At 35.8% G+C, this 144,179-nt stretch overlaps 6 protein-coding genes and 1 long non-coding RNA gene across 10 annotated transcripts; 4 read left to right on the top strand and 3 right to left on the bottom strand.

Moving 5' to 3' along the window:
• Positions 1 to 9,413: 9,413 nt before the first annotated feature.
• Positions 9,414 to 13,184, top strand: LOC127852540 (uncharacterized). Its single transcript, XM_052386495.1, has one exon. The coding sequence runs from the start codon at positions 9,414 to 9,416 to the stop codon at positions 13,182 to 13,184; it is 3,771 nt and encodes a 1,256-aa protein (XP_052242455.1).
• A 504-nt stretch (positions 13,185 to 13,688) lies between these two features.
• On the bottom strand, positions 13,689 to 26,938 carry LOC127852911 (craniofacial development protein 2-like). Its single transcript, XM_052386955.1, has 2 exons — positions 24,434 to 26,938; positions 13,689 to 14,229 (listed from the first exon to the last, which is right to left on the bottom strand). The coding sequence occupies exons 1-2, from the start codon at positions 24,615 to 24,617 to the stop codon at positions 13,853 to 13,855; spliced, it is 561 nt and encodes a 186-aa protein (XP_052242915.1). The 5' UTR covers positions 24,618 to 26,938; the 3' UTR covers positions 13,689 to 13,852.
• Positions 26,939 to 36,570: 9,632 nt separating this feature from the next.
• LOC127853519 (serine/threonine-protein kinase rio2-like) lies at positions 36,571 to 40,636 on the bottom strand. 2 transcript variants are annotated; one of them, XR_008036651.1, is made up of 3 exons: positions 40,489 to 40,636; positions 39,472 to 40,246; positions 36,571 to 37,487 (listed from the first exon to the last, which is right to left on the bottom strand). XR_008036651.1 is itself a non-coding variant. In XM_052388075.1 (2 exons), the coding sequence occupies exon 2, from the start codon at positions 40,137 to 40,139 to the stop codon at positions 39,828 to 39,830; it is 312 nt and encodes a 103-aa protein (XP_052244035.1). In that variant the 5' UTR covers positions 40,140 to 40,246; positions 40,489 to 40,636; the 3' UTR covers positions 39,400 to 39,827. The 2 variants fall into 2 exon arrangements, 1 of the variants encoding a protein (XP_052244035.1); XM_052388075.1 differs by lacking the exon at positions 36,571 to 37,487 and having other exon boundaries at positions 39,400 to 40,246.
• Positions 40,637 to 42,566: 1,930 nt separating this feature from the next.
• LOC127853538 (popeye domain-containing protein 3-like) lies at positions 42,567 to 55,229 on the top strand. 2 transcript variants are annotated; one of them, XM_052388093.1, is made up of 9 exons: positions 42,567 to 42,698; positions 44,317 to 44,525; positions 45,457 to 45,541; positions 46,317 to 46,506; positions 46,994 to 47,116; positions 47,690 to 47,795; positions 48,328 to 48,495; positions 49,091 to 49,271; positions 50,565 to 55,229. In XM_052388093.1, the coding sequence occupies exons 2-9, from the start codon at positions 44,397 to 44,399 to the stop codon at positions 50,729 to 50,731; spliced, it is 1,149 nt and encodes a 382-aa protein (XP_052244053.1). In that variant the 5' UTR covers positions 42,567 to 42,698; positions 44,317 to 44,396; the 3' UTR covers positions 50,732 to 55,229. The 2 variants fall into 2 exon arrangements, with proteins under 2 accessions (XP_052244053.1, XP_052244054.1); XM_052388094.1 differs by having other exon boundaries at positions 48,328 to 48,486.
• Positions 55,230 to 57,207: 1,978 nt separating this feature from the next.
• LOC127853260 (uncharacterized) lies at positions 57,208 to 71,820 on the top strand. Its single transcript, XM_052387606.1, has 8 exons — positions 57,208 to 57,461; positions 63,562 to 63,703; positions 63,979 to 64,097; positions 66,335 to 66,977; positions 67,385 to 67,589; positions 69,751 to 69,827; positions 70,001 to 70,126; positions 71,109 to 71,820. Exons 1-8 carry the CDS (start codon positions 57,357 to 57,359, stop codon positions 71,315 to 71,317), a joined length of 1,626 nt encoding a protein of 541 aa, XP_052243566.1. The 5' UTR covers positions 57,208 to 57,356; the 3' UTR covers positions 71,318 to 71,820.
• An 869-nt stretch (positions 71,821 to 72,689) lies between these two features.
• Positions 72,690 to 84,414, top strand: LOC127853261 (uncharacterized). Of its 2 annotated transcripts, XM_052387607.1 has the most exons (8): positions 72,690 to 72,911; positions 74,624 to 74,765; positions 75,442 to 75,560; positions 78,580 to 79,210; positions 79,930 to 80,134; positions 82,325 to 82,401; positions 82,741 to 82,866; positions 83,207 to 84,414. In XM_052387607.1, exons 1-8 carry the CDS (start codon positions 72,807 to 72,809, stop codon positions 83,407 to 83,409), a joined length of 1,608 nt encoding a protein of 535 aa, XP_052243567.1. In that variant the 5' UTR covers positions 72,690 to 72,806; the 3' UTR covers positions 83,410 to 84,414. The 2 variants fall into 2 exon arrangements, with proteins under 2 accessions (XP_052243567.1, XP_052243568.1); XM_052387608.1 differs by lacking the exons at positions 72,690 to 72,911; positions 74,624 to 74,765; positions 75,442 to 75,560 and adding an exon at positions 78,001 to 78,069.
• An 18,128-nt stretch (positions 84,415 to 102,542) lies between these two features.
• Positions 102,543 to 104,186, bottom strand: LOC127853636 (uncharacterized). Its single transcript, XR_008036705.1, has 3 exons — positions 104,151 to 104,186; positions 103,506 to 103,727; positions 102,543 to 103,075 (listed from the first exon to the last, which is right to left on the bottom strand). It is a non-coding gene; the product is annotated as an uncharacterized LOC127853636 (long non-coding RNA).
• Positions 104,187 to 144,179: the final 39,993 nt, after the last annotated feature.

Raw genomic sequence — 144,179 nt, forward strand, 5'->3', positions numbered from 1 at the left:
CGCCCCCTGGCGGCAATATTTTTCAACAGACCGAAACCATTTTCAAACTCAGCCTAGCTATCATAAAAAGAAATCTTCAGACCAAGTTTCATGAAGATTGGACTATTTATGTGACTCCTAGAGTGTTAACAAGGTCTAACTATATATAGCCATATAAACAAAACTGCCCTGCCCCCGGCAGCCATGTTTTTCTACTGATCCTAACCATTTTCAAACTCAACCGTCGTATCCAGGAAATAAATGTTCTGACCAAATTTCATGAAGATTGGACCACAAATGTGACTTCTAGAGCGTTCACATGTTTTCACTATATACATATAGAGAAAACTGCCCCGCCCCCTGGCGGCCATGTTTTTTTCACCGATCTGGACCATTTTCGAACTTGTCCGAGATATCAATGAAACTAATGTTTTGACCATGTTTCATGATGATTGGGCAAAAATTGTGACTTCTAGAGTGTTCACAAGGTTTCTATATAGCCATATAAGGAATACTGCCCTGCTCCCTGGCGGCCATGTTTTTCAATGGACCGGAACCATTTTTGAACTCAACCAACATATCATTAAGACAAACATTTTGACAAAGTTACATGAAGATTGGGCATCAAATGTGACTTCTACAGTGTTCACAAGGTTTTTCTTTTTTTTTTACCTAGTGACCTAGTTTTTGACCCAGCATGACCCAGTTTCGAACTCGATCGAGGTATCATTGGGACAAATGTTCTCACAAAGTTTCATGAAGATCGGACAATAAATGTGACCTCTAGAGTGTTCACAAGGCAAATGTAGACGACAGACGCATGACGGACAAAAGGTGATCACAATAGCTCACCATGAGCACGTTGTGCTAAGGTGAGCTAAAAATATATCGGGCAACGTTATATCAGGCAGATATCAATGCGGTGGTATGATAAATTCTAATACACTGTGCTTTATGACTAAAATATCAGTAAAATACACATAGTTTGCAAAGCATCTTGTTGAGATTTTTTCAAATCGTATTATAAGTTAACAAACTGAATCTCAGCTCAGATATCCCTAGTTTGACCTATTGACAATTTTTCGACTCTTTGATGCTATCTAATCACAAGAAAAATCTGATTATTGAAAATAAAACATGTCCATTTTAGTGAAATAAAGGCTACACAGACTTAAAAATTGTCCTAAATTTAAAAAAATACATTCGCTTTTTCAACACTGGTTTCAAGATTATATGAAAACATACTTTTATTCATATTTCCTGGTTTAGCATTTGCAATAAGTACACTGAATACAAACAAAAAAGAAAATTAAGGGTATTATATCAAGATTTCTTTGTCCATTATAGAAAGGCATTACAGAAATAATACCGTTTTTTGTATACAGAGGGTAAACAGAATAGAGCTATCACTACAGGTGATACAAACATACCCTGCAATACCAAATACACAAATATAGACAAACATGTTTCATTGTGTCTATAAACTATGTGAAAAGTGATACTAGGAAGTATTTCATTTGTATGTGACATTTTAAGATGCTATCCCGCTTTTAATGATGTGCAAGGCGCCTACCTGGCTACTGAACACCTGAATATATGCTATCCAACTGAAATAAACCCACCTATCCTAAACGAATTAACATAATTGATGTGGTATGTGATATCAAAATTATATTACAGAGTTGTTAATTGTATCATATTAACACCAAAAAAAATGTTATTTTTTATTTCACCACATGACATGGCAGTAAAGTTTTATTTGGCTGAAAAGAGATTATAGCTGATATGTTTAGGAAATGTTAAATTTTTATATCATTATAAATGTAAATTTAGTTACCACGGGAATATCATGTTTCTTTGTATGATAAATACCCTGCTTTGGAATTTATTAATTCCATCTATCAATTGAATCGCATAAAATGAAAATGAAATACATAACAAAATATTAAGAAACAAGAAATATCTTTAAAAAAGATATACGGCGTAAATAGTTTAATGAATGAGATCAAGGATAGCGAATGTCTTTTTCTGTGCAGTTCTTAGCTGCATCACACGCAGTACGGGATGTTACGGGAAGTTTTCGCGGCTTATTTTACATTATAACATATTGCTGGTCATAAACCTATAGATACAAAACAGAAAACCAAAAGAAGAATGGAAGTGAAATTTAAACATATGAGTCAACCGGCCACACGAGAAGTATCCGTATTTATAGGCGCGTTCTTCGAACAAACCTGTTTTAGTGGTTTGTCGGGCATTGCTATTTGATTCGATTATTAACAGTATCAATTATCATCGTGCTAATGCTTAAAGTGATATTATGGGCATTTTGCACTGTTGAATTGAGCTGAAAAGAATTAAAAGGTCAAAATAGTTAGTTAAAATGTGGTTACTGATTAATTATCTGCAACTCACCTTGCTACCAGTTGTTTATAAAAATATATTTTATATTCGATATTCTTACGTGACCCACCCAGTCCTGTAAGCTGAAATGATCCGTAAAACAATTTCGTGTCTTTGTGTCGTATGAACAAATCTGCACTAAAACTAAATTTAGGTTCAACTCGTAAACGCATGATCAGTTGTCAAACGAAAGTACGGTTGATATTCAAATGCATTATTTTTCTCTTTCTGGTATATTGTTTTAGTTTGATGATGCTGCATTAATTAATATAAGTGTATATGAAGTAGAAACATCAAAAATAATCAACGGTTGCGATAGACACCTATAAACTGTTACATGCTCATAATATCACTTTAGTACATTAAGCAATATGGACGAATAATTATTGTTAAATTTATCAACAATAATATTTATCATTGCATTGTTGAAAACACATTAAGAATCTATTATTTACATACCATAATTATATTGCTGAATATCTTCATTTAACATATTTCTGGTCTAAAGAAAATTCCAGGTCACCTAGTTCACGGATAGCCTCTTTATTATATAACGATAATTTTACTGGCCGCCAAATCCGGTGATGACCTGTATATAAACTCTGAATGTCCGCGAATTGACCCGATATACCTCGCGGGTTGAAATGCAATGCTTTAAAGTGAGGCCTCGCTTCCATTGCTCTTTATACTTTTACATGTTAACATGTTGACAGGAATAAGGAAGTAGTTACTAAAAATGAGAACATAGCCTTTTAAGTATAAACGCTCTTGCGCTGGTAATACTCTGAAAATAAAAGGTGTACGCACAAACTGTATTGATGTCGAGAATTTAGTGTAAAACTGTTCTATCTATTAAGCCTTTTCATTCGAGATAAAATTGTTTCATACAGTAAAACAGTGTTACAAAGACGCGGATATGTTTCCAATGTTCTGGTGGTATACTCAAATCAGCTAATGGAATAAATGAAGTGTATTCATTCGTACCTAGCCGCGGGAAATTTTATTGGAATTTTATTGGACACTTACAAAGGTCAGGCTAAGGTGAAAAGCTGGCTTATGCAGCTTACGCCGAAATAGAAGTGTTATACAGAGGATAAAACCCCTTTCCATAAACTCCTTTAAAAAGCTATGTGCAACAATAAGGTAGAGTAATCATTACTGGGCATACAGGATGTAAACACTGAAAAGGGGTGTAAACAAACCAGAGCTGTCCCAAGCCATCTTTGTGACCTTGACTGTCCCATCAAGCTTTTTATTACTGCCAAGTTAGCATAAATATAAAATTGTATTCAGTCCATTTTTGGTGGACAACTTTATGCTTTGGATTAAGTCTGATGTTTCCTTATTTCAGCCATTTCTCAAACAAGTGAATAAAAAGGAATATGAAATACACGTACAATAAACTATAACACTGACAAGTTGACATGAACACCCTATTATTATGCAAATCACATAAACTGGTTACTTAGCTGAAATTGCATGTTGAAATTACTTTGTTTAAATTAGCAATAACACATGATCTATCTGACATCAAAATATATCATTTCTGCAAACCTGAAAATAATACGCTGTAATTATTATTAGGGAGACATGCCTTATGCGTGACCATTTATAAGTTTCTCCAAGCTGTATAATGCTCAAATATGACAACTGACATCTAAGTGTTACCTTAACCTTAACCTTTAAGGGAACATGAAAGAGGTTTCTACATGTAACTGTTAAACATATTTGGCAAGTTATTTAAGAAGTGCATAATTACTATTGAAGTATCAGTTTGGATTGACCATTGACCTCTAAGTCTGACTTTGAGCCGGGAACATGGGTCTTAACACAAACTGGTGAACATTTGTTGTCAGTTATTGCTCCATTAATGACAACGTAACAGTTTGGACAATTTTTACCTTCGACCTGTAAGTGTGCCTTGACCTTTAAGTAAGGTAGACAGGTGTTACATGTTAAACACCGCCTCCTAATGATGGTCTTTTGTAATTATTAATTTTAAAATTGCATGCTGAACGATGTAGTTACTGTCTGTACAAACCCGAACACACACACACACATACAATAACAGACACACAAATGCGCACTCATACACTCAACCATTTTTACAAATAATTATCATTGTTTCTGAAGCTCTCTCAAATCAAAAAGAAAAGAAAGATATGTCAAAGACATTACCCATGTAAACCATCTAATGCTTTGTCAGAGGCTTTGCAAATCTGCCATGGTTTAGTGCATGTGCAAATAATTCAGGAACATTTACATAACTTCGATTGAAAATTGTGTCATTTTACACCTACACTTAGTGGTAATTACATATTTTAAATCAAGCACTTAACAAATTTAGAAATAGTTCGCTTCAAAGACAATTGGATGAACAGTAAAACTGCCATATTCCACCCTACTGGGGGCATACAAACAAAATTATTTGTAATTTGAAAGTTATTTTCATTTTAGTAACCTTTCAATAGGTATAATAAATCTTCTATTGAGTTCAAGCCTTGCAAGACCATTTAGCTGAACAAATTAACTGGGGAGGGATATTATGTTTATTGTATTTACTATGTAAAGCAACTTATTTAAACAATAGTTACATCAATTAAGATAAAAATTAAGGACCAATATGGGATTAATAATTCATGTTATCAATATTATTATAAAAACAAATAATTGCCAATCAAATACTTATCATTTAAAATACTCAAACATACTGAAAGTCTCACAGAATATAACAAACAAGAACAGTCTTCACGGTAATATATTTAAACCACTAGCCCGAATTATGAACTTTATCTGAAACAGACAAACAATGCAATAGCCCGACTATATAATATAAAGAAGTGAAACAGTATTGCACTTCTATCATACACACCTTCATGGTCATTTATTTATTGCAAGGAACCAATTGCCAAAATGGTACAGCACGACACAAAACGAAACAACATATACACATAGTAGAATAAAGCTGGGGTCAATAAAATTAATATAAATTATTAATTTTTAGTAGCCCGAATAACATTTCATCAGTCCCGGGCAGGCGGGCTTATAGTTAGTGTGGAGACTGCAAGAAGGCCTGAAAGGCCCAAATTCGCTAACCTGAGACACAAAGGAACTGACACATTCGGTGCAGCCCAATATATCATTAGAACAAAATATTGTTCTGACCAAGTTTCAGAAGAGTGAACTATAAATGTAATTTTAAAAAAGCTAACAAGCTTTTACTATAGACATATAAGGATAAATTGCCGACCCGCTGTGGTCATGTTTTTCAACAGACCGGAACCATTTTCAAAATCATCCAGGATATAATTAACATAAATGGTCAGACCAAGTTTCATGAAAAATGGACCATACATGTGACTTTAAAGAGTGTTTACAAGTTTTTACCAAAACAATTATAAGGAAAAATGATCCGCCCCCTGGCGGCCATGTTTTTCAACCAACCGGAACCATTTCAAACTCGACCAAGATATCATTTCGACAAATATTCTAACTAAGTTTTATGAAAATCTGAAAATTAATAATGCCTCTAGTTTGTCAACAAGGTTTTACTAAAGTCATATAATGGAAAACTACCCCACCCCCTGGCGGCCATGTTTTGCAGGCCAACGGAATCATTTTCAAACTTGTCCAATATATGATCATTTGGACAAACCTTCTGTTCAAGTTTAGTGATGATCGGACAACAAATGACACGTCTAGAGTGTTAACGAGGTTTTAATAAAGCCATATAAGGTAAAATGCCCTGGCCCATGGCGGCCATGTTTTTTAACCAACCAGAACCATTTTCAAACTCATCCAAGATATCATTAGTACAAATCTTCTAACCAAATTTAATGGAGATCAAGCAATAAATGTGGCCTCTAGTGTGTTAACAATGCAAATGTTTAGGCCGCACGACACACAACACACTACCTCACCATTAAACAATAATTGTGTTGCTATGTTAAACAGATTTTTAAAAACATCAAATATTCCCGATTTATTGCAATTTGGGATTTCAATAAAGAAACAAAAGATTTCTACAGAAGGGTTTTTTACAACGCACTTTTAAAATGAACATGGATTAAATTATAAGAAAAGTCATTTGAAATTTTAATGAAAGCACATGATTTATGTATTGATAACCGAGAGCGAGACTTTTTATTCTGTATATTATCCATTTACAATTGTTAATATTGGTTAAACTAAAGTATAACTGTTGTTCATTTATATGAACATTGATTTAAATGCATTTTCATGGTGCGAAGAAATGTTCAAACAGTGTATGTGTTTATGCGTTGAAAAATCTGAAAAAAATATAATAAATGGTTGACATTTCTTACACAAGTTGTTTGCGCAAGTCAAGATATTGACAGGGGTCAGGCTTTTCTTTGGTTTATGATCTATTGTTGATCTAATTATAAGTGGTTATTTGTTGAAAGAAAGTGTCAAGACAATGAAAATATGATTAATGCATTTATACCTAGACATTTCAATATTAGGCAAGTACATGTATTAAACATGCTTTTACTAAACTTATGCTTAATTAACTGAATTTCACAATTTGTACAAGTTCGCAACTTGTTTTTTCACAATTATCAGAAGTTTGCGTCTCATTTTTTTACAATTTTGAAAAGTTTGCGACTCAATTTTTCACAAAGTGAGGGGGCCAGGGCCGCTTCACAAAATCAGGAAAAAAAGCCCTGCATATGTCTATAAATTCAATGCAGCTTGTGTTAAAAACTTAAAAAGTGTTGAGAAAGTCCTAAATGTTGTTATTTTGTAGCCAGATTTTGTTTACAGCTTTTCTCTTACTAGCATCATGTAATTGAGGAATGGAGAACACTATCCTGATACTTTTCATATTTTTGGGAGCACCCTTCAACACATGACAGTTGTATGCAAGTTAAAATCTATTAGTAATTCAAATTAATTAAATATCTGCAAATTATAATGTTCAAAAGCTATTACTGTATATATTATCACTATGACGCCATCTTAAATGGATTGTACAGATTGCACATGTTTAAGGTATTGAGAGGAACAAATATTTCTACATCAGTAAACTTGACTTGCGCTTTGGCCAGACCCACACAATGTTCAATGCACACTGCCATTACGATAGCATGCATACATCAATCTAAATTTATAGAAAGCAAAACACTTGTGTACTTTGAGTTATACTCTTTAAATTCACCATGAATTCAGCCACCTACCCAACATGAATTCATAAGCATGATCATAATACAAAATTTCAATGAATAAAGTTGCTCAATTTGTTGCTATCGAGTAATTGAGCATACAAGATATTTTTTAGTTACGATGTAAATGAATGCCAGAATTTGTATCTGGATATCCGTATGTAATATCAGTATACTATCATGATAACCATATTAATCAGTAATATTGACCGAGATATTAAGTGTTGTTTTTATATTCTTTTAGCAAAGATCTTTAATAAATAGTAAGTCATACTAACTGTATTATGTATATCACTTTTGATGAATTATTACCCATCAAACTACTAAAATCATTAGGAAAGTGACAGGTAAAGTAAAACATTACTACTATGCTACATGAAGGCTTGCCTGCACTGGGGGTTCAAAACCCAGGACAAAAAGAAGCAACGCCAGTACATAATTAGTACGAGTTCTCTCCCTTACACCACTGTTATGTTATCATGGTATATTCCCATGAGTTACTCCCCCGTGTTGGAAGTTGGCCATTGAAACTGCGTTTTTCGCCAAATTGTTGTATCCACTTGAGAGTTAAATAAACCAGTTCATCATTGACTATCTGGCAGTTATTCCTTACTGGCGTGGTGGCAGCACTGTATACGAACCTACGGTCATCTACAAAACATCTAATCGGAAAGGAACATTGCAAATCATAAACAGATAGAGCAGTAAAAGTCACTGTACATCAAATGTGAACTTGGAACAGTTTAACACCCTCTATTGTGAACTCTGACAGTTTGCGTTTTCGCATTTCACCATGGCCCATACCAACCGTGCCCCTAAACAGTGGCAGTTAACAAGAACTGAAAGTATTACTACCTTTGAGGCATGGCGCCAAAATCTACAATACACATTGTCTCTAGATCCTAATTTTGCAACATTCTTGGTAGATGGAACTACTTGGGGTCGTAAAACAGCAGCTAATCCCCTACGCGGTTTCACAGATGATGGCGGAGAGGGAGGTCGTACTGCTGCTCAAAAAGTGGCGCAACTTGAGCTTATGTTGGGTCAAATAGCCAATTACTGCCCTATTATTGCAAGAAACACTATAGTGCGAAATTCAGTCAGCATTAACAACATATGGCAGTCAATTCGATTACATTTTGGTTTCCAATCTACAGGCGGACATTTTTTAGACCTAGATCAGATCCATTTAGATCCCAACGAACGTCCTGAGGATCTATACCAGAGGTTGTCTAGCTTTGTGGACGACAACCTTTTGAAAGGGGGTGGATTGATAACTCACCACGGCGAAGTCCCAGATCAAGATGAGGAACTGACCCCTACTGTCGAGAATATGATAGTCTTGACATGGTTACGATTGATTCATCCAAATCTACCGGCATTAGTGAAACAAAAGTACGCAACAGATCTTAGATCTAGAACGCTTGCATCCCTTAAACCCGAAATATCGTTGGCGATCTCTAGCCTACTCGATGAAGTTCATTCTCTTGCTGATGCGAAGGTACTCAGGTCATCTTTCCAACGGAAATTACCACCTAAGCGACCAACTTGCCCAATATGCAAGCAAGCAAAAAGACCGAATTTCCAGCATTTTTTGAGTAAGTGTACATACTTACCAGAGGAAGATAGAAAGTACATGAAATCATCTGAAAAATCCGCTTCACTACATACTCTAACGAAAACGAGGATATTGGTCATGATGATACATTGGACTCTGAAACCCATAGTTTGCAACCAGTTGTAACTCACTGTTCGCGACGCGTCAGCACCAAACAGTCACCAGTCTTGAAAACGTTCTATAGACAGTTTCCCATATTGTTGACATTGGACAGTGGGGCTGAGGTTAGCATGATAAAAAGCTCAGTCGTGCAGTACATTGGAGCTCCGGTGATGAAAACAAACCAGAGCGCGCTCCAGGCTGATGGTGTCACTCCATTACAAATCATTGGGGAGACACATTTCTATGTCTCGAGAGGTGACACTGATCTGAAATTAGAGGCTCTAGTAGTGAATGACTTAGATGTCGATGTTCTAGCAGGGATACCATTTATGTGTACCAATGACATTTCAATTCGACCTGCTAAACATGAAATACTGATCGGCGGCATTGAACATGTTAATTATGGCTCCTCCAAATCTGACTCGCCAAGTAACCGCGTACGACGCACACAAGCCTTTGTCTTACGAGCTCAGTCTACGTCATCTGTCGTATGGCCAGGTTCCTTCATTGAGTTGAATGTGCCGTCTGATATTGGACCTGAGGACACTGTGGCGATTGAGCCCAAACATGACTCTGGTATTTCCTGGATAAAACCGCAGGTTATCGAATCAGTTGGCGGTTGCATCAGAATCGCCAACGAGACACAGGAACCACAGCGAGTGTTAAGGCATGAACATGTTGGTTTCATAAGGAATACAGAGACAATGAAAGTTGGGGTTCTTACACCCATTACAGGAACACAGCTTAGCCATCAATCAGTTCCCAAATTACACATGTCTAATACAACATGCATCTCAACTGACCCTGATAAAGTGTTGACAGATGAACAACGCATGAAGTTTTTGACATTGGGTGATAAGTATGACGATGTGTTTGCGTCGGATATATCCGGGTACAACGGTGCCGTTGGTGACTTTAAAGCCGTTATCAACATGGGCCCTGTACAACCTCCCCAGCGTAAAGGACGGGTGCCACAATACGCGAAGGACAAGCTTGTCGAACTCCAAAAGAAATTTGATGAGTTAGAGAGTCAAGGAGTTTTCAGTCGCCCAGAAGATGTAGGTGTAACGGCTGAATACCTAAACCCGTCCTTCTTAGTGAAAAAACCACAGGGCGGATACAGACTAGTCACTGCGTTTTCCGATGTTGGACGATACAGCAAGCCTCAACCTAGTCTGATGCCCGATGTTGATTCCACTCTACGCACAATAGGACAATGGAGGTATATAATACAGTCGGACTTAACAAGTGCGTTTTATCAGATACCACTGTCAAAGCAGTCAATGAAATATTGTGGTGTAGCAACTCCATTTCGCGGTGTTAGAGTATACACTCGTTGTGCTATGGGAATGCCCGGATCAGAAACAGCTCTTGAAGAACTGATGTGCCGTGTACTCGGAGATTTCGTTCAAGAAGGGTTTGTCGCAAAACTTGCCGATGACCTTTATTGTGGCGCTAACTCTGTCGATGATCTATTGATCAAGTGGGAGCGTGTTTTAGACGCCTTGTCTCGATGTGGGTTGCGTCTAGCACCATCCAAGACTGTAATCTGTCCGAAGTCCACTACAATTCTTGGATGGATTTGGTCTGCTGGCCAGTTATCTGCAAGTCCTCACCGTATTGCCCCGTTGTCTTTGTGTACACCTCCAGATACTGTGAAAGGGTTGCGTTCGTTCATCGGTGCGTACAAGGTTCTCGGGCGTGTGTTGCCAAACTGTTCACGATATGTTAGCCCACTAGACGACCTAGCCGCTGGTAAACAGTCGCATGACAAGGTGGGGTGGACGGACTCCTTTTTAAAATCATTCAAAGATGCACAGGCAGCACTGCATAATCATAAGTCGATTGTCATACCGAGACCCACAGATCATTTGTGGATAGTTACCGATGGTTCCGTGTCTCAGCGTGGTATAGGAGCAACCCTGTATGTGATGAGAAATGACAAGTTGCACTTGGCAGGCTTTTTCAGTGCCAAGCTGCGGAAACATCAAGTCACTTGGCTTCCGTGTGAAATCGAAGCTCTGAGCATCGCGTCCGCTGTTAAACACTTTGGCCCTTACATAATACAGTCTACTGTGTCGGCTTGTGTACTTACTGACAGTCAGCCTTGCGTACAGGCTGTAGAGAAGCTATGTCGCGGTGAGTTTTCCGCTAGTCCGAGAGTGACGTCATTTTTGTCAACTGTGAGTCGTTTCCAGATAAGCGTCAGACATCTTGCTGGCTCTGCCAATGTGCCGTCAGACTTTGCAAGTAGGAATGCCCCCGAGTGTTCTGTGCCAACCTGTCAAATCTGTACATTTATCTGTAATACTGAAGACTCTGTGGTTCGTAACGTCTGCATTGACAGTATTGTGAATGGAACATCGCGTTTGCCGTTTGCTACAAGATCCTCGTGGCTTCAAATTCAATCCGAGTGTCCAGATCTGCGACGTACACACGCGCATCTCAAACAAGGTACTCGTCCCTCTAAAAAACTAACAAAGATCAAAGATGTTAAACGTTACCTTCAAGTCGCATCAATCGCCAGAGATAATTTACTGGTGGTAAAACGCAGTGACCCTTTATTGCCACCATCTGAGTTGATAGTTGTTCCTCGTGCCGTTTTAGACGGATTGGTCAGCGCTCTACACATTAAGTTAGACCATCCATCTAAGCACCAGCTTGAACTTGTGATGAAGCGTCACTTTTACGCGTTGGACTTGAGTAGCTCTATTGAAACTGTAACTCGGCAGTGCCACTTGTGTGCTTCATTACAGTCATTACCAGAATCCGCTATAAAGCATACAAGCGAAGACCCTCCAGAAGTTGTTGGCATGTCGTTCGCCGCAGATGTACTGAAACGTAATCAACAAACTATTCTAGTCGTGCGTGAGAGTGTTACCTGTTATACTAAAGCCTGTCTTATTCCTGACGAAAAAAGGGACACTTTAAGAGATGCTTTAGTGTGTTTGTGTACTGAGCTCCATCCATTAGACGGTCCCCCTGCAGTTATTCGTGTAGATCCCGCCCCGGGTTTTGCATCTTTGCAAAGCGACGAAGCCTTGAAACGTCTCAACATCGTGTTGGAGATCGGCCGTGTTAAGAACATAAACAAGAATCCTGTGGCTGAAAAGGCTATACAAGAGCTAGAAAATGAGTTGTTGCGGTATGAACCAGGTGGAGGCCCCGTTACTTGCATGGGCCTTGCTATTGTAGTCGCAAGGTTGAATTCACGTCTACGCCATACGGGCCTGTCTTCCCGTGAATTGTGGACCCAACGCTCTCAGTTCACTCACGTTCAACTCCCTGTGTCTGACCGTGATGTGATCCTCCAGCGGCATGATTCACGTATGAAAAATCACCCCCACAGTGAAAAATCTAAGTCCAAGGCTAGTGTTCCGGTACGTGTTGGTGATGTAAGTGTCGGTGATTTAGTGTATCTTATCTCAGATAAAAGCAAATTGAAAGCTCGCAATAGGTATCTAGTTGTGTCGTGCGATGAAGAGTGGTGCTTTGTTAAAAAGTTCTCGGGAAATCAGTTACGGGCTTCATCCTATAAAGTTAAACGAAGCGAGTGTTACCGTGTTCCGTATGATAAAATGTGTTGCGAAAGGCCTTTAGTGTACTCCGACCCAGACCATGAGTCTGATGACGAATGTGTTCATTCACCAACTGATAGTGGTCCCCCAGCACCTTCAAGCATTCCTGCAACATTGACTACGCCAGAAAGTGTAGAACCAGTTCCAATTATTGTGTATGAGCCGGATATGACGTCATCATTTTGTGAACCCCCCCAAGTACACGTGTCTCCAGAAACAAGTTCTATGAGTATGACCTCGCCCGATTACACTGAGCCAGCGCAAAGACCTCAACGCTCACGACAGCCTCCAAAATATCTTGATGATTATGTATTAGAATGATTAGAGTGGTGCAAGTTTGTTTGTCATGTTCAATAGTGTTTGGTTCTCTTAGTATATATGACTGACTTGTTCAATGATTTCTTATCCTTGGTTTTATGATGCAAATTCTAAATATGCAAGATACATGTTATGTACTTAATAGTTTTAGAAGTTAAATATTGGGTTTCTATCATTAGACATTTTTAATCTATTGGGTTTAATTTTCTAATCCTGTACTGATTTTGTATGTGTTATTATATGAAGTATGAGTTGTGTTCATTTGAAGGAAAAGAGGTTCCGCCAGTACATAATTAGTACGAGTTCTCTCCCTTACACCACTGTTATGTTATCATGGTATATTCCCATGAGTTACTCCCCCGTGTTGGAAGTTGGCCATTGAAACTGCGTTTTTCGCCAAATTGTTGTATCCACTTGAGAGTTAAATAAACCAGTTCATCATTGACTATCTGGCAGTTATTCCTTACTGGCGCAAATACTAAAACATAACCACCCAGGACAACGAGGAGCAAATACTAAAACATACGGAATCCTGATAGTGCCATATATAATCTTGCACTTCTTTCATCAAGGGCGAAACTAGACACATGAAGCGATACTTGATATTTTTCTTGACAGTCGCGGCGACCTACAATATTTTTTTTTAAAAGTCGCGACGACGCACAATATTTTTATTGGCAGTGGCGGCGACGCATGATATATTTAATACGATATATCGACCTTGTGTAGGTGATGATGATGTGGTTGATCTGGTTCTGGGTCCTGCCGTCTGGTGATGTCCATGTAAGTTTGTGGATCTCCTTGTGCGCCAACAGGGTCCCTCTTATGACCAAATTGTTCTGTTGGCAGAAGTTGACTAGTCTCTCCCCGTTGTTGGTGATCACATCCACTCCATGTCTTCCCATGGTCCTCTTTCCGTCTTTGTTGTCGCAAACCTTAGCATTGAAGTCGCCGAGCAACATCAGCACGTCGTGTTGGGGGATGTCCTCTAAAACACTTTGAAGGGCGTCGTAGAATGCATCCTTGTCCTCTTCTTCTGCGTTGTCTTCTTCATATATAGAAACTTAATAGCATTGATGTTAAAGGTTTTGTAAGTATGATTTAAATTACAGTAATTAAACAATTGCAATATCAAAGCTACTAATTCATAAAAATCTGACATGCAAATTGCACATAAAGTTATACAAATAAAATGTTGATAAGTTTCCAATTCTTATAATTGGTTAAATAAACCATTGGCTAATTTGCTTAAATATCATATTGAACATTATTCAGCTTAAAGGAAACATAATAAAACAAGAAACCGTCGGAGACCGGTGATCAATGCTCCCCAAAGGTTTTTTTTGTCACAATATTGCACTATATATTCAGATAAAAGGAAACGTCTTGAGGGCACAGTAGTTGGGGGGACAATAATTGTTTTATAGAAAATTTCAAAGGGCCATAACTCTGTGAAAAATCATCCGACCAGAACCCCCTGATAATATGCACACCTCTTCTTGGTAGTGAAGCTTCCAATAAAGTTTCATTAAACTCTGGTCATTAGTTGCTGAGAAATAGCCCGGACAAGAATTGCACTATATGTAAAGTTAATGGAAAATTTCAAAGGGCCATAACTCTGTGAAAAATCATCGAACCAGAACCCGCTGATAATATGCACATCTCTTCTTGGTAGTGAAGCTTCCCATAAAGTTTCATTGAATTCCGGTCATTAGTTGCTGAGAAATAGCCCCGACAAGAATTGCACTATATATACAGTTAATGGAAAATTTCAAAGGGCCATAACTCTGTGAAAATCATCCGACCAGAACCCGCTGATAATATGCACATCTCCTCTTGGTAGTAAAGCTTCTCATAAAGTTTCATTGAATTCTGGTCATTAGTTGCTGAGAAATAGCCCGAACAAGAATTGCACTATACTAGTATGGACAGTTAATGGAAAATTTCAAAGGGCCATAACTCTGTGAAAAATCATCCAACCAGAACCCGCTAATAAAATGCACATCTCCGTTTGGTAGTGAAGCTTCCCATAAAGTTTCATTGAATTCCGGTCATAAGTTGCTGAGAAATAGCCCGGACAAAAATTGTGCACGGACGGACAGACCAAGCGGTGACTATATGCTCCCCCCAAAATAAATTTTGGGGGAGCGTAAAAAATGTTTATGGATATTTGAGCATATCTATTTCACACAAAGGAATCTTCTTTAGGTGTCAAATATCTCATTTGCTGAGCTATTCAAAATCCTGTGGGGAATATTGAATAGTTTTGAAACATTATACAAACTGGTTGGACCATAGAACATTATTTTGTTCCCCATAAAGCTGTTTGAAATGTTTCTGAACTAAAGGATTACAGTAGCTTAAAGGGGTATACATGTAATAACGCTGTTTTCAATTTACTATAAACCTTATTTAAGCAATACATATTCTCTCTTTTCAAGCAGAAATTTATAAAGAAACATTGTTATATTTATGATTTTTTTTAGACAAGATTGAAAAAATGCCCTTTATCACTCACCTGGGTAATGGGGCATGGCCAAAATTTACCCAGAGGGCATGTTTTGAACAGTTTTTTTCTCAAGGACCAAAATCTGAGGCCTACACCATTTATCAGAAGTGTAAAGAGTACAATGCATTATGGGACACAACTTTCATTGGACGAGCAAATTTAAATTTAGATTAAATGCAATACGATCATGTACAAAAAATGTTTTATTGTGTCATACAAAGTATGTAAAAAAAGTGCTTCCTGGGGACTTTCTGATAACGGGTAAAAATTAAAATGAATATCTGTTAACAGTTACACTGCGTTAGCATGTACATAAATCATCTGCATAATTTCATTTATTTTTCTTACACATACTGCTCTAATAGAGAATACATGTAATAAACACTGACTCTTAAGTTTTTCACAACTTTATTGACATTATACAACAGATAAACACCAATTAGCTGTCGAAAGTGGTTTAACCTCTACGCGGTTAAAAAACTAAAATCTGTGAAACGGACAAATAAAGCAATGAAGCTGTGATTGTCGCTATCTTTGTACCGGATTGCTGAATTTTGAATTTCAGATTTCCAGTTTGCGAAGTCATTTTTTGCCATTTCCCCATTGGCCGAATATTTATTATTTCTGTTATTTACAATGTATCCTAGTTTGCCGAATGCATATTTCTAATTCCCATGTTGCCGACTCCTTTTCATCACGAAACAAGGTGAATTACGGCCAAACAACGTGGTAAGTAGCGTGTCCATCCCCCGGGAAGTGTCACCCATCAAGAAAAGTGAACACTGCTGACGGGCTTTTTTGTTTTAGTACACGGTGTCTGTACTGTAGTCAGGCAAATATAAAATATGAAATGACATTGAAATCCTTCTAGGAATGCACAAATTACAGAGATGATACTAATTTCATACAGAATACTCACACACATACACACACAAGAACTCAGGATTAGAGGGAAGGTGTGACTAATATATGCCCTCCTCAATAATGGCCAAATGTTCGAACAAGTTCGTTAAATTGCTGATCACCAGTGGATTTTAAATTGAAAGTTTCAGCTATGCTTCTCACATTGCAGCCATTACTAGTCAAAGGCTTTGAGTGATTTGGCAGGTAAGATATGAAAGAAATTCAATTGATTGTAGATCTTTTTCAAATTGCCTGACACTACACTCACACAAAGAAATTTGCGGAGCGATTATATCTAATAAATATATTACAATGTTTAGGTATTCAATGGGTAATCTGATTATAGGAGCTATTGAAGCATGGGTACTGAATAATTTTTAAATGTCATAATTGGACCAAAGAACATTTTTTAAGGAATAGCATGTCCATTAAAATTATTCAAGTGTGTTATCAATTCAAATCATCAAATAAGCAATGTCAATTTTGTGCCATTAGTATTGTCATAAAGAAATATGTTAATAGATCTGTTATTCAGCTTTTAAAAATGTATTTCACATTCCAATAAATCTAAGTTTAATTTTATACTCCATGGACATTTCTGTTTTGCAAAATTATTGTAAAGCTATTGAGTTGGTCACAAGTGATACATTATCTTGTGCTTCTAAATTTCTTAATTTTATAATCATACATGTACTTCACATATTAATATATAAACCATAAACTGCAATAATGGGGTTAGGCTTTTCCATGGTTTTAGATAGAGTTTACCAGTCTGAATATTGCTGATCTAACAGTAAGTGGTTATTTGTTGGATGAAAGTGTCAAGACAATGAAAATAAATGAATGCCAGAATTTGTATATGGATATCAGTATGTAATATCTGAATACTATAATGATAACTATATAAATCAGTTATGATGGCCGAGATATAGTCTTGTTTGTATATTCTTTTAACAAAGATCTTAAATAAATAAATAAATAAATAATAAATCATATATAATAACTGTATATTCAAAACAAGTGGGCCATGATGGCCCTGTATCGCTCCACTGTTTTTTCTTTGCGAAAAAAACGTGCAATGCGCATGGATTGAAATGAACTCAAGCATGTGTCTTTCTCTTTCTATCCCTCGTCCCACTGGGGGTTTAAAGTTGGAAGGTTGAGCATTTTTATATATGGAAAAAGTTACTACCGTGTTAACTAAACAGACTTAAAAGCCCGGGAATTGTTGCACAGGTCCTTTGCTTTTAACTTTCGACATATTTAAATAAAAGCCGACTTTTTTCAGTTTGTAAGAAAAACATTCATAACACATGTTCTTACTTCAATGCCTTTGTAAGCAGTCACCATCTGACCTAAAATGGCACTAAATGACAGGGTTTTATCTCACGTTTACAAGATGTTGATGTTGTTGTTGGTCACAGCCAAACGGCCGCAGTAATCTCCACTGGTAAACGTCATATGTTCAGTTTTGTGACCCCCGGGGCCGGGTCAAATTTGTGCCCAGGGGAATAATTTGAACAAATTTGGTAGAGGACTATTAGATATCACTACATACCAAATTTAGTAGCCCTAGGCTCTATAATTAAGAACAAGAAGATTTTTGCACACAATAGGCCTTATTTAAGCATATGTTCATTTTTGTGACCCCTGGGGCAAGGTCAAATTTGTTCCCAGGGGCATAATTTGAACAAACTAAGTAGAGAACTATTATATGTCACTACCTACTGAATTTGGTAGAAATAGGCCCAATGGTTATGGACAAGAAGTTTTTTATAGTTTGCACAAAATGGGCCCAATATAAGCATATGTTCAATTTTGTGACCCCTGGGGAACGGTCAAATTTGATCCCAGGGGCTTAATTTGAACAAACTTGGTAGAGGACTATAAGATGTCATTACATACCAAATTTGGTAGCCCTATGCCATATGGTTATGGACAAGAAGATTTTTAAAGTTTGCACAAAATAGGCCTTATATAAGCAAATTTTCGATTTTTTGACCCCCCAGGGCAGGGTCAAATTTGACCCCAGGGGCATAATTTGAACAAACTTGGTAGAGGACTATAAGATGTCACTACATAGCAAATTTGGTAGCCCTAGGCCCAATGGTTATGGACGAGAAGATTTTTAAAGTTTGCACAAAATAGGCATTATATAAGCAAATTTTCATTTTTTTAACCCCCCGGGGCAGGGTCAAATTTGACCCCAGGGGCATAATTTGAACAAACTTGGTAGAGGACTTTAAGATGTCACTATATAGCAAATTTGGTAGCCCTAGGCCCAATGGTTATGGACAAGAAGATTTTTAAAGTTTGCACAAAATAGGCCTTATATTATAAAGCAAATTTTCAATTTTTTAACCCCCCGGGGCAGGGTCAAATTTGACCCCAGGGGCATAATTTGAACAAACTTGGTAGAAGACTATAAGATGTCACTACATAGCAAATTTGGTAGCTCTAGGCCCAATGGTTATGGACAAGAAGATTTTTAAAGTTTGCACAAAATAGGCCTTATATAAGCAAATTTTCATTTTTTTGACCCCCCGGGGCAGGGTCAAATTTGACCCCAGGGGCATAATTGAACAAACATGGTAGAGGACTATAAGATGTCACTACATACTAAATTTGGTAGCGCTAGGCCCAATGGTTATGGACGAGAAGATTTATAAAGTTTTCACAAAATAGGCCTTAATTAAGCAAATTTTCAATTTTTGACCCCCCGGGGCAGGGTCAAATTTGACCCCAGGGGCATAATTTGAACAAATTTAAAAGAGGTTTACCACATGAACATTCCTGAGAAATTTCATAAGAATTGGACCAGTAGTTTAGGAGAAGAAGATGTTTAAAGAAAAAGTTAACGTACAGACGCACACACGACGGACACAGGACCATGACATAAACCCCGCTGGCCTTTGGCCAGTGGAGCTAAAAACCCGTTGTATTATTTCCATTATATGTTTAACTATAAAAATATTCATGAACAAGAGGGCCATGATGGCCCTGTATCGCTCCAATGTTGAAAAAAGGCTATTCAAATATTCTCTGCATGTGCAAATACTGAAATATAGGCCCTATTTAAGCACATGTACACTTTTGTGACCCCCTGGGCTTGGTCAAATTTAACCCCAGGGGCATAATTTGAGCAAACTTTGTAGAGGACTACTATATCTCACTACATGTACATACAAAATATGGTAGCCCTAGGTCCTAGAGTTAAGGACAAGAATATTTTTAAAGTTTTCACAAAATAAGCAAGATATAAGCGTATATAATGTTCAATTTTGTGACCTGCGGGTCAGGGTCAAATTGGACCTTAAGGGCATAATGTGAACAAACTTGGTAGAGGACTAAAAGATGTTACTGCATACCAAATTTGGTAGCCATAGTCTGAACGGTTTTCAACAAGAAGATTTTTAAAGATTTCACAAAATAGGCGCTTTATAAGCATTTATTCAATTTTGTGACCCCCAGGGCAGGGTCAAAGTTGACCCCAGAGGTATTATTTGAACAAATTTGGTAGAGATTTATTAGATGTCACTACATACCAAATTTGGTAGCCCTAGGCCCAATGGTTATGGACAAGAAGATTTTTAAAGTGTTCACAAAATAAGCCCCATATAAGCGTCTGTTATGTTTTGTGACCCCCAAGCAGGGTCAAATTTGACCCCAGGGGCATAATTTGAACAAACTTGGTAGAGAACTGTTAGATGTCACTACATACCAAATTTGGTAGCCCTATGCGTCATGGTTAAGGACAAGGGAATTTTTTAAGTTTTCACAAAATAGGCACTAAGCATTAAATCGATTTTGTGGCCCCCAGGGCAGGGTCAAATTTGACTCCTGGGGCATAATTTGAAAAAACTAAGTGATGGACTATACAATGTCACTACATACCAAATTGTGTAGCCCTAGACCTTATGGTTATGGACAAGAATTTTTTTAAGTTTTCACAAAATAGGCAATATATAAGCATATGCTCAATTTTGTGACCTCCGGGGCAGGTTCAAATTTGACCCCAGGGATAAAATTTGAACAAATTTGGTAGAGGACTATAAGATGTCACTACATACCAAATTGGATAGCCCTAGGCTGGATGGTTATGGACAGAAAGATTTTTGAAGTTTTCACAACATAGGCCTTATATAAGCATATGTTCAATTTTGTGATCCCCTGGGGCAGGGTCAAATTTGACCCCAGGGGCATAATTTGAACAAACATGGTAGAAAACTATAAGATTTCACTACTTACCATACCAAATTTGGTAGCCCTAGGCCCAATGTTTATGGACAAGAAGATTTTTAAAGTTTTCACAAAAAAGGCCTTATATAAGCTTATGTTCAATTTTGTGACCCTCGGGGCAGGGTCAAATTTGACCCCAGGGGCATAATTTAAACAAACTTGGTAGAGAACTATAAGATGTCACTACATACCAAATTTGGTAGCCCTAGACCCAATGGTTATGGAAAAGAAGTTTTTAAAGTTTTCACAAAATAAGCCTTTTATAATATACATGTATATTCAATTTTGTGACCCCCGGGCAGTTTCAAATTTGACCCCAGGGGTAAAATTTGAACAAACTAAGAAGAGAACTATTGCATGTCACAACATACCAAATTTGGTAGCCCTATGCCATACGGTTATGGACAAGAAGATTTTTGAAAGTTTTCCCACAATAGGCCTTATATAAGCATATGTTAAATTTTGTGACCCCCGGGGAAGGGTCAAACTTGACCCCAGGGGCATAATTTGAACAAACTTGGTAGAGGACTATAAGATGTCACTACATACCAAATTTGGTAGCCCTACCCCCAATGTTTATGGATAAAAAGATTATGAAAGTTTTCAAAAAATAAGACCTTTATAAGCATATATTCAAATTTGTGACCCCCATGGCAGTTTCAAATTTGACCCCAGGGGCATAATTTGAACAAACTAAGAAAAGAACTATTACATGTCACTGCATACCAAATTTGGTAGCTCTATGTCATACAGTTATGGACAAGAATATTTTAAAAGTTTGCACAAAATAGGCCTTATAAAAGCATATGTTCAATTTTGTGACCCTCGGGGCAGGGTCAAACTTGACCCAAGGGGCATAATTTGAAAAAAACTTGGTAGAGGACTATAAGATGTCACTACATACCAAATTTGGTAGCCCTAGGCCCAATGGTTATGGACAGAAAGATTTGAAAAGTTTTCACAAAATAGACCCTATATAAGCATATGTTAAATTTTGTGACCCCGGGGCAGGGTCAAATTTGACTCCAGGGGCATAATTTGAAAAATTTGGTAGAGGACTATAAGATGTCTCTACATAGTAAATTTATTAGCCCTAGGCCCAATGGTTACGGACAAGAAGATTTTGAAAGTTTTCACAAAAAAAGCCTTATATAAGCATATGTTCAATTTTGTGACCCCCGGGGCAGGGTCAAATTTGACCCCAGGGGCATAATTTGAAGAAATTTGGTAGAGGACTATTAGATGTCTTTACATACTAAATTTGATAGCCCTGGGCCCAATGGTTATGGACGATAAGATTTTGAAAGTTTTCACAAGATAGACCTTATATAAGCATATGTTCAATTTTGTGACCCCCTGGGGCAGGGTCAAATTTGACCCCAGGGGCATAATTTGAAGAAATTTGGTAGAGGACTATTAGATGTCTCCACATACTAAATTTGATAGACCTAGGCCCAATGGTAATGGACGAGAAAATTTTGAAAGTTTTCACAAAATAGGCCTTATATAAGCATATGGTCAATTTTGTGACCCCCGGGGCAGGGTCAAATTAGACCCCAGGGACATAATATGAAGAAATTTGGTAGAGGACTATTAGATGTCTCTACATACCAAATTTGATAGCCCTAGGCCTAATGGTTATAGACGAGAAGATTTTGAAAGTTTTCACAAAATAGGCCTTATATAAGCATATGTTCAATTTTTTTACCCCCCGGGGCAGGGTCAAATTTGACCCCAGGGGCATAATTTGAAGAAATTTGGTAGAGGACTATTAGATGTCTCTACATACCAAATTTGATAGACCTAGGCCAAATGGTTAGGGACAAGAAGATTTTGAAAGTTTTCACAAAATAGGCCTTATATAAGCATATGTTCAATTTTGTGACCCCCGGGGCAGGGTCAAATTTGACCCCGGGAGCATAATTTGAAGAAATTTGGTAGAGAACTATTAGATGTCTCTACATACCAAATTTGATAGCCTTAGGCCCAATGGTTACGGACGAGAAGATTTTGAAAGTTTTCACAAAATAGGCCTTATATAAGCATATGTTCAATTTTGTGACCCCCGGGGCAGGGTCAAATTTGACCCTAGGTGCATAATTTGAACAAATTTGGTAGAGGACTATTAGATGTCTTTACATACCAAATTTGATAGCACTAGGCCCAATGATTATGGACGAGAAGATGTTGAAAGTTTTTACAAAATAGGCCTTATATAAGCAAATTTTCATTTTTGTGACCCCCGGGACAGGGTCAAATTTGACCCCAGGGGCATAATTTGAACAAATTTGAAAGAGGTTCACCCCAGGAACATTCCTGTGAAATTTCATTAGAATTGGACCAGTAGTTTAGGAGAAGATGTTTTAAGGAAAAGTTAACGCACGCACGGAGGCACGCAAGACGGACACAGGACCATGACATAAGCCCCGCTGGCCTCTGGCCAGTGGAGCTAAAAATTGCAACACTGTATTCCATGAGTTTGGAATGAGAAATCGAACTTGAAAAGGACACCATTTGGGTGATTTTCTCAGAAAAAAAATGTTTATTTGGTGTTTCAAATATCTTTTTTTGTAATAATCTTTCAAAACTTTTAATTATAATAAGCACTTGTCGATGCCTTTTTTGTCAACAGTCAAAGTATTTCTTTCCATTTTTACAGATTTTAAAACTTGTTTCATGCAGTTATAATATCTAATAATACATCCAGCTTTCAAGTAAAATCTGTTGAAATGATAAATCTATATAGATCTAAGTAAATGTCTTTTTCATTTTATTAAAAAAATAAATAAATAAACAAGATGTGTTTGAGAAACACTATGTCCCCCACATATATTTGACCTTTGACATTGAAGGCTGACCTTGACATTTCACCACTCAAAATGTGCAGCTCTACGAGATACACATGCAAGCCAAATATGAAGTTGCTATCTTCAATATTGCAAAAGTTATGGCAAATGTTAAAGTTTGACGCAAACCAACAAACCAACAAACAAACCAACAGACAGGGCAAAAACAATATGTCCCCCAGTATATACAGGAGGACATACAAAAAATAACAAAAAGGTAAAGCTGCATATAATGAATTATTGAAAGCCACACTTTATTTGAAGATTTATGGCTCATTCCAACTATATCTAATAGCGTAAGCCTCATTAATGAAAAGACTTCAAATTGCAAGTACGGTTATCATATTAAGCTAGTAATTTGCAATCCTTTTACATCTAATTAAATGACCTTTAATTAAGGTAAAATTTGATTAAAGGTTGATTAAATTTCAGATGGCCCATAACAAAAAGAGTACCAAGATAGTCAACTAAGTTATCTCTCAGATTCCAAAGCATAGTTTGCGTTTGTTATAGGAAGTGAAAACAGTGTATTCTGGCTGATGTTACATGTAGATCATAAACATAGTGTCCCATGCGTGTCACACAAACAATAGATGCATTTCAGGCATGCACCCACCCAGCATGCAGTCCTCCATCAAGTATGTTTAAATCATGCCGCTGGGGTCAAAACTGTCAACGCTGTGGATTATAAGATTTTAGTTTTCCAAGATTTGTATTAATAAAATTTTCCATGATTTGCAAAGCCCTATACTTACTGCTCAACGCCCAGCTCTCCTGGTACACCGTTACTGCATGCAGTGTTGCGTTCAGATGCTGTAGACAAATCCGAGAGACTGGTAGACTTTCTGTAGAGTCTTTCAAACTTTGTACAATTAATTTCTCTAAATAGGGCTTGAAGTTGAAGCTCTCATTCAACATTTCGAGTGCAGAAAACATCATTTCTTCTCCAAATTGATCTTCCTTAGGTTGGATACATGGTTGATAGCTCTCCAGTATGTTCCCGTCCCTTCTGACAATGAGACTACCAGCAACAACATCAACACACCTTTCAGCAACATCTCAACAATCACCAGTTTCTTCTTTCTGAAAGTATAAGCACAACTGTAGTAGCCTAGAGTGAAAGTTCAGACTATTAGCTTTGCCACCATTCTGGGAGTAATGCTTATATACAGTTAAACTGCAATATGACATTTCTGCAACGTAATGAAAGTTGTTCTTATTAACGTAATTAACTGCTTATATATTATATTAACCGACTAACTTGTGCTAATTAACAATTTATTAAACACTTGAGTTTCTTTAACTTTGACAATTATTTCAGCATTTATTAGTTGTTATGACTAAGTCTCTGATTACCATTTTCACTATATCAGAAATGTATGGTCATCTTATGAATAAATAGTGTCAAAACCCTATGACTCAGCATAACATGGACCCATAAGAAAAGTTCAAGCCATGCATAATATGAGCAAACCATTTCTATGATAATGAAATAACTAACATGAATTTGCAACAGATTTGCACCTACAGTTTTATTCATATTACCTAAACTCCGTACTACTTTTTGCTTTTAAATTAACAAGAACAAAATATTAACTAAATAGTTTTATTTATAAATATTTAAAATGGTTACAAATACATTAAAGCAACATATTTACTCAAAATCAATGAATATTTTGTAAAATATTTCGTAAAATAAAGTCAACCCATAAAAAAATCAGTGTTCCTTATTGCAATAGCCAAAATGTCAACGCTCTGTGGTATGGTCACGTAGATTTTAGGAGATACAAAATGCTGGTTTTTATTTCCTGTGTCACAATATATTCCATTTGAATTTCCTGTGATGATATCCGATCAAACTGACTTTGGACAGTGTTTGAACCACAACATAGTTATCATTAGTTGCCTGAAGTCAAAGTCACGTTTGCTGAACTTATCTCGTAAATGTTCCGATATATGACATTTTGGCTATTGCTTTTTATGATTTTTTTATGGTGGTAGAATATTTGCGGAAAACATAAGAATTTTGATTAAATTTTGTTTCTGTCAACATTGTCCAAGCGGTTTTGGAAATTGCAGAGCGTATAGATATATTGATAGACGTAATAGACAGAATAGCCTTCATATTGCAAGTGTATTTGGCCTTGAAATTGTCACTTTATTGAATGAGAAGCAAAATAATACATTTCAACCAGTCATAGTCAGTAACATTAACATGTTTGGGTGCAGTCATTTTGTTTTTTGGAACCCGCAACATGCTCTTTTTCGCTAACCAACAATCGATAATTTCTGTAACCATTCGGAAAATTTAACCAGACAAGTTTTTGTAGAAATTCTTATGTTTTCCGCAAATATTTTACCACTTTCTTGTTGAATACCAATAAGTAAATGATTTAAAAGTAATATTACCTTGATTTTGGTCCAAAACTCTTAATAAAATTGCTTAAAAAAGACGCCTCACATTTAGCTAATAAAATATTGAATAAAAAAACACAAATTTCAGTTTATTCTTCTTTTCAGTAGTTTCATAAATTCTGATTACTTCCAACACCCACTTATTCTGGAAATTATGATATATTTACCATGCTCTAAACCCAAATGATTGAATAATTTTGAGAGTTCTGTTGTTGTCGTTTTATTTTGTGAAACTACGAGGATTGCTTACATAAAGTATTAAATACATGCCTTATTACATGAGCATGAATGGCCGAGTGGTCTAAGTGGGTAGACTTTTATTCCAGGACTCCAGGGGTTCAAGCCCTGATGGTTTACTTTTTTTTCTTTTTTTAATTTTATTCTTGATTTTTTTACTTGAGCTTTTTAGATGCAATCTTTACATTTATCAATATAAAGCATTTAATGACAAAGTTCAATACATGCCAAAATCTGTGAAAAGACCCCTTTAATAGTATATATACCGGTAGTTTGGAAGAGAACACTTTGGTAAAGATTTAGCTTAATTTGCTACACATGTAAAATACAATTCCAATAATTTTCAAAATATTCACTTTAAATCAGTATGTTTGTCTTTTTTAGTCTAAAACAATATTAATTTATTGATTTATTAAAATAAATAAATCAAACATAAAATGTTTTCTTAGAAAAATGATGACATAACAGATTGATTGGAAGATATTAACCAATTACTGAGTTGCTAGGGTGCCATCCTAGAATGGTCATGCTACTAAGGAAGTACCTGATACACGTATGTCAATTACTTTGCCTTATTTGTTGAAAAGACATAATATGTTTAATTAAATGTCTAAGTTTTCTTGAAAATGTTTTCATTCAGTATAAAAAGTAAATTAACTCTGAATAGTGGCTGAATATTCTGTAAAATCCGCTATATGCTTATTGAAATTAAAAACAAAAAAACATTCATATAAAGATCAGAATTATAAATGTTTTGTAGAATTTGTGCATTTTATCCAGCAATCTCATAGTACCAGTTTTTGATTAGCAAAACCAATACTCCAATAGCATTATTTTAAAGTTCGCAACCCCTTTGTATGGAAACAAAATCATAACAAATATAATTTGCGGAGTAATTAATAAAAGGAAACATAAAATGCTTTCTGACACCCTAACTAGTATTTCTGCATCATTTGTCATCAATAACTAATGTTTTAACAAGGGCTGTTTGTAAAACATGCATGCCCCCCATATGGGCTGTCCGTTGTAGTGGCAGCATTTGTGTGAATACGTTTTTTGTCACTGTGACCTTGACCTTTGACCTAGTGACCTGAAATTCAATAGGGGTCATCTGCGGGTCATGATCAATTTACCTATGAAAATTCATGATCGTAGCCATTAGCATTCTTGAGTTATCATCCGGAAACCATTTTACTGTGTCAAGTCACTGTGACCTTGACCTTTGACCTAGTGACCTGAAAGTCAATAGGGGTAATCTGCGAGTAATGATCACTGTACCTGTGAAGTTTCATGATCCTAGGCGAACGCGTTCTTGAGTTATTATCCGTAAACCATTTTTCAAAGTTGAGTCACTGTCACCTTGACCTTTGACCTAGTTACCTGAAAATCAACAGGGGTCATCTGCGAGTCATGATCAATGTACCTATGAAGTTTCATGATCCAAGGCATAAGCGTTCTTGAGTTATCATCCAGAAACCATTTTACTATTTCGGGTCACCGTGACCGTGACCTTTGACCTAGTGACCTCAAAATCAATAGGGGTCATCTGCGAGTCATGATTAATGTACCTATGAAGTTTTATGATCCTAGGCCTAAGCGTTCTGGAGTTATCATCCGGAAACCATCTGGTGGACGGACGGACGGACATTTGGACGGACGGACATACGGACGGACCGACATGTGCAAAACAATATACCCCCCCTTCTTTGAAGGGGGGCATAAAAAAAAGAATTAAGATTATAATATAAACTTTGCCTCTGTAAAATAATTTCCACATGCATTTCTTCCCATAAAAAATGTACAAACTAATGCATACTATCTTCAGTGTGTTAATGTTATTTATAACTTCCTCATTTAAGACAAACAAACAACTTATTATTTTGCTGATAACTAACACATCCTTATCATTCACTTAAGAGCATCTCTTCATATATACAGTCATCATAAGTGGTCAATAACAAGTTGTTGGTTAAAAAGAATAATATAATACTTAAATAAACTACCTTCTACTCGAATTGTGACAGTGAGATATAATCACATTTTGTAAAACAGCCACTATACACACTTTAAATAAGCGGAAACTGTGGCCTTTACCCCATCCACTTATGGCGCTACTTTAAGACACCCATTTTACTTTTACCACACCCACTTAACCTTCTTCTCCCGATTCCCAGAAATATATAATACATGTAGCTTACTGCATTGACTGACCATTGTCTATAAAATATTGAAGAAGTAACTATTTAATCAAATATCGAAATAGCTGATTATAATTATACTTGCAATACAGTTCGTTACAGTTACAGATACCCCAACTGTCAGTCTCTTTAACACTATAAATTTTGCTATTTAAAACACCCTGAACCTTTTGTGAACCTTAATATCTTTCCATAAATTACAACCAAAACTAGATAGCTTAAGACTAGGCTGCAACAGCTGCTGAAAAAAAACAACATTTGTACCCATGCATTTAAAGCACAAAATAATGGTTTAATTATATAACATAAATGATAATGATAATACAGCCTGTGATGCATACAGAAAACTTTCATTGCTAGGATTGGGTCCAAACAAAGGCGCTGCTTTTCTAATGCAGCTAGAATTGCACCAAACTATAGAAAAGGTGTTAAACTAATATATTTCATACAGAAATTTTAATAAGGCAAAACAGTTTTGCATTCAGCCCTGTTCATGTGTGTAGCAGAAAAAAAGATAGTTTGATAGCTTAATACGCCTAGGATGGGACAAGCTACATAATAAGAAACCAGCAAAGGGTGCAGGTGACTTGTTTCTTCCTGTTATTATCATTTATTACTAGACTGAAATCTTATTTTACTTGTCAGAGGACACTTTGGGACCAAGAAACTTGTTAAGGGGGATTTTGCTAAAAAAGAAAGCCCCCCCCCCACCATTATTTCCAGAAAAGTGCTCCCATGTTTTTTCACTAAAGAAAGGAGTTCATCATGACATGGTTTCATAAAAGAAAGGGTACCCCCATGTTTTTGACACATTTAAAATGGTAACACATGTTTTTTTATCAGTACTGGACATGTTAAGAACTTAAGAAATATGTAAGCATCTCTCTGGAAAAACAAGGTTTAATAAACGTGTAAAGTGTCATTCTAGATTAGCCTGTGCAGTTTGCATCGGCATATCAGGACGATTCTCTCCTCCTTAACAGGATCTTCGTCAAGAAGAGTCTTTCTTTTACCCTTTCCCAATCATAAGCAAAGTGAAAATGGCTATGTGCAAACAGCATAAAACCAGAACAGCCTGCGAGTAACTCGCAGTCTGCTCAGGCTTTATGCTGTTTGCTGCTCATCAGTATCTTAGGGTTGGAAATGAAGCCTAAAAAAACTTGAATCTTGTAAGAAAGGTCTTTATTAAATTTAACTTTCTAAGGGATTACAATCACATCAAAATACTTATCGAAGTGGTAAAGGGTTAAACAAAAAATCAATAAAAGAAGACTATTATGTCCCTGACTAGTCTGTTTGTGATGCACAAGCTAACCAGGGGACAACACTTCATTCACATTTTACTCAAAATATAAGGAAGTAATTACATAGTTACAATTGTCAAGTCATTTTCTGCCTCACTGATGAACTCAGGACAGGTAAAGAAACATTTAATACCACTTAGACAGGTATTAATGAAATGCTGAGATGTTGAAAGCAGTTCAACAATGGTTACTGACCCTGCTTACCTACAAGCCACTGTTTCCTATTCAGCTTGCATGTTAAGGTGTCATTTTGCGGCCATTTAAGCAGTCATGATACATAAACAACCACAATTATCAGATATGTAGGGCTGGATAAAAGGCTTGTATGCTATTTTTTATCAGATGCTATCTTGGGTGGGTATACAAATGATTTTACCAATACAATTGAGCTCCACTCTGGTAAAACAAGGCTTAATACATTTATGTAAAGTGTTGTGCCAGTACTGTGCAGTGCTCACAGGCTAATCCGAGACAACACATTCGGTTTGTTTGTTGTTATTTTTGTTTAAAGGGATCTTTTCACGGTTTGGTAAATTGACAAAATTGAAAAAAGCTGTTTCAGATTCGCAAATTTTCGTTTTAGTTATGATATTTGTGAGGAAACAGTATTACTGAACATTTACCATAGTCCAATATTGCCATTATATGTATCTTTTGACGATTTGAAAACCTAAAAATTATAAAGCGTTGCAACGTGAAACGATTGAATAATTTGGAGAGTTCTGTTGTTGTCGTTTAAATTTACGAAACTACAAAGATTGCTTATATAAGGTATAAAATACTTAAACTTTGTTTACCTGGCGGAATAGCCGTGAGGGCTAATGCGTTTTTACTTCAGACTAATTCCAGGACTCCCGGGGTCACTGGTTCGAGCCCTGGTACCGGCTACTTTTTTTTCCTTTTTTTAAATTTTATTCTTGATTTTTTACTGGAGCTTTTAAGATGCAATGTTTACATTTATCAATATAGAGCATTTAATGACAAACTTCAAAATATGCCAAAATCTGTGAAAAGGCCCCTTTAAGGTAAGTTTCTTCTAAGCAAACATCCAATGTAGGTGGAAAATGTCGTCCCTGATGAGCATATGCTGTAGAACTAGGCTCAGTTGATATTTAAGGGAGCAAAATACATAACATCTATGCAATTTGTATACACCAATCAGGATTCAAAATATCTTTGATAGAAATGTGCATGTATATGTACACCAAGCCTTTGTAGTTGCAAAAGGGGGCACTTAATTATTGTCATGCAACAGCCTATATTTCACTTGTTAGAAGTTGTTATTTGATAGAGCTCTGCGTAGGAAATTCGCAAATCTTTGCATCAAGATAAAATATACAGGCCATATGATACAAAATCAAGAGTTTCATTGGGCAGCTAGATTAATGGCTAGATTTTACTCTGTATGTGTGTGTGCATGTAGAAGTGTCTGATGTCCTTCTGCACCTTATTACATTCCGAAAAGTTTTGTTATTACTTTTACCATGCAATATCAGCCACTAAATTTATTTTTTACGGACAAATATTTTATTTTTTTATTGACATATTGAATTTTATCGGACAAGTATTTATTTTTTACCCAACATATATTTTATTTTTTACTCAATATTGGTGAGGGCATCTGGGTTTTAGAAAGGGGGGGCAAATTAGTCAGCTGATACTGTCTTTTTAAGTATGGTGATAACCAACCCAAATCACAATCATGCCAGTAGTTGGTATTGAAAAATGGTCGCCTACTTGAGCAGGCCTTTTCCTGGTCATTTTGGGAAAACCAGTAATTTTGGGATTGATAATTGTTTACGCAATAGGTCCACTGATTTGAGAAAAACTAATTTAATATAACTCTTTATGATAATTCAAATGAGATGAAAACAATCATATAGTTTATATGTATACACATTGTTATAAAATGTGTAATAGAAATTAAATATAATAATCATTAGAAACTTTTTCGTTTAAAAAATGGGAAAAACAAGTAAATTGGGATTTTTTTTACAATTATGGTTATGAGTTCATTACACAGACCAGTAGATAGGCTAGGAAAAAGCCTGTTGAGAAGTGTGCAATCACTGCCAAAACCCTGGCCTGTCTGAGAAAGCCACTCCTGCAAATCAGCTTCTGTTATAAGCCAAACTGATTTTAAAATCAGCCAATCAGAAGCTGCTTTTACTCCAACAGACTGGTTAAAACATTCCAGACAGTGGAAGTAGTCGCTATATTGCCAATAAATATATGACAGACCAATCAATCAATTGGCAGCAAATTCTAAATATCAAACTGAAAAACTGGATTATTATTGAGCAATATTCCAGAAATATTTACTTGCAATTGAATAACAAGCTTTGCCACTATTCTTAACGATTTCATTTAAAAAAATTGTCATAAATGCTCCTTCTTCATTTAGGATATTTATTCTGCAACGGATTATATGAACATTGGTCAGCTTTGTACCATTTTTACTAAAATTGTGCTATTCATTCCCAATAAAACTTAAAAATAAATGTCATTAATTCCTAGATCAAACTATTTAACACTAAGTCTTTGACTTCTTAGATTACTGGTTGATGTGAGATAATGCTTTGATACTCTATAAAGCTTTGGACCCTGATTGTTCCTCTCCATAATCCATTTTTAATGCAGAACAGATTGTATTACAGTTAACAATCCATAACCATTACCACAGGCCTATGTTCACAAATAAGACAGTAATTGGATAAACTGACCATCACATGGATGTTATATCTTTTTGGACAACTTCATTACCAAATCATCCCTATTTCCTGTGAAAATGCCATAAATCAGGGCAGCTAGCACATAACTAAGGTATTTGGTTCATCCAGAAGAAGCCATACCAATCAGTCTGGCGTTAAAACCCATATAATCCGTCATATCCTTCGCCTTCAACCCCTAGTTCTTCTTTAATGCTCTGAGCTTTTATGAGTACATACGTACAGCTCCCAGGACCCGGAGGGTCAATAGCTGGGAGTTGGATTATTGCAACTACTTCAACCCCGTCAGGCAATTCTACTCAGAATAACACTACATTGCCTTATTTTTCCTGTTTGGATATCTTGCTGAGTTCAAGCAAAATCAAGAATTCAGCTGAAAACACAAAAATGATAATAATATTATGCTTTCTTTTCTGGAGGAATGTTGTTGATATAGACCCCGCATGAAAAACACCAGGGAATCTGTATTTCAGTGACCTCATTATCACTATTATTATGCGTAAACCTAAGCGTGCATTTGTAGGCGGTGTCGAAATGGGTCTATAGCTCTGCCTGAACTGTCGTCCAATTGACTAGACGCCTTATCAGTGATCGCTCCGCCCACTTAATCACGTGGCTCAGCGGAAAGAAAACCTAGACAAGCTAACACCAAAATGGCTTCTTTGCCTATAGACTGCATATAGATTTACGCGATATTCCGGATGATTTTATGGACTTGTTTAACACCATATTACACTTGTAAAGGGGTTGATGCCATTAAGTTATTCTGCAAATGCAAAAAATAAACGATTAAAGAAAACATCAGCTATTTATAACGGGTAAATCGGTATATTAAACACGCTCTCAAACGCTTGCGCGCTTACCGAAATCGAACCCGTTATTAAGTGTAATGGTGGTATTTGCAATAAATTAACACTTTACAGGTATTTACCCGTGTTATTAACAAAATTATTACCGAAACATTCCCCCCTACCCGTGTATTTGACACAAAATAGCGCTTTATAACTGGGAATTCGGTGAAGTTTTACGCGCTTTCTGACGCCGGGTGGGTACCTCAATCCCACATGTTATTGCGTATAAAAGTGATATTAATCATATTAAACATTGCTGATGGGACATTTATCAATCACTATAATTTAAAGCGCAAAAACAACACAGTAAGTTTGGACATTGTCTGATATAAAATTAGCGTTGTACGAAATGGAATACGGTCAGGCTATTATAAATTAATAAGGCTACCAATATCAGACGCTCGCGCAGGTACCGACTTCCCCGAAGTTACCGCATAATTGGTTAACTAATATCAGTAATAATAACTCTTTTACAATAGCATTTATCGATACGTCTTTATTAAAATAATAACAAAATGGTTTTCACTTGTTTCTGACACACACAGAAACGCGATTTTTAACGGGGATTTCGTAAAGTTACACGAATTGGGTTCCCAAATTCTCAATTATTTTACATGCACACTTGACATAATACATACTTAATAATGCTTAGTTATTGCTTATATGACATTTCAAGTTTTTGAAATAAATTAATGTTCTATAAAGGGCATCTCGGTAATTCTTGAAGCTTCCACTCGCTCTTGTCAAGATCGCATTGCCGCGTTGGAAATGGTATACATTTAATTCATCTAACTTATCTTTCTGGATACCAAATGTCAGAGTTGCATTAACGCTTTTTACACCGTTTTTGCCATATTTCATTTCCGTTTTTTTAATCCGAACAAAATAAACGAAACTCGTTTAAAAATGAGATCGAGGCATTCGAGCACCTAGTGTGGATTAAAAGCGTTTATTGGTGACACCACATTAGTGCAAATGTGTAGATACCGTTAATAAGATAATATATCACATGTCACCTTCAAATAAATTGTATGATGTCAATTAAGTGCATTACTATCAGAGTAATAAAACACAGCATGAATTAGGCTTCATGCTGGGTTTTAATTCTCTTTAAGTAATGCAGATGAACCTCGCTTCTGACCTAGAAACTGATAAAACTATTTAAAAAAAGTGAACTATTATGTGATAATCAGATCGATAACCTAAACTATTTACATCTGCTAGTATATCCGATAAAAATATATTATAATTGTCTTTGACAGTGTTGACGTTCAGTTGTTCGTGGTGACGACCGCATGTATTTATACATCTCTTACACTTCTCAAGATCTCTTTTCGGCTTTGGAAACGATATAAATTAAATGTCACCAACTAATCTTTCAGAATATCGATTGACCGAGTTACATAATCCCCATTGACACCGTTTAACCATTTTCAATCGTTTTTTTTAAAGAAAAACAAAAGAAACTCGTTGGAATAAAAGTGAACCTAAACATGTAGCTTGTCTAGAAAATGGCGGACAGGTCGTTGCTAACGAGTGCGCCCGATTAATCGATCGCTGATTGGTGGATCAATTCTAGTGGGCGGAGCGATCATAGATAAGGCGTCATGTCAATTGGTTTACAGGTCCGGCTGAAGTGACAGGCCATCAAAAACTGTACAGCATTCATGCCTGATTCGGAGACAGCCCTCAACACTCGCCCAGTCGTGTCGAGAGGATCGGTGTCTTTGTAGGTTAGTACACCGTTATTTTCAATTAAATCTATTGTAAAATGATTTCTTTGATATCTTGGAACACTTTTGTCCCCAAAATTAGGAAAATTTGGTGTTTTATCTTCTCAGATTACACGAAATTGAGCACCCGGGCCAGACTGACACTTTCCGGAGCCTGTCCGAGATGGAACTCGAGCCTAGGAATCATAGGTCCAGGTGTGGCAAAAGACTTAAAGCTTATGTCTGACGACGACTTTTTTTTGAGTCAGGAATTCAAGTGTGTTGTTTTTCCATGCCAGCAAGCGCTTTTGTTGGGTCAAATGACATCAGAAATGCTGCTTCTACATGGATTTTACCTAAAATGTGCCCCCACCCCCCTAAAAAACTTTGTTCGAAACCTGTTCAAAACCTGCTTTGATGCACAAATATTGCCATTGATGATTTTTTCACTTATTCAGTCATCTGTAACATCAACTTTGCCCATTAGAATCGAAAGTGATGACTTGTATGGAGTCTAAGTGCTGCATGTATGATGTAACCAAGTTTGGCTTTTCTACCTTAATTCTTGACGCGAAACGCTGTTACGCATGACGCTTTCAATGGCAACTTTTAAGAATAAATCTGTGTGTCATTGTACCGGAACTTTGTGATCTTTCTCAAAACAGAATTTACCTGTGGGAAAAGTGCTTAAATTCAAATTTGAAGGGATTGGGTTCTCTTAAAGGTCACATAACCCCAAACCAGAACTCCTGTTTACAGGGTTACATGCAGTCAATTTGATATATACCACACATTGTTCAGTGAATGCTGCCTATGATTTGTAAAATAGAATGCAAATGGTACGTTTTGGTATTTATTTGAAGGTATATTTGTAAGCAATAAGAAAAAGAGCCATTTTTGTGCTCTACTTTTTCTGTTGATGGTTCCCGGCTTTGAAAGTAGGTCATACTATTTGAGTAAAAATGGTCGCCTCCACATGTGTCGAAACTGGTGTGCCTATTCTAAGGTAAATATTTTGAGTTACAAGACATAGAATTTGATGGCATGCATTTTTTTTTTAAAAGAGTATGCATTTATCTTTCCAATGATGTATGATGATATAATGGGTCATTGCTTGATCATGGTAAAACTTGATATCGAACATCAACTATTTTATATGTAATATAGAAGGAAATTAATTTCGCATGCGTAAACTTTAAGAACTTCCGACCAAGTTAGTCGTCTGCCAGAATTTTGACAATTGACCATCAAAAACTCTCTGTATTGCAAGACATAACTGCCAGATGTCATGTCAGAGGTGGTGGTGGTGGTGGTGGTGGTGTGAATTATCAAACATAGTATGTGCACTGCACTGATGTGGCTCTGTAATTTCTGTTTGAAAAGTTTATTAAATATGCAAAATGAGAAAGCACGCATAATAGCGAGTTTCACAGACGTCATACGTTTATTATGCTGTTTATGTACCATAGTCGCTACAACGTTTACAAATGGCAGGTTCGAAATAATTCGTTTTCTTTACACTCATGATCGCGTTAAAAGTTAATTATACACGTTTTAATTCGCAATTTATTTACTGAATCACGGCAAATATCAAATACAATACAGAAAATACATAGTTGTTTCATTGATCTATAAACATATAATGGATTGAATATAACTGATTATAAATTGACGTTTTCAAACTATTATTAAAACTTTTTCCCATAATATGCTGTCCTATTTATAGCTGAGCTTCCTATACCTTTATCAACAATTATCAGCGAGGTATGCCGATTAGAAAAATCGAGCTATCTCAATCGGACTGGCTCGGTCTTTTACTTAGGTCGCCGTTGTTAAGAATTTTTTCATGGTATGATAACTTAGACGAGCTGCTTTGCAGCATCGTAAAAAATGGTCATAAATCTAAAGCTAGCAACTACAGACCGATATCCCTCACTTGCACCTCTTCTAAACTTATGGAGCATATAATTGTCTCAAACATGATGACTTTCTTTCAGAATGATATCCTCAGTCCCTTTCAACATGGTTTCCGGACTAAACGTAGTTGCGAAACTCAGCTGCTGAGTTTTTTTCCCAGGAAGCCCTTGACAGCCTAGACAGTGGACAACAGACTGACGTCATTGTGACGGATATTTCGAAGGCCTTCGACAAAATCGACCATCGCAATCGAATACACAAGTTACATCACATGGGGATTGACTGTCGTGTCACCACATAGATTAGGTCATTCCTGGGCAACCGCAGCCAAAGGGTTGCGGTTGAAGGTCAAATTTCTGACAAATTGCCCGTGTTATCCGGTGTCCCTCAGGGTTCTGTTGTCGGACCCTGTCTGTTTCTGACATATATCAATGACCTGCCAGAAGCTGTCAAAAGTAAGACAAGGTTATTTGCGGATGACACAATAGTCTACTTAACAATTAAGGGACAGACAGACGCAAACCGACTACAAGAGGACTTACAGAGACTTGAAGGCTGGGATCGGGACTGGGCAATGGAGCTCAACCCGGACAAGTGTGAGGTGCCAAGGATCACACGTAAAAAGAAACCCACCATCTTCGAATATACCCAACATGATAAAACCCTAAAATCTGCTGAAACTGCTAAATACCTTGGAGTAACTATCTCAAAAGATTTAAACTGGACCCATAACGTTAAAAAGATAACCTCAAAGGCAAAGAACTCTCTCAGATTCATAAATAGAAACATCAAAACTCAAATAAGAAAATAAAAACCACAGCCTACTTCACATATGTTAGACCCAAACTAGAATACTGCTCTGTATTTTGGCACCCTTGGCAGAAATATCTTAATTACAATATAGAAAGTTCGAAATAGCTGCGGCTAGATATGTTTGTAACAACTATATATTCTAAAATAGCATAACTAATATGTTAAATGATCTTAGTTGGCCCACCCTAGAAAGCCGCAGACTCCAAAACGCCCTCATCTTACTTTAAACAATTCAGTATAGCCTTGTTTACGTTGACCATGACCACCTCACCCCTACCCGTAACTTGAACATCCTGATCCCTCATTCCCGTACCCAGTACCACATAAACTCCTTCTTCCCCAGAACCCTAAGGCATTGGAATAGCCTCCCGTGCCAGGTCAAGTCCATTCCCAGCCTAGATATCTTCAAAGATAGGCTGGCGACAGTTACATTCTAGCCACCTTACTATGTTTTTAATCATGAAGACTTTGATCTTTGATCTTTAAAAGGGATCTTTTCAGGCTTTGGTAAATTGACAAAATTGAAAAAAGTTGTTTCAGATTCGTAAGTTTTCGTTTTAGTTATGATATTTGTGAGGAAACAGTAATACTGAACATTAACCATGCTCTAAAATAGCCATTATATGCATCTTTTGACGATTTTAAAACCTAAAAATTATAAAGCGTTGCAACGCGAAACGATTGAATAATTTGGAGAGTTCTGTTTTTGTCGTTAAATTTTGTGAAACTACGAAGATTGCTTATATAATGTATAAAATACGTCAAGTGTGTGTACCCGGCGAAATAGCTCAGTAGGCTAAAGCGTTTTTACTTCAGGACTCTGGCAGGACACCAGGGGTCACTGGTTCGAAACCTGCTCCGGGCAATGTTCTTTTCCTTTTTTTATTTTTTTTTCTTGATTTTTTACTGGAGCTTTTATGATCCAATGTTTACATTTAACAATATAAAGCATTTAATGAATAAGTTAAAAAAATGCCAAAATCTGTGAAAAGGCCCCTTTAACCTGCACTTATATCTTATTTTTAACACAGTTTTCTTGACTGCGCCTCAAGTTATAGTCAGAATTGATTGCTCGGGAGTAACGTAGACGTAGACGTATGATAAACAACAATATTCACTTAAAAAGACTATTGACATTAAATCAACTTGAATGGCTTTAAAGTAACATGCAAATAAGGAAAATAAAGTATAACGATTTGTATTTTCGAATAAAAAGTTTTAAAGACTATTGCACATGGTATTAATGTAATCTATTGGAAATATGAGCAATTCTATTGAGTCGATCTTAATGTAGTTATATATACAGAATTAAATAGACAGTGTTCATTTCATACAGCAATTAATGTGTGACTGGAATCTCCTTTGGTAAAAAAAAAGTGCCTCGCCCTTAACCGCGCTTTTTAAGAAGTGTGAATATATGAGTATACAATCACGCCACATACTTTATTTTATGTAGAACTTTTGAGCATACTATTGCCTACCACACATTTCAAATAATTGTCTTAAAGCTTACTTGTCTTGCAGAATAATTAGAAAAAGGCAGCGTAAATCAATACCTTTGATCTTCAAGCAAAGTATATACCAAACACGATTCTAACATAAAAAAGTAATTATCACCCAATTTTGTTCATCTTCTTCCCTTCCTTCCGTTTTGTCGTTCTTTATATTTTCTGTGCGTCCTCTTTCCGCGTCTATTACTGACGGTTCTCTCTGCCGACATCTCTAAATCGTCCCATTCGTCAGGCCAGGTAGAAGTCAATATTTCATCGTCGGGATCAATTTTGTCATCTCCAAAGACATTAATATACTCTTGTTCCGCATCTGCGAATAATGTATCTTGGTTTTGCTCTCCAGTCTTTATTTCATCCTTCATTTTCTTTTCTGCATCTTCATTCTCTTCATATTTTCAAGCATTTCTTAGCCTTAATATTTCTTTCGATCTGCTCCATTTGAAGTCTTATGAACTCGTTCCTTCACTTCTCTTCAATTTCAATTTCTTCATCCCCGCAGATGTGTTCTTCGTCAGTAAAATGGTGTTCGTTTAGTTTCTCCCTTTCACTCACATCATGAGTGTTTTCCTCATCTTCAGCATATACAAACTCCATATTTCCGTTGTTGTCATTGTCGAATGATGTGTCCATTTTTTCGTTGTCTTCATTTTCATTCTCATGCTCGTCGTCTGGATCATTAGTTTCATTTTCTTCCTCTTCTTCATCAACATCCTCGCGGTTCTCTTCAGTTTCCCCTACGTTGGTTGCTACATCTGCCCTTTGATTTGCATACATTTTCGCTCCCTGTTTATTGTGTCGGTCATCATTGGTTCAATATAGCATCTTATTTGGTATTCATTGAGAAAGTGTCTATAAATACATCCGTTCTTCTTTGTGTACGCCTAATAAAGTGAAAAGAAATCACATACAGCAAATGCCATCAGTATAGATTCAGTTCTTGTACTGCTATTATGACGGCTTAAAAGGTACCCATATGTTACAAAACGTTTTGAATAATAGACATATTCAATAGAAAATCTATACCCGCAGTTAGACAGGATTATCCGGTATTTTTAAACCTGGTTCCCTTAAATCACATGCATAATATATTTGTTAATTAATATCTACTATATTTGTGTCATACCTCGTAACCTGACGTTACTTCGATTTTTCCATCTTCTTGAATAAGCAGCACGGTGGCTCGTGTGAACGCGCGCTCGTTATTGTTAAGTTTTGTAATTATTTTTTTCATTTCAGCGTGTCATCTCTTTTGCATGTTTGGAAACTGCAGCGTTGCTAATGACGCCGACGTTATAATTGTTGACGTATATGACGTAATGCAAATTTTCGTCGACGGCGTAATAAGTAATAGACTTTGCGTTTTTTTTATCCGTCGCTAATATGTATACTAGTTATATTAATTGCCAGCCATGATTAATATATGCTGAATACTTAACTTATATAATGTGTTATTTTGATAACTATTCGTCTAAACATCAAAGCGTATCTTTATATTGACGGAGCGTTCATTTGTTCATTTGTTTACGCAGGAATAAGGGAAGATAAAACTGCTAAAATATTTTTTAGTGTTCCTTTGGCAACAAACGGATTAAAATTGATATTCAATCGCAACCATAATACAAATTTTGTTTATATTGAATTGCGCGTTAAAATTGTTTTATATTGGTATTGATCCGATTATACGGTGAAACATTTCATTATGACAATTGTAATTTACTGTCAGTTTAAAAAACACGATCATCACATTTTTTGGTGGACGAAAGGAAAGAAATTAGTAATTTTATTTTGTTCAACCGATCAAACGTATAGGTCTGTACATTTAAACGTTATAAAGAATATTTGCCGTTGCGTTTTAGAGAAGTGTTTACAATTACCGGTACGTAATTTCCACTTCTTCGATAGGTGCTATCCAATCTATAGTATTGCTTAAATTTCGAAATAAAAGTTTTCGTAAAAGTCAATATGTTATCCATGAAATTGTTACCTCATCTGCTAGACAATACTAAGCTTTTTGCAATACTAAACCATGTGAGTATATTAGTTAAACTAATTGTATGTTATTTCTATATTACGTAATTATAATAATGTATATTATTTCTCTTAATTTCCCTGACAATTATGATCTACTACACTTGGAGACTTTTACAACGACACTCTTTAGAAACTTGAATATCACAGTTATTTGTAAAGATTTTGATTTAAAATTGTACTTGTGATCATTTTATTACAGTCTGAGCAAGCTCACGATAAAATCATTCATCCTTGAGGATAGGACGCTTTGGCAGTACATTTTGGTGACATTTTATAGTAACACACACACCGAAATAATAAAATGATTGTTGAGTTTGAAACAAGTCCAAAACAGTATTTGCTAGCAATTTTGAGTCGTTGTGTAGCATTAAACCTTCGAAAATTAAGATTCATCAAGTAATTATCCATTTAAAGGCGACGGAGCAACAGTTGACGGAAAGTCAGCAACACGTCTTTAAGTCGCTTTAATAGTCACCGAAGTGACGCGCTTAACGTGGTCATGAAAACGAACATTCGGCGCGCCGATGCGTTCGTCCTCGTATTCGCCGCCGTTGACTTCAAGTACATCCGCTTGAGGCATGACGCCAAAGTAGAAATGCGTTCCGCCGATCAGCATCGTCGTTGTCGGCAATAAGAAGGACATCCCCCAGCGCAAAGTGCACCCGGTCATCGCCGACTGTTTGTTCACCATAGAGTCGGAGCATCCGCACGTGTAGGTTTCTGCGAAGTAATGTGACGACAAACTGAAGAATATCATAGAAGTTCTGTTTTTTTCATCCGGCTCTCGACAGCAAGTCCCTCCTGACGGGAGTTGCCACGTTTTCACCAATGCGGAATACCCTGATTTCATTACCGAAAGAGGTGGGCGTAGCACGTTGCCGCACCTGAGTTCGTGGCCGAAACGTGCCAAGATGAACGTTTGGGACGCTTTTATTGAAGTACTGTGCTTATGTGGAAATCTCACTGACCAAATTTTTGCGAAGGTGTTTGCATATGGGCAAATTTTATTTTCTTAGAAATTGCGAAAAGGTATATCTTTTGCAATTATTGGAAGACGACAGATTAATATTTGAACAGATTACAGGCTCGCACATTTTATCGATAGGAAAGGTAAAAAAATGTTATGAAAGTTGGCAGTTTTATAATGTGGCCTTATGGGACTTGGAATAAGTGTAATCTAACCGTAAAATAGATTTATGCAATAAATCGTCTGACGATCCTGAGTGCTGAGACGAAGTAAAATGTTGTCTTTTCATGTTGGCGTCTGTCTGTTTTCAATGACATTATATCAGAATATAATAGGTATTTCAGACAATTTTTTACAATTTATTTTTGATAAAACCGACCAAAACGTTTTGATTCACATGCATGATTTATTATATCATTCCTAATATATTTCGGACAGTTTATTTTCGGATATAACTGTTTGTGATAAGTTTTTTGTCGTTAGAACGAATGATAAATGACATTAATTTTGACTTGTTAGCGTGATATATTCACGTGTCATGTCACTAATTTTGTGACATCTTTTTTATTAATGCCAAATTACTGCATACAAACATTTCAAGTGAAAGACATGAGCTGAATTAAAGATGACAGAACTTCTACTCCACACTCTTAATCATTAATGCATTGCAGATTACAGTACATGTCATTAACTATCTTAATGTGCCCTTTGACTTTTTTATGCCCCCAAAGGAGGGCATATAGTGATCGGACCATTTGTCCGTCCGTCCATCTTTCTGTCACACTTTGCGTTAAGGTTTCGCGTTTAGGTTTCGAAAAATACTCATAACTAGGGCTGTCATGATACGCCGTGAGCGTACTGCGGTATATCGTGGTACGGCAACACTGTATCGCGGTACGTACCGCAATATTTTACAGAATATGTATCTGTGAAGAAAACAGCAGAATAACAAGTTTTACAAACTTTATTAAACTCAATAATCAGAAAACACTGGTATCATAGTATGACTAGAAACTGTAAAAGAAACTGTAATAAACTTGATAGAAGTAGTCATTGTTATTGTTCGCGTCTTTTTCTAAAATGTCCGCCATGTTGTTTACAATAGCTGTGACTACGATCTGTGTAAATCGAACGCTTCAAGGGCATGTTCAAAATGCGGAGTCAGTGGGCCCAGTATTGAAAATCCGTAGCGTTCTGACTCTTCCTCGACTTATTCAGAATCTTAAGATAACATGATTCGGAAGTGCCATGCTTTGAACGATCGATATACTAAAGAAAGAAAATAAGAAATAGAATAAACATCTTTTGGATAATTATGAACTTATTTGCAAAGGAAATCTGTCCCTAATTCCAAAAAAGGTGCGGACCCATACATCGCCGTATTTTAAAAGTGAAAGTTAAACATCTACAAGTGGAAGCGCTTGCTTGACCTGGATATTAACGGATTTTTTATTTAGCCCTTTTGAATCGCTTCTACATTTTTCAAAACGATATCTATATCAAAATAATTATGTAAGGTATTTATATCTGTGCTAATATAATAATATTAAAAAAACCAGTGCGGCAACGCCTTACCGCGGTGCGATTTTTTTAACGACATGCACCGCGATATACCTATATACCGGTGAATCATGACAGCCCTACTCATAACTTCTATGTCCCTTCACATAGCAACTTGATATTTGACATGCATGTGTATCTCATGGAGCTGCACATTTTGAGAGGTGAAAGGTCAAGGTCATCCTTCAAGGTCAAAGAAAAAAAACAACTTGTATCAAAGTGGCGCAGTAGGGGGCATTGTGTTTTTGACAAACACATCTCTTGTTTGATTCACCATTCAATTCATATGTGATATACCAAGGCTATTGTGAATATTGAATGCTTATTATTTTTCACCATATTTAATGATCAATTTTATTTTTATAACTTAATTCTCCAATATACTACCATTAGCGGAAAACAATAGAAATACCAGACATGGACTAACTATGGTCATCCACTAAACTGGTTTGGGTAGGAACCTATATGCAGCAATGCTAAACATAACGGCACCAGTTGTGGAGGATGCCCATTTTGCAAATGATTCTCTGATTTCCACATCTTGGCCTACCATAGCCCTGGGATGCTCCAGCTGGAAACCGCCACACCATGTATTATTTCAGGTACCAATAATAGTATTTAATTTAACCCTTTACCACTCAGATACACACTTTGACATGTTTGTAGCACAGGTGGAAGTAACGTAACCTGGATAGTGTATGGGCATAGGAGCCCAATACATGTATATTCAAATAAATATATAAAATCATGTTTAATGAGAGAAAAATTGACAAAGAGCCATGAAAAAAAAATCCCCACTCTCTGATATTGGAATCATAATTATGATTCCAATATCAGAGGGTGTGGATTTTTTTTCGTGGCAATTTGTCAATTTTTCTCTTATTAAACATGATTTTATATATTTATTTCAATATATTAGGCTCCTGGGCCCATATACTATCCAGGGTACGTTACTTCCACCTGTGATTTGTAGTCCCTTAGAAAACATAATTTGATTTAAGACCTTTCTTTCTAGATTCTGAAGTTTTAAAGACTTTATTTCCTACCCTAAGGCACTGATGAAAGCAAACAGCATAAAACGGTTTTGATTTTATACTGGTTGCATGTAGCCATTTTAACTTTTCTCCAGAGTGATAAAGTGTTTATCAAGATTGTTTTGAAAGCCTTATTGTAATGAATTTGAGACAACTTCAAAGAGTAAACCTAGTCCTTTTTTTGGAACTCTGTCTAAGTGGTTTGGCAAAGTAATAAGTTAAATATTAATTTTATTTTAATAAAAAATATTTCATCTAATATTTAAAAAAAACATAACATATTTCTTTTCCAAAGAAGAACATATGTGTATTTATCTATGTTTTTGCCATGGTATTTTTGTTGAAGTACATGTAACAAGAAAAGTGTATTATAAATAAATAATTCATATAGAAATAATACAGAGCCTTTTTATTTTAATACCTGTCTGAACTTTGAAAGTTCTTCAATGGATCAACTCGTTTTGACCTCTTTAATTTAACACAAACCTTAACATTATAGATTGCCAATGGAGTGCTGTTCGTTGGACTTCTGTGTCCGAATGTTAAATACGGCCTTCTTGCATTGCACAGCCAGTTTGTGTTCGGTAAGTTATCAAGTTATATATTGGACAGTTTCCATGGTGACAAACTTTGGTTTCTAAATGGATGTACATATATTTTCATATGCTCATTTTTTTCTTATCACGTTGTTCTCGCTAATTTACATAACCACGAATTAACTAATTAATTAATATATACATTGTAACAGTTTTTTTTATCATTAAAAAGCAAGGCATCATATTATTGAGATTCTCGTTTAGACTAGAACCAGTCACAACCAATTCATATTTTGAATTCTAAATTGTTTTTAAGAAAGTCGGTTACCCAATTCTGGCTACTAAACCAGATTATTTTCTGAAAAATGTTTTTGTTGTTTTTTTAAACGTGTAAATAAACCTTATTTATAAGTATTGTAGTCTATACTGGGGGACATATTGTTTTGCCCTGTCTGTGTGTTGGATTGTTTGTTGGTTTGTTTGGGTCAAACTTTAACACTGGCCATAACTTTTGCAATATTGAAGATAGCAACTTGATATTTGGCATGCATGTGTATCTCATGGAGCTGCACATTTTGAGTGGTGAAAGGTCAAGGTCATCATTCAAGGTCAAAGATATGGGGGGCACATAGTGTTTCACAAACACATCTTTTTTATTACTAGTATTATATTAATTTTACTATTATAAGTGGACACCTGTGTGATACTTCTTGTAACAACTTTTATGTTTCTGAAAAACATAACAAAACAATTTTCTCACAATTTTTAACTACTTTGTTTATCAATTGGTCAATAGTAACAAAATTGCATGAATTCAACTCAGGTTTCATGTTGCTGTCAGTCTGGTCGTGGGTGATCCTATGCGCTCCTGACTTCTTCTCGTGGAACTTTGCATTTATGCTAGTGAACGTTGTACAGACGTTCATGTTGATGTACCACCTGAAGCCCATCAAGTTTGAGGAAGACATGGAAGAGCTATACACTGCGGTCTTTGAACCCATGAATGTCTCAAGGTGAGTCAGCTGGCGAAAATATTGTGCAAATGTGAAACGCCCTTTTTGCACAGGGCCTTTTTATAACCCCACTTTAGTTTAAACCTATTTATTTAAGCTCAATTGCATAGAAAGACCAAGGTTTATTTGAAACGCTCTCGAGTATGTTTCCTGGTACTATAACCAGTACTTGGAGTCTATGGGAGTCTATGGGGGAAGTCTAAAAAACGCTCCCACAGTTTGGATCAAACCTGTGACCTCTAGATTGTTAGGCGGACACCATATCCACAACACCACCGAGACCCTCACTTTCTGGTTGTTGATATTGCAACTTTAAGAGTTTTGTGTATTCAGGATGCCAATGTGGCTAAAGTCATCAACAAATTGTTGTTAATGAAGAATGATGTAATCAAAGGTGGCAAATGTCAAATAAGATCCCACATTGAAGAGCATCAATACTATTTTCATTCTGTGAACACAGGCCCTGATCCCACTTGCTTCTTTGCAGGCGATTGTTCAAAAGGCTTACGGACAAGAATTTCTGCGTTGTATCTCGGCTGTACGATGGAGATGCCTACGCCATACAGGGGCTAACCAAGACTGACAGGCTAGGAATTCTCCTATCTGGAACGTGCGTGTGTTGGATGTTTTCATAGCCTTGCTTAAAGACACTTGCTCACAGATTTTTGCATTTTTGAAAAATGTCATTTCATATATTTACTTATAATAAATAATGTTTGAAACAGGCTAAAATATTTAATTAAGCAAGCAAAAGTGCATATGTTTATTAAATTCTATATAAGTAATATACATTATTTTGAAATTATCAATGAAAAATGTTAACCACACTTAATTATTGTACAGATTTCACTTAGTTAGGAGTGTTATTTGGCTTGCTTCAGTGTTATTTTATGTTTTTAACCAATCTGTGAACAAGTCCCTTCAATGAATTTCATGTCAAATGTTTACGATAAAAATGTGTCTTTAAATGGGCATATAAATAAATGAAAACTAACTTTGTTGAATTGGTCCTAACTTTTTCTGTAAAAAAATGTCAGAAACTCCAACAACTACAAGTAAAGAGCTCTATCCTCTGAAAGGTCTTGTAATGTACAGTTAACTAAAAGTTGCATTGGTGCTGGTTTTTTTTAGCTTATCAGGGCACTATTTTGAAGTCATTTGAAGTCATTTGTCCATATTTTAGAATGAACGTGTACAGCCACCAGAATCTTCTCCATCTTGTACAGCCGTTTGAGTTCATAGACTCACCAGAGTTTGAGAGCAGTGTCACCGGAGATGAAAAGTTCCAGGTTTGAATTTTGGCCGTGCTTAATGCATGTGTGTAAAGTGTTGTCCCAGATGAGCCTGTTCGCACAGGGACAACACTTTCGGCCTTGAATGGCTTTTTGTTTAATGGACACTTCCTTTAAATGAAAATTGCAATTTAAATGGAAAGTGTTGTCCCTGATTAGCATGTGCAGTCCTTGGACGACACTTTATGCACAAGCATTAAGCTCCATTTTCCCAGAGCGAGACTAATTGAGTCATGTTCTGAGAAAACTGGGCATAATGCATGTGCGTTAAGAGTTGTCCCTGATTAGCCTGTGTGGACTCAGTCGTCCCAGATTAGCCTGTGCAGTCCGCACAGGCTAATCAGGGACAATACTTTCCGCCTTAATTGGATTTTTGCTAAGAAGAGACTTCATTTAAACGAAAAATGTCATAAAAGCGGAAAGTGTGGTCCCTGATTAGCCTGTGTGGACTGCACAGGCTAATGTGGGACAACACTTTACGCACATGCATTATGCCCAGTTTTTCCAGAGGGAGACTAATTTCTTCCAGGTATCAGTGTACGCTGTGTGCACATGTCAGTTTGTGTACTGGTCCAGACAGTCCCTGGAGTACCTTCTGTTGAAGGAGCCCTACCTTGCCACCATCCTGAACACCATACTGGGTCGAGACATCACCAACAAACTGTATGCTCTAAGTGAGCGCGCCCAGGTCAGTGTGGTAAAGTAGCACCTTTACGCAACACTTACTTGGCCATGATTTGTCTATTGAGAAAATGGCTGCATATGAGTAGATTCAATTAAGGGAAGTTCTATTTGGTTTACCTTTTTGTTCATTTATTTGAATTCAAAGCCTGATTGAGCGGTTTTTATTTTTTTACGGGAAATTTACCTTTAGAAAATTTTGTTCCATTGGGTAGCCCTTTTTACAGTAATGAAAATGTCTTAGATGTTGGATTTATGTATATGGACACTCTAGGTCAACAGTGCCACCAGACACTGAAGGCTTCCTCACATTGCTATTTCGTTGGCCCACTAAAGTACTATATTGTGGCCCACTAAAGTAATATTGTAAAACAAACCTGAATGACAGACCCTGGATGGTTATACATGCATACACAAAGAAAACACATGAAGATGTAATTTTTAAATGTCATAAATACGTTACCTGCTATCTATTAGCTAATACCTTTCCAAGGTGGGTTTATTCATCCGGAAAATAAACCGTCCACCTCTATAATGAAACTAGATCAGGTTACACATAGTGCAATGTAACCTAACCGGAAATCAAGAACCACTTTAATGTTTCTTAATAGGAGACTGAGGCGGATACATCCCTGAGCACCCATCAAGGCTCAAGTCCCAAAGTGCACTGTAGAAATGGTGACCTGCGCCGTACACTGGCCCAGCTCTCAACCCATAGCTCTGTGGTCGGCACTGAACGTCAGGCTCTAGGCAAGGATCATTGTCCGTTAGAGGAACATGAAGATGTAAATGGTGGGTGTAACAGTCACTTAGATAATCATGGAAATTTGTAGTTTGACCAAGCAAGTCTGAAGTCTTATATTATGTCTAACATGCAGTTTTGTGTTTGGGTCCACTTTATTCCTAAAGTATCAAAGCTATTGCTTTCATACTTGCAACACATACTAACTATCATAAGGGGACTGTGCATGCAAAGTTATGTAACTCTGACTAGCATTTTGATAGAATTATGTGCCCTTTTATACTTACATGTAGAAAATTGAAAATTTGGTAAAGTTTTGTGTTTTGGTCCATTTTACTCCTAAAGTATCACACCTATTGCTTTCAGACTTGGAACACTCACTTACTATCATAAGGGGACTGTACAGGACAAGTTGCATAAATTTGGTTGCCATTTTTACGGAATTATTGCCCTTTTACATCTAAGCAACTTTGAATATTTTGTTAAATTTTGTGTTTAGATGCACTTTACTTCTAAAGTATCAAGGCTATTGCTTTCAAACTTCAAATACTTTCTCACTATCATGAGGGTACTGTACCTGGCAAGTTGAATTTGACCTTGACCTTTGAATGACCTTGAATCTCAAGGTCAAATAACTTCTTTATTTAGGATCAGATTTGATTAATACTTTGACAAAACAACACTTACCTGACATACAAAAATGGACTCCACCCAAACCATCCTCAACGCCCCACCCAAGAATCCCCACCCCGACATTTTTTTTCCTTTTTTTTCTTATTTTTGCAATATCATGTAATAAGTGACCACATCCCCACATTATTCCCCCTCTCCACCCCCCACACAAACAGATTTTTTTTTTTGAAACATGGTAAAAAAACAACAAATATTTATTTTTATTATTTTATTTTTGAAAGACCGTCTAACCATCCCACCCAAGCTATTGCTATCAAACTTGAAATATAATCTTATTAGTTTGTTTTATGTCTTTACAAATGTTCATTAGATTGTTTAAAATAGAGCTGAACTCAGAATGTCTATAATGTACCACTTCTTAAAAACATAAGCAATCAATATGTTTTAATTATGGTCCTCTTCCAGTTAGAATAATACTATATTACTCTGACCTTTTTGAATTTGAACAATTTCCCCATGATGGCTTACGTTATACTGTCAAGCACTCGAAAAGTCGAGCGCGCTGTCTTCTGACAGCTCTTGTTACTACAATACTTTGATATTAGGCATAATTTTATTATACTGAATGCCGTTTCTAAAACTAATTAGTCCCCAAAAGGAGTCATGTTCATGTTAACACTCAGTTATGGTAATTTCCACCTTTTTTACAGCTTCTGGCCTGGAAGAAATAGAAACCCTTCTGAGTCTTAAGGACAAGCAGTACAACCAGTCTGTCAGCACTCCCGCCTGTGTCTCGATTGGGTTCAACCAGTCCAGGGGGTCGAATGTGATGTCACATGGTGAACGTGTGTGCTTTGACATCGAAAATGATGACTGAAGTACATTTTCAGTGTCTTAACTGTTGCAAATGAACAAGTTTGGTTTAAATTTTGAAAATGTGGACTGATGTTAACCAATAAGACTGTGGAGAAATAATTTTTAATATAGCTGAATGTAAATGTAATGTCATGGCCTAGATGGGTTAGCTTCCCTATAGAAGAAAATGATAAAATAGCTTTTTTGTAATCCAAAGAAATGCTGTCTGAAACAAACTTAAAATGCTGCTTTCTGTGGCCCTTATCTGTGTTGTTAGTTGTGTATGGATAGCGGTAAAGATTTTGCAGAATTTCATTTGTGTTGTTTTAATTTCCTGACTGTTTTCCCAGGCTATAGTTGTCCATGGTTGTCAAAGAGTCACATTGTTCTGGATTGTATTGCCAATTAACCCTCCTGGGAAAATCCTGTAATTTTGGTTGTCTTGGTGAAACAAATTCAAACACAATATATTTTATTTTATTAAATGCATACTCAATATTTTTTTAGTCTTTCTTAAGAGAATTTTATCCTTAGTAACATTACTTCAGCTTTATGAAAGGGGCATTGATCAGTTTAGCCGCTGCATCCTTTATCAAACAAGATGTACATGTACCGGTATGTACCTTGTATGTATGCTTAATGAATGTATTTGTATCTGAATACCTCAGCCATAGTATTCATGCCATATTATACAGATGTGTGTTCATTAGTAATCAAAATTGGTTGGTGCAAATTAACTTACTGTATTTTAAGAACTTGAATTACGTGTTTCAGCTCTCACTCAATGCCTTATACATGTATCTATATCTATCTTATATCTATTATATTACATAACACATTTTTTCATTGACATGTCCAAAACATGTTCATCTGAACATTATATGCTTTGATTCTTAGTTTACATCTTAATTAAAAAAAAATCATGAATTTTTCCAGTTGTTAATGTTTTATGTGATTTTATCATTGTTTGTATTTTATATTGTTGTATTTCCTGGTTTCAAAAGAGTATTGTGTGCTAAAATTCTGTATGCTGGGTAAAAATTTAGTCATTTTGAATAAAAAAAATAACATAACCGTCTGACAGAGAAACATTTTGTAATGAAATAATGAACAATTACATTCATTAGTTACCTACAGGTTGCAAACAAATGTTGGTTACGCGGCTTAATCGTTAAAGCAATTGCAGTAAAAAAGAAAAAATATTTCTGATTCTTTTTACCAATTTTGTGTGCTAGTATCTACATGTACGGACGATCTTTAGACGTTCATTTCCTGTGATATCTGAGCCAGCCAATCATGTTCATGGAGCGAATTTAGAAACATTCTAGTTAAAAAAGTAAGATTAAATTAGGTCGCTAAGTGGTACAATGCGATTATAATTAAGAGTATGACAAAGTCTGTACATTAGAATTTGATGATGTTCTTTATTACAGCATATTATAGCTCACCTGAGCATATAGTGCGCATGAGAGCTTTTAGGATACCTTGATGTCCGTCATCCATCTGTACCTGAAATGCATGCATTAGTTTTTAGGCCCCCGCATCGAATGATTGGGGGTATGTTGTTTTTGGCCTGTTTGTCTGTCATTCTATAGAAAACTTTAACCTTGGTTTAACTTTTGCAATAATGAATAACTTTTGCAATATTGAAGATAGCAACTTGATATTTGGCATGCATGTGTATCTCATGGAGCTGCACATTTTGAGTGGTGAAAAGTCAAGGTCATCCTTCAAGGCCAAAGGTCAAATATTGGGATTCAAAGCGGCGTCCAAACTTTAACCTTGGTCATAACTACATATTGCAATGTTGAAGATTGCAACTTGATATTTGGTATGCATGTGTATCTCATGGAGCTGCACATTTTGAGTGGTGAAAGGTCAAGGTCATCCTTCAAGGTCAAAGGTCAAACATATGGCTTCTAAGCGGCGCAATAGGGGGTATTGTGTTTCTGACAAACACATCTCTTGTTCTTCTCATGTCTTCTGCTCCTGAACCCCTTGACAGATATTTTAAATGTAACTACACAGGAATGATCCCTGGGTGACCCTCTTTAAAATATGTTATAATGGTTCTTTTCTGTTGCATTAGTAGGTCACTAGAGCTAAAATAGGTTTTTAAACGAAATTGTCTTTGAAAATCTTCCCTGTAAGTCATTCTTATAGGCTCAAATGTATCCCTACTGTTGGTAACTTGTTTCCATTGTATGTTTATTCCATTCTATGTTTATTCCATTGTATGTTTATAGTAAAGATTTTGGAAATCTCTTACCTGTGGAAATGCAAGTTTAGAGGTTTAATAATTGTTGTGTAGCATCGTATGGCAGTCTTTTCCCATATTTGTTAGGGAAAATGTGTTAACTCTATATGTATAAATACTCAACACTATTTAAAATCTCCTCTGCTAATTATGCAAGGCCCAGAAGTCTGTTATTTTACATGTTACATTGCATAGTGATTATGCAAGGTCCAGAAGTCTGTTATTTTACATGTTACATTGCATAGTGGTATATTGTGACTGAAGCTTCTCAAAGCTGCCCAGAACAGTTCAGTTCCTTTTTTTCTCAGGTGAGCGACCAAAGGGAATTGGCCCTCTTGTTTTTTAATATCACCTTTATTATATATTTGTGTAATATATAATCTTGTAAAAATTACAAACTTATAAAAACATTTAAAATAGTTTTTGGTCTTATAATGTTTGTATTGAATATGTTCTAGCATAAAGAAATCGAGCAAATGTTTGCCGTCATTTATTTATACATTTTTAGCTCGACTATTATATATGAAATATATATAGTGGAGCTATCCTACTCACCCCGGCGTCGGCGTTAGCGTTCCCGTTCCCGTTAGCGTGCAAATGTTAAAGTTTGCGTACCACCCCAAATATTTTCATTGTCCCTTGATATATTGCTTTAATATTTGCATACTTCTTTACCAACATGACCCCAACCTATAAACAAGAGCAGACAACTGTATCAAGCATTTTGTAAGAATTATGGCCCTTTTTTCACTAACAATATGCATATTATTGATAAATCTATGTTAAAGTTTGCGTACCACCTCAAATATTTTCATTGTCCCTTGACATATTGCTTTCATATTTTGCAAACTTCTTTACCAACATGACCCCAATCTATAAACAAGAGCAGACAACTGTTTGTTTTTTGTCTTTACAAATGTTCAATAGATTGTGGAAAATATACCTGAACTATTACCTTGACCTTATTTAATAATTTGAACAATTTCCCCATGATGGCTTACGTTATACTGTCAAGCACTCGAATAGTCGAGCGCGCTGTCCTCTGACAGCTCTTGTTGTGCAATATTTTAATGTGCAGTATACCTTTTAGGTCTCTCTAACATTATGTGTTCAGTGTCTGGGACAGATATAGTTTCTCCAATAAATGTTGTAAAACCTTTGATAAATGTTTTGTTTTACATTGTTGTTTCATACGTTTTTATATTTCATATTTAAGAATGATGTTTTTTCCAAATATATTGTTTTGGCTAGAAATCTTTGTGTTTCATATATTGTTATTTCAGATGTTGCTATATTTACTAGTTGTAAGAAAGGTGCATTTTTCAAATATATATTTGTTAAACTCTACGTGTTTTTTTTCACATTGTCATTTCAGATGTTGTTATTTTTCATTCATGTATGTCTGAATGATGTACATTTGTAGTTCCAAAATATTATTGTTAAGCTATTAATGTTTTGTTGCATATTGTTGTTTCAGATGTTGATATGTTTTATATGTTAGAATGAAGTATTTTCCAAATATATTTACCAGTAAATATAAAGCGGACATTTTATTGCATAAGAAATATTTAGCACTTTTAATATTGTGCCAGAGCTTATGTGTATAAGATAATACGTTTGAGACTAAAAATGTTTTTAAACAGGTTTTCAAACAGTTTTAACTGAATGTTCACACATATAATGTATGCACTGGCAACACAATTTCACCTGCCATTACCAGTTCTAATACATTGGAAACTTATTTTATCTTATATAATCCAATTCAGTAAACATATACATCACTGATTGCTTTTGATTGGATAACTTAACTTGTTGATGTCCAAATTCTTTTATAGTAAATGTTTTTATTGTTGTTCAAAGATCTTTCAACACAGATAGATCAATGCATTGTCTTATGTCCCATCGAATATACTTAAAAGTTATTTTATTTAATGGAATCAAATCTAGTAAATATATACCGGTATATGGCTGGTTGCTTTTAGTGATAGTACTTAATTTGTGATGTCCTCATTGTTTTATAGTATTTTTTATCGTTGTTTTCTGTCCCATTTACATGTTGTTAATTCTACAAATTGTCCGTAAATGCATATGTTGTATTTACTGTGGCCATCAATTGCATTTGCGTCCAGTAAGAATAAGCATACTCTGTCACTTTCACATGATCCTCTATTGAATATTGTTTGCCTTAATTGCCAAATTAGCTTGTTGTCGTTATTGTTTATGTATTTGTAAATATAATTGTTAATAAAACGTGCTTAAAATATATATTGTTACATTTTAAACCTTGCGGACCATTCATGATTTAGATCTTTTAAGTTTAAATCCATGTTTGAAAATACTTCAAAAACTGAAGTGTGCAAAAAAGGTTTCTTTTGAGTATCTTAACAACAAAAACATACACGAAAACAGGTTTCTTAACCCATGTATGCCTAGCGTCTAGAAAAAGGGCCTTGGCGTCTCGTCAAGGTCTGCGCTGTTTGCTTGGAGGAATTTCTTTAAGAAATATTCTAAATTTAGAAATAAATATACTAGACAACCCTAATTTTGGAAATAAATAGATCCAATTTTGAAGGATGGGAGAGTCCACCAGGCATAAATGGGTTAATCTGACATATATCGATTTGATTATCAATCATGACAGCGTGTGACGCCTTTCGAGTAAATCGAGTAGGTTCATTGAGTACGTACCAAGCTTACACTAAACTTGTTGTTTTTTTTATTTGGCAACAAGCGCTTTCAAGCATACAGTTCCCCCCGAGGGGGGGGGGGGGGTAACTTCCTATATACGGGTATATAGGGGTGTGCCGATTTTATGGGGTGTGTTTTTCGACTAAAATTATAGATATGGGTATGGTTTTGAGCATCTAAGTATAGATATGAGTATTGAAATCAGAAATTTGCTTGTATATAAATGCATATAGATTTGAAAGTATCAGTATCAAAATGGGTATGATAAATGTCATTCTTGTATATAAATGGGTATCAAAAAGTAAATTTCAGTAGCGGGAAAGATATAATTGCAAATTCAATAAGTATACTGTATTGATATGAAAGAAATTAAAATTCTAGTATGAAATGTGTCCACTTTATCAAATTCTAGTATTTAAATGGGTCCAGTTTATCAAACTCCTTGTATTGAAATGGGTCCACTTTCTCATTGGTATCGTATACAAATGGGTATACTTTTTCAAAAATCTTGTATCAAAATGGGTCTACCTTATCAGAGTTCCGGTATAAAAATGGGTCACATTTCGGAAGTCTCAGCGGGACACCCCTACCCTAAAATTTGGGAAGTTACCCCCCCCCCCGGGCTGTTCCCCCTATTTCTTCATTAGTTTATTGCCATTCTCTTCGATTACCACTGATGCCATTTTAGAATAATCTGCATTATCTTCGATGGGCATACACCATACAAATACATACATGTAGCATACACTTAATTTATTGTTTGGCATAAACTACAAACCCGGTACATACAAAGCATGTGCTGGGTTATTCTCGTTTGGTATAAGCTATTAACACAATTAGCACGCAATGAATTGGCTGTAAAACAATTGACAGCTGGTATGTCGAGATGTAACATGTGAGTGCGCCATGTGATGATGTGAGCGAGTAAGTGCGCCATGTGATGATGTGAGCGAGTGCCATGTGATGATTACAAATCAACATTTACGAACGATACTGATGATTGGACACCCTTAACCTCTTGACCTCCGTGTTCTAGCTTTTGTTTGGGTATTGATCGTGTGCATCTCATTGGGGTCATGCAATCTGGACTTGTTTTAAATGCTCAAGATTTCATTGATAACTGATAACTGTTTGATACATCTGTATGTAAAGAAAATAGGGGGGGGGGGGGTTCTAAAGGACCAATACGATTTAATAATCACACACAATTATTCCGTTATGTACACATTCAAGTAGCGAAAGTTCCTCTGTGTAAAAAAAGCATCGGTTAACCAAATGTAAAGGAAAGTCCTTATGAAATGAAAATATCCTCCAGATTTGTTCTTCAACTACACTACCATATCTTAAATTAATTTTTATAAATCCTCATTTACATGTAAATTACAAATTCAAAATATTAAGTCTATTTACTTAATGTCTAAACATATTAAATCTATTGAACATTTATTGAACTTTTATTTTAAATAGAGAACAGTCATCTTCTAATCACACGTGTCGGCATATCTACATTAATTCATTACATTTTCTGTCCACGTATCCCTTTAAGAATACCGATACAAAGATGACGAGTACCGGTACTATACAATGTGACTGATAAATGTTCATATACAGGACATGAACTAGTTTTACAAACACTGGTTGAAATATAACCATCAAATCGGAAGAGATAGTTCTTACTATTATTTTCTCTCTGGCTCTCAACATGTCGCGGATACATGTCTGGATCGTAGCTCTGTATGTGCCACTGACTTCCGGCCACCTGTGCCTAATTTCTCCCCGACAGAGAGGCGATCTGGATTTGTCGACGGTAAGTTGCAGTGACTGAAATCGCACCGAATATCTCTGCATTTATTTAGATATGTACAGCGTATGGTGGCCTGATTATATTTTGCAAGTTTCAATAGCCTTATACTTACTGTAGGCCACAACAGCAGTTTGTTCCCATTAAGACCCCCAAAATATTGGTTAGGCATATCGGCCAAACTGTTTTTATATTTTAGCATTACACACGATATTTCCTATTTGTAAAAGAAAAGGCGATTCAACGACAGTATTCTTCCAAATCTTTTCGTTTCAGCATATTTTCCGAAAATTCGTTATTACTAGGACTTATTTTGCGAATATGATCGGAAGAATAGCAGAAATAGCGATTGCAAAAACAACAACAATCTGGAATGCCATGCTTTGTATGCTTTGTATGTTTTGTATGCTCTGTATGCTCTGCATGCTATGTATGCTCTGTATGTTTTGTATGCTCTGTATGCTCTGCATGCTATGTATGCTCTGTATGTTTTGTATGCTCTGTATGCTCTGCATGCTGTGTATGCTTTGTATGTTTTGTATGCTCTGTATGCTCTGCATGCTATGTATGTTTTGTATGCTATGTATGTTTTGTATGTTTTATATGCTCTGCATGCTATGTATGCTCTGTATGTTTTGTATGTTTTGTATGCTCTGCATGCTATGTATGCTCTGTATGTTTTGTATGCTCTGTATGCTCTGCATGCTGTGTATGCTCTGTATGTTTTGTATGCTCTGTATGCTTTGCATGCTGTGTATGCTCTGTATGTTTTGTATGCTCCGTATGCTCTGCATGCTATGTATGCTCTGTATGTTTTGTATGCTCTGTATGCTCTGCATGCTATGTATGCTCTGTATGTTTTGTATGCTCTGCATGCTGTGTATGCTTTGTATGTTTTGTATGCTCTGTATGCTCTGCATGCTATGTATGTTTTGTATGCTATGTATGTTTTGTATGTTTTATATGCTCTGCATGCTATGTATGCTCTGTATGTTTTGTATGTTTTGTATGCTCTGCATGCTATGTATGCTCTGTATGTTTTGTATGCTCTGTATGCTCTGCATGCTGTGTATGCTCTGTATGTTTTGTATGCTCTGTATGCTTTGCATGCTGTGTATGCTCTGTATGTTTTGTATGCTCCGTATGCTCTGCATGCTGTGTATGCTTTGTATGTTTTGTATGTTTTGTATGCTCTGTATGCTCTGTATGCTTTGTATGTTTTGTATGTTTTGTATGCTCTGCATGCTGTGTATGCTCTGTATGTTTTGTATGCTCTGTATGCTCTGCATGCTGTGTATGCTCTGTATGTTTTGTATGCTCTGCATGCTGTGTATGCTCTGTATGTTTTATATGCTCTGTATGCTCTGCATGCTGTGTATGCTTTGTATGTTTTGTATGCTCTGTATGCTCTGCATGCTATGCATGTTTTGTATGCTATGTATGTTTTGTATGTTTTGTATACTCTGTATGCTATGTATGCTCTGTATGCTTTGTATGTTTTGTATGCTCTGTATGCTATGCATGCTATGTATGTTTTGTATGTTTTGTATGTTTTGTATGTTTTGTATGCTCTGCATGCTATGTTTGCTCTGTATGTTTTGCATGCTCTGTATGCTCTGCATGCTGTGTATGTTTTGTATGTTTTGTATGCTCTGCATGCTATGTATGCTCTGTATGTTTTGTATGCTCTGCATGCTATGTATGCTCTGTATGTTTTGTATGCTCTGTATGCTCTGCATGCTGTGTATGCTCTGTATGTTTTGTATGTTTTTTATGATCTGCATGCTATGTATGCTCTGTATGTTTTGTATGTTTTGTATACTCTGTATGCTCTGCATGCTATGTATGTTTTGTATGTGTTGTATGCTCTGCTTGCTATGTATGCTCTGTATGTTTTGTATGCTCTGTATGCTCTGCATGCTGTGTATGCTCTGTATGCTTTGTATGTTTTGTATGCTCTGCATGCTCTGTATGCTTTGTATGTTTTGTATGCTCTGTATGCTCTGCCTGCTATGTATGTTTTGTATGTTTTGTATACTCTGCATGCTATGTATGCGCTGTATGCTTTGTATGTTTTGTATGCTCTGTATGCTCTGCATGCTATGTATGTTTTGTATGTTTTGTATGCTCTGCATGCTATGTATGCTCTGTATGTTTTGTATGCTCTGTATGCTCTGCATGCTGTGTATGCTTTGTATGTTTTTTTATGTTTTGTATGCTCTGTATGCTCTGCATGCTATGTATGTTTTGTATGCTATTTATGTTTTGTATGTTTCGTATGCTATGTATGCTCTGTATGTTTTGTATGTTTTGTATGCTCTGTATGCTCTGCATGCTATGTATGTTTTGTATGTTTTATATGCTCTGCATGCTATGTATGCTCTGTATGTTTTGAGTGCTCTGTATGCTCTGCATGCTGTGTATGCTTTGTATGTTTTGTATGCTCTGTATGCTCTGCATGCTGTGTATGCTTTGTATGTTTTGTATGCTCTTTATGCTCTGCATACTATGTATGTTTTGTATGCTATGTATGTTTTGTATGCTCTGCATGCTATGTATGCTCTGTATGCTTTGTATGTTTTGTATGCTCTGTATGCTCTGCATGCTATGTATGCTCTGTATGCTTTGTATGTTTTGTATGCTCTGTATGCTCTGCATGCTATGTATGCTCTGTATGTTTTGTATGCTCTGTATGCTCTGCATGCTGTGTATGCTCTGCATGCTATGTATGCTCTGCATGCTACGTATGCTCCGTATGCTTTAATAGTATGTTTTGTATGCTCTGCATGCTATGTATGCTCTGTATGCTTTGTATGCTCTGTATGCTCTGCATGCTATGTATGCTCTGCATGCTATGTATGCTCTGTATGCTTTGTATGTTTTGTATGCTCTGTATGCTCTGCATGCTATGTATGCTCTGTATGTTTTGTATGCTCTGTATGCTCTGCATGCTGTGTATGCTCTGCATGCTATGTATGCTCTGCATGCTACGTATGCTCCGTATGCTTTAATAGTATGTTTTGTATGCTCTGCATGCTATGTATGCTCTGTATGCTTTGTATGCTCTGTATGCTCTGCATGCTATGTATGCTCTGCATGCTATGTATGCTCTGCATGCTACGTAAGCTCCGTATGTTTTAATAGTATGTTTTGTATGCTGTGTATGCTCTGTATGCTTTGTATGTTTTGTATGCTCTGCATTCTGTGTATGCTCTGTATGTTTGTATGTTTTGTATGCTCTGCATGCTGTGTATGCTCTGTATGTTTTGTATGCTCTGTATGCTCTGCATGCTATGTATGCTCTGCATGATCTGTATGTTTTGTATGCTCTGTATGCTCTGCATGCTGTGTATGCTCTGCATGCTATGTATGCTCTGTATGCTCTGCATGCTGTGTATGCTCTGTATGTTTTGTATGTTTTGTATGCTCTGCATGCTGTGTATGCTCTGTATGTTTTGTATGCTCTGTATGCTCTTCATGCTGTGTATGCTCTGTATGTTTTGTATGCTCTGTATGCTCTGCATGCTGTGTATGCTCTGTATGTTTTGTATGCTTTGCATGCTCTGCATGCTATGTATGCTCTGTATGTTTTGTATGCTCTGTATGCTCTTCATGCTGTGTATGCTCTGTATGTTTTGTATGCTCTGTATGCTCTGCATGCTATGTTTGCTCTGTATGTTTTGTATGCTCTGCATGCTGTGTATGCTCTGCATGCTATGTATGCTCTTCATGCTACGTATGCTCCGTATGATTTAATAGTATGTTTGTATGCTCTGCATGCTATGTATGCTCTGTATGCTTTGTATGCTCTGTTTGCTCTGCATGCTATGTATGCTCTGCATGCTATGTATGCTCTGCATTCTACGTATGCTCCGTATGCTTTAATAGTATGTGTTGTATGCTCTGCATGCTGTGTATGCTCTGTATGCTTTGTAGGTTTTGTATGCTCTGCATGCTATGTATGCTCTGTATGCTTTGTATGTTTTGTATGCTCTGCATGCTGTGTATGCTCTGTATGTTTTGTATTCTCTGTATGCTCTGCATGCTATGTATGCTCTGTATGTTTTGTATGCTCTGTATGCTCTGCATGCTGTGTATGCTCTGTATGTTTTGTATGCTCTGTATGCTCTGCATGCTTTGTATGCTCTGTATGTTTTGTATGCTCTGTGTGCTCTGCATGCTGTGTATGCTCTGTATGTTTTGTATGCTCTGTATGCTCTGCATGCTATGTATGCTTTGTATGTTTTGTATGTTTTGTATGCTATGCATGTTATGTATGCTCTGTATGCTTTGTATGTTTTGTATGCTCTGCATGCTGTGTATGCTCTGTATGCTTTGTATGTTTTGTATGCTCTGCATGATGTGTATGCTCTGTATGCTTTGTATGTTTTGTATGCTCTGCATGATGTGTATGCTTTGTATGCTTTGCATGCTTTGTATGCTCTGCATGCTGTGTATGCTCTGTATGCTTTGTATGTTTTGTATGCTCTGCATGATGTGTATGCTCTGTATGCTTTGTATGTTTTGTATGCTCTGCATGATGTGTATGCTTTGTATGCTTTGCATGCTTTGTATGCTCTGCATGCTGTGTATGCTCTGTATGCTCTCTATGCTTTGTATGTTTTGTATGCTCTGCATGCTATGTATGCTCTGCATGTTTTGTATGCTCTGCATGCTCTGTATGCTCTGTATGTTTTGTATGTTTTGTATGCTCTGCATGCTATGTATGCTCTGCATGCTATGTATGCTCTGTATGTTTTGTATGTTTAGTATGCTCTGCATGCTGTGTATGCTCTGTATGCTTTGTATGTTTTGTATGCTCTGCATGATGTGTATGCTTTGCATGCCTTGTGTTCTTGTTATGCTCCCTAAACTTTATGTGCTCGCTTCTGCTTTATGTGACATGTTTTACATGTTTTTACGTATATATGCTTATAAAATGCTAAATGTCAAGTAACAACGCCGTATTATATATGCTTTATACTTGAAAAAATTGTTTAAACATATTACCTATTTTACAAGAAATCTAGTGGATTTTTTATTATTTTTTTTTAAATTATCTGACTTTAAATTGCCACATCTGATGTTATAATATCATGCTATATATTTTATGTATATTTGCCTTTTAATTACAAATTGTTTTCAATCTTTCAGCTTTTATACACTTGTTATCCTTATTCTTCATGTTTTATAGTCGATTGTACAAGCTGTCTGAGCTTATGTTTGTTGTTTTATTCACTCTTGCCGACTCAAAATAAATCTTATCTTATCTTACCCTAATGCCCTTCCCCCCTCACGGTTTGAGGTCGGGCAAAAAATAAGGTCGGTCGGGTGAATGAAAACAAACAACTTTTGTCGGCGCAAGTATGGCAATCCATGAACCAACTTTCGACTTTTTATTTTAATAATACTACTACAGACAAACATCCGTACGATAATTGCGATATTTTAACATTGTACGCATAATACAATTGTTTGTCTGTCAATAAAAACTATTTGGAGTTATGTTGCGATGTTAATTGACCAGTCCTGTATACGGTAAGCCCGATCAACATCGAATATAAATTAGTATGCGCTGTACTGTATACACGCTCTTTTTGTCATTCCACGAATTTCGTTCTGTTATGACATATATAGGATGTCGTGCAGACTTATTGAGTTATTTACGTTGGACGCCATAAACAACCCAGAGCGAAGTGAAAATTGATCCATGGACATCCCGCGGTGCTCTACCTTGTCGCTAAAGACGTACGCTCATTGGAGGGAGAGCCAGTAACAATAAGTGCACCTTACATCTCATCCAACTACAGGACTACACACCGTTGTTGATAAGCCAATAAACAACCACAAACCGCCTTTGACAACTTCGACTACGGATACCCCCCCCCCCCCCACCCCCTTTGACACCCTTCATCTGATTTAAGAAGGACAGTTGCCAGTCACGGACTAAAGTATATAGATGCAGGTAGTACTGGTAAAAAAGCTAGCACGAGAAAAGTGTGCCTAAGTTATTTGACCGCCGTCATGTGACTTTGATACTGTTGCAAACGGCAAAAAATAATACAAACAAAACAAAAAATAGTATTACAAGTTAGTTACATTTCAGTCGGGTAATCCGACGTGTTTCCGGCATGCGCTACCGTGCGGGGGCCAGCCCATTCAGGACCCAGTAGAGGTGTACGCGCCCGGCCAGAACGTCTTCTTCCGGTGGCAACAAAACTACAACCATTATGAGCCGGGGTTTCCAGGCACGTATTCCCAAGCATGCGCAGTTGTTACCTACGAATTTGCAATATCCCCAGTGATAATTACACTGTTGTTATGTATATGTATAACAAATCTTTGTGGACTAAGCCTTTTTTATTTACTAACACACTTTATAACTTATTTAAAAGTAATTTGAAAACCAAATTTACACGATTTTATTAATCATGATTATATACGGCTGATATTTCCATTGACCTTGCAGTACACGTAAATCAGAGTGAATTAACCCCAGTTAAAGCCACCATTTCTGCTGCAGGCTACATGGATTTGTCCATCGCCTCCAGCCCCGAGAGCACGAGTTTCGCCACACTGACCGTGGTCACGGACCCGTATGTACACGCTCAGGACTACCAACAAAACTACACGGCTGTCATTGTAAGTAAAAACACAAGTACACGGCTGTCATTGTGAGTATACGCATAAATAACCGACTGTCATTGTGAGTATACGCATAACAACACGGCTGTCATTGTGAGTATACACACAACAACACAAATGCCATAGTGAGTATACACACAACTACACAACTGTCAATGTGAGTATACGCATAACTAACTGGCTGTCATCGTAAGTATACGCATAACAACACGGCTGTCATTGTGAGTATACACACAATAACACAACTGTCATTGTGGGTATACACACAACTACACAACTACACAACTTTTATTGTGTGTATACGCATAACAACACGGCTGTCATTGTGAGTATACGCATAACTAACCGGCTGTTATTGTGAGTATACGCATTACTAACCGGCTATCATTGTGAGTATACGCATGACTAACCGGCTGTCATTGTGAGTATACGCATAACTAACCGGCTAACATTGTGAGTGTACGCAAAACTACACGGTTATCATTGTGAGTATACGCATAATTACACGACAGTCATTGTGAGTATACGCACTTCTACAGAGCTGTCATTTTGAGAATACGCATAACTACATGTAGGATATTTGTTAGATTCGGTGGAATATCGATTTTAATTCACGAGTGATCATACAAATGATATTTTCACGAGCGTCGCCACGAGTAAAAATAATTTTTTTTCTATGATCACGAGTGAAATAAAATCGATATTCCACCAAATCCAACAAATTTTCTTTTTATTTTATGCTAACAAATGATTATTGTTGCATTTTTGTAATTCCGGACAATATAATTCCCCGTTGGGTGCCCCGAAATATTATTACATGTATGTTCAAAGGAAGCTAATCGTTTGTTTTTATAAACATTTAATGCAGAGTAGTCGCCCTTGGTAAAATTTTAGGGTCAAAATGGAGAAACCATCGATGTCTAAAATAGTTCCGGTAAAAAATTATCGATACTTTTCACTGCTATTTTTCACTGTGTGAAACAGTGAAATATCAGTATTGATTCACTGATATAAACCATCGGAAAGCATAAAATAAACGGTTATAATTGTGAGTGTACGAACAACTACACGGCTGTCATTGTGAGTATAAACATAATTGCACAACTGTCTTTGTGAGGATGAGCAAAACTGCACGACTGTCTTTATGAATATGAACAATATTAAACGGATGATTCTATATTTTAAAAACTGCATGGCGGTCTTTTAGAAAATTAGAATAGCTTTACGACTGTCCATGTGAATATGAGCAATCTTTCTGGGTACGGTACATGTTTAACAAAATGGACTAGCTTGGCTGCTCTCTTTTGTACACGCTCTATACTTTCGCTTTTTTTAATCTATGGTGCTTTATTCGTGCTTAATTATATATACACAATTGTTTTGTATCTATATGTTGAATTCTCTCTTAATTTGAAGTCGGCAGAACATGGTATGTCAAGATCACATATTTGTGTATTATTTGATATTTCAGTTTTATCAGGACCTTATTCTATTGATAACGTCTTATTTTTGTTATGTGTACTATAGTGTATATGGGGGAATTTCGCGATATTGAGTTGTCCAAAGGCACTTTGGCTATGCTGCACAACATTGTGTCATAAGCATAAAGTCGGATAGTGGTTTCGATCATGTCGTCAATATAATTGATATACATATATATATAAACGTATTGGCCCGATAACGCTGCTTTAAGGTACGCCACTGGTAACTTTTCTCCATTTCTACATATCCCTTTTTACAACAACTCCCTGCTTTTTATATTTCAAAAATGTACTCTGCAATGGCAGTCAATATTAAAAGTTATCACGACATGGTCAGTTTTGACTAGAGGGGATAAGTGTTGTACGATAATTATTTTGCCAATCGTACTCATTACTTCATTTAATTGAAAGTTGTTTTCTTGTGCAGAATCTGATGATCTATGCACTAGACCAATCAATAGTTTATAATTGTCAGTTACCACTTCACATCTGCAGCTTTCTTTACAGATAATATTGTTCAGATTAAATTAATTACCTCCATCCATATAATTTTAATGAATACATTTCCACCTAAGATCACACTATTTCGGATAAAGAAATTGCCGACAACTCCCCAGTAAGTAACTCGAAATATCAAATCTGTCACCAATCTTTGCGAATGCTTCAGCTATTTCAACTATGTCTGGCTGGTAAATGTGAGGTAAAGATTTAAATTCTGCCCATTTATTGTCTATACTGTCATGTGTATTATAGAAACTGCCTGATATGGAATGCGACCACTGCGTCATCCGGGCTCGTTACGACGCCCACAAACCAGGCGAGGACCCATTCCTACAGTGCGCGGACATTAAAATCTCCAAAGGGGCGAAGAAATCAGACACTCTTAAATATTTGTCCTCCGAGAGCAAGACTGACCAGAAGAAGCTTTTACCTCTGAAGAGAGCGTTGAAACTGAAGAAATACTACGAACAGAAGTACAAATCCAATCTTAAAATGGAGGACACAAAACTGTACGGTTTTGCCTACAATCCATTCCAGCCCCATAGCAGCCATTATATTTCTATCTCCGTGGTAACCGGTGCTACTCAGATGCTGAACAGCTTTGGCTTTGGAATTGACCCATCTGATGATCAAAACAATTCGTTTATGCTAGATGAAGTGGTTGCTATTGACAACGGTCGAAACACGACGACGATTTTGGTCCATGACTCGGGGTCACGAGAGACATCTGCCAAAACCGTCTACAGCATTGGTTCACAGAATGGGTCCTTGGTAAAGTCGTCGGGCATATTCAGGTCTGACGGGGTCCCTATTAACGGGTTATCGTGGTACGCCGACCAGACGTACGCTGCATTCAGAATTGTGCCAAATAGTAATGGTGCGCCAAGTGGAAACGGTAATATCTCTGTTTATTTAATTGAATTACATAAGTCGGGGCCAATGTTGTCTTTTATAGATTGACTCCTTCAAATGACAAAAGAGTGGTTTTTAAACATCTTGAAGTAATTCGTTTTCAATAGATTCAGGTGAATCGTTTGAGCATTATATTGATAGTTACGTAAAATGGCCGTGTCCAGATGAAAATTGGCTCTTTAATAATGATTTAAATCCATAATTTCTTTACCTTCATATATTTATCATGTATGCAATCTTAATAGTTTGCGATGGAAATCGCAGACGCTTACCTTTTTGTGTAAATGATTATAATCCTGAATAAAAGTTTTACCGCGAAAGTGTAGTAACAGAGACCAACTTAAGTCAAAAGGTACAGAAGCACCAATGTCAGTAACGGTTTTGTTCCAGACTTTTTCTTCGAGGTCGGGACGCTGGGCACTGACGGCTCGTACACGAAGAGAGCTAGCATTCCGACCGCCGAGGATCTGTACGTAAACTTCCAGTGGCTAGAGACCGACATGAACGACTACAGGCACGTGTTCGCTCTGATGGGTAACGAGAACGCAGCAGATGAGCTGAACGCCCGGATCTACATGTTTGATCTGTTCAACGGGTGAGTTCAGGGCATGAACCAATGAGCCTATCATTTGCTTTTTAATTGACTTTTTCAAAGAAAATAAAGTGACTTAATACAAGGGATTGCATGTCTGGATTGTGTAACGGATTGGTTGATACCCAGGCTTAATAGAAGAGTTTGAACGTTTGGTCGGTGTAACGTTTTTTTGAGGACATATACTTATAGAAGGGTTTAAACTTTTTTAAATTGTGTAACGATTTAGTTGAGGACATGGACTGATGAAAGTGTTTGAATGTTTTGTCATTTGAAGGAGTCAATCTATAAGAAACAAAAAGGGTTTGAACGATTGGTCTATGTAACGCTGATGACTTGAACTAACGGAAGAGTGTGAACGTTTGTTTTGTGTAACGGGTGAGTTGAGGACATAGGCATAATACACAGGTTTACACGTTTGATCTGCTGAACGGTTTAGTTGCGGACATACCCTTTCTAAACGGTTCGCACGTTTAGTTATTTTCCCGGCTGTGTTAAAACTATGAGCGTCATGGTAAGGTCCATATGTTTTCTTTGTGTAACGGGTGAGTCGGTGGCATAGACTGGTGAGTTTACGCGATTATTAAAAACATGGGTTTGAGTGTTGGGTCATTGTAATTGGTGAGTTGAGGACATAGGCCCAATAGAAGGGTTTGCACATTTGGTTTTGTGATGGGTGGGTTGAGTTGAAAACACTGATATTTTGGAAGTGTTTGCACGTTGAGTTTGAGTAGCGGGTGCGTTTAAGACATGGGCCTCTTAGAAATGTTTAACGCTTAGTTTGTATGACGGCTGAGTTGCACACAGGGTCTGAATACAAGGGACGACATGTTTGGTTTGTGTTATGGGTAAGATGCGGATATGGGCTTGTAAGAAGGGTGTATACGTTTGGTTGAGTTATGGACATTGACTTAATGCAAATATTTACATGTGCCATCTTTTTAATGATTGACACGGACCTAAAAGAAGAGTTTACATGTTTACATAGATAATCTCTAGTCATAATATTTTCTAGCGAGTTTTTGAAACATACAGTAAAATAAGTGATGGTTAATAGCTATTTAAGATGTTGATAACAGTGTCCTTATAAAGCAGGTTGCGATTTGAATATTGACCAAGGGTTGTATTCCAGAAGCATATTAAGTTAAATTTTATTCTTATCCTTAAATTGGGAAATTTTCTTAAGTGTTTCGTTTCATATTGCAATGGATTGGCATCAAGAAAAACATTTAAATAACATAAAAGAAGAGTTTACATGTTTAATATGTTTGCCTGTTGAGTTGATAGCCTAATATAATTGTTTGAACGTTTTGTTTGTGTAGCGAATGAGGTAATGACATAAACGTATTATAAGCTTTACATGTTAGGGTGGTTTTACGTATGGGTTGAGGGCATGAACTTCATAAAGTGTTTTCTTATTTAATGTGACTATACGGTCAGTTGAGGACGTTGCTTAACATTGCTTAATATAATTGGCTTAAAAGAATGGGCATGTTGTACGCTGCACGTTTTGTCAGAGTAACGGATGAGTTGGGAACATGGACTTAATAGAGGGGTTTGCATATTGTGAGTTGTACATTTGGTCAAGGCAATGGTTAAGTTGAAGGCATGTATTTAGAAGGCTTTGCATGTTTCGTCTTTTTAATTGATGAGTTGAGGACCTAATCGAAAGGTTAGCACGTTTGATTTAGCTTTTGACATATACTTTGGACGCTTAAAGCTGAAGTTACATGTGGGTATAAGTAAGTTGCATAAACACTTTTGATAAGTTCTCTGAGTGATCGTTTTAACTGGACACTAAACTTATTTTGTTTGCTTAATATAAGTCTTGCAAGGGTCCTCCTTTTAATCTTTTAGAGTATTGGAGTTAACTGACATAAATTTGTCCAGATTAACGACTTGCCATGTAAGATATGATACATATGTATGTGTTACATTTAGTTTCTTTAAAGGATGAATGAGTTTAGAACCTTTTACAATACTTAACATATTTGGTTTGTTTAATGGGTGTACGTTATATGTCTTAATGTGCTGATTATATAATACAAACATAATTGTTCGTTTGGAATGGTACGCGAGGTCAATGTCGGCTGCATAAGTAGCATGGTAGCGTTTCAACACACGTCGCATTACAGGTTCTGTTAATTTATCTGTTAATTTGCAGACAATATGTCCAAGAAGTTGAGGTCGATGTCAGTGAATACACATTCATGTCAATACATTCCTACCCCAGCTGTGGAGGTAAGTTTGACACACAAGTACTTCAATGCATAGTATAGCTATTATATTTTCCAAGACTTTCATATTTAAAATATTCTGAATGATTTTAACGAGATTGATAAATCAACAGCCCTATTTTCAATATTTTTCGCGATGTGAATAACACGTTCACCAGAGTTTGCACGTCGTTCCAGAGGCCATGTACGCCTTCTCCCCTGGACTGTGGGCGGACTCCGGTCACGAGATGTGGGCGTGGTCACTGGTTCTCGTGGAGCCCATGACTGGGACGGTCACCAAGCAGTGTGACATCGCTCCCAGAGGTGGGTTGCTGAAAAGTACAATGTTCCTCCCACTGGGAAATTTCTGCATTTGCGGACTTCACAGGCTAAGCAGGGGCGACAATTTCCGCGTAAAATGGATTTTCGTTTGGAAGAGACTTCCTATAAACGAACAATTCAATAAAAGCGGAAAGTGCCGTCCCTGATAAGCCTGTGCGGACTGCACAGGCTAATATAGGACGATGCTTTACGCGCATGCATTAAGCCCCGTTTACCCAGAGCGCGGCTCAGATTAGTTTATATACTATAATCGAGTCGATCAAATCTTATCACAATACATGTGCCACAAAAAATCATGAAACTTGTGAACCACTTACAAAACCGAATATAACTTAAGCGAATAATAATTGCGCTTAATTTATCCTACTAGTGTTCACGAGTATCAAATTAATGTTAAGAAGGTACATATGTAACGGGTGAACATAGGCTTTTGTTCATACATAATCTCTAGTCAAAATATTTTCTAGCGAGTTTTTGAAACATACAGTAAAATAAGTGACGGTTAATAGCTATTTAGGATGTTTATAACAATGTCCCTATAAAGCATGTTGCGATTTGAATATTTACCCGTTGAGAAACCTTTAAAAGATACACCTCGGTGTATTTCCTGGGTTGTTTGTCAACGAGTTTGAAGAAACTTAATTTATTTATTCAACAATGCGTTATTGTTTCCCAATTAAATACACGTATCAACATCAACTACACGTATCAACATCAACAACACGTATCAACATCAACTACACGTATCAACATCAACTACACGTATCAACATCAACTACACGTATCAACATCAACTGCAAAATGGTTCCATGAGATTTTCTTTACATGTAGACTTTAAAAATTGGTATTGATATCAACAATAAAACTTCTTTTATTATTAATTTAATCCGTTGTGAATTTATCCGGCGTCCAAAGTTTAAGGCCATGAAACAATATATGTACACATGCGCGCGTCTGTTTCCAGGCATTTTCCAGCGCTACTACGGTGGCTCGGTGTTCCAGGGCTCCAGTAATCCAGACGGGTTTCTCTATCACGTGCTGCGCGTGATGTACAGCGAGGCGGACTTTATAGTGGGCGTTAACCCCGACACGTGCGAAGTGCGCTTCTCCGAAGTGACCAACTTGCGACACATGCATTCGTTGCAGCTGGTGAATCCAGCACCATCAAGATGACCTTGAACAACCGAGAGAATGGACTGTTTTATCTGCTTGCATTTTTAAATTGCTGTTTGTCATCTGCGAAAGATGGTGATTTTGGGGTCCTTATATGTGGCAAAATTGCGATTTACCAAAACCTTAAATCTACGAGTAGATCTATCTGTCTACGGATTTATTTAAAAAACGATAACTTTGGTTTCAATATGATAATACTTTTTCCAATTTAACCGTCTCACCTAAAAAATGGTCGGAAAGTAATGATACACGAATGTTTACCTTCCGCCTTTCATTCTCGTAATTACGTTTAATACCACAGCCGTATAAACCTTATTGTTCATCGATGAAGTTCCATACATTATTGCTATTTTGCCAGTAAGGCGGATTACTTAGTCATTAAATGTTTTTACATACATGTTCCAATGTAATTACTGTGTGTGTTATCGCTATTTATGTGTTACTTGCACATGCTATCTTAGCCAAGGAATAGATTATTAAATAAATAAAACTATATTACATAATACAGTTTTCCTTATGTTCAGATTTTCTTGTGTATTCTGTATTTCAATTATTGCAGTGTCTTCATTTCCCGCTTTAACGCAACAATAGGAATATACGTAACAAAACATAAGATAAATCATTGCTTACAGTACCATGATGTTCAAATCAAGATTAAAAAGGTAAAACAATAAACATGTTTGATTAATATTCTTAAAAATCACATAACAAACATTTTGAGTATGTACATGAATAGGCGTCACTTTTCGCGCATTACAACTTAACAGAAGATGTACGCACATGTATATCCCAGTAAATCATGTACATGAATGCGCAAGTTTTCGTGAGGAAATCACATACACACTAATTAATACCTTTAACACCCATAACAAGCACAACCATAACATCAAGAGTGTAGATATAAATGAGTTCGTGCAATCTTGCCTTACGTCGAACGACCAAGATATCATTGATAACTGTTTGATACATCAATTTGTAATGATTATTATTGGATTTGTTGTTTAAGAGACACTGCTTTTGCTCAGATACAAAACTCTCTATTCTTCTTATGTAAAAATTAAAGTAGCCACAACTCCGTTACGTAAAATCAGCGAAGTAAATAACAAATTATACTGAATGAAACTAAACCTTTGGTCTAACATTACACTACCGCATCTTAATTTGAATTTTGACCAATTCATATTTCAATCAGTTATTTGCAGTTTACAAGTTCACTAAGCTATTAAAAGCGATAATTTCCGAGCATGATTTTTTCGGACCTATAATCTACATATTATGTAAGCGTAATCTTCACACTAACATGAATATCCATTGATTAGTAATTCATATGTCCCTTTAACAGATAAAGGCCGAGATGAATACGATAAAATGTAACTGATAAATTTTACTTACAGAACATCAAACATTTTAACAAACAATGGTATAAGTTTAAATATTTCGTTAAAATATTTAAGTGTTTCTTAATATTTGTTTTCTACAGTCTCTCAACATGTATTGGGTTCAAGCATGGATTGTAGGGCTATGTATTGCGCAGACTTCTGGGCACTTGTGCCTTATATCTCCAAGGCAAAGAGGGGATTTGGATGTATTTTCGGTAAGATTCAACGTCTGAAATATCTCCGAATTTTTAAATCAAGTAAACTATTTCATTTGATTCTGCAATACAAGAAGCAACAGCGTCTAGCAAGCAGTGCGCTTTTGTATAGAATAAAGCTCGGGCACTATTTAACGGAAGAGAAAAAGGAGTTTGCGCTTTGTTCATGTTTTTGTCTTTATCATACTCTTCCTTTCACTAATAACAATTCACGTGTCAATTATTGACTTTTTGATTAATGGTTCTACTGCATTCGCATTGTACACGACTGTTTCGTTGTTTTAACATGACACACATGTACCGGTAACACTTCCGATGCTATGTTACTTAAGGTAGTGCACCTCTAATGGGCACATATCCAAATATAATCTAATTAATTATTTTCTTAATCAGCATCATTTCACTGAACTACATGCAAATTTGTAGGTAGGCTTTCCGTGCTTTTTAAAAAAATATACCGTTTTTTTCAAAACCACCCCCACGCTCAGTTTTTGTACAGTTTATTTTCACCCCTGGGGTATATAAAAGTTCCATAATTCATTCAAATTTCTAAATATGGGCATGCTGTTGGTGTGTATAGATGCAGTAAAGGTGTTTAAAATTTAAACAAGATTAAATAAGTATTCTTTTACAGACATTTATTTTTTACAAATTTTTATCTATGGAAGAGCGCCATGAAATGTAAGTGATTTCAGCCAAGTAAAAATTGGGTCGGTTAAAAACAAAGTGTCATAAAATTCAAAATAGTACCATTTAAGTTATATTTTAAACATAGTTTTTATAGAAACACTAAATACAGCAAAAATACCAAGAAATAGACAAATTTACCGTTTACTTTTTGAAATAAAAATAAAAATTCAACATGCATCATCCGTATTTTCAGCAGTAAATCACCCAATTTAGCCATAACGTTGTTTTAATTTAAAAAATTGAAGGATGTGCATACAAATTTCAACATATTAACAACAAAACATAGCATATATGCATCATTAAATCAAATTACGTTAGAAAAGAAATAAAACGTGTCGCAAAAACTATGCGATGTCGGTAGGATTCGAACCTGCGCGGGAAGATCCCAAAAGATTTATAGTCCATCGCCTTAACCACTAGGCCACGACAACTTCACATTTGCGCAAGCTTAAATTAGATATGCATACGTAAACAGGTAAAAAGGCTCGCCAATCTTTGAAGAAATCGCGAAATCGTATTTTTTCAGATGATATTTGGATCAAAGTCAATATTTATTGTGAAAATAATGTATTCTAAAGGAATTACGTAAACATATAACAAAATTCGAACTTTGAAAAAAATAAAATGCATCTCTCGGAAATAACCGATCATTGAAGATCGACAATGATCGTAAAATAAATCGCGGGAAATCATTAGAGGTGCACTACCTTAATGAATACCGTATTTGATTCACCGATAAAGAACAATACATGGATTATAATTTCTTAAGTAAGGCGTAAAGATTGTTGTTTTCCACTAACGCAAGTGTCCCTACTTCGTTGTGTTTACTTTGTTGTATTCAAGTATAAGTTGTAGATCATTTTTGCTATATTCGAACTATTTCGTAAATTAACTTTGAAAGATTTTTGTTTTGTAATGTATCGTAAAAAAATAAGGTAAACGAAAAAAGTAATGCCGACCAATCTACCCTACTTGTTGAGTTGCTAGCGAAAAAACAGCATGTTTTTCTTATTACATTTTAGTCGGGTAATCCGACGTGTTTCCGGCACGCGCTGCCATGCGGAGGCCAGCCCATTCAGGACCCGGTAGAGGTGTACGCGCCCGGCCAGAACGTATTCTTCCGGTGGCAGCAAAACTTTAACCACTATGAGCCGGGGTTTCCAGGCACGTGGCTTCATGCATGGGCACTGGATTCACATAATCAGAATATATTGAAATTTAAAATAGCATATTATTTATTTATTTAAAGTCCTTATCTTTACAGTTTACAATTTACTTTTTGTGATTTACACATGAAAATTTTCAAATTGTGATGACTATTTATGATTCAGCCGTCGGTTGAAATACTCATTTTAAAGTCCCAATCCATAAAAAACACAATTAGAACCATTTTAAAATGACCTGAGTTATAGTTAAACAAAAGACGTAAATATAATTTCACTGAAAATTGTTTTGACCGCAAGCATGTGATAATCTTGAAACCGCTTCGTCGATCAATTTTATGCCACATATACACTACGTCATTATTTAACTAGTATTTATAAATTCCTTAACTTTCGCTCACTTCTTATAACTTGAATGTTTGACATTAAACGAAACTAATTGAAAAAGGCCGTGGTGGCGTAGTAGATTTGATGTCGCCTAACGATTAGAAGGTTTGGGTTCAATCATCATTCTGGGAGCATTCTCATTATCTTCTCCTAAGACACCATGTACGGGTTCTAACTAACACTCGTACCTGCGAGTGTCTCATGCATAAGGCTTACTATGCAAACGAGCTGAAAAAAAACCACAAAAAACTTCACTTAATAAACTTTTAAAGCCACCATTTCTACTGCAGGCTACATGGATCTGTCCATCGCCTCCAGCCCCGACAGCACGAGTTTCGCCACACTGACCGTGGTCACAGACCCGTATGTACACGCACAGAACTACCAGCAAAACTACACGGCTGTCATTGTGAGTATACATAACTACACGACTGTCATTGTGAGTATACATAACTACACGACTGTCATTGTGAGTATATGCAAAACTACACGGCTGTCATTGTGAGTATATATAACTACACGACTGTCATTGTGAGTATGCATAACTACACGGCTGTCATTGTGAGTATATGCAAAACTACACGGCTGTCATTGTGAGTATACATAACTACACATCTGTCATTGTGAGTATACATAACTACACGACTGTCATTGTGAGTATACATAACTACACGACTGCCATTGTGAGTATACATAACTACACGGCTGCCATTGTGAGTATACAAAACTACACGACTCTCATTGTGAGTATACATAACTACACGACTGTCATTGTGAGTATACATAACTACACGACTCTCATTGTGAGTATACATAACTACACGACTGCCATTGTGAGTATACAAAACTACACGACTGTCATTGTGAGTATACATAACTACACGGCTGTCATTGTGAGTATACAAAACTACACGACTCTCATTGTGAGTAAACATAACTACACGACTGTCATTGTGAGTATACATAACTACACGACTCTCATTGTGAGTATACATAACTACACGACTGCCATTGTGAGAATACATAACTACACGGCTGTCATTGTGAGTATACATAACTACACGACTCTCATTGTGAGTATACATAACTACACGACTGTCATTGTGAGTATATGCAAAACTACACGACTGTCATTGTGAGTATACATAACTACACGACTGTCATTGTGAGTATATGCAAAACTACACGGCTGTCATTGTGAGTATACATAACTACACGACTGTCATTGTGCGTATACATAACTACACTACTGTCATTGTGAGTATACAGAACTACACGACTGCCATTGTGAGTATACATAACTACACGGCTGTCATTGTGAGTATAAATAACTACACGACTGTCATTGTGAGTATATGCAAAACGACACGGCTGTTATTGTATTATAATACACACAACTACACAACTATCATTGTGAGTGCACACAAAACTACACGACTGTCATTGTGAGTATACACACAGCTACACAACTGTCATTGTGAGTATTTTCAAAACTACACGGCTGTATACAAATGAGTATACAATAACTACACTGCCGTGATTGTAAGTATACGCAAAACTAAATGGCTGTCATTGAGAGTATAAGAAAAATTACACGGCCGTCATTGTGAGTAAACGTAAAACCATACGGCCGTCATTGTGAGTGATTGTTAAACTAGACGGCTGTCATTGTGAGTATAAGCAAAATTACACGGCTTTAATTGTGAGTAAACGAAAACCTACAAGCTGTCATTGTTAGTATCAGCAAAATTACACGGTGAGTAAACGTAAACCTACACGGATGTTATTGGAAAACTACACGACCGCCATTGTGAGTATACGCAAACGTACATGGCTGTCATTTTGAGTGTAAGCAAAAGTACACGGCTGTCATTGTGGGTAAACGTATAACTACACGACTGTCTCTGTAAGTATGCGCAAATCTACACGGCTGTCATTGCGAGTGAACGTAAAACTACGCGGCTGTCAGGGTGAGTATAAGCAAAAGAACACGGCTGTCAGTGTGAATACACATAAAACTACACGGCTGTCATTGCGAGTGAACGTTAGACTACACGGCTGTCATTGTGAGTATAAGCAAAAGTACACGGCTGTCATTGTAAACGTAAACCTACACTGCTGTAATTGGAAAAATACAAGGCTGTCATTGTGAGTAAACTTTAAACTACACGGCTGTCATTGTGAGTTATTGTAAAACTAGACGGCTGTCATTGTGAGTATAAGCAAAACTACATGACTGTAATTGTGAGTAAACGTGAACACACACGGGTGTCATTGGAAAAGTACACGGCTGTTATTGTGAGTGCAAGCAAAAGTACATCGCTGTCATTGTGAGTTTATGCAAAAGTACACTGCTGTCATTGTGAGTATACGCAACATTACACGGCTGTCATTGTGAGTAAACGTTAAACTAGACGGCTGTCATTATGAGTATAAGCAAAACTACACGACTGTCATTGTGAGTAAACGTAAACCTACACGACTGTCATTGAACAATTAGACGGCTGTCATTGTGAGCATAAGCAAACGTACATGACTGTCATTTTGAGTCTAAGCAAAAGTACACGGCTGTCTTTGTGAGTAAACGTAAAACTACACGACTGTCCCTGTAGGTATGCGCAACACTACACGGCTGCCATAACGAGTGCAAGTAAAACTACACGGCTGCCATTGTGTGTATAAGCAAACGTACACGGCTGTCATTGTAATTAAACGTAAAACTACACGGCTGTCATTGCGAGTGAACGTTAAACTACACGGCTGTCATTGTGAGTATAAGCAAAAGTACACGGCTGTTATTGTGAATATAAGCAAAAATACACGGCTGACATTGTAAGTATACGCATAACTACACGACAATCATTATGAGTAAACGTAGATATACAAGGCTGGCATTGGAAAAGTACACGGCTGTCATTGTGAGTAAACGTTAAACTAGACGACTGTCTTTATGAGTATAAGCAAAACTACACGACTGTCATTTGAGTAAACGTAAACCTACACGGCTGTCATTGGAAAAGTACATGGCTGTTATTGTGAGTGTAAGAAAAAGTACATCGCTGTCATCGTGAGTTTAAGCAAAAGTACACGGCTGTCCTTGTAAGTATACGCAACATTACACGGCTGTCATTGTGAGTATACGCAACATTACACAACTGCAATTGTTAGTAAACGTAACACTACACGGCTGTTATTGGAAAACTACACGGCTGTCATTGTGAGTATACGCAAAAAAACACGGCTGTCATTGTGAGTAAACGTAAAACTACACGAATGTCATTGTGAGTATACGAAAAAATAAACCACAACCGATTTGTGCAATTACATTGCGAACTACAAGTTTTTAACTATTGGCATGGTTTGTTAAGACCTACACGATGTTGGTCGTGCTCGCCACCTTAGAAATAAATAAATAATGTTAATTGTAGAAACTGCCTGATATGGAATGCGACCACTGCGTCATCCGGGCTCGTTACGACGCCCACAAACCTGGTGAAGACCCATTTCTACAGTGCGCTGATATTAAAATCTCCAAAGGGGCGAAGAAATCAGACACTCTGAACTATTTGTCCGCCGAGAGCAAGACTGACCAGCAGAAGCTTGTACCTCTTAAAAAAGCGTTGAAACTGAAGAAATACTACGACCAAAAGTACAAATCCAATCTAAAAATGCAGGACACAAAATTGTACGGTTTTGCCTACAATCCGTTCCAGCCCCATAGCAGCCATTATATCTCTGTCTCCGTGGTAACCGGAGCTACTCAGATGTTGAACGGCTTTGCCTTCGGTATTGATGACCCATCTGGTGGTAAAGACAGTACATTCATGGCCGACGAAGTAGTTGCCATTGACAACGGTAGAAACACGACGACGATTCTGGTCCACGACGTTGCATCGTCACGCGAGGTGGCTGCAAAGATCGTCTATAGCATTGGCTCCCAGAACGGATCCCATGTACAGACGTCAGACATCTTTCAGTACGATGGGGTCCCCATTAACGGGTTGTCGTGGTACACCGACAAGTTGTATGCTGCATTCAGAATTGTGCCTTATAATAATGGTAATATATACTTTTCAATAACAAAATACTGTTAATTATTTAAACATATTAATTTTGTAAAACAATTTTACTTAAAGTATGTGGACCTTTAGATTATTGCACTATTAGTTGCGTAAGCGGACCATGTATTTCCAAATGAAAAACTGCCACGTTTATCATAGGTAAAATTTTCATGAACGTCACTCCATTGCGATTTATCCTTAATGTTGTATAGACAGATTGCAATGGCAATCATGCGATTCTTTCTCTTAAAAATTCTACTATCCTGAAAAACAACAACAATTTGAAATACAAGTTCACTGATATGCTTTATTCGAAAGCCGAAGAAACGTCAATAACGCGTCACTGTTTTCTTCGTACAATGCGATTTCGACATTTAACCAATGGTCACTTGCGTTAAACAAAGGACCTTGTAGGAATGATAAGAACGATCTCCGGCGGTTGCAAGTGAAGTTTTACTTTGTTTATATGAACATTGCTCTGGGAAATCTAGACTGTATGCATATGCGTAAAGTGTCATCCCAGATTAGCATGTGCAGTAGATACAGGGACGACACTTTCCACCTATATTGGATTTTCGTTTAGACGAAAAATTCAATAAAAGCGGAAAGTGTATAAGCTTATAAACCTGTTCGGACTGCACAGACTAATCCGGGACAACACTTTACGCACATGTATCAAGCCCAGTTATCGCATAACAAGGCTAATATTTGTTTCAGACTTTTTCTTCGAGGTCGGGACGCTGGACATCGGCGGCTTGTACACGAAACGCGCCAGCATTCCGACCGCCGAGGACCTGTACGTGAACTTTCAGTGGCTGGAGACCGACATGAACAGCTATAAGCACGTGTTCGCGCTCATGGGAAACGAGAATGATCCCATTGGGCTAAGCGCCCGTATCTACATGTTTGACTTGTTTAACGGGTGAGTTAAGGACTGAAGTGAAAAATTCTGAGCTCTGACCCCCAGAGTTGTAGTCAAACACTCAAACTGTGTAGCTAAACAGCTAGCCCAACGGTAAGGCTGTTGGAAGTTACCTTATTTCGCTACACTCCTCCCCCTCTTTATGTTTCAAGCCCCAGACATGCCCGCTAGAGCATGTCTTTCATCCGCATGGCCCACCCAGAAACCATTGAACAGCTCACCGAGACACATCCATTTTCTGAATTGTTCGCCTCGTCGCCATGAAAGTGAAAAATCCTGAGATTCAACGGGGGATTGAACCCGCGACCTCCAGAGTTGTAGTCAGACACTCTAACCGCGTCGCTAAAGAGCTAGCCAAAAGGCAAGGCTGTTTGAAGTGACCTTATTTCACTGAAGGACGTAAACAAATCTGCCATGCTTAACTTTTGTTTGGATCTGTTATAGATTAATCAACGCGTCGCCGGGAATCGCATGCATAATCTGTTGAACTCCTTTGGAGTTAATTAAGGATGGGATGAGAGCTAAAGACACGAAATGATTGCAAAGGTTAATTCTCGTTAACTGGGGAGGCGAAGACTTCAATTTCACTTGCGATTTTTAAGGTTGGGTCTTGTTAGAGGTTTATGTGACGACATGAGCTTAACACACGGAATTAACGTTTTGTCGATATAATTGGTGAGTTGAGGAAAATGCTACACCTGTCATCCACATTAAAATATGTTCGTTTGCTGAGTTGGCAACAGGAACGTAATGTACTAGCGGGATCATTTAAGCGGTGATTTAAGGACAACAAACGTCAATGATTTTACAAGTGTACTTTGTTCATCGGAATTGTTGATGAATAAACTTATGTCAACAGTTAACGCGTATGAAAGTTTGCTTTAACATGTGATTTTGGGTATACATTCATTACATTTGGTTTATCTAATGGATACAGTAATGAATTGTTGACAAGATTTTTTGATTTTTGTTTCACATGTTTTATTATACATAATGCAAAATAAATATGCGTTTTATGTTTAAAGCGAGGTTTGATTGCATTAAATTGCATTAGTAACAGGGAACAGTTTTGAAAACATTTCTTTAAAAAAAATGTTGTCTCTATCAGCCTAGCTGTTTAACTGAGCTTTTCACCTTAAACGACCTTTTACATAACGCCAGAAGACCCGAATGAATAAACTTCGTTAATTCCATTGGCTGATTTGAGCATTATCACCCGGAACATTAACATCATCAACGTCTTTATAGTATAGAATGTAACCTTGTTCAGTGTAGGGAGATGTACTCTCTGTTGATAACCTAGTACTGCTTACAAGATATCAAATAACACAAATTTTAGTAAAAGAAATGAATGAAAACCTGTCAGTTAATGTTATTTGTCTTGTATTGTTAGAGCAAAACCACCGAAATATTTTAGTGCCCAGGATGGAAGGGAAATTGTTTAATTATATACCCAAACATGTCTCAAGTATGCAAGCCAGAATATACTACCGACATTTGCCAGTTTGCTACAAATAACACAGTGTGCCTTCAATCTTCTATCGGAAAGTATCATGGTTTGCTGTTCCATTTACAAAACGCAATGACATTTTTAAAGACCTTCGTCATGCGAAAATGGGTGTATGCAATATGCTGCCAGCGTAGCTCCACCTATCCGCGCAGTCTTGTTATGATATGCACCCGGGGATATGCATACTAAATAGGGTACTATGGAAAAACACGCAACCTTGCGTGCTTTTCATAGCGGAAAGCGTAGCCCCTGACCAGACTTCGCAAGTTCGCAGACTGGGCTTGTGCTACGCTGACCGCATATGCCATAAGACCAATATTCGCATGACGCAGATGTATCAGTGTTATTTAAATGTGTGAAAAGAAAGTTTCACAAAACCATATGTTTCGATAATTAAGAAATAAATTCATAATAAACCTTGTGAGGACACATGTGGTGTGATCTTACGTCGTAAAATTTGTATCTACAAACACTATTATGTGGTGTCATATAATTGCATTTCATAACACCAATTTCATGCGGTGCATATGAGACTTTATTATGAAAAAGAACACAACAATATTTAAACTGTTGTTGTTAAATTAATAACTTAGAACGGCTATTTTCTATCTACATTTCCAAGTCAGGATATACGCCTAATATCTCTAAATAAGATATTTCTTGTTTCTGTTACTTTGCAGACAGTTTATCCAGGCAGCTGAGGTCGATGTTCGTGAATACACGTTCATGTCAATGCATTCTTATCAAAATGGTGGAGGTAAGATTGACGTACAATGATTGCATTTTGTAAATTAAAGGTCACACAAACTACATGTTTTTCAAAAAATTAATTGTAGTTTAAGGCAATTCTTATTACTAAGAAAAGAACCTAGTAGACGAAAAAGAAAAATATAGTTGAATAGTTTAAGTAGATTGCAATTGTGATAATTTAATGCTTATAAGGACCATGGTTTATCTGTAACACAATGTGTAGCCTTTTTGCGTAAACAATGTTTCTATCTAAAATGAAAATGGGCGTAAACAGTTTTGTAACAGTTCTTGTATCAATACGATCTACGTAATATACTTTAACTATATTGTTTACACATCCTTTCAGAGGCCATGTACGCCTTCTCCCCTGGCCTGTGGTCGGACTCCGGTCACGACATGTGGGCGTGGTCACTGGTTGCCGTGGATACCATGAATGGTGCAGTCACAAAGCAGTGTGACATTGCACCCAGGGGTATGACCCGGAATATTTCTAATATTAAGCTGCAACATTCTCGTAACGGGTAACATTATTTTTGCTCAGTTCCTTACAAAGTGTGGATAGCAGACAGGAAGTTTACAGGAAGTTATGACTTTCGGTGTGTCTAATATTGTTTGTCTAAACACTTGAAGCTTTATAATTGTACTATTCAGCCATTATTGTTTATTACGTTCGTATTTACAAACAATTGCTAGTTTGTAATGATATTAACACTAAGACGATTTGTGAACAATTAATCTTATACGCTGCAAGAGTGACACACATACATACATGGTCTGTGGGCCGTGAAAAAAATATCTACGTCTGTTTCCAGGCATATTTCAGCGCTACTACGGCGGTTCGGTGTTCCAGGGCTCCAGTAATCCGGACGGGTTTCTCTATCACGTGCTGCGAGTAATGTACAGCGAGGCGGACTTTATAGTGGGCGTTAACCCCGACACGTGCGAAGTGCGCTTCTCCGAAGTGACGAACTTGCGATACGTGCATTCGTTGCAGCTGGTGAATCCAGCCCCGTGAAGAAGACATTCAACAACAGAGTAGAACGACTATTTACCTCAAAACCATGCATTTTTTTATGAACGACTGACAATTGTTAACAAGGATAATTAAACAACAACTTGTTTGGTAGGGATGTCGTTTTGAAATTGGCTTGCATTTTAAATGGTTATTTTTTTCTGGTAAACAGCGGTTTTTCTTTTTGTTTTTGTCGCACATTTATGCGCAAAATCTTGAAGACTTTAACTATCGTTAGGTCTACAATTTTAATGAACCAACGTATATTGGTTTCGTATTGTGTGTATGTATATGACGATTAGCTGTACATGTTTAAGAAAATATATACACGTTATGTTCTGTCCTGTAAATGATTTTGTTCTACTACCTACGGTTTATCTTTCATTGCCAGTCGGAAAAGTAATGGATTATTAATGAATTACGTCATACCTCTTGTAAGTTCTAAAACTGTGTTAAATCATACCCAAACACATGTCTCTAAAAATCTGATGCAAGAACCAAAATTATGTTAATATTACCACCAAAAACACATTTCTTAATCCTTAAATATGTGTATATGTATGTTACAATGGCATTATTTTTATACTAAACTAATTATCTTTGAAAAGCGCATGTTTCCTTAACCAATGTTAAAATGTTCTAATACGAACATTTAGCAGTATGCTTTTCCCCATTTAACGTGTATGTTTATGTTAATTCGTTAATTATATATCCTAATATGTTTAGTTTGAGTATGAAATATTAAAAATATGTTGTTTTAATTGAACTTTCACAACATGTTTTAAATTAAACACAGATTCTCAAATCCCCACATAAATATAAAAAAATCAAGTTGTGTGTAAAATTGTGAATGATTACAAAATGTGAATGATCACAAATAAAGCATTTCGTATCGAAACAAAATAATAGCATAACGTTAAAATTAAGGTCACTACTTGTTTAGTCCATAAAAAATAAGTAAAACTAGTTCTAAATAAAGAAAAAAGTTTGCTCAGTGTTCTTGGTTAATTTGGTTTATGAACATGAAAAAATCAGTCATAATATAACCATCAATACAAATAAACAAAACCGATAAACCAACGTACATTTACTTTAACAACTTTAAAGAAAATATATGCAACTGCATAACAATGAAGAACAAAATATCACATACAACAATAATACATTCAAAATTCCATTTAAACCAAATAATAAGTATTATATTTACTGATGATTAATGACCGATTACTAAAAGCACGAGAGAAAGTGGGACTCATCATGGCTTCAGATGTTCACATTATCACACCACAGGACATAATCCTCCCAGACTTGATCCCCGCGAATATTATTTCCAACCACTTGATGCACTATTAACTTAAAATATATTTCAGCAGTGCATTTTACTTCTATTTTACTACAAAGAGGGGTTTGGGTCACCTAATAATAACGACAAATAAAAATATTGCAAGAAATATTCGTACAATCTTGTCTTTTTGAGCACACCTCATTTAAATATTTTTATTTGATTAGTTCTTAAAATTCCATCATGGTATTGTGACGCAAAGTTGCCTGCCAACGAACTCATTTAATTATGTATAATTCCTTACAGAGTCTCACACCACTATTGTGTCTTTTACTAGGAAATCTTAATTCGCGGCTTCTCACAAACTCAACAAAATTTCGCACTTTATGATCAAAGACTGAACCGATCGAACTTTTCACCCGTTTGTCCCGGGATGAGATTGGGTGGGTGGGGGATACTGTCCTCTGGTGTAACGGGGGGGATGATTACGCACTACTTTACTGACGCAAACAAAAGTAAAATTGTTAGCAGTTGTAAGCGTTTTGTAACACCAAATACATGTAGATGTTTGTTTATTTGCAAAAAAACGATGATTACTTGAAAATTTCCATTCCTCAATAGCACGTTTATAACACGACTTTTTGAGTAACAGATGTTAACAGTTAAAGATATACTATCAATGGGTACACGTTCATTAGCTAAAACCGTTGGATAAATGATTTTATATTGAAGATTCGTAGAAACACGAACGCATGGACTAAGAGTGGATAAGTTAATATTCATAAGCCAAGGGGAAATAAAGTGACTTTTTGTCACACGTTTTCGTGCGTTTTTTGTTTATGTCATTTGATATATTCATGAATACTGAATATTTGTGTGTGCATGCATGCGTGTGTGCGTGTATGTATAAATGCATGCATGCAAACACATAAGTAAACGAGTAATAACTCAACAATTTTATATATTTATCATTTTTTATCAATCTGAATTAGAAAACAAATATCTCAGACTTCCCTTTTTACACTGTTCGAAAACAAAACATGCATCCAACGCTAACATACCATATATTGTAAAACATATACGATGCAAACTTGTATTTAAAATTATATCATTTGCATATGGATAATTAACAAAACTTACAACAGAACAAAAGTGCTCAAAGCAAGTACAACAGACTTCTATTTGGAAGATTGATCTCATTTCATTTATTTCTGCTGCATATTTGTAATTTATAATTAGTTTTGTTGTTATTATTTGTTCAATATTACCGGTATGTCCTTGTTATAAAAAAACAGTCTTTGGAGCCATTATCAAAGGCTTCAGGAAGATATTAAGTGCTGTATGCTTGTAAATGTTATGCACACGTATTATTACAACTCTACTGCAACCACAAGAACAACACGAACTATAAGTATTAAACTTTAAAAAAAAGATTACTTTCAACACGTGAGTTTAGAAAAGGAATACATATTACTATATTGAATCAAATTTTCGTTATATATCACATGCGATATGTAAATATAAATCCACTGCTAAAACAATAACAATATCAATTATAAGAACTTAATATAACAAATAAGAAAGCTTTCTACATTAGAGGGCGAAGAGTTATATTCATATACAGAATATTGATACTGTTAATTAATAATGCTTTAATATAATTATTAACTATGCTGATGGGTGATCATAGTATTCGGTAATTAGAAATTACTTCGAAATTCAGTCATAAACAAACATATTATTTTACAAAATAATACTTGTTACCAAGTTATAACGACCATCGTGGATTTCCATTGAAGCAGAATCCTGCTTCTTTGTGCAAACATTTTTAAATTTTCTCACTCTGGACTCTTGAAAATATTAAATAATCTGCCTTGCATAATTTTGACGAAAATGTTACAAGGAAGCTAACTCCAAAATATCTTTTTGATGTTGTTTGCATAATATTTCGTTAAAGTTCATGATAAACAACATTTGCAGAGTAAATGTTTGTGCTAAAAAAATATTCAGTAACAAAATAACTCTTTGCTTACGTATTTTGACCCGGAAAAATTCATACGAAGATGTTAAGCACGGGATCATCTGACTCCTGGTTTGTAAAATGATTTAAATCCCTGACCATATTTTAAATTTTCAAAAATTAATCATACCCAAAACTAATGACAATTGCAAAACTTATGGCACTCATTTTTGTTTTCCGTGACACTCAACAAACAAAAGATGTTTTACTAATTTTTAGCTATGATATTACTTGGTCGATAATAAAATCCAATAGTTCAAATCTCTGACATAAGTATGCATGTCACTTTTTATAAAAGTGAACTTTACAGTCTGGTAAGGTTAGATATGAAAATTGTTTTACGGTGAAACTTCGTATATGATAGAAACAAATTCTCACCTTCACAATCATATACGTTTCACGATATGAGTCGCGTTCAGAGAAAACTGGGCATAATGCATGTGCGTAAAGTGTCGTCCCAGATGAGCCTGTACAGTTCGCACAGGCTAATCAGGGACGACACTTTCCGCTTTTATGACGTTTTTCGTTTAAATGAAGTCTTTACCTAGCAAAAATCCAATTTAGGCGGAAAATGTCGTCCCTGATTAGCCTGTGCGGACTGCACAGGCTTATCTGGGACGACACTTTACGAACATGCATTATGCCCAGTTTTCTCTGAACACGACTCATATATACTGACCACAACCTTTTTTGTTGATATTTATGGAAGATAAACTTAAATAAGAATTGCAAATATTGCTAAAAATCGAAAGTCGTTTATTTTATCATTTAAAAAAAATATTTACCCAATCTTATATTCAAGTATATATTATAGTATGGAATGAAAGCATACATTGATATGCAAATTAACAAATTTGAGAGTCTTATCTCATCAATATTAATTGGTTCGTCCGCCATTAGCAAGGAATCCTTCTTTCACCCATCTTATTCTATCTTCTCAGCAAGTATTAAGGGTGTAAGCAGAGGCAGACATATCAAGTACCTGCTTGTAGTGATGTGAACAAACTCGAATAAAATTACATTCAATCCTACAAGATGATAAATGTACATACTTCAATACTATGACTATTGACGGTATGATCAAATACAATAAATAAAACGAAATAAGCAAACATATATATTACAGTTCAACAAACATGACATTTCTGGATATAGCCTTAATGGCAATAATTCATAAACCGCATGCTGTTTCACAAACTAATAACACCTGTTTAGTATAAACACTGTTCATATTTACAATACATCTTATCGTCTGAAAAGACACCAAACTTTAAATTTTTGTACACATATAATTTATTAACATGTTCTTATACTACATTGTATACAGAAATTATGAGTAATTTCAACTAAAAATTGTGCATTGGAGCAATTTATTGTCTGTGTTACCATTCAATTAATTCAATTAATTAATTGTACTTCCAATTCCAATTAATTGTACACGTTGTCAATGTAAAATTCGCACATTTAGTAGAAATCTTTCTGCTATTTTCCACATGAATGGCTGTGGAGCATTTGATCCATCAGTTTGCAGCACACGGGATTAAGGTAGATAGGGCGAAAGTAAAACGGATTGCTTATTTTCCCTTTCTTTAAGACTGGTGTATCATGTACCAACTTCCATTCAGCTGGGACGCGTCATTGCACAAAGACTAGTGTAAGCGCCGGCGCTATTTGTGTCGCTGTCTCTCTCAGGAATCCTGTCGGGATTGCGTCAGGTCCGGCGGCCTTGTGGGGGCAATTGTCTCTAGAAGACTCTTTATTCCATTAATTCCAAAAGAGAATTTGTTCATAGCTAAGAATAGGTCACCCGACAATTCGGCGACAGCTATGGTCCTAAATGGTGAACACACTTATAAACTGTTTGTTTAGTATGCTGGCCTTTATTTTGGGGTCACTGTACCACGCCTTCTTTCTTCAGTGAGCAGTAACCAGAACTAGCATAGCGCTTGCTCTTTATGAATGGGCATAGTTTCTTTCTTTGATCTTTAGTCGTCAAGTTATTTACATAATTATAAGTTGTAGGCTTTCTTGCATTCATACGATTTTACGAAGCTGGTTGTAGTGATCTTTGTTTTGAGAGTCTTGGGATTTGCATGCTTTCCTGAATGTACGTTTCTTCTTGTTTGAGAGGCGCTTTATCTTTTTGTCTACCCATGGTTTACTTATCTTGGTGACGTCATTGTTATGGTACATTGCTGGCAATGGCTGTCACACAGAATTCCTTAAAGTTGGACCAGAGCATGTCAATATCTGTTGTTTTTTTCTTTAAATAAAGTGAATTTAGATCAGAACTTGCTGGACGCTTGTCCATATTGTGTGTTTTCCATAAGAGGACTTTGTGGCTGGTTGGGCGTTGTTGGCATTATTAACACGCTACAGATTTGAACACATTTCCTATTACAGTTTCTGTCTTTTTTGTGCTAATTTGAAGACATTTTATCCATGAAGCTGAGGTCGACGTCCGTAAATACACATTTTTGTGAATGCATTCTTTCCCAAATTGTTCGATTTATGATGGACCCAAAATGAATTCATTTCTTTGATTAAAGGTCAGACATATTTAATACATGCTCTTCAATAAGTATTTGACGGCAATCCGAATCGTCAACGAAAACAACGCAGTAGACGAAAAAGAAAAACATAATTTGATAGTTTAATTTGTTTGTAGGTTAATGGTTGATTTATAACAAAATAAGGTTAATGGTTTATTTGTTTTTATTTCAACGATATTTCCATCTAAAACATTATTATGTGGTTAAATAGTTTACTAAAAGCTCTTGTGTCAATACGATACGCGATTGCGTAATCTACATTCACTATAATGTTCACACCTCCTGAGGCCATGTACGCCTTCTGTCCTTGCCTGTGGGTGGACTCCGTCACGACATGTGGGCGTAGTCACTGGTTGCCGTGGATACCATGAATGGGGCAGTAACAAAGAAGTTTGACATCGCAACGAAGGGTAGTACGCGGGATTGCTTACTCTTACGTTATAACCTACGCGTGGCTGGACATGTTTGTTTTGCCACATAAATCATTAAGTGTGGATTACAAACAGGTAGTCGACCAAATTTAGAAAGTTCATAAAAATGTTGTTGTTACACTTTGAGAAAAAAACACAAATTAATTCATTAATAAAACGCTTTGCCTTTCTGTATGTTCTATATCGTTTGTCTAAACATTTGAAGCATAATAATTTGATTATTCATCCATTGGTATTGTTTATCGCTTTCATGTATACGAACCCTTGCTAGTTTGTATTGATACTAACACTTGAACTATTTGTGTACAATTAATATTACACGCTGTAAAAGTGACACACGTATAAGGTCTATGTGCAGTGAAAGAAAAAATATCTACGCAAGTGCGTGTCTGTTTTTAGGCATATTTTAGCGCGACTACGGCAGCTCGGTGTTCCAGGGCTACAGTAATCCGGACGGGTTTCTCTATCACGTGCTGCGTGTGGTCTGCAGTGAGGCGGACTTTACAGTGGGCGTTAACTCACACGTGCGAAGTGCGCTACTCTGAGTTGACCAACCTGCGGCACGTCCATTCGTTGCAGCTGATTAATCCAGTCTTGTGAAAATAACATTCAGCAACAGAGTAGAACGACCTGTAAATCTTATATATATTTATATATAGAACGACATGAACACCTTGTATATTTATAGAATACGGAATACCGTTAGGGCCATCGTGATTATACATTAAAATCCAGAGGGCGACAATGCAATAGTGCGATAGTACGATGGCGAAAATGCGATAGTACGATGGCGCCAGCGCGAAAGTACGATGGAGACAATGCGAAAGTACGATGGCGACAATGCGACAACCCGATAGTACGACGGCCACAATGCGATAGTACGATAGCGACAGTGCGATAATACGATAGCGACAGTGCGATAGTACGATGGCGACAATGCGACAATGCGATAGTGCGATAATACGATGACGACAGTGCCACAATACGATGGCGACAGTGCGATAGTACGATTGAGACAATGCGAAAGTGCGATAATATGATGACGACAGTGCTACAATACGATGGTGACAATGCGATAGTACGATGGCGACATTGCGATAATACGATGACGACAGTACGACAACGCGATAGTACGATGGCGACAATGCGATAGTACGATGGCGACAATGCGATAATACGATGGCGACAGGACGATATGACTATCTCATTGTCGCCATCGTTCTATCGCGTTGTTGTATTGTCGCCATCGTACTATCGGATTGTCGCCATCGTACTATCGCGTTGTCGCATTGTCGCCATCGTACTATCGTATTGTCGCCATCGGACTATCGCATTATCGCCATCGTACTATCGCACTATTCTATTGTCGCCCTCTGGATTTTAATGTGTAACCACAATGGCCCTAACGGTTTTCCGTAATAGAACGACCAGAACATCTTATATGTTTCTATGAACGACTGACACATGTTTAGCAATGATTATTATACGTCAATATGTTTGTTAGGGCAAGCCGTTTTTGTTTAATTTGCATGCCTTTAACGTTGTTATTATTTCTGGAATACACAGCGGTTTTTATTTTTTGTCGCCCAATTATGGCTCTATTGGTCATTGTCGGCTCCGGTACTACTTAAATGTACCCCGGGTACTCTTAAGTATACTTAAATGTACCCCGGCTACGGGAAATATACTAACACGTACCTGATCAATTAGACTGCACCCGAGTTTTATTCCCGCCCAAAGTCCGATGTCGTAAAATGCGCCACGGATTACTACAGTAAACAAAATTCTCTTTGAACATAACCTGCCTCAACATGCTTTTTGAGTAGGAGTTTCGATAATATAGAGGCCATTTTACATAATATAGACATTAATATGAACATAATTAATTTGGAAAAAAGCCGGAAACGACCAATTTAACGTTAGAATACGGGTACGCTTCAGTATATGTTCCGTACCCGGGGTACATTTAAGTATACATAAGAGTACCCGGGGTATATTTAAGTAGTACCTGAGCCGACCATGACCAATCGTTCACAATTGCGCTTTACCAAAAACTTGAAGACTTAAAACTTTCGACAGATCTACCATTTAAAAGAACAAACGTACATTTCCGTCTTATTGTTTGTAGATTTTTGACAAATAGCCGTACATGTTTAAGGCATAAATAAACGTTATGTTCTGTCCTGTAAATTATTATTTTTTCAACTACCTACGGTACATCTATAAAACACCTTTCATTGCAAGTCGGAAAAGTAATGAATTATTAATGAATTACGTCATACCTCTTGTAAGTTCTAACAAAGTGTTATACCATACCAAAACACATATCTCCAAATACCTGATGCAATAACTCAAATTATGAAAATATTACCATCAAAACACATGTCTCAAACCTTAAATATGTGTATATGTATGTTACAATGTCATTATCGTATATACTTACCTAATTATTTGTGAAAAGTACGTGTTTTCTTAGCCATGGTTTAGATATTCTAATACGACCATTTAGCAGTATGCCTTTCCCCCTTTAACGTGTATGTTTATGTAAATTCGTTAATTATATATCCTAATATGTTATATTTTGTTTGGGTATGAAGTATTTAAGTTGTTTTAATTAAACTTTCACAATATTTTTTTAAAATTTAACACAGATTCTCAAATCCCCACATACATAAATGTTTTTCAAGTTGTATGTAAGGCTGTGAATGAACATAAACGATCAGAAATAAAGCATTTCGTATCCATACAAAATAAAAGCATAATCTTTAAAGTAAGGTCAATACTTTTTTAGTCCATGATAAACAAGTAAAATAAAGTCTAAATAAAGAAAAAGGTTTGCTCAGTGTTCTAGGTTACATATGGTTTATTAACATGAAAAAGTCAGTCATAATATAACCATCAATACAAATAAACCAAACTTATAAAATCAACGTACATTTACTTTAACGACTTTAAAGAAAATATATGCGACTGCATAATAATAATAAAGAACAATATATCACATACAACAATAATAAATTGAAAATTCCATTTAATAATAAATTGAAAATTCTATTTAAACCAAATAATAAGTATTATGTTTACTGGTGACTCATCATTTGTGATCTGAGAAAGATAAGAACACGATGTTACAACCATGGCTTCAGATGTTCAGATTATCCCACCACCGGACATAATTCTCCCATACTTTATCCTCGCGAATATTATTTCCAAACACTTGATGTACTATCAACTTAAAATATATTTCACCATTGCATTTTACTTCTATTTTACTGCAAAGCGGGGCTTAGGTCACCTAATAAAAAAGACAATTAAGAATATTGCAAGATATTGTCTTTTTTAGCACACCTCATTTAAATTTGATTAGTTCTTAAACTTACATCAGGGCATTGTGATGAAAAGTTGCCTGCCAAAGAACTCATTGTATTATGTACTGTTCCTTACAGAGTCTCATACCATATTATGTCTTTTAGCTAATCTTAAAAGAAAATCTTAATTCCCGACTTCTCACAAACTCAGCAAAATTTTACACTTTTTAATCAAAGCCTTAGTATCGAAGACTGGAACTTACCAACCGTTTGTTTCGGGATGAGATTGTGTAGGTGGGGGATTTTGTCATCGGGATTACAGGGCGGGGGGGGGCATGTATGGGGGTAAATATATCCTTGTGTGTACCAGGGGGACAATGTCCGGGGAGTATAATGCCCTACATTCGATTCGCAATACTTCAGATTCCGCACGACTTTACTGTCGCAAACAAAAGTAAAATTGTTATCAGTTTTAAGCGTTTTATAACACCAAATAGATGTTTATAGGCAAATAGACGATATTTAATTAATTCTTCAATTTCCATTCCTCAATAGCAAGTTTTTAACACGCCCTTTTGAGTAACAGATGTTAACAGTTAAAAATATGTTATCGATGGGTATGTGTACATTAGTTCGAACCGTTGGGTAATTGATTTTTATATTGCAGATTCGTAGAAACAAGTACACATGGACTAAGAGTGGATAAGTTAATATTCATAAGCCAAGGGGAAATAAAGTGACTTTTTGCACACGTTTTCACGTGTGTTTTTTTTTGTTTTTGTTTATCTCATTTTATATATTCCTGAATATGCGTGTATGCGTGCTTGAGTGCGTGCGTGTATGAATGCATGCATGCAAAAATATAAGTAAACGAGTAATTACTCAACAATTTTACATATTCATCATTTTTATCAATCTGAATTAAGAACAAATCCCTCAGACTTCTCTTTTACACTGTAGAAAAACAAAACATGCATCCAGCGTTTACTTAACACATATTGTAAAACATATACGATGCAAACTTGTATTTAAAATTATATCATTTGCATATGGACAATTAACAAAACGTAACAAAGAACACAAGTGCTCAAAGCATGTACAGCAGAGTTCTATTTGGAAGATTGATTTCGTGCTATTTATTTCTGCTACATATCTGTAATTTATCATTAGTTTTGTTGTTGTTATATAATCAATATTACCGGTATGTCATTGTTAGAAGAACCAGTCTTTGGAGTCATTATGTAAGGCTTCAGTGAAGATATTACTTCAAAATTCATTCATTAAATTACATTTTATTTTACAAAATAATAATACTTATTGCAAAATACTTATAAAGACCATCGCGGATTTCAATTAAAGCAGAATCCTGCAAGCATTTTTAAATTTTTCACTTAAGACTCTGGAAAATAATCTGCCTTACATTATTTTGACGAAAATGTTACACAGAAGCTAACTCAAAAATATATTTTTTGATGTTGTTTGCATAATATTTCGTTGAAATTTATGATAAACAACATTTGCAGAGTACATTTTTGTATTGAACAAATATTCAGCAACAAAATAATTCTTTGCTTAAGTATTTTACCCGGAAAATTTCATTTGACCCCTGAAAATGTTCAGTACGTGATTTTCTGACTCCTGCTTTTAAAAAATGAATTTAAATCCATGACCATATTTTAAGTTTAATTTTTTTAATCATACCCAAAACTAATGCAAAATTGCAAAACTTATGACACTCATCTTTGTTTTATGTGACACTCAACTAACAAAAGATGTTTGACAATCCAATAGTTCAAATCTCCGACATAAGTATGCATGCCACTTTTTATAAAAGTGAACTTGACAGTCTCGTAAGTTTAGATATGAAAATTGTTTTAGGGTGAAAGTTCGTATATGATACAAACAAAAAAAATCTCACCTTCAAAATGATATACTTTTCATGATATAATACTGACCATAATCTTTTTTGTTGATATTTATGGAAGATAAACTCAAATAAAAATTCCAAAATTGCTAGAAATCGAGAGTCGTTTATTTTATTTCATCATTAAAAAAAAATGTATTTACCCAATCTCAGATTCAAGTAAATATAATAGTATGGAATGCAAGAATATACATTGATATAAAAATTAACAAAAAATTAAAGGGGCCTTTTCACAGATTTTGGCAAGTTTTGAAGTTTGTCATTGACTGCTTTATATTGATAAGTGTAAACATTGGATATAAAAAGCTCTAGTAAAAAATTAAGAATAAAAAAAAGAAAAAGAAAAGGTAACCCTCAGCAGGGCTCGAACCACTGACCCCTTGAGTCCTGGAGTAAAATGTCTACGACTTTGACCACTCGGCCATCCTTCCGTTTACAATAACAGATGTATTTTATACTATATATAAGCAATCCTCGTAGTTTCACAAAATATAACGACAACAGAACTCTCCAAATTATTAATATGTTTCGCGTTGCAACGCTTTATAAGTTTCGGTTAAGTTTTTTAAATCGTCAAAAGATGCATAAAATGGCTATTTTAGAGCATGGTTAATGTTCAGTATTACCGTTTCCTCACAAATATCATAGCTAAAACGAAAATTTGCGAATCTGAAACAACTTTTTTCAATTGTGTCAATTTACCAAAACGTGAAAAGGCCCCTTTAAAGTATTTATCTCATCAATATGACTTGATTTGTCCGCCATTAGCAAGGAGTCCTTCTTTCACCCATCTTATTCTATCTTCTCAGCAAGTGTTAGGGGTGATAGCAGAGGCAGACATATCAAGTACCGGCTTGTTGTGATGTGAAAAATCTCAGATAAAATGACATACAATCCTACAAAATGATAAATATACATACATGTACTTCTATTCTATGACTATTGATGGTATGATCAAATACAATAAATAAATAAAACGAAATAAGCAAACATATATATTACAGTTCAACGAACATGACATTTCTGGATATAGCCTTAATGGAAATAATTCATAAACCGCATGCTGTTTCACAAACTAATAACACCTGTTTAGTATAAACAATTTTCATATTTACAATACATCTCATTGTCTGTACCGACACCAAACTTTAAATTTATGTTCACATATAATAAATTTACATTTTTTTACATCAGAGTGTATACAAAAATTTCAGAGTAATTTCATCATAAAATTGTAAATTGGAGCAATTTATTGTCTTTGTTACCATTCAATTGTTTGAATTAATTAATTGTACTACCATCACATATCCATATTAGATTTTAGATCGCGTCAAGAAGTCGTCTGTTCTATGCACAATAATAACAATACCCTTCTAGCGCTGGAATGATCTTTCTGCTATTTTCCACCATTGCCAATGCACTCAGAAACTCGTCTGGGTATCCTACAGTTGTCTGTGCATGTAAATGTGGCATGGTTGCCTGGTAACCAGCATGAACTGACAATGCCAGCTGAGCAGCTCCACTTGCCTCCTGTATTTTATGGAGATCCTTAAGTTTTTCTTGCGTGAAATCCGGAGAATAGCGTGCCTTCGCTTCCAGATAATGTTGCAAGCACCGGTTTTCCTGCTTCGGATCGCCGTAACGTTCACATCCATTCTGGACACACCTTTGTGCACGATTAAATGATTCTGTGAAAGGGCGGGCCTTTAGTACTTTAATCTTTGGAGTCTGTTGTAGAACGTCAGTCTTGTGTTGTCGTAAACAGAGCGGTGCATATAATATACATAAAGCTGAACTAACTGTTGATGAAGTCAGAATCCTTGTATATAATAATATGCATATTAAGGTCAGGGTCAACCAAAAAGGTCGCATGACATGATCCTTTCTTTCTGACATTTTTAACAAGAATTTCTATACCGTAAGTAAAGGCAGTTTTCACGTATAAACACTCTTTCAAGAAATACTCGATTTGATTCTGCTCGCCAAATGTGTTTTAACCGTTGCTTGAAGGATTCAGTATATTTACCATTTTGTCTATCCATCTTTCAACGTCATTTAACGCACTAAAATATAAAAATCTGTTTCAGTATGGGTAACTGTTGCCGTAAAATCTGCATAAGTATAACATTATAAAATATCGAATGACAATTAAAATGGTGGAATAGTGTGTGTGTGTGTGTGTGTGTGTGTGTGTGTGTGTGTGTGTGTGTGCGTGTGCGTGTGCGTGTGCGTGTGCGTGTGCGTGTGCGTGTGTGTGTGTGTGTGTGTGTGTGGTGTGTGTGTGTGTGTGTGTGTGTGTGTGTGTGTGTGTGTGTGTGTGTGTGTGTGTGTGTGTGTGTGTTTATCTAACTTTATAAGCTCTTTCCGTGTCGGAGGCTGCATTATATGAGGAACTGAAGTGTGCCCCAGTACTCATGCACATTTAACTTACAAGACACAAGAAAGTCTGATCGATCAATAAATAAATCTGGCGATTAAAAAAATACAGCTTCTATAATAAAACCGAAGGATTCTAAACTTCAAGATCTGAATTACTTCCAATATATTAGGCCGCTATATGGACAGCGGGCCGATCATAGGCGTCCGGGTCCGTGTTTATACCGCCTTTTCCATTTTCATTTTGCATTCGACACAACAAAAAACAAAATTCAACGTATATTAGTTCATATTTCGATTTTCTTATAACCAGAACAACAAAACAAAAAAACAACAAAAAAACAAGCGATGTGTTTGTTTTTACACTATGTCCCCATTTATTTGACCTTTGACCTTGAAGGATGACCTTGATCTTCACCTTTCGCCCCTCAAAATGTGCAGCTCCATGAGATACAGATGCATGTCAAATATCAAGTTGCTATCTTCAATGTTGCAAAAGTGTACATTAAAAGAGCGATTTTGACCCATATGTTTGACCTTTGACCTTGAAGGACGACCTTGACCTTGACCTTTCACCACTCGAAATGTTCAGCTCCATGAGATACACCTGCATGCCAAATATGAAGTTGCAAAAGTTATGGCAAAAGTTAAAGTTTGACGCAAACACACAAACAAACAAACCAACAGACAGGGCAAAATCAATATGCCCCCCCCCCCCCCCCCCACTATAGTGGTGGGGGACATAAAAAACAAAGTTGAGTTCTTTGTATCGTTTTTCGGTGTACTAATAACAAAACAACACACAAATCTTATTTCCCTGTTCATATTTCGTTTCAGTTATAATTATACAAAAAAATAATATATGAAAATTGAAACACGGTGCCTGTTTACATTAACCGTTCTTGAATTGATACAACGGTACACGAAAAACGGTGGCGCTCCGCTTTTAAAGGGACTTGTTCACACTTTGATAAATTGACAAAATTGAAAAAAATTGTTTCGGATTTGCAAATTTTTATTGTAGTTATGATATTTGCTTAAAAAAAACCAAAATTGTTTCCATGCTCTAAAATTTACATTAAATGCAACTTTTGACGATTTGAAAACCTGAAAATTATAAAGCGTCTCAGACGCGAAATGAGTTATTTTTAGTCAGAAATTGTGAATGGGATCCCAACTAGTATACCAGAATGCAGCCTGCGCATGCGCGCTGCGCTTATCCGCTTTTGGTTTACAAACAATGCATCTCAGTTCTGTGATCGAAAATATAAAAAAAGAGAAACAAAAGCTGGAGCCAGCGACATCGCTCGAATTTATTCAATCTTGGCGACAAGACTGAGTGTTTGCAGAACCATAGGAGTATCGTTGGAAGAGACGAAGACAGGGTAATGGCTTAAACACACGAATTGTAAGTCATATTTTAGTCCAAATAATTAGACGTAAGCTACCCCGCTTAGTCGATGTAAATCGACCTCATATTTATAGGAGTAGTCATATTTTAGAAGCTACGTTTAGTTTTTGGCAAGTGTTGCCTGTTTACAAAGGAATTTTAGCAAAAGTTGGGATAGGTATTTAGTTTTATTGTATGGATATTTAACTCTATTACGCACTGATAACATAATTTGTTCATTGCGCGTTTTAAAATAAGCCTTTATGCCCCTATGCCAAGATGTTCGAATCAATTTAATGAATTCGTTATAACTTATAAGGAACACTCCAACACGAGTCAAATGAAGCATGAAATTAATGATAAATGATGAATTATGAATGATTAATTTATTCGGTATATATTATATTATAAAATATACTGGTATGCAAATGTACATGTTATATTATGTAATCAATTATCATGATATGATAATATGATTATACAGTTTATTCCCTGATTTTAACATCAATTTTGTTGTTTCTTAAAATTGATATGTGATCAATTTTATATTCTAAAACAAACCTTCTTTTTAAGGTATATAGGAAGACGTGCCGGCCAAACTATTGCAAGTTTGACTGTTCAGCATAAAGTTAGAACAACAAACTCTTCACCTATGCACGGTCATCAGCCCCCGCCAGGTCCTGGCCTGTTATTTGTGTCACAAGGAAGTACCACACCTGGTCATGTGTCAGGAATTGGAGAGATAACATCTTACTTAGAGTATGCAAACAACCCTGTCTTAGCATATTTTAATTGATAAAATAATATATTTATATTCAATAAGATTCTATGAGCTTCCTAAAGTTCCTTGGTAATATAATTGCTTTATCATTTTTTTTACCAGCAACTTTTTATGTTATGAAAACCAGAGGATATCCGATAGCTGGTTTGTTTTCTGAACCGTTCAGATAACTTGCATGGTGATTGGTCATGAAATTATTTCAATGCCATTCTCCTCCAATCTCTAGTTGTACAGTAATTGTCAGTTAGTGACTCAAGTATGATAACTTCATCATATAATAAGCTCATACTGGTGAATCAAGAAGCCAAGAAAAGTATTGGTAGGTTCATAAGTTAATACTGGTGAATTACGTAGTCCAGAAAAGTATTGGTAGATTCATAAGTTAATACTTGTGAATCAAGTAGCCCAGAAAAGTATTGGTAGGTTCATAAGTTAATACTGGTGAATCAAGTAGCCCAGAAAAGTATTGGTAGGTTCATAAGTTAACACTGGTGAATTAGGTAGCCCAGAAAAGTATTGGTAGGTTCATAAGTTTATACTGGTGAATTAGGTAGCCCAGAAAAGTATTGGTAGGTTCATAAGTTAATTCTGGTGAATCAAGTGACCCAAAAAAGTATTGGTAGGTTCATAAGTTAATACTGGTGAATCAAGTAGCCCAGAAAAGTATTGGTAGGTTCATAAGTTAATACTGGTGAATCAAGTAGCCCAGAAAAGTATTGGTAGGTTCATAAGTTAATACTGGTGAATCAAGTAGCCCAGAAAAGTATTGGTAGGTTCATAAGTTAATACTGGTGAATCAAGTAGCCCAGAAAAGTATTGGTATGTTACCTGATTGGCATGATATGAATAAAATAATGTTTAAAATAGCAAACAAATTTCATACATAGTTTTTATGATAAGTTTTAGTGTACATTTCAAAATTACAAATATGCTTATATGTTATTTCAGAGTAAATTGAAGGCAGCCAACAATTGGACGGTGGTGCCAATCAATGAAAAGAAGGGATACACGTACATGCACTGAGTACACAGAGATCATCAAGGAAAAAACCCTTCGATCAAAGTTCCATTTTGATTAAGCTTATCCAAAGCTTATCCAATCTACAATTGCCCCTTATATATCCACCTGCGGCTAATGAGGAGCTGCAATATCCAATAGGTCAAGGGCAAGCAACCCTGAAACAATATGAAGATTTACTCATACAAATTGGTACATGGTGTATGTAACTATGTTGTTTTAACTAACTTCAACATACCATTATTATGAATTAGAAAATTGACAAAGCTAAAATCAATGATAACTGACTATGGGTAGGAACATGTTGTGTGAATTTGGTAGCATGGTTTTATAGGATGTATACCATTGAGTATGAAAGTGCATGTGTGACCCTGGCTGTTTTTTCAGTCAGTAGATGACTTTAGTATTTGAAATGATACTTGAATTTATTTGTGTAATATGAAGGCGTGACCAAATGTGTGACATTATGGTCGACTGTCCTGTCATCATCATGGTGATAAAATGTGATTTTAATAAGTGAACTGCTTATAAACATAGGGCAGAAATACCATTGATAAAATACTGACGAACATAGCATACAAGTGCCCTGAAATGCCATGAGAATATGTATTTGAGTTTTAAGTGTGTAAGGTATTGTAAATTTTGTTAATTGTTTTGTTATAAAAATATAGGATCCAAAGTATTCAATCATAGATCACTCTGAAAAAGAAGAATATGTAAAAACCTTGTCTGGCAAATAACTACATAAACAATGGGCCAAGTTCCAGATTTTTTTGTCACAAGTCAAGACCATTAACAGGAATTGTTGACTTATAGGTGTTATGTATCATGATTTGTGTTAAGTTTTTTATGGGAGACCCATGATCAAACATGGTGAATTAATTGTTTTGTTATTACAATAGAGGATCCAAAGTATTTGATCATAGGTCACTCTGAAACAGAAGAATTTGTGAAAACCTTGTCTGGCAAATAGCTAAATAAACACTGGGCTCAGCATTTTCCTGATTTTTTGTAACAAGTAAAGACTATGAAAAGGAATTATTAACTCTTTTAGGTATAAGCTACCATAGTCAATGTTGAGTGCATGCTGCACACCACATTTGTTTATGTTCCATTAACAATGACATCAAAGCACAATGCTATATATAGATTATGTATTGTTTTCCATTGTTTATCAGTCTATAAACAACCATTTATTGTAATAGCCTTACATAAACTGTCATAAAGATGATAAAGTGCTGTTTATCCATAAATAAAAAATTGGTGGAATTCAGAAATAATTTGATCTGTCAAATGTTGAAAGTTGGAAACATTTATTCAAAATGTTATCAATTATAGTTTTGTTTCATGAATATATAGTATTATGTTTTGTGTTCATTATGTTATGGATTTTGTTGTTTTGGTTTAAAATGTTTTAATAAATAACATGAAGAAATAAGAAGCTAGTTGTTCAATTTTGATTTATTATTGCATGTATATTGCACAGCAAAACATTACTGCAAGAATGTTAAGTGCACACCTTATTATAATACATGTTGAGTTCAACACTGAACAAAAGAATATGCATCAATTAAAAACGACTCATAATACATTATTATATGAAACTGCATCATGATTCAAAAGTTAAAGAGCATATAGACAGCTAAAACCTAAATAGGTGAGCCTTGCCTTGGGAAAATGGGGCTTAATGCATGTGCGTAAATTGTCGTACGAGATTAACCTGTGCTGATCATACCAATCAGGCAGACAATTGCTGCTTTATTGTATTTTTTGTTGAGAGGGAGTCTCTTAGAGGAAATCCAGATAAGGCGAAGTGTTGCCCCTGATTAGCCTGTGCAGTCTGCACAGCCTAATCTTGGACAACCTTAAGTACATGCATTATACCCCCTTTTCCCAGAGCGAGGCTCAAATATTTATTAAATGATTGATTAAGTCTTCCACATAACATCTTTTAAGAAACTTTCAGTAAAACATGTTTAGTTGATGACAGGCACTGCAAAATCAGTAGTAAATTCATAGTATTAATTTGTGTTACATTATGATACATATTGTTGCTGGTTATAAATGTGGAAAAAGTTTGAATATGCATTGCTAAAATACATGTTAATTTTCTAAGAACTGCCCCTTTTATTTAAGGAATACTGTATGTATGCCCCTGTAATATTTCTGACAAAAGAACAAGATAAATAAATAATGATTAATAGAACAGTAAACTTGGTTTTCATTTTGTATACAAAGGATAATTATGTTCTTATTATTTACACTATATTGAAAGAAATAAGATTACATCATTTAATAAAGAATGCATTACTGAAGATTCAAATTTAAAACAACCGTTTATCCACTTAAATGTTGCAAGCATTCTTAAACAACAAGACTAAAAAAGCTGTTAACAATAATTTTATTAACTACTTCCTTTCAAAAAAAGGCAGGTACAGTTTTGTTGTCGTCCCGTTGAAGGTGTCCATGTATCCAAAGGATGTACTGAGATCAATCTGTGTCCTCCACATCTTCAGTGCCAACACGTTGTTCCGAAACGTTTCCTGGATAAGGAGGGTGAGAGGATCAGTCACCACTTAACCCTTTTTCTGAAAAATATGAACACATAAAAAACTCAAAACCCCTTGCTCAATCTATCTATATATATATATATTAGCTGTTATTGTCCAACTTTTAAGATGCCGGAACATAATGGCCACTGTTTCGACAGTAAATGAGTTAAATTTTCTACACTTTTGATTTTAAGCTGAGACAATTACATGAGTAGTTTTACGTGTTCTATATTCATATTACAAGCAACAATATTTGATAAAGATAAAATGCATTACTAATTCCGTTAAACAGGCCCACAGACAAATAAAATATTTGATATAGATAAAATGCATTAATAATTCTGTTAAACAGTCCACAGAAAAATAACATATTTGAAATAGATAAAGTGCATTATTAATTCTGTTAAACAGGCCCACAGAAAAATAAACATGAAAAATGGGTCATATTCAACAACAGTAAACATACTGGTCTCTGGCTTGTACAGTATTGTCAGGCCATGCCACAACAAAGCTGGTCTTCATCATGGTCTACCAAATGGACAATTCTTGCAAACACACCATCATGGTTAGCTTGAGGATGGTCCAAGCTGGGCCAGGACAGGCTGTCAGTGATAACTGCTGACTGTCTGGCAGCAATTTCCTTCAACAGCTCCTATGCTTCCGTATAAGTAAGGTGGTCTATGATATCCTTGAAAAAACATTTCTGCATTTAACAATAAATGTTTTGAACATAAAGCTAAGAATTTTGACACAAGATGTAGCTACATGTACATATAGATTTTTTTTATTTTTCATGACACCATTTTTAAACATTCCTGTCAGTTTTTTTTGTAAAATTTCAATATTCACCTAGTGTAGTGTAGGATCATTTTTTAAATTCTTTGCTCATGTAGCAACACAGTTTTACATACAAAGACTTTGTTTTATATATCAACAATTAGTGCGTTGAACTGTGTTTTTTTTCTGTTACCATTCAAGAATATTGTGAAATGACATAAAAAAATTTTCAATGAAATCTCAACTTGCCTGAATATCTGAAAACATTATCTACAAATTATTTCAATATTCTCAAATGAAATCAACAGAAAAAAATGCAGCTAAATAAGTATACCTTTCCTGTTTCTTGTACCAAAGTGACAAAATCCAGTTCCCTTCTTCATAAACTTCTTGGTTTAATTATGGTTGTATCCTATTGAAAAAGTAAATACACAATTTAAACCACCTTTTGAAACTATTTATGGTCTCTATTAAAAAAGTGAGTTGTAAATATTTGGTATTATTATCTAATAAGTTTTCTTCGACATTCAGGAAATCAAATCTTGAGGATATTCAAAACAATTGAAAAAAGAGGAATATCCAGAATATTCTTGGCTTTTACAAATATAATGATACATGCATTTCAGATGACCTGTATTTGATTTATTCAAAATACAATGTACTGTTGAAATACACATTTATCAAAATATATACGTGCTTTGCTAAATTACCAAAGAATATAAAGATAAAATACTTTAAATAAAGAAACAATAAGATGCACGAAAATAAATTGGGGCGAGTTGTCTCTTGGTTGGAGCGAGTGACCATATGTTTGATGCGAGTTTGTTTTGGGGCAAGTTGGTATTGGGGCGAGTTGTCTGGCGCCAGCTACATGCATTTGATGCCATGAATTACTAAACTGTGTTACTATTTTCAAAAATATTTTGGTTATTCAGTTTATTTATAAAATAGCTGTGCAGAAGAAACTGATATAAATACATTAACCCTTTGCATGCTGGGAAATTTGTCATCTGCTAAATGTCATCCGCTGAATTTCTAAAACTAGCCATTTCTTCGATTTTTTTTCAAAGAATACTATCAGAATAGCAAACAGTTTGGATCCTGATGAGACGCCACGTTCTGTGGAGTCTCATCTGGAACCAAACTGTTTGCAAAGGCCTTCAAAATTCGGTTCCAGCGCTTAAAGGGTTAACTATGAGTTTTGGGTTTAAATTAATAACCTACCAGTACCATTCAAATGCATTTTAGTTAATAATAAATGTCATTGTCATATAACACACAATAATGAATATGTCAATAAATGCACAGCATCTTGAATTGCCTGCCAACAAATAATGTTGTCACTGTCAGTTATGAGGAAAGAAAAAGATACTGTAATGTTTAAATGATCTCAGTACTCCAAGGCTAATGATAAATTTAATTTATTTGCGCGAATACTAAAGTTAATTCTGTATTCAACTTGGCTTTTAATTTTAGTCTCTGTCTGTTACTTAAGCTCGATTGGTCATTGTCGGCTCGGGTACTACTTATATGTACCCCGGGTACTCTTAAGTATACTTACATGTACCCCGGGTACGGTAAATATACTTACACGTACCCGGTCGATATTAGACTGTACCCAAGTTGTATTCCCGCCCAAAATCCGATGTCATAAAGCGCGCTCCCGATTACCTTAAAACAATATTGTTTACCTTAAACAAACTTCTCTTTAAAAAAATTGCATCAACATGCTTTTTGAGTATGAGTTTCGATAATATAGAGGCAATTTAACAGACATTTGACATAAATGTGAACATCATAAATTAAAAAAAAAAAAAAATTGCCGACAACGACCGATTTAGCGTGAAAAATTCCCGGGTACGTGTAAGTATATTTACCGTACCCGGGGTACATGTAAGTATACTTAAGAGTACCCGGGGTACATGTAAGTAGTACCCCCAGGTCGAACCTCAAAGACCTCGTGAAGAGGCCGGTAGGACCTGTAAATAAACTCTGGTTTAAAAAAAAAAAATGTAAGTAGTACCCGAGCCGACAGTGACCAATCGAGCGTTACTTAAGAAATAATTCGTGTACTTTATAGTTTGTCGTCGAATAACCCACGGCCGGAGGTTTAGATGCGTAGGGATTAAATCACGAGTGCGAAGCACGAGTGATTTGAAACCACGCATCTAAACTTCCGGCCGTGGGTTATTCGACAACAAACTATAACGTACACGAATTATTTCGATTCTAACACGATTTTAACGAAAGATTTATAGAATGTATCTTATTTTCCTTGCATACTTTTTTATGTGAAGCTCCACCCATAAAAATAGCTTTCGGCTGTTCTGTCGATCAGATCTCCGCCCTCAATAACAGCCAAACTGGATGGAAAAAACCCATTTCATTTCTCACGTTTGGTTAAATAAGAACAACAACAACTTGCGTTAACTAACATGTTTGCATTGTACACTTTAAATTAACGCAAGAGTGTTACATCTAAAAGAAAATCCGCGATAAGAGCACATTGCTCCGATTCGAACTTCAGCCATTTTAGTATCGAAGCAGAAGAACCGTGGGAAATTGGGTCAATTTTACGCATTTCTGTTCATAGCGTAGTATTTTGTCACGTGACTTTCATTCATAAAATACCGGATTATAACGCTGGTGAAAAATGTATCGGCATGTTTTGTTTTGCTACAGACGAGTTAATTGTTATTGTTTACATTCGGGATTTTTCGCGCATGCGCACTGACTGGTTGGCAAAAACACTGGTTACAGTAACGTAAAACATGTATAAAGGGCTTTTGTTTAGTCAATTAAACGATAAAAAATCCGAAATAAACATTACAACTCTTATACAATAGTGCAAATATATCATATTTAGTACCAATAAATAAATGTATCATCATATGTATAATTTCCTCTTTATAAAAATACAAATTAGTTATTAGCATCAGAGTAAACGTGGTCGGAAGACTAAATACTGACAATACCACACAACAAAACAATAAATTAGCCGTATTCTTTTTTATAGTAAGACTTTAAAAAATGATATTTTAAAACTTCTAAAACATATATTAATTTGATTATAACTATAAACGGTGTGGATATTGTTATTGCTCATCAGCGATCGAAAGTGTATTATAAGAGGCGCATTTGATCAATTATAAAACAAAGCCATTAAAAACGGAATACATTACAATCGTTAAATGTTGTGGTAATTTTCTTTTCCATAGAATGAATTTTCGTTTCGTTTCCACTGAATTACAATATTAATAAATTTTAATATACAAATGAAAATAAAACCTGCATAAGGAGTGATACATTTAACAATCTAGCATTTTATGATAAATATATATATTAATTTAATTTATTTTACACAAATATTGTTTATCCACTGTGATTGCTTGGTTTCATGATGGTGTTACGTGCAATGCAAGAACGTACAATCTTTACACTAAATTGACGAGTTTACATTTGCCGGTACCCGCGGTAAATACATCAATTGTGTAGCAGTAATATTGAACACTATTTTAAATTTAAAGTTATAAAGCACTGTATTATTATGATTAAACTGGCTTACATATAAATACGCATGTTCTTGTTAATCCGTTTCAGACAAATATCTTCTTTTTTTAATATGTTAAATTATTTATTAAAGCAAATGTTACGTATTTTGGCTTTAATATTTGGCTTGCTCAATATGACTGCTCAATATGCCAAGAGATGGCATGGAGGTATCATAAAGTCTGCCACATGTGGTCTATGCAGGGACCCAATTAAAGTATTGGTCACTATGTTTATGACACCAGCATGTTTTCTGTGTAATTGTCTGGGCAGTCTCCGATCATAACGAGATAATAGTGTCAAAATTGGTGTGCACAATTAAATAAAACAATGAGATTTATTAATTTATTTGTTGTGTAACAAGGTAAGTCTGTACAGATATATTAAGATTAAAATCAGTTACAAATGTTGCGCACAAAAAGCGATCTATTTGATGTTTGTTTTCATCCTTATTTGTGTTTTTTCATTAAATTTAATTTATTCTAAAAGAATTTCCATTTTTGAAATTTTGTATCTAAAATGGACGTGAAGATGCGTTTAGTAGAGATTTTTGTGGTAACCACATAACGAGCTCGTAGATAGTGTACGTTCCACTCCATAGCTCGTTTTTAGTAAACACAAATAATAACAACAATATAATCGTTCCAAAAATGAATTTCCACGCATGCTTATGTTTTATTCAGACATAAATAGTAAAATTATATTTGATACAGTTCATGAGTATCAATAAAAACGATGATAATGTCAACCTTCTCTATATGCGCTTATAAGAATTCCACCTCTTTTTGCCAACCAGTGGGCGGAGTCTCAACTTTGCAGGTGCGTGTGACGTCACGCGTTAACTCGTCTACAGCGCGTGCTTTCAGTGTATAAGCTCCGCCCATAAGTTATTGCAGAATAACCCACGCTTGATTTCCTTCTTTGTCTATAGAAAACAAGTCACGTGCCGTGTTAGAATTAAGTGTAAACGAGGGAATCAGTATTTACGCGTTCTGTGATGTATATGCATATACTTATGTAACGAAAACGAATCATTTGATCAGTTTAGTCCAAATTTTTGACGCTCTTAAATATTAAGCTACTTTTTATATGGGTAAATTCTTTGCGCGTCTTATAAATGAGACTATTGATCAGTTATACTATTTTAATCTACTTTTATAAAAAAAAAATCATACGCACTATTGAGTTTTACAATAAAAAAACATATTTTACCTTCTTCTTCCGTGTTTGACAATACAGATTCCGCCATATTTGTTGTTGTTGACACAATGCGTGTTTATATTTAAATTTATATTTAAAATCTATATTTAGTCGGGGAAAAAACCGATCCAAAGGTTAGTGGTTCGAGCCTTGGTGCGGCTTACTTTTTTCTTTGTTATTTTTACTTGATTTTTGTTTTATACTGGAGCACGTTATTTGCGATGTTTAAATTTATGAATTTAAAGCATTAAATGAAAAACTTCAAAAAAATGCAATTTAAGTGTGAACAAGCCCCTTTAAGGAGAGATAAGTCGTGATTGATCGTTTTGCGCAGTGTTCTCTCTTAGATCTTATTATTTTTGAATATGTTGACAATTATAGACGAAGAATAGTCGAGTCTTGTCATAGCTGTTGTTGGCTACTCTTATGGGAAAATAAATAGATCTATTAACATTAAATTACAAGACCATAACATAATAATAATAGAAAAATCAACGCTAATTAAATTCCATTATTTAAAATACCATATAAGTTACAACTATGACATTGCTACAAATAATTAAGTTTGTGAATAACGTGTTTTAGGTACGTATTTGTCCACTTTTCGAATGACTGTTTACATGAAATGAATGTGTATAAAAGAAATAAAATAATACATTTTTCGACTTTTGCATGCACTTTAACAGATCACGCAAGCAAACGCTTGCTTGAAGGCGCGTTTCTCTCGGCAAATCATACACGTATAGTTACAGATATACAAGCTTTTCTATAATGGTATTCGAGTTCCATTTAAGGAGACAACCAGGGTCTAAAACGGAACGTTTTCAACGCTTGCAAGTAGTTTCTATAGGCGTTATGCATGCTATTCGCCTTCTTTATGAAACGTAACGTTTAAAGTCATTTTTAGCGGCGTTATAATATCATTGGACGGTTAATATTTTGTTAGCATTAACTTCATCTGAGCGCTCTTTCCGGAACATTCAATATGTTGATTAATTAGTTTTTAAATAGGCACATTTATTAATATTATGTATAATATTATATATACTTATTTCAAGCGCAAAACGGTTTCTATATAAGGTGTTTTTATAACTCTTTTAGAGCTAAATCACTCTAGACATATCATAGTTCAGTTGTGAAATGTAACATGTATTTGTACTTAATCGAACGAATTGGAAATTATACATTAGACACCTTGCACTTAACCATTTCATAAGATTCAAACAACTTTTTATTTATTCTCTTTTTGTCCTGTTCTTTCTATCAATATTGGCAGTACTAATACAACTTTTACTTTCTATTATGTACGGTGATATTAAAAGTAAAACAAAGGGAACATTTTAGCAGCTGCCGCCGATCATTGTGCTTCTTAAAACGTCATTCAGGTCTAAGGGGTAATAATAATTAGAATACGGGACTCAGGGGATGGGATATAACAGCTCTTAAAATGTAAGGACCTCTCCCTGATTATAGGACTAAAACAAGTTTTTTTTGTAAAATTAGTACCGAATTTGCATAGTATAGGGGCAATCAAAAAAAGTGTCACAAGAGACTAACTATAGCCCTATCAATTAGGTTGGATCGTCATGAAATACCGGTACGTTGGGAAACATTTAGATGTCAGATTATAATCATTTTAATTTGGAAAAATACATTATTTGGAAAAACAGCTGAAAATATCCACGTCTTCTTAACTTGCGGCGTGTCTTTTCCTCCCCAAAAATGCACGTAAGAAGCCACGCTGATCGAAATAAGTGATTTATTCTTATGTAAGGAAAAAAAGTACGCGCAATAGCCACGAATGAATTTCCTCCCCAAGACAGCAGCACGGAGCAAAGATCTATAAATATTTTTTTTTATTTATAGATCTTTGAACAGCGCCACTCGTTTTTCGGCGTAAGCTGCATAAGCCAGCTTTTCACCCTGACTTGACCTTTGTAAGTGTCCAATAAAATTCAAATAAAATTTCCCGCGGCTAGGTACGAATGAATACACTTCATTTATTCCATTGGCTGATTTGAGTATACCACCAGAACATTGGAAACATATCCGCGTCTTTGTACCACTGTTTTACTGTATGAAACAATTTTATCTCTAATGAAAAGGCTTAATAGATAGAACAGTTTTACACTCAATTCTCGACATCAATACAGTTTGTGCGTACACCTTTTATTTTCAGAGTATTACCAGCGCAAAAGCGTTTATACTTAAAAGGCTATGTTCTCATATTTAGTACTTACTTCCATATTCCTGTCAACATGTTAACATGTAAAAGTATAAAGAGCAGTGGAAGCGAGGCCTCACTTTAAAGAATTGCATTTCAACCCGCGAGGTTTCGGGTCAAGTCGCGGACATTCAGAGTTTATATACAGGTCATCAGCGGAGTTCGCGGTCAGTAAAATAATCGTTATATAATAAAGACGCTATCCGTGAACTAGGTTACCTGGAATTTTCTTTAGACCAGAAATATGTTAAAAGAAGATATTCAGCAATATAATTATGGTATGTCAATAATAGATTCTTAATGTGTTTTCAACAATACAATGATAAATATTATTTTTAATAAATTTAACAATAATTATTCCACCATATTGCCTAATGTACTAAAGTGATATTATGAGCATGTAACAGTTTATAGGTGTCTATCGCAACCGTTGATTATTTTTGATGTTTCTACTTCATATACACTTATAGTAATTAATGCAGCATCAACATACTAAAACAATATACCAGAAAGAGAAAAATAATGCATTTGAATATTAACCGTACTTTCGTTTGACAACTGATCATGCGTTTACGAGTTGAACCTAAATTTAGTTTTAGTGCAGAGTTGTTCATACGACACAAAGACACAATATTGTTTTACGGATCATTTCGGCTTACAGGACTGGGTGGGTCACGTAAGAATATCGAATATAAAATATATTTTTATAAACAACTGGTAGCAAGGTGAGTTGCAGATAATTGATCAGTAACCACATTTTAACTAACTATTTTGACCTGTTAATTCTTTTCAGCTCAATTCAACAGTGCAAAATGCCCATAATATCACTTTAAGCATGAGCACGATGATTCTCGATACTGTTAATAATCGAATCAAATAGCAATGCCCGACAGACCACTAAAACAGGTTTGTTCTCGTGTGGCCGGTTGACTCATATGTTTAAATTTCACTTCCATTCTTCTTTTGGTTTTCTGTTTTGTATCTATAGGTTTATGACCAGCAATATGTTATAATGTAAAATAAGCCGCGAAAACTCCCCGTAACATCCCGTACTGCGTGTGATGCAGCTAAGAACTGCACAGAAAAAGACATTCGCTATCCTTGATCTCATTCATTCAACTATTTACGCCGTATATCTTTTTTAAAGATATTTCTTGTTCGTTTTTAGGTGTGAGCTAACGCTCACATATAATGCAGAGGCAATTTTGCAAGTCAGTCTGCTGTTTGCTACGCTAGGAACGATAACCACTCTCTGGGTGCATTACCTGCAGTAAAATTATGCAGACGACAAATGCTGCTAGGAGCGTCTGCTCTACTACGCTAGGAACGATAACCACCGCGTCTGCTTGTTTATAGTTCACCACTGGTACACTGCATTGTGTGTATGTAAACTAAGTGTTTAACAGCTTGTTAGACGACATTGGCCAGTCTAGTGTTTATCATTGAAATCTGTACATATTGGCTGCTTTCAGGGAAAACGGGGCTTAATGCATGTCAAATAAGATTAGCTTGTGCACACTGATTAGCCTGTGCAATGCGCACAAGCTAATCAAGGAGGACACTTTTTGATTTTATGGTCTCTGGTACTGGGATGACAATTAATGCATATCCATTAAGCCCTGTTTTCCCAAAATGAAGCTTAAATGAACTTTTTATTAATGATTTGAAAAAAAACACCACATCTCGACACTCTTTATAAATTTGAATGGGTTGTATTCATTTCAACCTTGCGATATAAAAAGCTGTCACATAATTTTGAAAACTGAGTTACGTCTAAGATTATATAACAGCGAACAACTTCAGTGCCTTCAGCGCTTTGATTTACGCTCACAACTAATTTAACAGAGCAAGTTTTGCAAGTTAGTCTGCTTTTTGCTACGCTAAGAACGATAACCACCCTATCCTACGCTAAGAACGATAACCGCCGCATCTGCCGTCTGAGTTTTCTATATGAGGCCAGTCGCATCAGCTGCCATCATTCTCTTTAAACCCGCTGTTTACATTTAAATCACTTAGCGGTTTATCGAGTGTGTATGAAATCAATCGTGTTTAACAGCTTGGGCGACGACATTGGCCAGTCTAGTTTTTAAGGCTGCTTTCAGGGAAAACGGGGCGAAATGCATGTCAAATAAGATTAGCCTGTACACACTGATTAGCCTGTGCAATGCGCACATTTTGTCTAAGTTATCTCTATAACATAAATATGAGGATAAACAGTGCACACACATCTCGATCTGTGCTTTAAGACACACTCTTTATTAATGTGAATGGGTTGTGTTCATTTCAAACTTGCGATATAAAAAGCTATACCATAATTTTAAAAACTGAGTTGCGTCTAAGATTATGCAATTGCGAACAACTTCAGTGAATTCAGCTCTTTGATCGAAGCCGTAATATCAAACCAAGAACGGTAAACTGGGACCAAGTTTCAATCATTGATTTTCGTCATATGAAGATTGCAACGAAATTTGAAGAGGGAAATACATTTCGTATTTTGTTTTATAATAAATACAACGAAAATCGATATAAAGAAGTTAATTTTGTTTTTGTACTTTGTTTTTGTTTCGGTTATTAGAAAATCGGAATATAAACTAATATGCGTTAATTCTCATGTTTCGTTGTGTCGAATTCAAAACGAAAAAGGAAAAGACGGTATATACACGGCCCGTCCGGCAAAGCTTACCCATGTGTTGTTGTATAAAATATTACCTATATCAAATACATGCACACGTCTAGAGAGGGTTTTGTTGAGTGTAGATAGTTACTAAAATACTTATATATTAGTAGACGATTTTAATAAGATCTTGAGATACTGTATACGATATTACTTACAGGATGTATGCCAACGAGACCAATTCCTAAATGATATATGAACATTCCATTTTTTACGATCTCCTGTTTTCGTGCATAGGGACGTTGCGTCTGTCAGTTCCCAACATAAAAGCACAGTCCGCCTCGTGCATGAAGTTTCCGGTCCGAAAAAGGATGCCGTCTGTTCGCCAGTATGAGTGGTTTCTATGGCAACAAAAGCACCTCACTGTTACTCCCAGTCCGGTGTAAAAGAAACCCTCTTGGGCCAATCTTAGTCCACTAACATTTGCGTACTGGGGAAATGTTGAGAATGAAACAAATCTATGACGTTCATAGCGCGTATCCCGCGCACATTGATCGCTTGGTGCTAAAGGTAACACCATATTCAAATAGCGTCGCAAGAATTAGGCGCTGAGCATGAACTTTTCACTGAAATAGTAATTACACGTCCTTTTATTTTTTCTAATTTATTCACTCATTAGCAAATATTCCGTTTAATAATAATTGTGAATTAAAATGTAATATTTTATAAATATCATATGTAATAACTGTTAAACATAATACGTGCAACTATATAGACAATTTCATTATGTATGACAGGACTTAACAAGCGTTACGGATAATTCCGGAGATAATCGATCTACACGATCGGAACGTGGTTCTTCTTGATGACCAATCGTAACTAATCGGCCTATCTCGGACTTTTGATGACCAAGCATAACTAATCGGCCTATCTCACTTCAGTTTACTTGTGGGATCCCCCAAATCTATGAATAAACTGGATAATACTGTATGTTGTCTAATCTCCATGCAGAGTTGTCGTCCCTTGCTCTTGAATGTAATCGTCGTGCAAGACAAAAGATCTATAAAATACATTTATTTGTACATATATTTTATATGTCTTTGTGCAAGAGCGAAGTGTACATCCGTGTTACAACCTTAAGCACGTATGCTGCAGTTTTAATGCAAATTTTGTTCCATCTTGAATTTGAAAATTTTTGGTATTGAGGCAGAACGATCTGTTGTGGACGGAAAATTAAATAAAAATCATGGGTCACCGGTGTTGTTCATTTTTTATTCGCAATTGAACAACAAGCATATTTCAGCACAAGAACAATTCACCAATAAGGCAATAAAATAAAAACTTTAGTAAATTAATGAGACAAGTGTTGAAAACAACCCGTATTTCTCACGAAATATGTAATACTGATTTAATTTGACTGCAAATGAAAAAAATTACATGAATTGATTGGTTCATGTTTTTTTTTTATCAATTTTTAAACATACACAAAAACAACGGAATTTCACATATGAAAATAAATAAAATGCATCAAAGTCATTTTAATTTTTACATGTTTCCTCCACCTAGATTTTTTTCCAAATTTACCTAAATGTTTAATGAGTTATAACTTAATACAAATATAAAAAGAAAACAATAGGTCACCAGGGTCGTTTGTTCACAAATGCAGTTTAACTGCATGTATTAAAATACAATTTAAAAACACAGTGAAAATCATATACATGGTGCAGGTTAAAACACATACTAGTACATGTATTGCTGTATGCAAATGAAAAAGTAGATTTAAATGTAAATGAAAACACAAGATATTTGTAACAAGATCAGTTATATTAGGTAATCCAACTTAATAAAGACGTGTACAAAACATTTAAAGGGGCATATCGACAGTATAATTTGTAATTCATGACATGTCTTAATCAATGTTTTTATGTATGCCAATGCAAAAGTAGATTTTAATTTAAGTGAAAACACAAATTATGTGTAGCACGATCAAACAAATTTAAGTTATATTGAACCAAACAAAAAACAAGTTAATTGAATACATTTCAAGGGGCATACCACAATTTTTTTAAATCTGGACATGATTTACCAATTAATTGTTGTATGCAAATGTAGATTTGAATATAATGACAATAAATACAAAAGATGTGTATCGAGATAATTACATTAGGTTAATTAAGTATTCAATTAAAATCAATACGTATACAATACACTTAAAGGGGCATATCAACGGTATTAATTGTGATTCTTGATATGACCTCACCAATTCACGGCATATCATTTGATTGAATTAATGCATATAAACGCAGTCCCATATAATTGGAATAGCTATGAAAAAATATATGAAAAACTATTTTATCTTCACAGTTCGTGTGCGTTAAAAAACGTAATTCACGCACGTGTTGCATTTTTAGGAAAACGTTTACATACTACAAACAAGTTTGCATGTAAATAGAGATACTGCAGAAGGAAATTATGGCGTATATATGTAAAGCACTGATTCACTACCCATGAACTTCGTTATCTATAATGAGCTTTTAAAATTATAATAATCTATTAGTTGTTGATACGCCGCTGTAATGTAATAATACTGAAATCAGTATTTTGATTTTAAATCTACAGTGACTCAGATATTTTAAAGTACATAATATATTTTAAGAACGTACGCGGCAGTTTTTATTATTTTTTATTATATAAAGCATAATGTTTGATAGATATATCTTTTGCTGATATTAAAATAAAATAAAAATCGTGCGTGACAGGTGTTCTTATTTGTTTTATTGAGTTTTGAATTAAACGACTATTTCAACGTGTGAGTTCACCTCACAAATATGCCTTAAAGAACAAAACTGAGGACACACGTAAAAAAAATTTGAGAAAATAATGTAATTCTCTGTGTCCATTTATAATTATGATTACAATTTTATTTAATACCATAAGATATCAACAAAGTTAATCGAAAAATTATAAAATATATCATTTCTTACTTTCAACTTGTAATACCTTCCCGCATACAGATTTCATTCCAATTTACCCAAATGGCTCGTGGGTTATCAAAAAGAAATAAGAAAACATGTAAACAAGCACATTTGTTGAATTGATATCCCCCGCAACATTTTGTTTGTGACAGTCGGGCGGACGAACTGACGTACAGACGGATAAGGCCAATAATATATCCCTCCACCTTTAGAGCGCGATATTTACTAAGTCAACAGGCTCGTTTGTTCACTATTCAGATTTAAAAAACAACTCGCAGTCAAACAATAAATGCTAAGCTCCAACACATAACGACTGAACATGCTCTAAATAAATATATATCCGATCCTGTTTGCTCAATATAATGCGGGTAGTTGTTCTGTCAAATGTTAGACGAATATATCTTATTGAGAATCCATTATATACCTGTATTTCACTATATTTAGGTAGAAAGATTTAGATTGCATTGCATTAATGTAATATGACGTTATTTTTGTATTATACATGGGTTGCAGGTGCGGTACCGGCGTACGTTCAAATACTTTGCTTAACGATTGATTGACCAGCCTCTAAATGCGATAATGTACATCAATTTTTTTTTAATCAATTGCTTACTAAAAATAATCACAGTATTAGATTGTTTCGAATCATATTGGTCAGAAAGAAATAAATTAAACGAAAAAATGCAAGTATTATATACACGTGCGGCAAGATGCACCAACATCCGTATCAGAGCGTCGTGGATGAATAATTTTAATTCATCAGATATTCTATGTAGTAAATTATCTCAAACAACATGACATAAAAGTTGATATCTAAAGCCGTTGTTTGAGAAATTAATGTGTCGATTTATTTTTAAGCATAACATGGAACGTACGTAACGATTTTGGTTATAGTTTATATATTACACATATACTTTGATGGCATGTTTTAATTATGTGATGATTCAATATAAAATTGCTAAATTTGAATGAAAGCTATCCTGTTTAAACAAGTCGTGCTTGCGACACAAACATTTTCAGTTATAAGGAAGTTTTGACTGTTTTCCGTAATGAGATTCTTGCTTTTGTTACAAACTCGCGATAAAAAATGTTTTTGTAGTCGCAGGAATGATGTGTTACTAAGGGGCTACACATTGTTTATCAATTTTCTAAACTGCATAATACTTTATTTCTTGGTATCATTCGCTTATTGAATATGCATCCCGTTTTTATTCGAATATCCGAAAAAGCATACACTTAATGCGCAACCGGTGTTACAGTCAAAACCAATGTGCGTAAAACTAAACTGCCGCGTACGTCCTTAAAGGTAATTTATCACCTCAGCGATTAATTAATGAGATTTATAGATTTCGCTTTCGATGAAAAAGATGTAAGAGGAACGTGTGTGAAGTTAGCCAATTTAGCCAATTTAGCCTATTTAGCCGGGAAAGTACATAGGTTGATACACCATTTTAAGACAATTTAGCCTATTAAGCTGAAATATTAAGGTTATTAAGCCTATTTAGCAGGTTTGGTACATACTTTCAGAATATATTACACAAGATGAATATGATTGTGCATTATTCCCATGGCGAGTGGGTATGCACCTTTAAGGGCCCATATCGGACTAACAAGAGTTATCCCCCGGAAACGACCTAGTGCACGCTGAACTCCCGTCGGCTGCCTGTCGGGCTGATCTAGTTTCGGCCCGGGGTTTTAATTATGGTAGGCGTCACGTAAAGCCTATTTAGCGTTTTTTTTCTGTTGGTGTAGTGTAACCATTAATCACCCCATACGCGCATGCGTGGCGTGCTGGCTTTCGAATTCTCGTTTTCTTTTATTTATTCACGGATGTATGCTGGCTCTCGGATTTGTTTACAATTATTTTTGCGTTGCTATTGCCAAGTTCTTGACAAACTTAAGTGTAGTTCATGATGTGCGATTGGATATATTTATCAAAAAGACCAATCAAACTAATAAGTGCAACATTGTGCACACTGGCACGCTTTAAGACATATGATTATGTTTCAGCATTGCATGTGATAATGATTGATGTTGCTATTCAGATATTTGGTTGTAAAACGTGGTTTAACCTCAAAGAATCAGATATAAGAATGATTATTCGGTAATAAATTCGACTACCCCACGGTGTAATGAATTAATTTCAACCAGACGAAAGTTTGTTACGATTCTCTGTCCACAAAACCAACAGTAAATAATACTGTTGGTCCCTAATTATATAACTTTACTTTAAATGACAGACGACACTCTAGAGATAATATAGCAACGTCTGCACGTCCGAAATGTCCTCTGCTTTGTGACATTTTTATCAGCGAAATCTTGTGCAGTTTTAAATGTGTGACTGGTGTATAATGTATTTTGGATTCACGTATCGATGCTATGCAAAAAACTAAATTGGGTTCATTTAACTAAACTACTATCTAAATTGTTAGTTATATTGGATGAGCTCATTTGAAGCCCAAAACGTTGGTAACCGTTCGAACCGAATTCATGTCCGTTAGAGCTAGTGTAGGGGGACAGTACTTAGTGTTTTGTAAACATGCAGATTATGTCAGCATCTTTATTAATATGTCATGTCATATTATATCATCTTAAAAATAGTTATAATAGGGCCCATATCGGACATAAATGTTCAAAGGTACAAACAAATTGTATCAAGGCAAACGGCACCCGGCACATCTGCTCCCTGCGTTTTTGGCATTCCCGGACTCTAAATTTGTCCACTTGGATTGCGGTATTTTTAAGCTTTTCTCCTTCCGCTTTTTTGTATTTCGCTTTTGTTTGTTTTCTTGTGTTGTATAGTGTGCGCGTTTTTACGAAATTGTGTATATTTTCATTTGTTTTTGATTAGTTTAACGTGTTTCTCGCACGTTAGAAACTTGTATTTGTTAAATAACAATAAATGTTAAACCATTTGGGAGATTGTTGTTTATTTTTATTTGTATAATGTTTATTTGGGCTCATAGTTTTGCCAAATAGTTTCACGAATTGTTATGAATGAAATCTGTGGTACATTTTATTTCGTCATTTATATGTTCGTGAGTGTTGTTTATTATATTAGTATTTTCTTTAAGACAGGTATGGCATTGCTCAACCAGATTTGAGTTGAACACAATTTGAGACTTTTCTCTGTATTCTGGTAGTTTTTCTTAGTTTTAGCTTTACCAAGACTATTCCATTTTATTTAATACAACTATGGATGTTTTGTCTGACAATTCGCCTCGAAAGAACATTGACAGCCCGCCGCTGTAGCGCTCTTTCTTGACTCCGAAACGCTTATTGCCAGGTAAATGAAAACTGTTGTATCCATCAATGTCGAGGTTTATCTGCTGTTTGCTGTTAGTCCAGGTTTCAGATTATAAAATAAGGGCATAGTTTTTAACATAACTTAAAAAGTCCACATCATCGGTTTTCCGAACGAGTCCATTAGCATTCCACGTTAATATACGTAACGTCCCCTATTTGTCCTATTTAGTAACTTCATTTAACTTTCTGCTAGCGTTGTAACGGGATAGTAGATTCGCGCCGGCACACTTCACAAGCTTTCTTTTCTCTGTCAAATTATTCGCTTTGATCTCATCTTTGTTGGAGCACTGCCTTAGTTATTTGTATACCAATCCCTATACCGGCTGACTTTAGTTCACCGGTTTTGGTAATGGCGCTTAACCGCTCGGTCAACAGCTGGAGCGTGCGCGTCGAGACCGAGGCGAGAGTCACCCGCAGAAGATTTTCTCACATGTACAAATTTCTTTATAGAGGGGAACTTCTGCGGGCGGCTCTGCTAATCCAACTCAGTCCGCCACCCTGGGAGCCGGACGTCTTCTTTACTGCTTCGTTCGCTGTCTCCTCGAAGATGCAGCGGTCTAGTCAACCGCTGTTAATCGACGGGGGTACGCTGTCTTCCGGACCTTAAGGATACGGGGCCCAAGTCAATCTGTATGCAAGGGTCAAAGAGGATAGTGTGGCTTTCACACTAGAACTTCCAGAAGAGGGACGGGAGCAGCGGGACAGCGAACTTACCAGTGTGGAGGACGTACGGGGCGGACCTGGGTCTGGGCGATCCCAGAACATCGAGGGGGTGGCCTTATAGAGGGACCCCGGGGCGGCGGTACTCAGTACGCTCAACGCGCTGGTGAAACCGTCTCGGGGATCGAGGCGACGGCTGGTGACGGCAGGAGTGGCCATAAAGGCGGCGCAGCGCGCGAGGAGCAGAAAGGGGCGTCTTTAATTGTTTCAGGTCGGACCATAATCACTCCGTGAAGGAGGAGGAAGAACCTGTAAATAAACTACGAAAACACACACAATGTTATCCGAACTAGCTACCGTTGTTGAATATAGTGAAATTTTATCACAATTGGTCGATTTTCCATTTGCGGGGTTTCCTAAGCGATGAGCGCTATCAATGGTTATGGCTTCCTCAATGCAGAGTTGTTCAGATATGATATGTCACAATGACTTCGCACTTCTCATGCGGTGTTTTTATAACCCCGTAAAACACAAGATTTTCTCGCATACTTCTAGCTTTCAGGTCATTTTCGAAAACACCTCATTGTATGGAGATAATACTCATTTTTATCGCAATGCCTATATTGTATAATTTACATTGACAATAACCGATCTCTTTTTTTCAAATCAATGAGCGGATAAGAATAATCAACAAAGTGTTTACGGGCTTAATCATACCATTACATAACATTTATTACACATACAACAGCATATATTGCACATTTAAAGCCTAATCAATCAATCGTCTCCTTTCAACGATTGTTTTCTCACATTTTATCAGCTGTATTATTGTATTCAAATCGAATATGTATGGTGGCGAATGCTCGGAGGATGTGATTATCATGATGCCGAATGTCAATGTGGACAATTTGATCGGGTGCCGATTGTCCAGGCTTACAAATTTACGAGATTCCGATTGTCCGGGTATGCAAACAATTAACACGCAGGGAGCCATTTGCCTGGGTGCCGTCCGTCCAACAATTCAAGCACATAAACGCATATGGTCTTCTTTGTTAAATTTTAGAGGTTTTATCTGCTTATTAGAAAAGGTTAAGTTGTTCTGGAAGACATCTTGTTTTTTTACAGAACATTTGTCAGTACAACAATAAAATGTTCGAAGTCATTATTAAGTTGTTAAAGTTCTTTATTAAACCATATTTCTTTTTTTCTGTTAAAAATACTTAAAAAGTTCACACTTAAGTAATCAGCCATGGATCATTTATACACAATCGAAGAGTTGTATCATTCCGATCATGAATAAATGTGTCGGCTAAAATTTTACTTAAAACCTTTCTTACATAAGTGAATGTTAAATTTTCATTACGGATAAAACTACTTGTATAATGATTCTATTTACAAGTGCTAATTTTACTCATATTAAATCAATGCAAAATTAAGTTCACTTTTTATTATCAAGAAATTCAGTTTTATTATTTAAATATATAATTTGAATCGATCTTTGAGTTGGTAAAAGTAATTATAACTTCAAGCATTTTAAAGTAATGTGCACTTTAAGGTAGCGTACCCCTTATGATTTCCCGCAATTTATTTTACGATCATTGCCGATCTTCAATGATCGGTTATTTCCGAGAGATGCATTTTATTTTTTTCAAACTTCGAATTTTGATATTTACGTAATTCCTTTAGAATACATTATTTTCCCATTAAATATTGACTTTGATCCAAATATCATCTGAAAAAATGCGAATTCGCGATTTCTTCAAAGATCGACGAGCCTTTTTACCTGTTTACTTATGGATATCTAATTTAAACTCGCACTAATGTGAAGTTGTCATGGCCGAGTGGTTAAGGCGATAGACAATAAATCTTTTGGGTTCTTCCCGCGCAGGTTCGAATCCTGCCGACATCGCATACCTTTTGCGACGCGTTTTATTTATTTTCTAACGTTATTTGATTTAATATAGCATAAAAGCTAAGTTTATTGTTAAATATGTTGAAATTTTTATGTACATCCTTATTTTTTTTAAATTAAAACTACGTTATGGCTAAAGTGGGTGATTTACTGCTGAAAATACGAATGATGCATGTTGCATTGTTATTTTTATTTTAAAAAGTAAACGGTAAATCTGACTATTTCTTGGTATTTTTGCTGTATATAGTGTTTCTATAAAAACTACGTTTAAAATATAACTTAAATGATACTATTTTGAATTTTATGACACTTTGTTTTTAACCGACCCAATTTTTACTTGACTGAAATCACATACATTTCATGGCGCTCTTCCATAGATAAAAATTTGTAAAAAATAAATATCTATAAAAGAATACTTATTTCATCTTGTTTAAACTTTAAACACCTTTACTGCATCTGTACACACCAAGTGCATGCCCATATTTGGAAATTTTAAAGTATTATGAAACTTTTATATACCCCAGGGGTGAAAATAAACTAGACAAAAGCCGAGCGTGGGGGTGGTTTTGAAAAAATCGGTATATTTTTTTCAAAAGCATGGAAAGCCTACCTACAAATTTGTATGTAGTTCAGTGAAATGATGCTGATTAAAAAAATAATTAATTAGATTAGATTTGGATATGTGCCCATTAGGGGTGCGCTACCTTAAGTATTTATGAGTAAATTTCTTTAAAACGTAATATCTCATTGTCGTTTTAGTGCTCCAACTAACTTAATATCAGGACGTAGCGACGGTTCCCCCCATTAGGATGCACCCCGCTGCTCTTTATGCCGCCCTGTCTTTGTTCTTATCCTTAATATCGGTGTGCGGTAAAAATGCCAGAGGTAAAAATGCCATAGGTAAAAATGCCAGAGGTAAGAAACGCAATAGGTAAAAATGCCAGAAGTAAAGTGGTAAAAATGCCATAGGTAAAAATGCCAGAGGTAAAAATGCCATAGGTAAAAATGCCATAGGTAAAAATGACAGATGCTATATAGTAAAGTAGAGTTTTGAGCAATATTTTTAAGGATATTGAGAACAGGTTTTGTTGGAATAACATTCTATGTTTATGTTACTTATTACATTTTTTTACTAATTGAACATGCTATATTTATTCTAAATTTATACTGTAATTTAATGTGTGTTTTTTTCGTAATTTATTCATTATGTTTATTGAGCAATAGGATAATTAATATTGGATATATTAAATTAGAGTCAATAACATTGACTTTTTTGCATACCCCTCAATGTCTTGATAAATTGTATAAACTTTCAGCTAGCAATATAGGTCGACAAGAAATGCAAGAACAAACCAAGACACATTTGCATCTTTAATTTCAGGTCTCTAGATTTTCTGAGAGCGCGCTCTTTCGGTAATAGTACCAAAAGCGATATGCAGTTAAATATTATATACAAAATTTCAGTGGTGGGGAAAAAATTAACTCTCTAATAAATCTATATATTATCGGCTCTAAGTTTAAATGCTTTAATACAGAAATAAGCTAGACGTATCAATACATATTTTCTGGTCTCATTTAATAATAAATGTAAACATAATCACCATCAAAACCCTGCTTGTTTGTCACATTGCTTTAATAATTTATTGTCCTCAAAAATCAAAAGATTAAGTTCCAACAATAAAAATCAAACAGCTTTTAAAAGGAATATAACATGTTCAATTAAAAAAATGTTTCCGTAACGTAAGCAAAGAATGTAATTCCTACAATACTCAATATCCTGAAAAAAATTTGCTCAAAACTCTATTTTACTAAATAACATCTGGCATTTTTACCTCTGGCATTTTTACCACTTTACTTCTGGCATTTTTACCTCTGTCATTTTTACCTCTGGCATTTTTACCTATGGCATTTTTACCTCTGGCATTTTTTCCCACATTCTTAATATCAATAAACATTACCCAACACGCTCCCGCTGCCGCTCCAGATGTGTCCAAAGATCTGTCTATTAGCAAAATAGAATGGTAACATCGAGGGAAAACTCCGGAAGGTCTTGTGTTATCTCACCCGCCGCACTCTGTTGTCTGGCGTTATCACGCGTTTTCAGCGTGTATTCCAGTACACATGCATTTATGACACGCGCAACACATTTCTTATATTAATTAACATTTTTTCAAACAAAAAAGATGTAAGCTTATACATAATAGATGTAAAATATGTGTCTCTCAAGCAATATGAAACCGACCATTCGTAATAGTGAAGACCGAGTTAACGTTTTTACAAGTTTTGAGTACGTCTTTTTCTAGCCATAAATACACTTTCTGTTGTTAGGTTTAATGATGCTTGATATCTAAAGCAAGCTAAATATGAAAACATGCTGTTTATTCTATTCTAAAGTTTAACTTTCTGAATACTGAAAAGGTTAAATAAGCAAAATAAGCTGTTCGTTTCCAACTAATTAACAAAATACTTAATATGCATTAGTAACCTATTTAGTGCTTATATGTGGTCATTATATTAAATATGCTGATAAACAGGCTAGGTGTATTGTATAAGCTTTATATCGTATCATATTTTATAAACTTGCTAAATATGCTTAATTGGCTGTATGCTTTAAAACCTATAACTTAAACTTTCTCAAAAGGCTATAACGACTCTCTGTTAATCGTATCTATAACATAATTTATATGCTTAATAACATGTTTAAGCATCTTAAAAGGATAAATGTGCCAAAATATGCTGTACATTGTATCGTATTTTATATAATTGATATATAGGCTGATAACAGGTTAAAAAAGCCAAATAGGATTTATGTTCAAAGAATTTAATAAACTTGTTAAAAATGCTAAATAGGCTGTATTTTAATCCCATTTATTTAACATGTTTATTATGCTTAATTATCTGTTATAGGCTGCTATAACGGCTAAATAGTCTAATTTTTTCATAATTTTCAAACTTGCCGAATATGCTGCGAAATAGATAAGATGTGCCGAAAAAAGTATGTTGTCACATGTTTAATAAACTTGCTAAATTGGCAATATTTCAATCCTTTTTTTAACTTGCTAACTATGCTTACTGACTTAAATAGAATGTTAAATAGGACAGACAGACAGACAGACAGACAGACAGACAGACAGACAGACAGACAGACAGACAGACAGACAGACAGACAGACAGACAGACAGACAGACAGACAGACAGACAGACAGACAGACAGACAGACAGACAGACAGACATACAGACAGACAGACAGACAGACAGACAGACAGACAGACAGACAGACAGACAGACAGACAGACAGACAGACAGACAGACAGACAGACAGACAGACAGACAGACAGACAGACAGACAGACAGACAGACAGACAGACAGACAGACAGACAGACAGACAGACAGACAGACAGACAGACAGACAGACAGACAGACAGACAGACAGACAGACAGACAGACAGACAGACAACAGACAGACAGACAGACAGACAGACAGACAGACAGACAGACAGACAGACAGACAGACAGACAGACAGACAGACAGACAGACAGACAGACAGACAGACAGACAGACAGAACAGTTTATTCATAGTTATACATAAGTACATCGTCTTAATACACAAATATACACATTATATCCTGTCACTTAAATAGGTATAACAAAATTACATTACATCACATAAATGGTTATTTAAGAATACAAATATAAATAAACACAATCAATTGCAAGATTACGTAAATTCCAGCAAAGCGGTATTGAATTGTTTTTAAACATAACATTACATAAATGGACATTTAAGAATATGCTGATAAACAGGCTATATAAATAAACATGATAAATTTCAAGAATACGTAAATTCCATCAAATCGGTAATGAAATTTTAAACATAACATAACATCAATGATCATTTAAAAATACAAATATATATGAACACAATCAATTGCAAGTATACGTACATTCCATCAAAGCGGTAATGATTTTTTTTTAAACATAACATAACATAAATGGTCATTTAAGAATACAAAAATAAATAAACAAAATCAATTGCAAGAATACGTAAATTCCATCAAAGCGGTAATAAATATTTTTAAACAACATATTTAGAATTGTATTTCTTATAGCAAGAGCTTCCTTCATATATTTACATACATTTGATATAACTGATTTGTCACATGAAACTAATAACTTTTGGAATTTATATACAGATGTGTTTATACAAAATTACGGCATATATATATATATGTTTTCCTTAAATCAGTGTAACATCGGCATATACATATACAATGGTATTCATCTTCTAAATCCAAGTCATTGCAACATAAACAATAACGTTCATTACGTGGTATATTATTTTGGGCGTATCTCCAAGTTTGGATTCTCAAAGGATGTGCAGAGACTCTTAATCTTACAAAAAAATAGTCGTAGTCGTCTAGGAAGTAAATCTAAATATGTTTCATATTCCAAACAGCTTTTAATAATTTTATAATTAACTAATACAGTACTATTATTCATTTTACCGTAGCATTCTTGTTTAAAATTGTCAACAAGTCTACATTTGAACTTGCTAATAAAACTATTAACCTGTACAACGTTTGGATTTTCAAAGACATAACCAAATCCAAAATTATTTAACATGTTCTTGACATTTGAGACCCAGTTTGTATAACCTTTATAACAATCGCTCAAGGCTTGTTTGTACACAGTGTTCATTATGATATTATCATTGTTCAGAACTTTAAACCAATATTTAATAATCTTAACACACCTGTTTACATACAATGGATATCTACCAAATTCTTCATAAATAGCTACATTACATGTATTTTTTTTAACCTGTAATAATCGTTTGCAAAATTTTAAATGTATGCGTTCAATATCATTTGACTTTGTGAATCCCCATATTTCTGACAAAGTGGCAGACAACAGGGAGGAAACTGTCATGGACAGATATCTGGAAGTACCAGTTTTTTCAACTGCAGTTCCTGATCCGGGCAGTTTATGATGTCTTGCCAACACCGGCGAATCTCCAGAGATGGGGGCTGATAGAAACAGCAGAATGCACCCTACGTGGAGGAAGAGCTACCCTGGACCACATCTTGTCCTCGTGTAAGGAAGCACTTGCCCAGGGGAGATACCGCTGGAGACATGACCAGGTACTCCGAGAGGTAGCGGATACACTTGAGAGACACAAGAAGAAGGCACGAGTACATGCAGGGGCAAAGCACATCAACTTTGTACCAGCAGGGACAGTAATGAAGGGTACAAAGGGAGGACATCCGAGTATCCTTAACGGCACAAATGACTGGGAACTACGGGCAGATCTTATGAAACAGCTGCAGTTTCCAGACATTGTCCACACTACCCTACGCCCAGACATTGTGATGGTCTCCGGAAAGACAAAGAAGATCATCCTGGTAGAGCTGACTGTCCCGTGGGAAGAAAGATGTACTCAGGCACATGAGAGAAAGAAGGCCAAGTACGAAGATCTCGTCCAGGAATGTAGAGAGGCCGGGTGGAGAGCATGGAACTACCCGATTGAAGTGGGATGCAGAGGGTTTCCTGCACCATCGCTGGGAAAGATGTTCCAGGATATGGGAATAGAGGGACAGGCGAGAAAGCTGGCCATTAAGAAGGTATCACAGGCAGCAGAAAGAAGCTCCAGCTGGCTGTGGCTAAGGAGGAACGCCAGTAGCTGGAAGCCATCCACTAATGGGTAGTGTCTGATCAACACTGCCGCCCGCCACTTAGAGCTTGTCCTAGGTTTAAAAGGGCGAAACAAGCAATGACAAGTGGTACCTAGCTGATGACATTAGTGGAAAGCAGTTTATCTGTATTTTACAACATGAAGCATAGCTTAATATGGAGCCAACAAAATGGTCGAACAACTGACAAAATATTTTTGGTTTTATGTCAAAATCTTTGCATTTAAAGGGATCTTTTCACGCTTTGGTAAATTGACAAAATTGAAAAAAGTTGTTTCAGATTCGCAAATTTTCGTTTTAGTTATGATATTTGTGAGAAAACAGTAATACTGAACATTTACCATGGTCTAGCCATTATATGCATCTTTTGACGATTTTAAAACCTAAAAATTATAAAGCGTTGCAACGCGAAACGATTGAATAATTTGGAGAGTTCTGTTTTTGTCGTTAAATTTTGTGAAACTACGAAGATTGCTTATATAAGGTATAAAATACGTTCAAAATGTGTATACGGCGGAATAGCTCAGTAGGATAAAGCGTTTTTACTTCAGGACTCTGGCAGGACTCCAGGGGTCACTGGTTCGAAACCTGGTCCGGGCAATGTTCTTTTCCTTTTTTTAATTTTATTCTTGATTTTTTACTGGAGCTTTTACGATCCAATGTTTACATTTATCGATATAAAGCATTTAATGAATATGTTAAAAAATGCCAAAATCTGTGAAAAGGCCCCTTTAAACAATAATGTATTTGTTGCCTTAAGGGCCTTTCCAACCAAATGTTCCTGGTTTAATGTAAAATTTCCCGTATAATACAAAACCGTTCCTAAATAGTTAAAGTTATCAACCACTTCAATATCATTACCATTGTATTTCTATTTTTAGCTCACCTGAGCGATAGCTCGAGGTGAGCTATTGTGATCACTCAGCGTCCGGCGTCCGTCCGTCCGTCCGTCCGTCTGTAAATAATTTGTAAACATCTTCTTCTACTAAACCATTGAGCCAATTTCAACTAAATTTCATGTGGAGCATCCCTAGGTCATGGGACAAAAGAATTGTTAAAAAAAATTTGATCACATAACCAAGATGGCCGCCATGACCATATATGGTAAAAACCTTAAAAAATCTTCTTGTCAGAAACCGCTCATCAGATTTTCAAAAAATTTCACAGGGATGACCTTTGAGGGCTCCCCTGAAAAAGTTGTTCAAAGAAATTTGATTCGTCAAAAAACATGGCCGCAGGAGCTCGTTGAACTTTGCATGTTTATTCGTTTTTGCCTATTTTGTGAAAACTTTCAAAAATCTTCCACATTTTTTGTCCGATCCTTTCCAAATTTGCACAGTGTCTTTATATCAATGAGAACACGAACCCTACAAAAATGAGCATTATTGGTCCATGAAGTACAGAATTACCTCCCCTTGAATTGAGAAAATGGTGTTTATGCAATAAAGTCCAAATTTTTCATCCAATTCTTTCCAAACTTGTAAGGATTTAGCATGGTTCAAACAAGGGAAACAACTACAGTTTATGCATGTTCTTTTTATTACAGATTTGCCTCCCTTTAATTCATTCAAAATCTCATTTTACAGCAGAGATTCCAAATCTGACCTGTAAATGAGCCCCATATTTACTGCTGGTGCTATGTTACCTTTTCCCATTTGATCATTCTTAAGTATTGGTCTTGTAATGCTGCTACTGCTACTGCTACTGCTACTGCTACTACTACTACTACTACTACTACTACTTCTACTACTACTACTACTACTACTACTACTACTACTACTACTACTACTACTACTACTTCTACTACTACTACTACTACTACTACTACTTCTACTACTACTACCACTACTACTACTACTACTACTACTACTACTACTACTACTACTACTACTACTACTACTACTACTACTAGTACTACTACTACTAGTACTACTACCACCACCACCACCAACACCACCACCACCACGTCTACTATTACTACTTCTACTACTACTGCCACTACTACTACTACTTTTACCACTACTACTACTACTACTACTACTACTACTACCACTACTACTACTACTACTACTACTACTACTACTTCTACTACTACTTCTACTACTACTACTACTACTACTACTTCTACTACTACTACTACTACTACTACTACTACTACTACTACTACTACAACTACTATTACTACTACTACTACTACTACTACTACTACTACTACTACTACTACTACTACTACTACTACTACTACTACTACTACTACTACTACTACTACTACTACTACTACTACACCACCACCACCACCACCACCACCACCACCACCATTCACAGTGACAAAAAACGTATTCACACAATGGCTGCTACTACAACTTATAGCCCATATAGGGGGGCATGCATGTTTTACAAACAGCCCTTGTTTCTATGGGATTTTAACCACAACTGTTCATGTTTATCTCCGACACATATTTTTAGGTCACCTGTCATGAAGTGACACGGTGAGCTTATGTGATCGTGTGATGTCCGGCGTCCGTTGTGCGTGCCTGCGTGTGTCCGTGCGTCCGTCCGTCAACAATTTGTTTGTGTAGACAGTAGAGGTTACAGTTTGCATCCAATCTTGATGAAATTTGGTCAAAATGTTTATCTTGATGAAATCCGGTTTGGGATTGTATTTGGGTCATCTCGGGTCAAAAACAAGGTCACTAGGTCAAATAATAGAACAACCTTCTGTAGACAATAGAGGTCACAGTTTTCATCCAATCTTTATGAAATTTGGTCAGAATGTTTATCTTGATGAAATCTGGGTTGGGATTTTATTTGGGTCATCTGGGGTCAAAAACTAGGTCACTAGGTCAAATAATAGAAAAACCTTGTGTAGACATTAGAGATCACAGTTTTCATCCAACCTTTATGAAATTTGGTCAGAATTCTTGATGAAATCTGGGTGGGATTGTATTTGGGTCATCTGGGGTAAAAATCTAGGTCAAATAAATAGAAAAACCTTGTGTTGACAATAGAGGTCACAGTTTTCATCCAATATTTATGAACTGTGGTCAGAATGTTTATCTTGATGAAATCTGGATTGGGATTGTATTTGGGTCATCTAGAGTCAGGAACTAGGTCACTAGGTCAAATCATAGAAAAACATTGTGTAGACAATAGAGGTCATAGTTTTCATCTGATCTTAATGAGTCAGGTGAGCGATTCAGGGCCATCATGGCCCTCTTGTTCGTTTTGTTTTAATCCCCCCTCTTCCGAAATACCATAATCTTCGTTTTTGCAGTGTTAACATTTAGCCCCAAAGAATTGCAATATAAATATAAATTGTCTAAGTGTGTTTGAACTTCGGCAGGTGACTTGCCTAAAATAGCCATGTCATCAGCAAATAATAATAAAATTAACAAAATATCATCTATATTCAAACCAGAGTTAATGTTGTCTTGAAGGTAAAGATATAATAGGCTATATGTGCTGAATCTGTTCAACACAAAAGCTTAAAAGGCTTCATTTGCATCATATGCTGTTTAAAAGGCTAAATAGGATGTATGATTCGATCTATTTAATTAACTTGCAAAACAAAATACATTGTACACAGAACGCTAAAAATGCTTAAACGCTAAATAGGATGTTTATTTCATTCTATTTCATATACTTGCTAAATATGCTAAATAGGATTCTAAATAAGCTAAAATGCTCAATAGAATGCATTTTACGTCTTTTATAAACTTGCTTAATATGCTAACGGGCTTAACAAGCTGATAAATGTGCTAACTAGAATGTATGTTTCCAAATATTAACTAAACTTGATGAATAGGCTAAATAGGATATATATTATAACATTAATAATAAACTTTCTATATAGGCTTAAAACTGCATCCGATATAGCTTGTTTGACCTCTTTAGCAGCTATTTCAGCCTTTTGAGCAAGGAAGAATGTTTAAACCTTTAAAAAAAACTTTTTTAATTCGCTTAATAGACTGAAAAAGGCTATTAAATAGGCTTAATATCATATTTGTTTCAACATAGTTAATAAACCTGCTTAATTATTTAAACAGGCCGAGTAATATGGATATTAAACTTATTTAATAAAATTGTAAAATAATTATGCTAAACAGGCTGAGAAGGCTGTTAAATAGGCTAAATAGGCATTATAGGATATATGTTTTAACACATGTAGTAAACTTGCTATATACTAGCAGCCTGAATATCGGAAACGGACTTGAAATGATGAGACATCACAGTGTGGGGATCGGGTGTGAAAAGGACATCAAAAATGGTTTACGTTATGCTGTTTTAAAACTGTAAAACTTACTACATATTTTTGTCCTTATTTACGATTTATTTTTCGAATCGGTCCATGCAGCATTTACAAACATGTAGGTAATTGTATCGGTAAATAAACTTTAATAAACTATTTTGCATAGCATCGGTTACACATACATAATGCACCGGTAACAAAACAAAAACTGCACGAGACTTCGCAGATTAAACATACCGGCTCAGATGAGTTTTGGAGCTTGCAGAGGAGGCTTCAACATGATTAGATTTTCGTATGTCAATTTAAATTAAACTTGTAAAATGACGCGCTAACAGCACTGTTTACTTTCTAAGCTATTTATGTCGACAGTTAAATATGTCGACAGAGAACAGAGCAGAGCACAAAACTAACGTTAGAAAAAATGAAATAAATTAATTGTATCGTGAGCTGTTTTAATTTATTATAGTATATATTCATAGCGCCGATTCTTTGAGACACGAGCCTTGTATAACAACCTAACAACCTAATGTCTGAATAGGAACCTACACTGTTTTTAAATAAAATTGAATGATGATACAAATTTAAGATAAGCATGCACTAGGACGCTTTCGGGTGATAACTCTTGTTTATCCGAAAGTTGCTCTTAGATGCCGTAGATAAATACCACATAATACGCTACATAGTACGTCTCCCTGACGCCGACCCGAATGAAAATCCCAGGCCAAAACTAGGTCAGCCCGACAGAAAGCCAACGGGAGATCAGCGTACATTAGGTCGCTTCACGGGGATAACTCGTTTCTATCCGACAGGGGCCCAAAAAGGTACATACCCAATCGTGGTGGATGTAGCGCATAATACGCCTAATAGGATGTATGTTCGTCCCCTGATGCCGACCATAACAACAACCACTGGCAGAACATAGGTCCGACAGGCAGCAGACTTTAGATCTGCTTTTAATATGTCGCTTCGAGGGGATAACTCTATTTTGTCCGAAATTATCCATCCTGATACCGACCCTAATTAAACCCCCTCAATGGAAAATGACGTTTACCAGTAATACGCTTAATAGGCTGTATGTGACTCCGACCCTAATTAAAAGTCCCGACCGAAGCTAGGTGAGCCCGACAGGAACTCGACGGAATGCCAGCGTGAACTAGGTTGCTTCCAGGGGATAACTCTTGTTTGGCCAAAAAGGGCCCTTTAAGGGACATACCCGCTCACTGGATAATGACGCATGCGAGAAATAGGCTAAATAGGCTGCATGCACGGACGACCCTAATGAAAAGTCCCGACCGAAATTAATTCAGCCCGATAGGTAGTCGACGGCAGATCAGCGTGCACTATGTCTCTTCCAGGGGATAACCCTTATTTGGCCGAAAGGGGCCCTTTAAGGTTCATCACCATTCACAGGCGAAATGACGCGTAATAAGGTTAATAGGCTGCACCTGACTCCGACCCAAATCAAAAGTCCCGGTCAAAACTAGGTAAGCCCGACTAGCAGTCGACGGCAGATCAGCGTGCACTAGGTTGCTTCCGGTGAATATATCTTGTTTCGCCCAAAGGGGCCGTTAAAGGGGTATACCCACTCATTGGAAAATGACGCATACGGAAAATAGGCTAAATAGGCTGCATGCACGACCAACCCTAATGAAAAGTCCCGGCCGAAAGTAGTACAGCCCGATAGGCTGTCAGCGGCTGGTCAGCTTGCACTAAGTCGCTTCCGGGTGATAACTCTTGTTCGTCCGAAAGGGGCCCTTAAAAGGGCTTACCCACTCACAGACAAAACGATGCGTAATACGCTAAAAAGGCTGCCTCTGACTCCGACCTTAATTAAAAGTCCCGGCCGAAACTTTTTCAGTCCGACAGAAAGTCGACGGAAGATCGCTTCCGGGGGATAACTCTAATTGGGCTGAAATGGGCCCTTTAAGGGACATAACCATTCGCAGGCAAAATGACGCGTAATAAGCTTAATAGGCTGCACCTGACTCCGACCCTAAGCAAAATTCCCGGTCAAATTTAGGTCAGCTCAATAGGCAGTCGACGGCAGATCAACGCGCACCAGGTTGCTTCCGGGGGATAACTCTTGTTTCGCCCAAAGAGGCCCTTAAAGGTGTATACCCACTCATTGGAAAATGACGCATACGAGAAATAGGCTAAATAGGCTGCATGCACGACCAACCCTAATGAAAAGTCCCGGCCGAAAGTAGTTCAGCCCGATAGGCAGTCAGCGGTTGGTCAGCTTGCACTAGGTCGCTTCCGGGAAATATCTCTTGTTCGTCCGAAAAGGACCTTAAAGGGGGATAACCCACTTACAGACAAAATAACGCGTTATACACTAAATAGGCTTCACCTGACTCCGACCCTAATTAAAAGTCCCGGCTGAAACTATGTCAACCCTACAGGCAGTCGACGGCAGATCAGCGTGCACAAGGTCGCTTCCGGAGGATAACTCTTTTAAGGCCAAAAGGGGCCCTTAAAGGAAGCATACCAGCTCACTGGAAAATGACGCTTTCGACAAATAGACTAAAAACGCTGCATGCACGGCCGGTCGCTTTCGGGGGATAACTCTTATTCGTCCGAAATGTGCTCTTAAAGGAGCATACACAATAACAGGAAAAATGACGCGTAATACGCTGTTTTGGGTGCAACTAACTCCGATGCTATTTAAAAGACCAGGACGAAACTTTTTCAGCCGACAGGCTGTCGACCGCAGGTCAGCGTGCACTAGGTTGCTTCCGGGAGATAACTCTTGTTTGACCGAAAGGGGCCCTTAAAGGGATATATCCACGCACTGGAAAATGACGCATACGAGAAATAGGCTAAATAGGCTGCTCGTGACTCCACCCCTTATTTAAAGTCCGAACCGAAACTAGGTGATCCCGACAGGCAGTCGATGGCAGGTCGTGTGCACTAGGTCGGTTCCGGGAGATAGATCTTGTTCGACCGAAAGGAGCCCTTAAATGGGCATACCCGTTGACTGGAAAATGACGCATGCGAGAAATATGCTAAATAGGGTACATGCACGGCCGACCCTTATTAAAATTCACGGCCGAAACTAGCCCAGCCCGACAGGCAGCCGACGGGAGTTCAGCGTGCACTAGGTCGCTTCCGGGGGATAACTCTTGTTTGTCCGAAATGGGCCCTTAAAGGTACATACCCACTCTATATGACAATAGAGCCTAAAACGCTAAATAGGCTGTACGTGACGCCGACCCTCATCAAAACCCCTGGCCGAAACTAGATCAGCCCGATAGGCAGCCGACGGGAGTTCAGCGTGCACAAGGTCGCTTCCCGGGGATAACTCTTGTTTGTCCGAAATGAGCCCTAAAAGGTGCATATCCACTCTTTATGACAAGAGCATAATACGCTAAATAGGCTGTACATGACGCCGAACCTAACTAAAATCCCGGGCCGAAACTAGATCTGCCCGACAGGCAGCCGACAAGAGTTCGGCGTGCACTAGTTCGCTTCCGGGGGATACCTCTTGTTTGTCAAAATAGGCCAAATAGGTTAAATAGGATGTATGTGTCTACGTTTGTACAAAACTTGCTAAAGAGGCTCAATAGGCTGTTAAATAGACTAAATATGCTTAATAGGATAAATGGGTCTACGTATGTACTAAACTTGCTAAATAGGCTAAAGACGCTATTAAATAGGATAAATAGGATGTATGTGTCTACGTATGTAGTCAACTTGATAAATAGGCTGTTAAATACGCTAAACAGGATGTACGTGTCTACGTACTAGTATGTACGAAACTTGCTAAGTAGGCTGTTAAATAGGCTGAATATGCTAAACAGGATGCTTGAGTCTACTTATGTACTTGACTTGCTAAATAGGCTAAATAGGCTTTTAAATAGGCTTAATAATGATGTATCTGTCTATGTATGTACTAAACTTGCTAAATATGATAAATAGGTTGTAAAATAGACTACAAAGGATGCACGTGTCAACGTATGTACTAAAGTTGCTAAATTAGCTGTTAAATAGGCTATATATGTTTAATAGGATGAATGTGCCTACGTATGTACTTAACTTGCTAAATAAGCTTAATAGGCTGTTAAATACGCTAAATAGGCTAAATAGGATGTATGTGTCTTCGTATGTACTAAACTTGCTAAATAGGCTAAATAGGCTGTTACACAGCCCAAATAGGCTAAATAGGATGTATGTGTCTACGTATGTACTAAACTTGCTAAATAGGCTGTTAAATAGGCTAAATATGATGTATGTGCATACGCATGTACTAAATTTGATAAATATGCTTAATAAGCGAAATACGACGTATATGTCTACGTATGTAATAAACATGCTAAATATGCTAAATAGGCTGTTCAATAGGCTAAATAGGTTAAATAGGATGTATGTGACTACGTATGTACTACACTTGCTAAGTATGCTTAATAGGCTGTTTAATAGCCTAAATAGGCTAAATAGGATGTATGTGTCTACATATGTACTAAATTGCTAAATAGGCTGTTAAATAGGCTAAATAATATGCATGTTGAAACCTATGCACTAAACTTTCTAAATAGGCTGTTAAATAGACTAAATAGGATGTATGTGTCTAAATATGTACTAAACTTGCTAAATAAGCTGTTAAATAGGTTCAATATGCTAAATAGGATAAATGTGTACGTATGTACTAAACTTGCTTAATATGCTCAATAGGCTGTTTAATAGGCTAAATAGGATGTATGTGTGTACGTATGTACTAAACTTGCTAAATAGGCTAAATAGGCTGTTAAATAGGCTAAATAGACTAAATAGGATGTATGTGTCTACGTATGTACTAAACTTGCTAAATAGGCTAAATAGGCTGTTACACAGCCCAAATAGGCTAAATAGGATGTATGTGTCTACTTCTGTACTAAACTTGCTAAATAGGCTAAATATGCTGTTAAATAGCCCAAAGAGGGTAAAAAGGATGTATGTGTCTACGTATGTACTAAACTTGCTAAAAAGGCTAAATAGGCTGTTAAATATGTTAAATAGGCTAAATAGGATGCATGTTTTAACCTTTGTACTAAACTTGCTAAATAGGCTGTTTAATATGCTAAATAGGTTAAATAGGATGTATGTTTTAACCTATGTACTAAACTTGCTAAATAGGCTAAATAGGCTGTTAAATATGCTAAATAGGATTATGTTTTAACCTATGTACTAAACCTGCTAAATAGGCTGTTAAATATGTTAAATAGGCCAAATAGGATGTTTGTGTCTACGTACGTACTTAACTTGCTAAATAGGCTAAACAGGCTGTTAAATATGTTAAATAGGCTAAATAGGATGTATGTGTCTTCGTATGTGATAAACTTTCTAAATATGCTTAATAGGTTGAAAAGGCTGTTAAATAGGCTAAATAGGATGTATGTTTCAACATATGTACTTAACTTTCTTAATTTGCTAAATAGGCTGAAAAGGCTGTTCAATAGGCTAAATAGGCTAAATAGGATGTTTGTTTCAACCTATGTACTAAACTTTCTAAATAGGTTAAATAGGCTGAAAAGGCTATTAAAAAGGCTAAATACGATGTATGTTTCTACCTATGTACTAAATAGGCTAAATAGGCTAAATAGGCTAACTTCACACACGTGTAAGAGGAGGGATATTTTCGTAGACTTTCATTCACACGCTGGTTTTGCGGATACTTCGATAACAGAGAACAACAAAAGCCACGCGCGAGGTAAGTTCCTCAGTATTTTAAAAGTTATGTGATATATATTATTTTTTGAGAAAGGCACATGGTCGAGTTGATAAATGGTGTATTCGTTTGTATTGGGAAGAAAAAAATCACGGTAAAATGGTTTATTTTTGCCCCCAAAATAGAAAACTAGGTCGGAAAACATCATGTTCTGGATGAACAGTAAACATTTCAACAAAATAAAATTACTCAGAAATATTGTAAGAAATTGTATGCTATTCCAGCATGTTGAGTAATCACTATGCTTCAAATACTGAAATCTTGATATTATTCAATGAAATACATGTTTAAACGAAGATAGAGCATGTTTAAATAGGTGGTATTCATGAAGTTGCGGATACTTTGATTCCCGATATAGGACACTTCGGATAACAGAGACTTCCAACAAGTTAACCGAATTTTATCTTCTACCTGAAATGCATTTATGTATATAATGGTTATTCTTACCAAACATTTTGAAGTACGGATAAATTTGCATAGTCAAGCGCGACACATTGGGAATCTGCATAGCGTACACATGTGAAATATAACCAATAGCGTTGTTCATTTTCAAAAATCACACAACTATTTATTTATACAATGATATTATAATTGCAATTTTTGAATAAAATTCAAATGCTTAGTTCTGAAGTTATATATTTCAAGTGACGACCGGAAATAATTGTATACATTATGAGCTTGTTTTTTAGTTGTAACTTGATTTTCAGAGAAATAAAAATACAACGGATCATGTGGAGACCTTCCATATTGGCTTGTTTCCATGGGAGGATTTTGTGGCTGTCCTTTGTTTTGGTACTCTGTCTGATGTGGAGAACAACGATGTCGTTATTACTTAGTTCAAGAAGAGGTTTTGTGTTTTTCAACGAGAGGTACAAGCGTTGTTGTTGTTTTTTGTCGAGAATGTTATAATTTGCTCAGAGCCTGTGCCAAAGATGGTGTCGATCAGTAGCTGGTTAACGCCGTTGGCGTTTATGCAAATTAGGCGTATTTTCCCCGACAGTTCATACACCGATGAAATGCAGAAAAATGCTATTAAATTCTTATAATTACAGCACAAAATGGTATAAAAGCGGAAATTCTATCGTGGTAAGCGTCGTCCTTTTTAATCTAGCGTAAGAATCTACTTTATGTTTCAGTTTCATCTCCGTCAAATGGTATATCGTTGAAGTTCGCGCAAAATTATAACGTCTTTTCGCTATTGACCAATAAAAAAACACAACGCCATTAAGTTTCGCAATTATTTTGCTCTATTGGTCATTGTCGGCTCCGGTACAACTTTAATGTACCCCGGGAACTCTTAAGTATACTGAAAATAATTATACTAACACGTACCCGACCAATAAGACTTCACCCGAGTTTTATTTCCGCCCAAAGTCCGATGTCGTAAAATGCGCTACGGAATACTAAACAAAATTCTCTTTGAACAAAACCTGCCTCAACATGCTTTTGCGTAGGAGTTTCGATAATATAGAGGCCATTTTACAGAATATTGACATAAATATGAACATAATTAATTTGAATAAAAAAGCCGACAACGACCAATTTAGCGAAAGAATTCCCGAGTACGTTTCAGTATATTTTCCGTACCTGGGGTACATATAAGTATCATTGGTTTCGGGAAAATCTCTGTAAGAGGGGAAACCTTCGTCTAGGGGAAAGGGCCGAAATTCGGCGGGTCTCAAAACAGGAAAAAATCTGCAAGAGTACATGGGGTACATTTAAGTAGTACCCGAGCCGACAATGACAAATCGAGCACAAGTATGCTTTACCAAAAACATGAAGGCTTAAACTATCGGTAGATCTACCATTTCAAAGAACAAACGTATATTTTGACTTACTTCAAATACCTAATGAAAGAGCCCAAAAAATGTAAATTTTGCCAGTAAAGCACATTTCTGAATCTAAAATGTGTGTATATGTATGTTACAATGTTATAAACTGTATACTTAACTAATAATTTGTGAAAAGCACATTACTACTATGTAGTATGCCTTTCCCCTTTAATATAGATTTTAATGCTAATTTGTTAATTATATATCATAATATATTTTGTGAGTAAAATAATTTAAAATATGATGCTTTAATTGAACTTTTACAATATTAAACGAAGAGATGTAGAAATAAAGCATTTCGTATCAATACAAAATAATAGCAATATGTTAGCATTAAGGTCAATACATTTTAGTACTGAAACGAAAAATATACAACATGTAAAAAGATGATTTTTTTATTACTATAAACACATCATTCAGAATATATATAACAATCATTACAAATAAACAAAACCTATAAACCAACCTACACATACTTTCACATCTTTACGCAAAATATACGCAAATGTGTCACCAGTAAACATGTACATAATATGTGTAAAAATGTTTCCATGCTAAACAATATATCACATACAACATTAATACCTTAAACATCCCATTTCAAACTAAATGATAGGAGTGTTTATTGATGATCAATGACCGATACCTAAAAAACACTATATATAATTTGAGTAAGGACACAGACTGTACCAACGATGGCTGCAGATGTACTGACATAGTACGCTTGGATGTTATATCCCCTTCCGAATATAAGCACCCCCACCCATTGGTTAATTGTAAAATAATACCGGTAACATATTTCCTTAATATATGTTATTTTAATTGCACTGCAAACTTGCTTTGGTTCTTCTTAGAATAAGGGCTTTTACAATTATTAGTTGAAAAAAATGCAGGAAATAATCTTCTTTCAATGATGTCTTTTTGAGCATATCTCAATTTAATTGTATTACTTCTTACACTTTCACCGGGGTGTTCGTTTGAAAAGTTGCCTGTAGAATAACTTTGACATGGTCTTCTTAAAGTGGAACATTTAAGTCACATCCTCTGTCAGCAAGAGTGAAAAATGCCCAATAATATCATATAATTTTACGAGTATAATTCTATATGAGCCAATCTTAATTTGCCGCCCCCAGGGAGTTGCGTTTGATTCTGCCGTTTAAAATATTCTGGAAATGCAGGCGTTTTATAAGCATTTGAAATGATCTTCAAAATTAAGAAACATTGTTGTGACAATGGATTTTTTTATAGAAATAAAACGACCATTTCATCAGCTAGTGAGCCACGCAAATTCATTACAACACATTCACCTGTATAGAGATTGGTCGGTGTGGATTTTTTTTTCAATAGTTAAATGTTTGTATGTATGAATGAATGAATGATCGGCATTATGACTATTAGGATGTCACTACACTTTACCACCACTCCATGCAAAGGTACATCTGGATCCGTCCCTATGTCACTCAGTGCCTTACAGTCTTTTACATATCGTATATAGACACGATTCCCAAAATAACATTCAATATCACAAAACGCACATATGTGCTGTGATCATACACACAAATTAAGAAAATGAGTTATTACTCATCAATTTAACATTCTAGTATTTATCAATTTTGTGTTTCAATCATTCTAAATAAATAACTAATACCTCGAACTTCTCTATTTACAGAGTAGGAAAAGTAAACATACATACATAACTCAACATATATTGTAAAATATATATGATACAAATATGTATTTAAATGATATTTTTGCATTTTGACAATTTACATAACAGAACAAAAAAGCGTTTTAAGTATATAAAACAAAACGTCTATTTGAAATATTGATCTTGTGCAATGTATGTCTGCTTCATATCTAGAAATTATGATTATCTTGTTATATTATTTTTGTTTTCCTTGCTATTAGGAATAATGTTTCTGGGTAGAACCAGTCCTTGATGCAATTATGACATGCTATGGTGAAAATATTGAATACTGTGGGCTTTTTCATTTAATATAACAGTCCACAAGTTAGTGCACAAAAAGAATAAATTATTACATTCTAAAACAACTGTTTGTTATATATCACAAGTGATATATTACTTTAAATCAACTGCTATAACAAAAGCAACAATTTTAAAAACTAATCATAACAAAGCAGAAAACATTAGATGGTGGAAAGCTATACTAATATACTGAATATTGAACTGTGTTAATTAATTCCTAACTTTGATGATGATTCATCATACTCATCAGTACTTGGCAATCACCTAATATGTAGTCATAAACGTAACTACTAATGTTTGCTACTTGTTACAAAATAGTTATTAATGCCATCTTGTAAGTTTTGGAAACATAACACATACTCAAAGCTCATTCTTGTTGTACAATAATGGCACTCATCTTTGTTGTATGTGACACACATCTATCTAACAGCAAACCGTACACTAATTTTGAGATATATTACTTGGAAGAAAATAAAATAAAATTGTGAACGTTTCCGACATCAATATTAATGTCGCAGTTTATAAAACCATTAGTTTATTAATACGCATTAATAAACATAAATGAATACACATTAATAATATGTTTACATTAACAGGCAAAAATAATAACGCACCATGTACTAAACAATCCCATAAGTAAAGATATGAAAAAAATAATTTAGTGAAAGTTCTTATTGTGATTTGGAAAATATCTCCCCTTTGCAACCATAAACTTTTGATGATATAATACATACCAACACTTTCGATTGTGTATGTTCAAGGATGATTATCATCCAATTTAACAATTGCAAAAATTGCTAGTTTTTTTACCCAATCTTGGAAAACAGTAAATCTGATAGCATGAAAGGCAATAATAAATTAAAGTAAAATTATAAACTTTCAGCTTTAGTCAGATCAGTTTACTTGATTTGTCTGTAAATAACACTGAACACTTCTTAGACCCATCTTATCCTGTGTCCTCAGCAAGTAATAATTGTGTAAGCAGAGACGGACATAACATGTTATTCTGATGTGAACAACACTTGAATAAACTGACACTTTTGTTTGCAAACTGTCATTTTGTTCAACTAGTTATTTTGCCTTTTATAGAATTGCATGATTTATTTTTTCCATTTTTTAGATTTTGGGAACAATACTTCATTGATGTAATGAACGACATTTTAGTTGTAGCAATTTTCGCAAGTATAGAATTAACGGATTATCTACCTTACACACCAACAAATCTAGTATTTATGTGGGAAAGTACATGGTTGTGTACAGTAGTTGAGTAATGTTTTCAATAATAATAATTGTTCCATATTCAAAAGTATGTGACGGTTCAGCCTGCGGTGCCTTATTACTTGTGTTTAATGTATAGTAAAAACTATTAAGTAAGATTTTGAACATTAACAAATCTAAACAGTTAAAATGTTTTCATTATCTAACAGTTGAATTTATCAAATGTTAACGTTGAAAATATACATTTCCTTCCATGGCGCAAACACAGTTGACGTGTCATTTTCATAAAAGAAACCATTCTACAAGATGATATGAACTTCAGTACATACTTCAGTACTATATTTATTGAGTGTTCAATAAATCATAATAACGGAAACAAAATAAGCAAATTATATATAACAGTTCAACTTACATCACATTTCTGGTCATAGCCTTAATGGACATCATAGCTTAAATGATGTATCAAAAAATGTTGACACCTCTTTAGTAGTAACAACGTAAATATTAACAACACTGTCTGTACAGATACCAAACTTTGAATATGTGTACAGAAATAAATTAGCTTTTTTACACGGTACACATATTCTCAGTAAAGCTCAACTTAAAATTGTGCAACTTATCCATATTAATACTAAATTGTTGGAATTCATTAATTGTTCCATCACATGACCATACATTTAAGATCGCTTAAAAGGCGTCCATGCTTAGCACAAGAATGACAATTCTCATCCTTTGTTGAATTGCCAAAATTATCACACTCTGTCATTTTAAAATTCGCACACTTAGTATTTATCTTTCTGCTATTTTCCACCCTTGCCAATACACTCTGGAATTCGTCCGGGTATCCTTCAGTAGTCTGTGCCTGTACAGGTGGCCTGGTTGCCTGGTGACAAGCATGAACAGATGTCATCGGTAGAGCAGCTTCACTTGTCTTCTGTATTTTATGGAGTTCCTGAAGTTTTTCTTGCGTGAAATCTGGTGGATAGCATGTCTTTGCTACAATATAATGTTGCGAGCACCGGTTTTCTTGCTTTGGAACGCCGTAACGTTCACAGCCCTTCTAGACACAACTTTGTGCACGGTTTAGTAATTCTGTGATAGGGCCTTTTAGTACTTTCTTTTTGGAGTCTGCATTAGAACTTCAGTCATGTGCCAAACTTCCCGTTGATGAAGTAAGAACATTGAATATAATAACATGTATTTTAAGGTCAGAATCAACCAACAACTTCTCAATACTTGCC

This window comes from Dreissena polymorpha, chromosome 12, assembly GCF_020536995.1.
Source record: "Dreissena polymorpha isolate Duluth1 chromosome 12, UMN_Dpol_1.0, whole genome shotgun sequence".
Lineage (NCBI taxonomy): Eukaryota > Metazoa > Mollusca > Bivalvia > Myida > Dreissenidae > Dreissena > Dreissena polymorpha.

Coding starts and splice junctions, on each gene's coding strand:
- LOC127852540 (XM_052386495.1), top strand. CDS start 9,414: ATGATAAAAAGCTCAGTCGTGCAGTACATTGGAGCTCCGGTGATGAAA.
- LOC127852911 (XM_052386955.1), bottom strand. CDS start 24,617: ATGATGTTTTCTGCACTCGAAATGTTGAATGAGAGCTTCAACTTCAAG. Junction 14,230..24,433: donor GGAGAGCTGGGCGTTGAGCA/GTAAGTATAGGG, acceptor CTATATATGAAG/AAGACAACGCAGAAGAAGAG.
- LOC127853519 (XM_052388075.1), bottom strand. CDS start 40,139: ATGTATGCAAATCAAAGGGCAGATGTAGCAACCAACGTAGGGGAAACT.
- LOC127853538 (XM_052388093.1), top strand. CDS start 44,397: ATGCTAAACATAACGGCACCAGTTGTGGAGGATGCCCATTTTGCAAAT. Junction 45,542..46,316: donor GCACAGCCAGTTTGTGTTCG/GTAAGTTATCAA, acceptor AATTCAACTCAG/GTTTCATGTTGCTGTCAGTC. Junction 47,796..48,327: donor CCGGAGATGAAAAGTTCCAG/GTTTGAATTTTG, acceptor AATTTCTTCCAG/GTATCAGTGTACGCTGTGTG.
- LOC127853260 (XM_052387606.1), top strand. CDS start 57,357: ATGTCGCGGATACATGTCTGGATCGTAGCTCTGTATGTGCCACTGACT. Junction 57,462..63,561: donor GCGATCTGGATTTGTCGACG/GTAAGTTGCAGT, acceptor GTTACATTTCAG/TCGGGTAATCCGACGTGTTT. Junction 67,590..69,750: donor ATGTTTGATCTGTTCAACGG/GTGAGTTCAGGG, acceptor GTTAATTTGCAG/ACAATATGTCCAAGAAGTTG.
- LOC127853261 (XM_052387607.1), top strand. CDS start 72,807: ATGTATTGGGTTCAAGCATGGATTGTAGGGCTATGTATTGCGCAGACT. Junction 72,912..74,623: donor GGGATTTGGATGTATTTTCG/GTAAGATTCAAC, acceptor ATTACATTTTAG/TCGGGTAATCCGACGTGTTT. Junction 82,867..83,206: donor GTGTGACATTGCACCCAGGG/GTATGACCCGGA, acceptor GTCTGTTTCCAG/GCATATTTCAGCGCTACTAC.